We start from the raw sequence: 121816 nt of genomic DNA on the forward strand, positions 1-121816 counted from the left end.
AAAATAGTGTTCAGCAGTTATTTTTAACTTGCAACATCGTCATGTTTGTGCATTATTTAGGACACCAGTCATTTCCCTGGTCACACACACACACACACACACACACACACACACACACACACACACACACACACACACACACACACACACACACACACACACACACACACACACACACTTTACCACTCTTTGTGTGCTGAAATACGGCAGTCATTCCTTCAATATTATGAAGTAATGAGTTTTTATGTCCTACTCAGAACTCTATCAGATATATTATTGTATCATTATGTTGCTGAAGAAAGCAAAACTTTGATCAAGCCATAGTCACGTCTATATTTGAGTTTCACGCATAATTATCATTTCTCTCTATGTCTCCCTTGCTTATTTGCAGCAGATGTTTGGGAATTGATTCTGTATTACACACCAAGCCATCTGTTATTCATTCACTCTTTATTTGTTTAGTTTTCTATGAATTGAACACACTCAAAATGAATGTTCAGAATCTTTTATCACTTGCCAGTGGACCAAACTAATGAGGGATATGAAAGCTTTGTGCCGAGTTTTATGTTTTTAAGCACTAAAACCTTCAACCACACATTTTTGTAGCCTAAATATACATGTATGTATGACGTCATCAATCTGAAGTACTGTAGGAGGATAAATTGATGTTGAAGTCAAAATTATCTTCATTTTCCCTCATAGAGAGTTAGCTTTATAAAACGCTTTAGTTAGACCACACCAAACTGGTGTGGAGTTTTTCCAACCCATACTGTTTTTACACAAGTTCAATACTGTTCTTTTTCCAACATTCTCACAAACACTTGACTATACAAGAACAGGAACAGTTCACCATGCAGTCTGCAAATCCAAGCAACAACTCTGACTATATTAAAAGAATAAATAGTGGCCACTGTGATGTTTTATGTATCTCAAGCAAGTTTCAAGTCCCTGCAAGTGGATTTGGATGTTGTGCTGACATGAACTGAAACTACTGGCTGCCTGAAAGGTAAAGGAGAGAAAACAAGAATCTATCGTATGCTTTTGGAAAATTTACAGATTACAGCCAACTGTAGGCTTGTTTTAGACATAATTTATGTGTAAGACTAGACTTGTAAAACTTCTTAGCCTTAGCATCCGTTGTTCTCAGGTTATCTGGGTAGCTGTCTGGCAGCATTGGTGAATATTCATTGCTGTATATCTGGTGTAATGGTGGTTTGTAACAGTTTCAGTAGAAACTTAATGTGGAAATAGATTGTAAACTACTTCAGATGTTACTTTTTCCATCTAGTCGGAAGAGGAGGTTTTGAAGCAGACCCAGGTAAGATGGCGGCCATATGGTTACATTTGTGTGTGGGAATGTGTTTTGACATTTCCTCTCTATTGTTGAGATCTAAATGAACTATCCAAACGTTGCCTTTTATTTCAGTAGGAGGCTGTAATTGTCGGATGCCTGGATAAACTGTCAGCTTAGACCAATTTCTTTCGCAGCCATCTGGACCATTCACGATTTGGCCCATTAGTCCCCCTTCAATGCCTGCACATTTTTGGCCCCCCTACACAGGAGAGGAGATAGCGGCTCAGATGACGCCAAAGGTAATCACAGGAACTCAAACTAGCCCCTGCCATTGGTGCAAAGACCAGACTGATAAGTTGAACAAAATGCACATTTGAGGTTGAGGAGGAGATTTTATTCCAGGCCAGGCTAATTGCTGCTGATTGCCGGGCAGATTGGTGGATCGTTGGCTAATCAAGATGGCAGCAAATTGATTAAACCCTGGCCAGTCCTTTGAATGAGGGCCAGTTCGCTTCAAGTTAAGCCATTCATGGAAAAAAAATCAGCAGTCAGGAGAGAAACAAGATTGCTTCAAGGGAAATACGTGTCATGTTCCTATAAACTCATTGTTTGGTCTCTTTTGTGATAGCAGGGCATACAAAAGACATTATTTTTTAAATAACAAAAAGCCATTTGCTGAGTGGATTTAATAGATTTTAACCTAATGACCATATCCAATACTGAATATTGTTTTATAGACTATGTTGCATGAGCAATATTGCAACACATAACAAAATAATTCTCCTTTATATATATCCCTCATATAAAGTCTTATAAAACTATAGAATTCAAATACAATTATACCAGGAAATTTAATTTAGATCCTAACAATTTAAATGTAATCCTATAGATAGCTGTCAAGTACTTGTATAAAAGCCAAAGGAGTTTTACTGCAATAAATCCGTAGAACAACAGTTTTCAATGCATGTTGGACACTTTTTGATCAAATCTAGTGTCAAGCATCTGAAAATCCCACTAAAGATACATTGGAAGGAAGAACTATATTATTTCATTCTATACTGTGTAATATGAAATGTGCAACATCTTAATGTCCTCTTTCAGACTAGTGGTCTATTTGCATCTTTAGATTTCTCCTAAATTCATCATCAGTTAGCATTAGATAATGCATCATTTCCATATCTACACATAACATTTCAGAAAACTTACAAAATATAATCGTCTTAATAAGAGTAATCAACAGGGAAGGTTTCATGGTATGGCTATTCGTTAAAACATTTACCTAATTCAACATTTCATAATCAGCTTTAATTGAACAGTTCCTCAGTAACTGTTCCGTTACTTCCTGCTGCATCAATGCCATGAAGTTGTTGCCTACTATAACTTTTGAATATGTTAAATGTTGGTTTATGTGTTTCAGCCCTTCCTGGCTTTCCTGCTGTGGTGTCACCAGCAGAGTGTGTTAAGGCAGCTGTGGGGAAGCAGAGGTGAGCTGAAGGAGTCATAAATCCTCCTTAGTTCACTTGTTGTTTGCTTTGTGACACTTCTTCAAAGAGAACCCCTGTCTTCAAATGAACTTGTTGCCTTCAGTAACACAGGTTTGGTTTGTCCAGCTGTCTAAAGTGTTAAATGTGTTACTCTTGTATTCTTTCGAACTGTTCAAAAGATGATAAATGAGATGGCAAAACAGTGGACTCATAGTATCAGTATCAATTCCTGGAACAGACCTGATTCCCCAGAACATCAGCCTGGAGAATGTCATGTGCATCTTTTCTACATTTTCCATCTCATCTAATTCATTTCCTCTGGAGCTTTGCTCAAATGAAACTCACTTGCCTCTGGCACAGGGGATGATGTGGAGTAGTGAATGTTTACTACTGACGACTGCAACCATAACAGGGAATCCCCGGGACATTCAAACATTAATGTGGTGTTGTGATGTTTTCATCTGATTTAATTCTGTCATAAACAACATAAATATAACACCTCTCCAAAAACTCAACAAAAAGAGACAACATGGTACTTGGACATATGAGGACAAAAAAAAAATCTAAAATGAAATGATTTCGAACAAATTATGAATGAAACACAAACAAGATGTTCATAAAATTGAAGCCTGACACAACATAAAAATACTAAAATATCAGTCAAATATTCACACTCTTTTTAGCTCTGTTTTGCTCTCCAGCAATGCCAGTTGGAAATATCTTCCACTATGTTCACCAGCTAGTTGCTAACTTTGTCTCTCTACAGGTACACTGGGTTTATCTGAGTTTTTACTGAAAACAGCTGCTGCTGGAACATTGACAAAAGAGGTTGGAGTGAACCAAAATAGTCAAGTTGAGCTAAAAATGAGCTAAAAGATGACACTCAGAAGAGAACTGTAGTTATGAGTGATAATTCCTTCTTACCTTTCACATTGAAGTTACTCTCCATTATTAGGTTCAAAATATTGATTAAATAAACTGAGCTGTGGTTAATTTAATTCATAAAACCTATAAAAAAGGCCCACATTTCAGTGTACGGGCACAAATGGAGAGTACAGCCCCTTAGCTTGGATGTAAGCTTCAACTTTGAGGAGATACAAAGGATCTGTTATCCTTCTTGCTGACTTGAATACCTTACTATAGGGAAAAGGGATTTCTGTTACTGAAAGAAGATGAATGGGAAAGTATGGAGACAGAGCAGTGACCCTCTGAAAATTACATTTAGATGTCACATAAACAGATTCCTGCTTCAACCATGCTGTTTTTTTTATAGCTGCACTCCAGCTTTAGTCAACACTTGTGGTGATTTTTGTGGATTTTACCCCTCAATTTCACAATGAAGACATACAGTCGCTGGCTGAATAAATTCAATAATGCATCAAGCTGAGATTTGCCATGGATGAATTTAAATCCACCCTCTTTCCATTTGGGAAGGGCTTTCAGAGATACAATCATGTCAGAGACGGGGGACACCAAACTGTTGTTTATTCTTTAGTTTTCTCCAAGGCACTAAGAAAATGCCAACAAGGTTTCCATTGTGAAAGAACAGACGTCCTTTGTGTGCCCTGCCACTGAGTTCTGTGTTTCCATAGCCCTGTGCTCTCCACCCTCTAAATCATATAATATTCCTGAATTACAATGACATGTGCTGGATAGGGTTTCTCCTCTCTCAGACGTTTCTGTCAGAGCGTCTTAAAGTTTTGTCTTGGCCAGGAAATCTGAGCCCCGCTCCACAGGCAGCTCAGCACAATAACTGAAGACAATGGCTTTCAGTAATTTGTTGGTTTGAAGAGATCTAGTGTAAAAACCATAAAAAGTTCAAAACTTATTGAAGAGGAGCAGTTGCAATTGATTTTTTTGAATATGGAATTGGTGCCAGTATCCAACATGGATTTGATCATTCAATCAAAATAACAAGACAGAGTCTACAGCCACGCTAGCGGCTGGGGTCAGCGGTGCTTTGAGCTAAATGCTATCATCAGCGTGCTTACGATAACGATGCTAACATGCTGATGTTTAGCAGCTATAATGTTTACCTTCTTAGTTTAGCGCATTAGCATGCCAGCATTTGCTAATTAGCACTAAACACAAAGTGCAACTGAGGCTAATGGGAATGGCATTAGTCTTGCATTTAGAGATAAACCAAAGTTTACTAAACCCCAAATTTCATGACAATCTACCAAACAGTTGGTGGCCGTAGACAAGAAGTCAGAGGATCACCAAAGTCAGTAAGATTTCAATCAGCCAATGGGCAGATATGCCATGCCTTGAAGCATGCCACTTTTCACAATTTCTAGAACACGATGTGTTTCTGGGAAATGCATGTGCACATCTCTGTGCTTCTGGGTTTGGCCTGCCTGCAATTGCTGTGCATTAATATTGACAGAAATTCTGTTGAAATTTTCTCTCCTCCTTTTACTTTCTCCCTCCTTCATTCTCTCTGCAGCTCTCCCTTAACTCCCTGCTCTCCTCTTCTCTCATTGGCTGTCATAGACATGTCTGTGGTTCTGTGGGATCCTCCCATGTAAACAGGCATGTTTTACCGCCAGCAGACTGCCAAAACCCCTCAATTTGTCACTTCCCCAAGTCAGTTAGTGTTTTGTGGCTTGCAAGGTGCTAGCAAAGGTACTTCAGAGGAAACCTCAGGCAGAGTGAGGCCAGAGATGGAAGAGATGTGGTCGGTGGCTTGCGCTGTTTTCTAGGTGTGCTGAAAGTACAAACCACCAGGCTGCCTCCAAAAGAAACCAATACAACCTTCATCTGTTTACACTTCAGACTATGTTTTAGCTTGACAGATGTTACTTCTTAGCGAATTAGACCATCAGGTCGTCATATTACTCGCAGTGAAGCTAAACTGTGTAACCGATGGTCACTGGCAGGCTCTGCACATCCAGAAGTTGGCATCTGCCTGGTCTGAACCACAAACCCACCATTCATTAGCAGCACATGGCCGTCGAAGGTTAATATACAAAGTGCAGAAGTTGAACACTGTCTTATGCAATCTGGCAGTTCATATGCTTCAGCACAAAAATCAGTTTAACAAAAGAGTGTAATGAGTAATCACACAAATCTCACACTGCTACATGAGAGAATTTATTATAAAATGTCCCTTTTTAAACACGTTTGCTTTCTAAATGTCAGCTGTCAATCCTCATACTCATAATACTCATCGTGATAGTGAATGTCAATTAACATTCACTAATATATAGTGTACCTGTTTTGAGATTTCATGACCCCAAACTTCACAACATACAAGTAGTCAGGAGTCATTTGATTTTCACTCAGCCTACTAGACTAACTTTATTATTCACTCATTCACTGGTTTCAACTTTAAGATGTGGATATTTGCCTTTTTTTTTAGTATTCCATGACTCTCTTTTGGTTTTAGACTGTTAGAAGTTGGAGAACAAACAATGAATATATGAATCAAGAAAATAATCTGTATATTAATAATCGTTTTTTGCAGCATTAGTCATGACATTTTACAAGCTATTCTCACAGCCAGAATCAAAAGAGTCATTGAAAAATAATTCCTTTTGAATCCAGTTTATAATTTGCACACAAAAACATTTGCAGCATGTACCTACAGCCTGAAAATGAGATTAGCATACATGTGGGGAACAAAAGAGAAGAGATAAATGGTTCGAGAGATTGTATAGCGCTGGAGCTTAACAAATCCGCAGCGTTTTACTGACGAAGCTGCTATTGGAACCCATCCCGATAGTTCCCGATAAACCTGACTAACAAAACAAAAAGTAATCTAAGCCAAACACAGTCTGCACTGACTGTAACTAAACTTATAAATCATTTTGAGGGCTGCTACATAGAAGCTGTTACAGCCCCCTGACAAATGAACCAGTATAGTTATTCCTGTATGATTCTGTCAAGTTCTCGAGACATCAGACGGATGGATACACTTGCTGTTAAGAGGATCAAATCGGTCACATTACAGAACTGACTCTCCCACCATCAGGTTTCTTTGCCAGCTTTTAAAATGCAGAGCATGTTCATGATATTATGATATATTGGTGTGTATTGAGAGATTTCAGCAGCCCTTGTTGGACAGCTTAGCGACTCAAGTGTCAGTGGTTTTGTGGGTGTTGGTTCAGTGTCGGTACAGAACCAAAAGCTCATATGAAAATACTTTCAGATGGGATTTAGTTGACAAAGACGCACACTTGCTTTTGTCCTCTGTGCATATGTGCACACATGCAGATGTGCACAGCCCGCCCCCACACAACACACTCACACTCGCCCACACACTTCTCCCATTACTTGTCTGTTGTCTTTCCACAGCTCATGTTTACCAGATGCACCAAGAAACAGATGAGACAGAGTGACACAGACAGAAAGCGGAGAGAGAGAGAGAGAGAGAGAGAGAGAGAGAGAGAGACTAAATCTAAACCATGAGGAGTGAAAAAGTAAAAGAAGATACAGACGGAGCGGGACAGAGATGAGTGTGATGATTTTCACACCTGCAAGGTGAAGGAGTGGAGGGGTCAAGGGGATTCAAGTGGGGGAGGAAAAGGGAGGAAAATCTCTTTTGGCCAAGCTGAAGAAAGCACATGCTGGCCTCCCGCTAATAATATCTGTGTTAACCATGAGCCCGGCCTGAACAGCTCTCACTCTCTTCACTCCTGTCGCTTCACACACTCTTTCTCACACTCTCACACACACACCATCTGCTCTCTGCTCTGTCGCCTTGCATTTCCTCCTCTTTCTTTTTCCTTTTTTGTAAGCCAAGTGTTGCACTCACTCTGCCTCTCTCTCTCTCTCTCTCTCTCTCGCTCATGCTGTTTGGGGAGCATCCTTATATCACAAGTTGGTTGATAATTTAATTAGCGCTGAAAAGACTGGTCAATTAATTGATTATTCCAACAACATAACATGAATCTGCAACTATTTTGATAGTCAGTGAATCATTTGAATTTATTTTTCAAGCAAAAATGAAAAACATTCCCTCACTACAGCTTTTCAGTTGTGAGGATTTGCTGCTTTTCTTTGTCATACTTAAAGGGTTATGGATTATTGGTTGACTAATCAGCCAATTGTCATGGTCATTTTTCACTCTTCTCTGATTTTATGGACCAAATAATTCAATTAATCAAGAAGATTTTCAGCAGATAAATTCATAATGAAACAAATTGATAGTTGCAGTCATAAATTCACTACAATCATTCATTATCTTTTCGTGGATTCATATTCTGATGATGTGATGACATCATGTATATCAGCTATTTAAAGCAAATTTGGGTCAAAACTAACTAAGTGACTTATGATCTTTCTTGTCTTACATGTGAAAAGTCAACGCATTAAAAAATGTAATGAATCAACTGTTCTTTTTCAAGGAGAAAGAAAAAAAGAAAAAAAGAAAGAAAAGAAAACCCTGGTTCCAGGTTCTCAATTTGAAGATTTTATGGTTTTCTTTGTCCCATATGATATTAAACATCTTTAGTTACTGGACCATTGGACAAACACAAAAATATATTTTAAGATATCATCTTGGGTTCTGGGAAACTTAAAGGCATTTCTTTTTACTATTTTTTGGCATTTTACAATCAACTGATTTCCCTAGATATACCTGTATGTTGATATTGTAAAGAATGTCATTAATTTCAACCATATCTCCCAGTCCTACTTACACATAACTTTTTCTTGAGTCATGTGTCTTCATGTGTCTTTCCACCTTGCAACTGTACCTGAAAATATGTCCCACTCTCCTTCCCTTCCACTCAGCCTTCTACAGGGGCACAAGGTCAAACCAGAACAGAAAAAGCCCAGGAGCCTCCTGGAGATATCTGGAGAATGCAGAACATGGCCGACAAATGAAGACACAGCTGCGCTCGTCTGAGAGCTCCCAGTCTCTCAGGAACGTGGAGTTATGAGGCTGCTCACACACGACTCTGTTTGCTTAGTCTCTGACACGGAAAGACAACCAACACGAGAGATGGGAAGAGAGAGAGAAAGGGAAGAAAAAGGAGGAGAGGGGTGAGACGAGAGCGGGTGGGAGAAAGACTGATGGTATAGTGGAGAGATCAAAGTTAGCACAAAGACAGATCTCATAAAGAAAGAGTAATACCAGGAAGATATTGGAAGGACCGTGCTGTTACTGGAATACTAACACCCTGCAGGCCCCCCAACACATGATCAGTCCAGACTGCTTTCACAACAAGTGGAAGTCAGACATTTGTTAAAGTGATATGTCGCTTTAGAGAAACATTAACAAACACAAACATCAGCAGCTTTTATTAATAGTGATCTGTGGCTAGAAGGGAGACAGTCCAATTACAAAAACTGCATTTTAAAGTGAAAACCTGTTTCCCAAATTCTTTGACAGTATTTCCAAACAAAGGATCCATTTTATTCAGCAAGTGTAACTTTAGGAAATGTCAAAGTGAACATTATATCTTATATCTTAAATATATATATATATATATATATATATATATATATATATATATATATATATTGGGGGGGGTTGCCTTTATTAGATAGGACAGCTCAAGATAGACAGGAAAGGGGGAGAGAGAACGCAGCAAAGGGCCACAGGTCAGACACATTGCCGCTGTAGCAAGAACTCAGCCTTGGTACATGGGCCACCAGGTTCACCAGGTGTGCTAACAGGGTGCCCAAAGTGAACATCTGTTTTCAGAATGAATCAGTTTATATCCTTAAATCAGAACAAACTGAAACTTTTCTTTTCAGTGGCCAGTCACAGTCTGGTGCAGCCTTTTTAAGATATTATTTTATGTTTTTCCAAAGGGTGTGACTCACTTGGAAGCAAAATGGGGAAAAATGTGCTCCCATTCCTACATTTTATTATATAATTTTATAGATGTTACTGTTCTGTAACCAGGTTCCAAACTTGGTTTCTGCCTGAGAACTGTAAGATTCAAGCAGTATTTGGCCTGCTTTACTTATTTACAGCAAATCAGGTATATATTTGCATTACTGGTGAAGTATGCTGATATATTTTAGGTATACTTTCTTTCAAAACAACAGCTCTTATAATTATCTTATCTTAAAGTCACATTGGTAACAATAAATGCATGTGTGATGTTAACAGTGATAATTACCTCTCAAGTAGGGCTGAAACGATTATTTTCATCTGTAGATTATTATCTCAAGAAATCAATTAACGGTTTGGTTTATGAAATGTCACTATCTAGTAAAATGTCTGTTATTTTTTCCCACAGTCCAGAGTGATGTCTGACCGGGGTCTGCAGATATTCAGTTTTTAAATAAAAGCAGTAAATGTTTTGCTTGCAAAAACACTAAAATGATAAATTGATCATAAAAACAGTTTCTGATTAATTATTTTATGTCGATCAATTCATCAAAATAAGTTGATTCTAAATTGTAAAAGGACCTGAATGGCATCTTAGAAGGTATAAAAACACAAAAAAGAATCTAAAACACTAGTAGGCTTTGGAAAATGACTCAGAGGAACGTAAACCATACGTGATTTGCAGTAAATAAACTACAACGTGCAAAAACACTGACCTTTGTCATTGCAGAATGACACAGCACACACACCAAAACTTCATCCAAAAGGTGTCAGTCATTGCTCCTGGTTGGTGGCCCACTGATGTCAATCTCAGAACTAAACCACACACACACACACACACACACACACACACACACACACACACACACACACACACACACACACACACACACACACACACACACAGTTGAAACAGCTGGCCAAGCCAAACCTGTATCAATGAAGGCAACAAGTTCATTTGAAGACAGGGGTTCTCTTTGAAGTCGTGTCACTCGGTCAGTGAGCCAACACTATTGTGAGCTGAGGAAGATTTACGACCTCTCCAGCTCACCTCTGCTTTCCCACAGCTGCTTTAACACTATCTGATAAAAAGCTCACATAAACGCCAGGACCACCACTTTTTAATGTAGTAACTGTGATGCGTTATACAATCATTAAAAAATAATGTACTAGCTTTGTTTGACTAAATTTATACCTACATATGTACCTACCAGTAGTAAAACTACAACAATCAGCTTTCTTTTTGTCTAATGCAGGTTTGGTTTAAATATTAAATCTGACTTTACTGAGTATAGTATAAGTTATGACTTTAAATCCTGATGACAAACATGCTATGACCACCTCTCATCAAGTATTAGAGGGAGACTTAAGCTTTAAATTCAGGGTGAGGCTGTCACAGCCCAATCAGCCAGTCAACTGGTTCCCCCTGCTGGCCATGTGCAGGTACTGACCTATAAGCTATATAAAAAATAAATCTGAATATTTACCCAGATAATTATAAATGTAACTATAAGTAATGTATATAGAATTTTATTTCTCATTTGTGATACATCTGTCTGTGTCATTTACAGAATGGCTGGTTGAACTATTAAGACGTCATTGATTGTTGTAGTTAATGTCAGTGTGTAGACATTCATTAAAAATAGAGACGAGAAAGAGAAAATTTAGGTCAGTAAGAGATTCATAAGATGATAAAAATCCGTTTATTGTCCAGCCCTATTTTGTGTGTCATATTTTTTGTCATTTAAGTAATGTATAATGTGCATTTACACTACAAATGTTTGGAACTGAAGCGATTATATTCAATCAATTACTTCATTGACAACCATTTTGATAATCAATTCATTGTTTAAGTAATATTTTAAGCAAAAACATTACAGATTCTGTAGATTTGCTTAGTAAATGAAAGGATTTGCTGTTTTTCTTTGACTAATGTGATGTAAATTAAATATCTTTGAGCTTTGGACCGTTGAAATAAGCAACGTAGAGAGGTCACCTTGATTTTCAGACATTTTATAAAGTAAATCATTCATTGAAAAAATAACTGGTAGATTAATAGATAATGAAAATAACCATTGCATTCATATTCAAATACATTCAAATGTCTATTAGCACAGTTCCTTACTTTAACAGCTGGCTGAGTAATGCTTCTTCCCCTCTGCTCTCTGCAGCTACGCCACATAAACAGGTTTTAAAGCCCTTTAGAGCGCCACCATTATTTCTGTTAAAAAAAACAAAAAACATATTCTCACTGCATTCAGTCTAAATTATTACAACAATTGAGCTGCACTTAAAGGCCATTCTTTATGTTAGAGCTCAGGCTGCCAGGTTGAAACTAGAGCATCTGTCTCCTATGGCTACGAAGAAACTAGTGGAGTCTAAGCCTAAGAAGTAATGCCACTATTACACCACTCTAATGTGTCTGCTCCTTCTTGGCTCCCTGATGGGGGAATAACTGTCCTACTGTGATCAGAACAGCAGCCGCTTCCTTCCTAAGAAGTCATCTTTTCAACTATTACCTCATGTCACCTTGAAACAATCAGATACCCTCTCTACTTTTAACTCAAACGTTTCCATAAACCTCCTCACAGCTCCTAAAGCTCTATACTGAGGTCATGGGAATATTGTAAGATAAATATAATAAATATTGCCTTGGCAATTGTAATACTTTTAATTGTTTGGCTCTGAATTTGGCAAAGTAGTAACAAAAGCTTGTCCTGATGTTGTGCTGATTATGTGGTACAGCATCAGTTTAAAGCCCTGAAGCATGAAAGCACTGGAAGACTGTGAAGTACACCAATAAATAGACTGAATTCAAACTTCTGGGAGCAGTTTGGAGAAAATTACATCCATGCATAATCCCCCTAACTAAAAGCAGAATTACATAGGTAGAGAAGGCATCTGATATTTAAGAAGTGGACTGTGGTATGTGTAAAGTAAAAGAAATACAAGAAAATAAAGAAGTTAAAATTCAGGATAACAGGAGAGATGGTGGGAGCCCAAATTGCTTGTCCTTCACATTTTCAGTACTAAGCTATTTATGAAAATGTGTCTGCACCTGTGGAAAATAAGTGCCACACTGCATGAGTCATCCTCCTGACTGAAGTGTTTGTCTTTCATCTGTTGCAGAAATGTAACACAAGATTGGACATATTAAAAGTTTCTTCAGAACATCTCACTTCGAGCCGGCAATAAATCATATAACACCATGTAAAGTAGTATTCTAAAGGAATGTACACTATGTTGTGATTACACTGGGGCAGCAACTAATTGTTATTTTGATTATTGATTAAGCTGTCAAATATTTTCTCAATTTATTAAATAATTTAGTCTATAAAAACATTAGAAAATAGTGAAAAATGTCCATCCCAGTCTCCCAGAGTCAAAGAGGATGTATTGTTTCATCCAACCAACAGTCCAAAGCCCAAATATATTACAATTAAAATCCTAACATTGGAGAAGCTGTAAAATATGTTTTTCTTTATAAATGATTAATTGATCATGAAAATAGTTGCAGAATGATTCTCTGTCGATCAACCAATTGATTAATCAGCAAAAGTTGCAGCTCTTAATTATACACACCCTGTTTTTAATTACAGTCGCAATAGAAGATAAGGAGACACTATTAATTAACTGACAAGTATTGTTGATTAATGCAATCAAATACAGCTCTTCAGTTATACAATCTACTTTTATGAGTTTCTGTTGACACTGTAGAAGTATTACTAAAATGATATGTTTCAGCATTAAGCTCATCATTGGTGATAATGTTGTACTGGACTGCACTAGTGAGCTGTGTTTCTAATATCTCATGTATGTAAACTGGAAGGACAGAACATTAGAAACACCTCTCAATATAATGTAGTCCAGCACAAAACCACCTTTATATATGATCTCAGTAATCATTTAATTTATACAGTTTCTGACAATGTCACCAAAAACTGAGATGAAACTGTGATTTGTAAAGAAACATGTCAAAACAGTTGTATTGAATTGCATTACACTATACAGGTGTACAGCCTAAGTACTAGCATGCTGAGTTATTATATTGTGGCTGAATGTAGCTGATTATTCAAGATCAAGTAGAGCACTTTTTCTCCCCCAAACAAGAGAACATGCATTTATGGTGCTGATAGAGTAGAGACTTTCAGCTTTGGCAAAGACTAAACATAGCTTCAGAACAGTGTATTATCAATAGTTTCAGGCTTATGAGTCATCAAACCTCCTGCCAACATCCACAGCACACCTGTCTCTCCAGACTCATGACACAAATGTAACATCTACAAAAAACCCACATCCTGTGAAAATTAGAGCTCAGTTTTTAAAAACATGCATAACTTCTTACACAAAAACGCAAACAAACAAAGCCAAAGCAAAACTGGGGTCTCAAAATTGCTATGTTTGTAACCATGAAATTACAAGGTAACATTATAGTTTATACAGCTATAAAAACATAATTATGCACTGTGGCTTTATGAATACTGCGGTTTTCAAAATTAGGTCTCTTAGAAAAGCTAAATACCTTTCTGTTAATTTGTTCCCTTTTCCAGGCCTTTGATTTGGCCACTGTGGTGAGATAAACGTTTATAAATCACGGGGTTAGCAACTGAGACACTTTCTGCGAGCACACAAGTGTGTCGGGCCAGAAAGAATATGGTTTTGATTTGCAGTGCATGCCAACGCTCCAGCCAATGCTAATCACCAGGGAAAGCTTGTGAAAACCATGATGGATTTCGCAGACAGGGTTTTTTAGCCCGAGGTTTCATCACAAATCCATTTAAGCTTTTATGTAATTTGGTTAAATATACAGAATCCTTTTTGTCTTTTATGTGTCCATTTTAGAGCCACTAGCCTTGCTGGAAAGTATGATATAGAAGGGGGAATTCCCATTGAAATGGACTTATTTTATGAAGCTTAAACTCCAATATGTGTGTGTGTGTGTGTGTGTGTGTGTGTGTGTGTGTGTGTGTGTGTGTGTGTGTGTGTGTGTGTGTGTGTGTGTGTGCGCGTGCGTAAATGAAAGAATGGGAGTGATGCTGAGTGGACAGAAGGTAAAGCTAGACAATGTTAGAGTGTGTGGTATATAGAGCTCTGTTGGCACCAGTATAACTCCAGTCCTGACTCGTGTCCAATCCAATTTCAGTTAACAGAAGAAAAAAAAAAATGATCTGCTGAAAAACAAAATGTCAGCCAGACAATATAGGAAGTGACAGGCCCTTCCAGTCTGCTGAGCTTAATGAGAAAGACAACGGAAAGACTGATGCTGTTAATGAGACCAAAGAGTCAGGTTTTCTGACCTGTGATGATTCCTGAGTATTTGGGGTCTTATCCAGGATTCCACAGATCTCTTTATGGTTAAATTCACACCACACACCTTGCAGAACTGTCTCACTGTGTGCATATCTGAAAATTTAGGATGTGGAAAGCTTCATTCAGTTCTCTATTTGTTTCCGTCTCAGAATATGCCACTGAAGTCTGACTAAACGGAAGCATCTACTCTATACCACAGACAATTATGACCATAGTCTAAACTGCTGCCTTTTGAGATTGAAACAATTTTGGTGCATTTTGGAGGATACATCTTTTGTTTGGGAGATCTGCCTTGGATCAATGGGAGACTGAATGATTTTCTTTAATCATGCTCTTATTTCACAACTCATAAAGATTGGGATATAACAATAATAATAACCATAATTATTTGTTAGGGCACTTTTCAAACGAGAGGCACAACGAGCTTTACTGTGTTACAATGCCAAAAGAAAATGATATTAACAGTGTTTAAGACAGCTGTATCAGATAAAAGCAACAAACAGTTATATACAATATAGTTGGTAGTCTTTGTTTTGGTTCACATACTATTTTTGAAGTATAATTGCAGCTTTATAGAGACTGCACTTCCCTATTCATTAAAACATAGCAAATATTTGAAAGTGTCTGACTGCACCCATGGGTGATTCCAATCCCCGGTGACAGGGACCCTGCAGGAGATCGCGAGATGAGGGGAACTGGGACCATCCCACTGACAGCCTTCTGTGGGGGATCATAACTTCAGCAGTGGTGTAGTGGTCAGAAACCGTACAAAATAGTACTGTCGCCCTGCCTGTTTTTCCACCGCTCGCTTCACCGAAAGCCCTTCTGCACAACGTATGAGTTGAAAAGGCATGTTGTTGTCACGTAAGGGCCCTGATCATGTTGCACAGACATTTTAATTGCATTTTGTGTCTGTTAAGAGGAGCAAAAGGCACTCTTTAGGATATGCCCCCAAAAAGTGTATTATAACTAACTGGGAGCTCTGGCCATTAGCTGCAGGAACTCCAGTTTGCTAGCACCAATTCTGGTCGTTCTTTTTCCTATGGACAGTACTCGGTGACCTCTAGTGATCAAGACTAGGGTAAAAATCTGCCGAAGTTCCCCTGCTGCTTGAAGTAAGGATCACATTAACATTAGCCACAGAAGAGGTTATACTACAGGGTGAGACAACATCATAATTATGCATTTTGAGTGAACTATTCCTTATTCCTTATTTAATCCACATATGAAAATTGGAACTATTCTCTCACTTTGAAAGTATGGACCAGTAGTTTATTTTGTAAACTGCCATGTTGAACAGCTGATTTACACTGTAGGCCAGAATGTCCCATCATTATAAAATTAATATTATTTTTCAAGGGGCAGTTTGCAAATTTACTAGTTCAACAAAGGCCTAACGCATTAAGGGGAGATGAGAGGGGATTTTGGTGGGTATGCACCATGCCAACTGCGAAATAAGTAGGTATACGCTGTCTTACCCTGCACTACATCACTGAACCTAAGCCTCCGTCATATCAGCTATCACTGCTGGTTAGATATTTATTGTGATCGTGTATTTACTGTGGTAAAACTGCATTCCCCTATAGCAAAATAATAATAATTTTAGTCAGCAGATATAATTTTGCATTTTTTAGGCATTTTGAAGTTTCTACTTTTTGCTTCCATCTTGGGATTTCATTTATGTGAGTAGAAAGATTTTTTTTCACTTACTAGAAAAATAGCAGTATTACTCCCAAATACACGTTTAATTTGTTCCTGCATGGCGCAGTCACAGCCACAAAAAAGTGAGTGAAGAAAAGAAAACAAATGGGGAAACAAAACACTGAAATGTACCAATTTGGCAAGTAATGTGGTAAACACTACCAATATGGACCACAAGCAAAGAAGCAAAATCACTAACGACTAGATGCTGGCTCTAAAACTCCTCTCACTTCAGAATTCAAAATTCTCTCTTAAAACATGACGTTTCTTGGTGCTTTCACCATGTTACAGTTCGGTAAGCCAACTCATGTAAAGACGTTATTTGCTGTGAATGATTTCTGACATCATCATTCAAAATCTCCCCTCAAAGTAAACGTAGACACAGAGATAGTGTAGTGTAGTGTGAGCTAATGAAATGAGATCTGAGCAGCAGAAGCAGCAAGGGTTTGCAGCAGTGTTACATCAGAGCATGGAGATAAGCCGGGCAGTAGCATCAAAGCTGAGCAAAAATATATCTTGCATGCAGCAAATAATTATCAACATGTTATGCACGTTTAAACTCACGTAATCGTGACACGCAGCAGCTAATGCTCTGTGATTTAACGTCTTATGTATGCAGCAGATGACAGATGAGTGTGGCTGAATGTAGCAAAACAGAGCAGAAGATTAGAAGTATAGATATCAACAAAGTAAAGAAACATACATGAACTCATTTTTTTTGTTGAAATATTTTCTAATGCTTATCTAAATATATAAAGTGTGTTAACCCAACACAGTGTGAGTGTGTCTACCCATCCAGTGTGTGAGAAAGGCCGCATTTAGTTTTCTTTTAAGGCCAGTATTACAGGAAAAATAATACTGTGACTGGATTGTATGCAAGAAAAAATATTCACATTTGTAAAAACCAAAATTAGAGACCCATGTGAGTCTGCGGGTAACCTCCAAAAACCAACATCATGCCACAAAATCAAACAAAACTCAAACATGCATTCATCTATTCTGTGAACAACTTATCCTATTCAGAGTCCTACACTCCAACATGGAGATTCACCACTCAGTAAAGCAATAGCATGCAGTTGCCAAACAACCAAAGCGAGAACAATCCCTACCCCAAGAAATTAATTCCCCATGAATAAATGCACTGCCAATGAAAATGCAGCACACAGGCAGCAGCATGAAAGCAGAAATTAGCAGCCAGCTGATGCCAAGAAATTGAACACCCAAACAGCAGCAGCCCCGTATAGTTTATAAATATTGTCCTGTCAAGGCCGCAAAAACTGACTGAACAGAGTTTGCACATTAACACACAGGCAGAAAATTCTTACCTTGGACAGGTGAAGCAGCTGTTCTTTAGTGTCTGAGAAGGAAGGGAAGGAGTGTGACCCAAAGGTGCTGCAGGTGAGGATACTCGATCTGAACTCCACCTGTGCGCCTAACACGATGCGTGGCCCTCAAACAGAGTGACAAACATGGTGCAAATACGTTATTTTGCCTTCCATAATCGACGGGATCGGACTGTTGTTAGGTTAACCTGCTAATGAAACGCTGTTTAGTTACTGATAATTGTTTTTAGCACGCGTTTTGCAACTGAGCAATGCAGCAGCAACGCAACCAGCGCTCAAACAGCCTGCCATGCAAAGGTGAAGGGGTGCGTTGGATATGTGTTACAGTGAGTAGAGTTTGTCGTGTGTGTACTTAATTGCAATTGTCAGTAGGCTGCTAGCTCGCACACTGTTCTCCAGTCGATGGGTAACAGCTATTGATGCCGTGTACATTTTAATAAATAAAAGTCAGGAAGATTATTTTGTATTTCTAGCCATAAGGAATGTATATCATTGAAATAATTTTCTCTCTCAGACCCAGGGTAGAACATAGACAATAAATAAAACATAGACAAGAGAAGACAAAAATAGAAAATGTCTGGGTGGACTAAAGAGTTAGAATATGAAAATGTTGTTCATTTCTAAAGTTTTCCTGCTGGAGATGTCCCCTACTTCCCTGTAAAGTCCATTCTCCCCTTCAGGTTTCTATCACACTTGTATAAGTTGCATACTGGACCAGGAATGTGAAAACATCCTTCTAGTGTCAAACAAACATCATTCTGCACAGTGGTGCTCCAACATTCAACTGTAGGAACAAGAAGAAAAACATATTTTTGAGTGGAGGGAGACTTTAAATAAAGTGTATGAGGCGAAGTAAAAAATATAAGATAAGATATACATACATAAATACAGATGTAAAAAGTGTGTGACTAACATGGCTGGGGGATGAAACTGTAGCACCTCCTGGTGGTGTTGAACTTTATACAATTTAGTCATCAGTAGTCTCCAAGTGAAGTGGGTTGGAAAGAGTCATGTAAGGCCTTTCACAAGCATGGACGATAAATAATAATCAATAATGTCATTTATCTTTGGTCGATAAATTGTGGCTAGTTATACAGTACAGAAGGAAAAATATATTTGAATGTACTGTAGTCTGGGACTGTTGTTTTGCTTGTTTTTCAGTTGCCCCCCCCAGGCCTACTCACACTTGCTCCATCAATCACATCATGAAACTTTACTAAATATCTCAAGTGAGCCAGTATGATTACAAATATTCGCCTGTTTGAAATCGATATGGAGACGGAGGTTAGGGTTAGCGGAGTTGAGGGTTGCAACCAGCTGTGCAAACACAATCCGGATGATTTATGAACCCACCTGTGGGTTGCTAATGGTCCAAAATGGCACTGGAGTCTCTGCAGCTCTGGAACCACGACCCGCTGATTAACCGCTGCAACACAGACTGATAAATGTATAGTACAAAGAGAAAGGTAGGTGGTCTGACAGACAGATAGAGACAGTTCCTGGATTTTTTTCTTCCATTTTAATCATCTATTATCATTTTTTAGCACTTTGTATACCCCCATGAAACTACAACTATATACATGCATATACACTTCGTTTGGTATCTGGCAGCAACCTCTGCACTACAATAATATTTTGCAGTGAGTGCCTTTGCGTGTGTATATATAACAGAGAGGAGAAGGAAAGATGAAGAGATAGATAAAGCATGAGTGTGTGTGCATGCAAAGGGAAGAGTGAACAGAGGGCATGCAAATCCACAGCTGGAGCTGAACTAAAATGTGTAGTTGTTCTTGAGCTCTTCTTCTTAAGTCAAAGGATTTTGGAGACAACATCTCAGCAGAAGAAACCCCCCAATGAAAACACACCATATTTGGTTAAGTGGTATTAATGAGGCCCTTCAGGTGGTAGGTTTCAACCACAGGGAAAAGCACACAATCTTAGCTTTAATGGCTGCCACTGTTACCAGTCTCAACTTAATTACAACATCTGGGGGTTATTTAAAGAGCAGAATGTGTTAGCCTCATAACATAATAATTATACCTCTGGCAATCACTGATACGGTTAATCAAAATAATTTTATTTAGCAGTGAATGTTAATGTTGCAAATTCAAAACAATATCAGAGGCCTGACTTTTTAACTTGGATGATCTAATATGTAGGAAAAAACAAAAGTAATAATCAATAATATGTAGAAAAGATGTGCATAAACAAGACAAACAAACATAAATACACAATAGATAGCAGAATGGGGTTATAATTGAATTCAATGTTGCTGGAATGTTTATAACAAAGAGGCAGATAAGTGCATGAGTTAATTTTAAAGAGGGAAATTCTTAACAAGTTTATCACAATTTCAGTGTGGTATAGATAAATACATCAGCTGCATGAAAGCATAATAATACAATTGTAAAACAAACACTCCAAAACCAAAGAAATTCAGCCGCTATTAGGACTTAATTCACAGTCGATACCAATGAAAATACTGCACAACAATCACACACAATATCTACTGAGAAATACAAAATTCAATGGTGCAAATACATAAAAGGACCATGTGATGGCAGAATGGGACCATGAGTGATTCAATGCTGCTGGGAGGTTTTTCTGTAATAGCAACTGCTGCCTTTGTTGCAACCTGTTGATCATGGAGTGTTTTAAAATCCAGTAATACCCCAGAGAATAGCTGACTTTGGGTCTAACAACAGGTCTGTCTCTGAATCTGTACATCCATCTCCACAAGGGTTGTAATTCCATCTCTTTCCAGTCATTGTTTATGTGTCTATATCACACCCATCTTGTGTGGGTCAGACAGCCATTTCAAGAGCAATGCATTCTTGACAGTCAAGGCAAAAACTTCCAAGACCATCTCTAAGGCCAAAGTTCATTGTCAATGCCATGAGGAGAAAACTTTTAACAAGCTCTAAAAAGAGCACTCGTTTAGAACAATTTGATTACTTTTTCTTGTCAAGCACAGATACATTTTTTTAAAGATTTGCTCAGTGTGCATGTGTGTAAACTCTCATGTGATTCCTCAGTTTAGTGATGGTTATGAACCCTTTTCCACAGACGCTGCATTTGTACGGTCTCTCCCCCGTATGGATCCTAATGTGTATTTTTAAGTCTGTACTTTGGGCAAAACAGTTTCCACAAGTGTCACACTTATACGGTTTTTCACCTGTGTGGGTTCTAATGTGCTTCTTCAAAGTCGTGCTCAGTGTGAATCCTTTGCTACATTGAGGGCATTTGTAAGGCTTTTCGCCTGTATGCATGCGGATGTGGTTCTTCAACGACGAGGAGTCTGTAAACTCCTTCCCGCAGTGGCTGCAAGTGTAAGGCTTCTCACCTGTGTGAATCCTCATGTGCTTCTTCACATTGGCGCCACAGCTGAATTTTTTCCCGCAGATTTCACAAGCGTACGGCTTCTCACCCGTGTGAGTTCTCATGTGTTTAGTTACCGCACTCCCCTGGGCGAACAGTTTCCCACATGAGCCACATTTAAAAGGCTTTTCTCCGGTGTGAGTTTTCGTGTGCCGTTTCAAGGTCGACTTCTGGATGAACATTCTTCCACAGTAGCTGCATTTAAAAGGCTTTTCACCTGTGTGAATTCTCATGTGAACTTTCAAGTTTTTCAAGTAAGAAAAAGGTTTGCTGCAGTCATCACACTTGTAAGGTTTGTTTTTAGGGTTTGGCTCATCAGCTGATCTTGGATCAACATCCATATTTTTCTTCTTTGGTATTGTCTCACTGATTATAACTGATGTTGCAGTCCTTGGGTTATTATTTGGTTTTGGCTCAGGATTTGTTGTTGATGGGTTGCCAGAGTTCTTCTTTGGCTTTGGCTCAGAAATAGTTGTTGGTGATGTTTTCTCTGCATCATGTTTCTTCTTTGGTTTAAGCTCAGTATTTGGAATTGATGGGTTCCCAGAATTCTTCTTCTTTGGTTTTGGCTCAGAATTTGTTGTTGATGGGTTCCCGGAGTTCTTCTTCTTTGGCTTTTGCTCAGAATTTGTTGTTGGCGGTGTTTTCTCTGCACCATGTTTCTTCTTTGGTTTAGGCGCAGTTTTTGTCATTGGTGCTGCGTCTCCATGTTTTTCTCTCCTGTGGTTCTGGTTATCTGCTACACGAGAAGTGTCAGAGAGGAGCCGCTGGTTACTGTTCAGTCCTGATACTCCAGAGTTTGTCCTGTCACATTCAGATCTCACCCATTCTATACGGATTTTGTCAAGAGGATCATCCTCTGCTGTATTCTGTTGAGTGTGTTCAGGATGTAAAAGCACAGATTGGTTATTGAGTTCAGTTTGATCACAACTGTGTCTCAACATAAAGGTATCAGTCTCCAGCTTCAGTACAAGCTGCGCTCCCTCCTTAATGGTGAAGAGATGCTCCTTTTCTTCTTTAATCTGCAGAGGCTCTGGGTTCAGACTGGAGTTCCTCTCCTGCTTACAGAGCTTCTGGTTAAGAAGAAATCCCTTTTCTTCCTTACAGACATGTTGCTGTGGGAGCTCTGAATGGACAAAGCAAGGAACATCAGAATTGTTTTTTCTCCTCTATAAAGCACTGTGTAGCTTTATTTAGAAATATACTATAAGATAACTTATGGTGTATGACTTATGACTCGGTATTTAACTACTGTGACAGTACAGAAGTACCAGTAGTCTGTAGACAGCTTAACAAATCAGAAGTAAAATATAGAAGTCAATATACGGTCCACTACATCTTAAGTTATCCTTTAGAGACTGTGCAGAAATTACTGGGCTGGGGTCCGAAATGGTATGGTTTTGCCATAAGTTATACGTTTTCCTTTGGCTGAGGAGCAGGTAGTCTGACTTTTTTGGGGGCCTTTCATTAATTTCCTTCCCAGTTCAGATTTATATTTTACACTGAAGTCCTGTATTTTGCCATATGCAGTTTTTTTTTTCTGTATGAAGGCTTTATTTTTTCCTGTCATGTTCAAATTGTAGCAAATGCCAATATGTCTGTTTTAGAAACAAAGATGCAGATCGATCTTTACAGTTATTAGTAATAAGATAAGATGTAACTGTATTTATCCCGAGGGGGACAGTTGCAGTAGAAGGTAGTAAAGGCTGCAAATATATGGAGTATAAGTATAAAATATCTATAAGGTGCAAATCCAACATATACGCAAAACTTAAACCATAAATAGGTTGACTGTGAGGATGATAGATATGTAGTACAATATCAAATCTGATGTACAGGTAAATGCATATGTTATTATTAATTTGTAATGATTGTAATATCTGGAGACAGTAAGACCCAGAGAGATTAAACAAACAGAGCAGCAAAAGAGTTGAAATGGAGGCAGTAGCCTGCAGTCTATCTCTCAACATGAACTAGATGAGTTTCTGCAGCACTCTCTAGCGCATTGTGTTGGTAGCTGTCTACTGCCAAAGATCCTCCTGCAAATGAAAAAAACAGGCACTACCCTACAGTCGCTCACTGCTTCCGCATCATGACAGTAAGCAGAACTGCAGTAAAGTTAGGCTACAATATAAGCCTATAATAGAGACTAATGTAAGTTCAGCACCTGATGAAGCTCGTACAATGTGTGACAATGATAATAATGATGATATAATACTAGTGGTTTAGAGGTGCATGTGTGATGAATTCATGACACTGTAGGTGCCAGAAAATGCCGTAGCCGTATGTAATGGTCATGTTAAAAGATGGCTGCTCTGGAGGACCTTGTCAGTGTGACACAAACCAATGTGATATTCAACTGACTTTTTTCATGGCAGGTACTCTCATGCAAGATGATGTTTAAGGGTATATCTACATCTGTTTACATGCACACAGTTCACAGTGATGGAAATCAACAAAACAGATCAATGCATGGATTTTAAATCTGAGCAAAAAGTCAATATTTCTGCCTTTGGTCTTAAGTTTTAGTCTCACATGAATTAAGAGAATATGAGCCCCAGTTCCTCTCAAATAAACAGTGTGATGCATCCATCAGGGACACAGCAAATGTTAGATTTGGTAGGTTGCTGTGAGAGGGAAGCTATTAAAAAAATATATTTATAAAACAACAAATATGACCTTAGGGTGGGTCTGATGTTGACTACATAGGAAGATATTTTGATATTGAGTCACTGAGTTACATAACCTGCTGTTGATGAGTTCTGGCCTACCAGAACTGCTATCCATCCATCATGGTCAACTGAGAGAATATTAAATTATTGGTCTTCTTTGAGGTTTTTTTTCATTCACAGGTATAAAGATCATTCACAAAATGCGAATGTGAAAACAGCTGTCACAGTTACTATGGAAGCATTGCTCTAGGTAAAATCAAGACTGGTCCTAACACTATACAAACCTGTCTAAAATATCTTTATGAAACCGAACTCTGGCCCTTGTATGTAGGCCTACTTGTAAAAAAATAAAAAAATAAAAAATTTAAATTCTGCTACGATATTTTTAACTACGGTATTTTTTAAATTTTTTTTTTATTTAATTCTGAAAATTATTTGCCAAGACAGAATCACGGTAGGCGTGGTTCTCTCTGATACATATCCGACTTTAGCTATTTTATTTAGAGATGTATGTAAAAGTAACCATATTACAGACCTGTCCTGTGTACCTTTAACTCGGGCTGCAGGAAGATATCCAGCAGTGTGCGCTGGCGGGTGATTTCCTCCTCGTAGGCCACCATAGTCTGCACACACGCTCCTAAAACCTCCTCCACAGCAGCAGCCAGTCGCTCCTTCACTAACCTCCTCAAACTCTCCACCGCAGACATTTTCAATCAATTATTATTGAATTTATTAGGCTGGAACTCAAACACTATCCTCCATTCGTCACCAAACTAAACAGAAACGCGTTCTTTCCTGTCGAAGCTGTTTACTGTTTATCGATTTACACATCAGAGATAAACTTTACCAAAATTGAAAGAGGGCGGTCTCAAGCCGGATGTGACAGGTGCTGAGCGATAGACAGGCAGATTATACCTAAAGTGACTCACGATTCATGTCTCTCCATCAATTGCCCAAAATGTAAAGTACAAGCATCGACATTACAACCACACCGGTTAAGGAAAAGAGCTCAGTAGACTTTATTCAGATTGAAGGAATAAAATATTCAGAATACATTCAGTTAGTGTGTTTTAAGAGCAAGCTGCAGGTTAGAGAGATAGGCTGTGCTTATAAAACCAAACCTGTTACCAAAAAGTGAAGGTATCAAGGCAGCAATGAAGTAATGTCTTTTCTCATTCCCAATAAAATCAACAGTATAAACTCTGAATAAAACAATGATCATTAAATTAATTACATCAACCATTTCTGTGTGTGTGTTTGTGTGTGTGTGTGTGTGTGTGTGTAACTGTTTGTATGAAACTTTGATGCTTCATGAAAATGCAAAACTGCATTGTTCAAAACCATTTCCAGGTTTTTGACTATTTCTCAGTAGAACGGTCTTTATGCCACAAATTAGTAAGTGGCTTCAGAAAATGAGAGGCAACAGATTCATCCGAACCAAGCAGAAGATTGCCCAATTTTCCCGGTTTCTGAACAAGATTCCCATCATTCAAACCTTTGGTAAATACTGAAATACATTTATCAACAACAACTTGAGCATTTGCTTAAACTGAATTCCCCAAAGTTACCATGTTGATATACAATATTCATTTTAAGTCACTATAATGACATGGTGCCAGGCATAGACCCTCAAAAGTTAAAAAACATTCTTAATCTGAACACCAGGTAAGTCCGAAGCAAGCGGACTAATACATTTAATACCTGCAGCTAATACAAGGCATTATGATTAAGACCTTGAAGTAAAAAACCAAAAAAAAACAGAAAATTAAAACCGATTTTCACAGATTTTACACATCAAAGTCTGTCTACAGGTCTTGATTATTACTACTGCAGATGTGAAAAAAGTTTGTGGCTCCCGAGGGAGCTGCTTTGAGTCTGTTAAACTGTCTCAGGTGACCTCACTTGAGGCAGTGTCATTGAGTTGACCGAAGACTACTGAACACTGAAGTGAAGAAGTGAGCTTGTCAGACGTCTTCAGCCTGCTCCTAATCAGCTCAAGGCTACCATGCATGTCCCATGTAAGTGGATACTGCATTAGAGGTGGGGTTCTGTTTGCATGAAAGTCGCTCTGTGGTGCATGAAGCCAACAAAAAGCCACTTCCTGCCGTGAAGAAATGACCCCGATGAATGCATGCAAACGAGAGATTTTATCCACCGCTTTACAGCTGCTTCGTACACAATGTACGTCTATGGAAAAAGTGTTTTGCGCCTGTGCTTCACATGAGTTGTAATTACACAGTGTGGCCACTATGTCACAGTGGCTTCAAAGCCCAGTATGCTTCCTGTGGGCTGGGAGACTACTAGCACACCCAAAACTGTCTGCACTCTGTGATTTTGTAGTCACGAGATTGTCATGGAAGAGGGAAATACATTACAAAGATAATATCTCTGGTTCTGCTGCACTGATGTTGATTTTGTCCAGCAATGTTTTACAAGTGCAATGAAAATTTGGTGGAGTAGTTATCTTTAAATAAAATGTTAAAATATCAGTAGAATTTCTACTTTAGTGCAATTCATTTACTTTTATAAGTATTGCGTATCAAATGCCGTTTTGTTTTTAAGCAGAGGCGCTTTCCTCGTCACTTGTGTGGACTCTCTTGTGTTTGTTGAGTTTTGACCAAGTGGAGAACTGTTCTCCGCAACTGCTGCATTTGTAAGGCGTCTCCCCAGTGTGCATTGTCCTCATGTGTCCTTTCAGGTCCGTTCTATGACCAAACACCTTGTCACACACATCACACTTGTATGGCTTTTCACCTGTGTGCGTCCTGTTGTGCCTTTTCAAAGTCGTCCTGGTAGCAAATCTTTTCTTGCAAAAGGAACACTTGAAGGGCTTTTCTCCCGAATGCACTCGCAGGTGATTTTTGAAAGATGAAGAATCTGCGAACTCCTTCCCGCAGTCACTGCAGGTGTAAGGCTTCTCCCCCGTGTGGATTCTCTTGTGCTTCTTCATATTCACTAATGAGCTGAAGCTTTTATCACAGGTGTCGCATTTGTAAGGCTTTTCCCCGGTGTGAACCCTTACATGCAGATCGAGGTTATAACGTCGGTTGAATCCGTTTCCGCAAACCTTGCATTTAAAGGGCTTGTCAACGGAGTGAATTACTAAATGTTTATTCAAATCCCAACTCTCCCTGAACATTTTCCCACAAGTGTCGCATTTGTAGCGCTTTTCAACAGTGTGGGATTTCATATGAAATTTGTAGTTTTTGAAATTAGTCATCACTTTACCGCACCTGTCACACTTGAAAGGGTTATCCTCATCCTGGGCACTACCGCCTGAAGAGTTCCCACTTTTTTTCCTATTTGATGGGGGGCTGGTATTTCTGTACGAGGCTGTGCTCTCATTATCAAGTTTCTCACTTCTGGTTGATGTATTCTCTTTACATCTCTTATTTGGTGTTTGGTCAGGACCTCCATTTGATGTTGTGCTCCCATCGTTTGGTCTCTTATGAGGTCTGGACTGTTTACTCCTTGTAGACATTGTGTTTTCTTTGCTGGAATTCTTATTTGGTGTCAACTCATTACTTCTGGTTGATATTGTGCTCCCATCGTTACGTTTTTTACTTTGTGTTTGCTTAGTACTTGTAGCGGATGTTATTTTGCCATCTTTGGGTTTCTTAGATGGTGTTGGTTCAGTACTTTTAGCTGATGCTGTGCTCTCACTGTTATTTTGCGATGGCTCACTACTTCTGGTAGACGTTGCTTTACCATCATTGGGTTTTCTACTGACTGTTGCATCAGTACTTTTAGCTGGTGTTGTCTTCTCATTTTTACATTTCTTATTTAGTCTTGGCTCATCATTTCCGTATGATGTTTGGCTCTCATTATTACGTTCCTCATTTGGTGTTAGTTCAGTTTCCCTATCGGATGTTGCAGTCTCATCGTTACATTTTTCATTTGTTGTGGATATAGTACTTTTAGTTGATGTTGTGTCTTCAACATTATGTTTCTCATTACGTTTTAGCTCAGTACTTCTGGTAGATGCTTTATTCCCGTGGATGCGTTTCCTAGTTGGTGTTTGTGCAGTATCCCTATTTGATGTGTTCTCATCATTACATTTCTTACGTGGTGTTGTTCCAGTACGTGTAGCTGATCTCGTCCTCTCATTGTAACATCTTTTGTTTGGTGTTGGCTCAGCACTTCCAACTGAGACTGGTCTGCCATCTTGGCTTTTCTTATTTGCTGCTGACTCACTATTTTCTTCCGATGTTGGGTTCTCATCCTTCTGTTTGTCATTTGGTGTTAGCTTGGTGCAGCTGCTTGACGTTGTGGTCTTATCGTTACCTTTCTTCAGGGTTGTTGGCTCAGTACTTGCAGCTGATGTTGTTTTTCCATTATCTGGTTTCTTTTGTGGTGTTGTCTTAGTATTTCTGATTGATTTGTTATGATCATTAGGTTTCTTATGTAGTACTGTCTCACTATTTTCACTTGATTTTGGGTTCTCTTTGCTTTGTTTCTTATTTGTTTTTAGCTCAGTACTACTGGTTGATGCTGCATTTTCGTCAGTACATTCTTCACGTGATATTTCCTCAACACTTGTAGCCGATGTTGTGTTCTCATCTTGGCTTTTCTTATTTGGTGTTGGCTGACTATTTTCTTTTGAAGTTAGGTTCTCATCATTCTGTTTGTCATTTGGTGTAAGCTCTGTGGCTCTAGTTGATGTTGTGGTCTTATCATTACCTTTCTTCTGTGGTGTTGCCTCAGTAGTTGTAGCTGATGTTTTTCCATTGTCTGGTTTCTTTTGTTGTGCTGTCTTAGTATTTCTGACTGATGTTGTGCTTTGATCATTACCTTTGTTATCTAACGTTGTCTCACCATTTCCACTTGATGTTGGGTTCTCATTGTTATGTTTCCTGTTTGTTGTTAGCTCGGTACTACTGGTTGATGCCATGTTCTCATCACTGCATTTCTTATTTGCGGTTTTCTCAGTTGTAGCTGACGTGCTCTCAGTGTTGCTTTTATCTGAGGTTTCCAAAGTGCTTGTAGCTGATGTGTTCTCATCTTGGCTTTCCTTATTTGCTGTTTGCTCACTGTTTTCTTTTGATGTTGTGTTTTCATCATTATGTTTCTCATTTGGGGTTAGCTCTGTGCCTCTAGTTGATGTCTTATCGTTGCATTTCTTATTGGATGTCTGGTCAGTACTTGTAGCTGATGTGTTCTCATCTTGGCTTTTCTTATTTGATGTTGGCTCACTATTTCCTTCTGATGTTGAGTTCTCATTATGTCTCTCATTTGGTGTTAGCTGTGTATCTGTGCTGCTGGTTGGTGCTGTGGTCGTAACATTACATTTCTTATTTGGTGTTGGCTCATTACTAGTTTCTGATGTTGTGTTCTCATTGTTGCTTTTGTTATCCGATGATTGCTCTGTACTTGTAGCTGTATGTATAGTTGGTGATGCACCTCCATCTGTACAAGTTATGTGATCTTGGCTGTCAGCTTCATGGGAGTTGTGAGAGATGAGCTGCTGGTCACTGTTTGGTGCCAATGGTGCAGAACTATCTCTGTCAGATCCAGATAATGTATCTTTGTTTGAGATGCTGGATCCAGGATCTTTATCCGCTGTTTGGCCAGGGTCCAAAGCCTGGGACTGATCACTGTGGACACTTTCCTCACAAGTGGAAGTCTTTCTAGAGGCATCAGTCTCCTGTTGCTGTGCACAATGCGGTTGTTCCTGACTGACACACATTTCCTCATGTTCTTCTTTAATCTGTGGAGGATCTGATGGGACCAAACTGGAGCTTGCCTCCTTGTTAAAGCGCTGTTGCTGGTTCAGGAGAACCTCCCCCTCCTTACGGACATGTGTGAGCTCTAGAGGGAAACAACAAGGAATCAGAGAATGAAGAAATGCTGGACATATATTTAACTGATGTGATTAGAGGTCTATAAGAGGTCTGTAATGAGCAGTGCAAATTTGAAACAAAGCAGTTCCCTTGCAAAGGACTGAAAATGCAATTAACGTTGATAGTCACAGTTTCTGTCCTTTTTTGTTAATAAATCTGGAATGTTAACCTTAGACTAAATATATTAAAATACATACATATAAATTAAATGTCCCAAATGCTTCCGTCTATGACTGTGCTACATCATAACACAAAGACCAAATCTGTAATTATAAGGTATCATAGCCCTCATTGATGGCAGACAGCCATTTGGGTCAGATTATCTTAAAATAACAGTGCTGGGTTGATTGATATGGAGCCAGGACGGTGACTTTAAAATTTGGCATCCAAAAAAAAAATTGGCATTGAAAACAAAACCAGTACTGAAAAAGGAAACATTGGCATTGAAACATTTGTATTGAAAACAGTTGAATTGGCATTGAAACAAGTATTGGCACTGAAAAAAGAAACTAATTAAAATAATTAAAATCTTAAAATCTTATTATTCTATTTTATTGGGATTTTTTTGTATTTTTCAATGACAATCTTCAGATTTTTTTTCAGTGTCACTGATTTTTAGTTTCAACTTTCTGTCACTGTTTTGGCGTTGAGAGGAGGGGTCTGAGGGGAGGGGCAAGTAGAGCGTGGTTTGCATATAATTTGCATATTGGCATACTGAAGAAGTACGTCTCTTTTCCGGAACCCGCCATCCGCTCTGAACCGTGGTTTGGAAGTTCCCGGTGAACAGGACATTTTAGTAATGCCACCATGCCAGAGGCTTCAGAGCAAACTGAAAATGAGTGACACTGAAAAAAACTGACATTGTAAAAACATCTATCACTGAAAAAAGAGTGACATGAAGAAAAAATCTGAAGATTGTCATTGAAAAATACAAAAGAATCCCAATAAAATAAAATTAAAAAAAAAATAAGATTTTAATTATTTTAATTAGTTTCTTTTTTCAATGCCAATACTTGTTTCAATGCCAATGTTTCCTTTTTCAGTACTGGTTTTGTTTTCAATGCCAATTGTTTTTTTTGGATGCCAAATTTTAAAGTCACCATCCTGGCTCTATAGATTGATTGCTCTTTAATGTATGTTGACACTGGTATCTGGTTTATCCTGTAATAAGTTGAAGGTTCTAAAGTTGCCCTGTGTGTTGCACACGCTCCCTTTTAATTTTCAAATCCCACAAAAGTTGTTTAAAAGAAAAATATATGTATTTTTAGCTTTTTTTTTGCCTGGTTGGTCTATCTTGTCACTAAATGGCACGTCTAAAAAGAATGATACAACCACAACTGAATCTCAGATAAGATTCAGAAGAAGCAGTGAACTACATCCTCTTTTAGATGCCTTATGGGTAGAAAATAAGCCTCCAATCCAAGAGGCAGGTTTACCGACTTTACTGGATAACTTTGTTGAGTCAGTAAAATCTCAAACCATCTCAAAACTGGAACATGAATTTAAGTGGAAAGACTTTTTCCAAGCTTACAATTATCCAGGTAACTCAGTAAACCTGCTTCCTGGACAGCCTTTGGAATTGACATTGATCCATGCGATATAGAAGAGAGTGAGTGGCCTGTTTCAAAATCTGGAAAGATTTTCAGTTGCTTGAATATGTACTGTATATAAGTGCAGCTCAAACCTAATAGAGAAACGTTATACTAAACAATGCTTGCTAATTGCTAAATAGCAGAATCACAGTTTACCAGCCTCTTAAAGGTTAATGTTTGCAGTTTTTTTTTGACAGTAAACCGAATACCTTTGGGATCTGAACTGTTGATTGAAAAAAAGATGTTGCAATGTTTTTGATTCACTGATTAATGGAGAAAATTATTAGCATAATAATCCATAAATACAATAAATATTGCAGCCTGGTTGTTTTTAGTGATTCAGAAATAAATTATAGTTTCTCTTTCCTTCTATTTTTATTCTTCCTCAAGAAAAGGCCTGAATTCTGCAGTTCTTAACTTGTTGTCAGTGGTGGAAAAAGTACTCAGATCTAAAAGTAGCAATGTCCACAGTGTAAAAATACTTAAATTACTTCTGTAAAAATACATTTTAGCAGTAATATATACTCCATGTACTTGTCTGTAGAATGGTGTGAGTGACATATTTCATTATTATATAACAGCTAATATTGATGTATTAATGCATAAGTACCATTTTACTGTTGATGCTGGTTGAGGTTGAGCTCATTTAGGTGATTAATGAGGTAGGAAAGAACAAAAACAACTTTCTGCTGCAAATATTTGAATTTATTTTTGGGAACTTCTGTTTTCTGAAATATTGGATAATGGATAATTTTTCCTGTTTGGAACTCCAACAGGTATTTACATGAAACCATCTGGTAAGTTTGATTTCTGAGGACCAACAACTCAAAGACATCTGAAAAATGAGGACCAACAACTCAAAGACATCTGAAAAATGACACCCGTGTGAGTGTTCACAACAGGCCAGAAGAACTGGGAACAAGGTGGGACACAGACAGACAAATGGTCAAAGTCACCAGCCATATAATAGTCCATCATTATATTGCGTCTGAAATGTACCACCCACTTTCATACCTTCCCAGTGTTTCCCACCATGGTTGGGAAGCTCTGGTTTAATCTTTAACAATACAGTGCATTGCATAAGGTTTTATAACCACAGACTAATAACTGTCACTGTCCAAAATATGAGGCTAGATGTCAAATTAAAGTACAATATTGGCTCTGGTAGTGGGAGTAGTTTTCACCATTGCTTGTTTTAACAGAAATATTTCTGACATACCAACAGTAGGCGAGGCTGGTGGCAAGTTTTAGTATGAGCCGTTTATTATCTTCAAGTTATTGCCCCCCAGGGGGTAGGACCAAAGTATGATGGCAACTTCCGCATGTAGTGTGGCTTCACGTGTCAACATGTGTTGTGATAGTTATTATTTGTCTTAAAAAAAGAAAATTAAAGTGGACTAACACTTTAGACCTATCTATAGCAACTGAGCGACGTCCTTACGTTACAACCAGTGCATTATTCTTTAGAAACCCGGTGTGTTATAGCAGTCAAACCGGTCAGTCTGTAAGCTGATACTCGACACAGACGAACATTTAATGTGAATGGACCGAGAAGTCAGACTGTTTGACAGAAAAGTGGCTTCATTAGAGAGAACTTGGTGATTTTACCAACCTGCCGGGTGTAACTTGGTCTCAGGAGTTAAAGCGGAGTCCAACAGTCTGCGTTGACGAGCGATTTCTGCCTCGTAATCTTGTATTTTCGTTTCAAACGCTCCCAGTATTTCTTGTGCAGCTGCAGTTAGCCGATCACAGACAAACTTTCTCATACTTTGAACTGAAGACATTGTTGAATCAAAACTGATATACTTTTTTTCCCCCCTGTTAAAACTCCATCAAACTCTTTTTTGCTAACTGGACGTGAGTTCCCAGTTTCCTTTTTCACTTCCGCTTTAGATCCTCCTCTTCTTCTACTTGATGTTTTATGGCAGTTGGCAAACCACGCTATGGTGCATTACCGCCACCAATTGGTATGGAGTGTGACTCGGGACTCTAGCTTCAACTTCACTACTTCTACTAATAAAAATAATAAAATATATAATAATAATAATAATAATAATAATAATAAATCTATATTCTCTCTCTCTCATAATTCAACTTTATTTCTTTAAGTTTCAGTGTAAGTTCCCACCTCTCAGCATGACATTTTGCACAGTAAGCATCATATGTGCTATTTTTTCTTCTTGATTACAAAAACCCACACCTTCCCTACCTTATGTTTTCCTATTTTAAATAATGTACAATCAAGAGATTACTTAGATAATTAGAATCCTACTCTGCTTATGGTGATTATCCATACCAAATTTGGTTTCAAAGAATGGTTAACAAAAAATATACATTTTAAGATTTGACAAGCAAATTCGGAGTGACAGATCAAAGACACCATAATGTAAGTCATTAAATGTAACAATCAACATGATAAGTCAATTTCTTGACTTTCAACAATCTACTCCTGAGAATACATAATACTGGATAACAGCACATGTAAACCTACATATGAAGTGCAGTGTGATGTTTTTGACCCACTTGAGTTAAAGCAATTGTTAATGTATATTGCTGGGGATTCCCTCAGAGCCAAGAGTGAAGAACATAAAAATAAAACTCACTTGACATCCAGCAATGGACACACCGAGAAGCATATTTAATGTAAGATGATAATAATAATATCAGAACATTACACAAAGGTAATCTGGGGTGTGGAGGGTACTCACACAAGTAATGCAACAGAAGAAAATAAAAGACAACAGGCTGTAGAGGTAGAGAAGATGTTCTCATGCTCCTCATAGAAAGAATTTCTCCATCGGGGATTGATAAAGTTAATCTTATTTTATAGCTGCATGCCTCAGACCTAAACATCTTTCAACACTGACAAATACAGTGAACGTAATGCAGTCAAAGTCAGGTGTTACTTGTTAGATGCCTTGTTTAATATTGAGTCTGCAATGCCTGTCAGTCTACATCTTCCCCTCTTGTCAAATGAGCTGATGCCCTTGTAGAGTCTACAACTAATGATTATTAGTTTTACATGTTGGTCTCATGTTTGAATAAGCCCCTGAGTCAATCATTTCCAAATCTTGAATCTTCCTTTCTCAGTCGGACCTAAAAAAGTTTCTGCAACTTCTGCTTCCAATATGGCACAAGTTTCATCTGAATCCCAACAGTCTAATCTTACTCTGTGTTGAGTTTTAAACTTTTTGAGCATTTATCAAAAGAAATCTCAGCTCTGTTGTTTTTCCAGCGTGTGGATCTTCCTGTGCAATCTCAGTCCTGTGTTTTGAGCAAAATTCTTCCCACAAATGTCGCATTTATACGGCTTTTCCCCCGTATGGACTCTGGTGTGTATTTTCAACGTTGTGCTGACAGCAAACCCTTTGCCACACCAGATACAGTTATAAGGTTTCTCCCCTGTATGAACCCGGACGTGATCGGTGAGAGACGAGTGGTAAGAAAACTCCTTCCCGCAGTGAACGCAGCTGTATGGCTTCTCCCCCGTGTGAGTTCGGTTGTGTCTCTTCAGGTCAGTGCCACGGCTGAAACTTTTCCCGCAGGTGACACAAGCGTGGGGCTTTTCGCCTGTATGAGTTCTCGTGTGAGTGACACAGTTTGACTGACAGTTGAATTGCTTTCCACAAACTTTGCATTTGAAGGGCTTTACCCCCGTGTGAGTCATCATGTGTTTCTTCATCCGTGCCTTCTGGGTGAAACCTTTCCCGCAAGTGTCACACTTGAAACACTTTTCACCGCTGTGGGTCCTTACGTGAAGTTTTAACTTAAAGAAATCATGAAACTCCTCAGTGCAAAAGCGACATTGGAAATGTTTGCTCGCTTGGCTTCCTCTTTCGCCGTCTTGGGTTTTATCTCTGTGAGCGTTGTGAGGAAGGTGGTGGTCACCATTTGGTTCCTCTCTGTCAGATTCAGGTTTTGTTTCTGTGACTGAGAGTTTAGTGAGTGGTGGGGGATTCAAAAGTAGAGCCCGATCTTCAACGTGATCACTTCCCTCACAAGCAGGCCTAAACTTGAATGGTTCAGTACAGGTCTGCTCCAGTACGAGCTGCTCTCCCTCCTGACTGGTGCAGAGCTCCTCCTCTTCCTCTTTAATCTGTGGAGGCTCTGGGTCCTCATGGTCCAGACTGGAGCTCCTCGCCTGAATACAGAGCTGCTGGTCAGCGAGCACCTCCTCCTTACAGACAGACCACTGTGAGATCTCTGAAGGGAAGGACAGGAGAAGCACTCTTAGTGTCTTAGTTGTACGGGTTAAAAGAGCCCCTGTGTATAGCTACGAATCCTCCAGTAGTGAAAGAAGTATTCACGTCCTTTACATGTGCACATAGTAATACCACAGTGTAAATATATTCTGTTACAGGTCAGAACCTTTAAGCAAACTTTCATCACTTCATCTCTCATTGTAATGATCATTATCATATGAATATAAAATAAGTAAAAAGTAAACAGTGAAAATTAATACAATAAAACATACTTAAAAGAATATATGCAGAAACTGAATGAATTAGTTAATAAATGAAACAGATTCTGCATGAAATAAATAAGTAGAATAAAGGTGGATGACAAACCTGTCCTGTGTAGTTTCAGCTCTGGCTGCAGAACGACATCCAGCAGTCTGCGCTGACGGCGGATCTCTTCCTCGTACACTACGATCGTTTTCTCAAAGACTCCCACTATTTCTTCAGTGGCTGCAGTCAGTCGCTCATGGACAAACTTCCTGAGACGCTGGACAGAAGACATTTTGAGCGGAGTAGTAGTTTTTGTAAGGTGAACAGGTCAACTGAGGCAGTTTAAAACGCGGTCTCTGCTGTAAACGTATGCTTACTTCCGCCGGACTCAATACGATGTTACTCTGATTTAAAGGGAACGCGCTTGTTAATGTCTGCAACAAGTCAATGGTTCCGGTCAACACAAGTCCTAATAAGCAGGCAAAAACCAAACGGCAGAGAAAATACCTGCGTGACAATTTTCCTCCACTATTAAAATATAGTAATAATAAAAATAGATTACCAATTACCCACAGTTAATAAATCTTAAATATCTTTCCACAAACAGGGCCATTTTAGCAACACACAGCCTGCCACCCTCGGAAAAAAACCACAACGTTTTCTGTAATCCTTGGATAATCATTGATTTGTCATATTATAGCTTTTCCAAAACTGCTTCATACATGAAGATCTAAACCACATTGACAGGACTAAAATGCCAGGGGAGAAAATCTGGAGCCTTTTATTCATTCATTATTTGACCTAAAAGTAGACAAATTTAAACATATTCAATTAAAACCATAATCAACTGGTAAAATAACACCAATATGCAAACTTTCTCAAAAACTGGAAAATACATTTCTATTTAATGTAGTTAAAAATGCTATAAAGCTTTTTTCTTTATTTTACCTCATACATTATACATTATATATTGTACTGGTCCTTTGGTGGATCATAATATTGGTATATGTATTTCATAAGACATCTGTTTCGACACATAATGATTGTGTAGTAGTGTAATCAAAGCTGTAGTGCAGGTAAAGATTTTTAAAGGACACTCAGGGTTTATATAACTCCAACCACTGTTAGAACAAGGAATCAATCTTTGGATATTTATAACATGTGAATTTTATTCAAGCACATGATATCATTCAGGATTCAAAAAATCAAAGGAAATAACAGCCTACGCCATTTCATTGTGGCTTTTTAGTGGCATTTTTCATACAGTCATTACCTCTAACATGTATACTACTTCCAACTTTCGCATGCAGAGCCATATGCTTCTTCAGGTTTGAGCAGGTGGTGAACGCTCTTTCACAAGTCTTGCATTTATATGGTTTTTCACCGGTGTGGATTCTGTAATGGACTTTCAACGTCGTGCTGACATTAAATCTTTTCCCACAAAATTGACATTCATAGGGCTTCTCCCCTGTGTGCACTCGGAGATGCCGTGCCACAGATGAGCTGAACGCGAACTCCTTCTTGCAGTATTTGCAGCGGTACGGCTTCTCGCCTGTGTGAATCTTCATGTGCAATGTCAAGTCCGTCCTAATTGTGAAACTCTTTCCACAAACAGTGCACATGTACTGTTTCTCGCCTGTTCCAACATGCTGGTTGCAGTCACTCTTTGGTGTTATGAGTTTTTTGTCAGATTCAGACTGCATCCATTCATCTGAAATGCTGGGCAGAGGTTCCCTCCCTGCTGCACTCCAAGTTTGATCAGGATCCAAAAATGAAGTCTCATCCTCACTGTGTTTACTGGCGTCATATGTAGGTTTTAACTTAAAGGCTTCAGTCTCCTGTTCCAGTGCAAGCTGCTCTCCATCCTGTCTGGTGCAGAGATCCTCCAGTTCCTCTTTAATCAGTGGTGGCTCTGGGTCCTCTTGGTCCAAGCTGGAGTTCCTCCCCAGGTCACACTGCTGCAGGTCAACAAGAGGCACATCCTTACAGCTGAATGGCTGTGGGAGAACTAAAGGAAAGGACAAGGGACATACTCTTTAGTGTAAGGATCTCCATGTGTCCCAAACATTGTACTAGGCTGGAGGAAGCATCCATAATTAATGACTATGGCTCAACATATTTTGCACAAGATTACCAAGATTGACTATTTCTCTGTCCTGTAACCCACAATCTGTAGTGTATTTAATGTCCATGTTTGGACGTGAGATATTTATATTTTAATAATATAAATCCCACATTTTTATTGCTGGAACGGGAGAAAGTTTGGCTTAAATGATTAAATCACTTATCAATATGTACAGTTTCATTCCCATCAACCGACCGATCAGCACTAGTCCTACTGAAAAGAAACTGAGTTGATACCACAGTATTCATGAAGCCATGTTTGTTTATACATATAAAATACAGTAGCCTACCTGTTACACCAGCTGTGTATTATCTTACCTGGCCTCGTTGTTTTAAAAGGGTTAATCCAGGTTAGTTAGCTTGTTAGCTAAGTCAGTAGATGGGTCTGTTATTATGAGACACCTCCATGTTTGTTAGTCTGTACATTACGGCCTTTTTCTGTCCTTCTGTGCGACTTTAAAGTAGAAACAGTTCAATATGTCGATATAAAGTAATATCTAATTCAACTTTTCATCAATAAACTTTAAGAAACACAATGTTACACACCGGTCCTGTGTAGTTTTATCTCGGGCTTCCGGACTACATCCAACAGTCTGCGCTGACGAACAATCTCCTCCTCATACACTGATAAAGTTTTTTCAAAGACTCTGAATATTTCTTCAGCAGCAGCAGTCAGTCGCTCGTTGACGAACTCCCTCAAACAATGAACTGAAGACATTGTCACTGTGTAACAGAGAAAACAAACAAACACACAGCGCGGTCAAATACTAGCGACACACCGATCTCCGTTCCCCCTTTACGTTTGTGTTGAATTTCCGTCGGACCCAATTTAATGTTACTCCAACCTTCCGTCGGACGCTTACACGTCATTCTGCTGCCATCTTCTGGACCTAGCTGGTTATTTACAGTCTATAAAAGATATCAACTATGTCCTGTATTAATGTAGTGCGTTAACACTGTAAAATGACAGAAACATTGTTGTTATTGTGGCTGTATGTTTAAAACATAAAACAAAACATAACTGAAAATTATTTTCCATTTATGCCAATAGATCCTCCTAAATGTTACACACTGGACCTTTAAAACCTTTGAAAACAAAACCATCTGCATGGCTAGGTACCTGTATGAATGAATAAGTAAGAAAAACGTTGTAATACTTTTTGTAATTTAGTTATTTAATCCATTTAAAGTGCTCTGACTGCGTACGGCCTTTTACCTGAGTGAGTTTCCAGGTTTCTTTTCAAACTGATCTTATGCTTGAACGCTGTATCGCAAGTGTTGCATTTGAAAGGCTTTTCATCATTGTGGGTTCTCTTGTGAGCACTTCATGCAGTCAAGGGATAATACATTGTACCGCAGCTGTTGCACTTGAAGCTGCTCTTTTTTACCTCGAGTTGTTTTAATGTGTCTTGCACTTCAAGCCGATCTTGCTTTGCCATGAATGTGTCCTTTGTGATCTTGGCTCTAAGCTACAAGTTATTAGCTGCACTATGACTACAACATCTTCATCCAGCTCATTCGTGCAGCTTGTGTTGTTTACTTCCACTGGATGTCACACTGTTAAGTTGTGTGCTCTCTGTACTAAAAGCTACAAAGTCAGGACAACTTGGACTGAAGTGAAGACTGACCAGAGGTAGCTACAGGTTGTCATCATACATGAAATGAGAATTAAAGCAATTCATTCTTCTTCTTCTTCTTCTTCAAATTGGACAATAGTTTATAAAAAGTCTCTTTATTGCTTCTTCTTTTTTCTCGGTTTACTGGCAAATTACCAACAAATGTAAAGCGTAATATCACATCATCTCAAATTCCACACACACACACACACACACACACACACACACACACACACACAGCTACCTCGTTTTGGATGCACAGGTAAATACGCTGTCTATATATTTGTATTTCAATAATCTGAATATTTCCTCCACCACTGGTTATGTTGCAATATTATATTATAGAAAATCATTATCTGCCAAATAGCCCACAAACACACACCAGTTAAAGGCAGTAGAAAGTAGTACCAAAGCGAGGTAGATGTACAGCACTGCTGCTCATATTAAACTCAGGTTTAGGATAAAATGCCATCAGCTGAAAGCGGAACAAAAATCTCCTGCGCGTCCCCTGTCGGACCTTAACAGTGTGACATCCAGCGGAAGTAACGCTACTAGCGCCCATATTGAATAAACTGGATTGTAGTCCTAACGCAGTTGATTTAATTCCACTTGGATTTGAGCAACAATGTGTGCAGCTGAGTGTCTGAGAGAGTTTGTCAGCGAGAGACTGACTGCTGCTGCTGAGGAGATATTCAGAGTGTTTGAAACAACTATCGGCCAGTATGAGGAAGAGATCGGTCGTCAGCGCAGACTGCTGGAGATTGTGTGGAAACCTGAAATAAAGTTACAAATGATCGGTGTGTCATTATTATTAATTATTTATACACAAAACATAGCAATCTGACTATATAATCCAAATTATTCGCTTGCATGTCAGCATTTTGTTTTTCTTTACCATCCTAGTAGTATCATTTATTGTGTTGTTGCTGTTGTTGTTGTTGTTCTCTGTCCCTCCAGAGCTCCCACAGCAACATGTCTGTACACAGGAGGAGGAGGAGGAGGAAGAAGAGGTGCTCGCTGACCAGCAGCTCTGTATTCAGAAGAGGAGCTCCAGTCTGGACCAAGAGGACCCAGAGCCTCCACAGATTAAAGAGGAAGAGGAGGAGCTCTGCACCAGTCAGGAGGAAGAGACTGACCCCTTTATGTTGACTACTGCTTATGAGGAAAATGACCACCAGCTCCTCTCTTACAACTCTCATGTAGCTGAGAGCCAAGATCAGAAAAGAAACAAGCACGGAGACTCAGAGCCAGAACCAAAGAAAAGGCACTGTAAAAGCAAAAGTCACAGTAACAATGTTTACAACACTAACTTGTTAGACATTCGCGGCAATACTCACACGGATGGAAAGCCTTTTAAATGTGACACTTGCGGGAAAGATTTTAAGCACAGATCAAAACTGAACGTGCACCTGAGAGTGCACACAGGTGAGAAGCCGTATTTGTGCAAAACCTGCGGGACAAGATTCATCGACATCTCAATATTGAAAAATTTCCGACTTGGCGTTGTCTTGAAAAGGCAAATGAAGACTCACACAGCTGGAAAGACGTCCCTCTGCTGAACGTGGACGGAGTGGCTTGGTGGTCCACGTGAGAAGAGCCGAACACTAAAGGGAGGCCAGATCTCTACAGCATCTGTGGAGAAAGATTCTGAGTGTTTGGTTTGTCCAGGCACATAAGATGGCATACAGGCGGGTAGCCTTGTGTTTTCACAATATGTGGGAGGGGATTCAGTTCTAGTGTTTCGTGCTCAGAAAACACAAGAATTCACACCAGTGAGGAGCTACAGAGTGGAGAGCATTTTTTTTTTTTTAGTTCAATCTTTAAAATGGTCTTAATGTCCATGTACCTTAAATAATCTGCAAGTCAGATTTTACAGTTGAGAGTTTTATATTACAATATACTGTAAGAAGTCTTATTAAATACGAACATGCCTTCTTTTTGCTATTTTATACAGTAGCTCACTCATGTGTCTCACCAACAGGTTAAAGGCCAAGGTTGTTTGCTTGATAAATGACTTAAAACTGATTATCAGAATTCAAGATTCAAGAGGTACAGTAAGAAACACAGTGGTTTATACGTACAATGAAAAACTTACTTTGCCCAACTCCCTTTAGACAACACACAAATAGAAGAGAATAAAGTTTAAATATTAAAATTAAAACATAACTAAAATAAAACGTATAACTTAAAGTGCAGAACATTGTACAGTAAACAAAGAAACCTGAAGAATTGAGAATTGATGCCATTTGATTTTAAAGAATAGCATTGATGTATGACATGAAAAGGCAGATCTAAGACTACACAAGAGATATCAGAAACAGCAATAAATCACGCTAACAGTGTATCATTTTACTGTGTTAAATTCACTTTAACGCGTCTTTGAAATGTCACATGTGGGAACTTTAAGTTAACTTTAAAGTTAAAATTGCAGACACACCAGAGCGTCTATATAAATCCATATTCTTGCAAAACATGGGTAAAGATTCAGTCAGACATTGAACATTGAACGAAGAATCCATGCAGGTATTATCGGTTTGTTGGTCCACATGAACTCACACAAGGTTTCAGCTTTGTATTTTCATACATTACAGTATGTTTGAACATCAACAATCATATTGTGGGAAGTGCACAGTAGTGGCTGTTATTCTGATGGTGTAATGTGGATGACGGATTGTTGTTGGATTAAAGCATTAAATGTTTTTAAAAGTGTCGTGATTTGTTTTTATGGAATCAGATTACAATGGATGCACACAGAAGGATTTACAAATGTGTTTCATGATTTACCAAAAATAATTCCCTTTCACTCGTACAAAACAAACGTATGCATGTAAATAAATGTGATAGGAATCCACAAATATATGTATTTAAAATTTGTATGTATCAATTTTCATCAAAAACAGATTTGCACATACTGCAGTAACCTCAAATCAATCCGTTCAATTTTTTTCAAAAGGAAATAATCTGTAGCCTAAGAAACACTTAATTTAAATGGAGTGAAGTAGAAGTGTATGTAGCAAAATGAATGTAAAACAGAGAAAATATACCTCAAATCGATCAGATTTTTTATTGGAAGTGTTTTAAGATTTCATACCTGTGTGGAATTTACATGCAGTCATGGCCATCTGAGAACAATCAATGTTGTGTAGTTACAGTACTTGAGTCAATGTAGTTATACTGGTGAAAGAACTTAACACTGGAGTAAAAGTGGCAATAACACAGCTGATGTGGAAAAACCTTGACTTTTGCCTAATCTTCACTTGAATAAAAGATGAATGAATAAGAAGATGAATAAAATAATAAACTCAATGAGCCTCAGTTGTTCTTACTTGAACGTATACGTTTATTACAACACAAATCTGATATCAGAGCAGATCTGCATGTAAACAGTGACATAGTCAAAGACCAAAAACTCAAACTAACATTCACTCAGCTTTATACAGTATGTCCCTCTTCAGATTATACAGTAACGTATAACAAGACACACAAAGCCTCCTAGTGAAGGACTCTGAAGTGTCTGTCTTGTTCCTTCATATTCATACATTTATACCACAACAGTGTAAAACTACCCTGTGCACTCAAAATGTTAGTAAACATATTACTGTCCAAAAAAAATGTAAATTAAAGTACTGATGCACAATGGCCCCTGTTAGAGGACATTTTTAGTAACAGCTGAAGTGGAGCTATTTTATTTTTTATCTAGTTGTCATAATGTTGGGTAGTTAAACAAGGCATCATATTTAATAAGCTAATTATATGTTTTATGTATGTAATTAGCACACTATAGCTGTCACGTAAATATAATTGCCTAAAAAGTGCAATATTCCCTGTGAAGTGTAGTACAATACAAGTCTATGTAACATACAATGAAAGTGCTCAAAGAACAAATACCTCAAAAGCTCCAAGATTCCATATCTATGTGGAATTTACACGTGATCATGACCATGTGAGAACAATCAATGTTACTGCAGCACAGTACAGTCAGTGTAGTTACAGTACACCACTACCAAACAGGATCATATCATACCGATCCTCCCTCTGCAGCATTAATACACCTCGTGCATGTTTGCAGCTTTGATGAACAGAAATTAGCTTTCAACAGGAAGTCATACACTCAGCAGAATCTTTTCAGGGGTTTCACAAGGTGTTGCGTTGCTATGGTTTCTCACCAGTGTGGGCTCTTCTCATATGGACCAACAAGCCACTGCAACAGCTGAAATCACTTCCACACATTTTACAGAGGTACGGCTTCTCGCCCGTGTGGGTTCTCATGTGGACTTTCAAGACACTGTGGAGTCTGAAGTCTTTGCCACACGTCTTGCACGAATAGGGCTTCTCGCCCGTGTGGATTCTTATGTGGGCGTTCAACTCTGATGTCCGACAGAATCTTTTCCCACACGTACTGCAGGTGAACGGCTTCTCGTCTGTGTGGATTCTCATATGCCTCTTCAGTGGCGGCATGGTGCAGAATCTTTTCCCACAGGTCTTGCAAAGGTAGGGCTTCTCGCCCGTGTGCGTCCTCATGTGAACTTTCAGGGGACTGCTGCACGTGAAATCCTTCCCACATGTTTTGCACAAGAATGGCCTCTCGCCTGTGTGGATTCTCACGTGAGTTTTCAGTACTGACATGTAACCGAATCCTTGCCCGCAGAACTTGCAAAGGTACGGTTTCTCACCTGTGTGCACGCTCAGGTGTCTCTGCAATTTTGACTTGAACTCGAAGGCTTTTCCACAAGTGACACACTGGAATGACTTTTTACCTGTGGGAGCGCTCCGGTGAACCTCTGACAAGTTCGGGTTGTATTGGTTGTTAGTGTGACTTTCACTTTTGTTATATGTTTTCTTTGGTTCTGGCTCTGAACCTCTTGTTGATCCCGAGTCTCCGTGCTTGTTTCCTTTCTGATCTTGGCTCTCAGCTACACGAGAGTTGTAAGAGAGGAGCTGGTGGTCACTTTCCTCATAAGCAGTAGTCAACATAAAGGGATCAGTCTCCAGCTTCAGCTCAAGCTGCTCTTCCTCCTGACTGGTGCAGAGCTCCTCCTCTTCCTCTTTGATCTGTGGAGGCTCTGGGTCCAAACTGGAGCTCCTCTCCTGAATACAGAGCTGCTGGTCAGCGAGCACCTCTTCCTCCTCCTCCTCCTCCTCCTGTGTACAGACATGTTGCTGTGGGAGCTCTGGAGGGACAGAGAACAGAAGGAATAAGACACTACTGGGATGATAAACAAACAAAAAGAAAGACAAGCCAGCAAACTACCAGTAGCGTTATATATTTATACCACTGTTATTATTATATAAATCGAAGGAATATGTTGTACTGACCTATCCGGTGTAACTTTATTTCAGGTTTCCACACAATCTCCAGCAGTCTGCGCTGACGACCGATCTCTTCCTCATACTGGCCGATAGTTGTTTCAAACACTCTGATTATCTCCTCAGCAGCAGCAGTCAGTCTCTCGCTGACAAACTCTCTCAGATAGTCCACTGAAGACATTGTTGTTTGATTCCACATGAAACCACTCGCTCCGCTGCGACTACAATGTCATCTTCCAGCTGTAATTCAACACACCGCTGCAGCTAGCGTCGCTAGCGCCTGTATTGTTTACTTCCGCTGAACGTCACAGTGTCAGGTTCCGGCCGCGGAACTGTTGGAGCTTTTAGTTCCGCTTTCAGTTCACTGTAGGGTTGGACATCTGTCTTTAACACCACGTTGTTTTCCTAGTTTTCTGTGTGGTTTTAATATATAACTGTAGATTGTACATTTGTTTTGTTTAGTTTTTTTGTTGATGAGATTTCAGATGTACAGACACTGTACAAATATGATGATACAGTGATTTTATTTTATATCAACAACAATAAACAAATACACATAACAAAAGAAAGGGAATATAAAAAAATCACAAAGCATATTAATTAAAAAGTTTTTAAATGAAAGACAAGGTAAAGAAACAAAAAAAATCACATTGTATGCAGGAATTGTACTCTTACATATACAGTATATATATAACTTACTTCTTTCTTTTACATAGTAATTTTCCAACCATTTTTCTTGTTCTAGCCTTATGGATCTAATATTTGCCAACAAGATAAATATGTTTGAGAGCATCGTTAATGGGTTGTGAGTCAGTATTACAATTGAGAAACAAGACCATGTCTTCTAATATGGGTGTCAATCTGTTAAAACTGTATGGCACTGTTGATAATGTACTACTTCATTACATGAAGATATTGTGACCTCTTAATTGAAAGTGTTTAATATATAATTATATTCAACAGTCACTTTTCCCACAGATGTTGCAGTTATAAGGCTTTTCACCCGTGTGGGTTCTCATGTGCACTTTCACGTCACTCTTAAGTCTGACAGTTTTCCCACATGTTTTGCACGGATACGGCCGTACACCTGTGTGGATCATTATATGCCTCCTCAATATCAATATGTCACTAAAACTATTCCCAGTTTGTGGTTTCTCGCCTGTGTGAATTCTAACGTGTCTATCCAATTTGGATTTATCCTTAAAACCTTTCCCACAAGTGTCACATATCAAAAACTTTTTATCTGGGCAAGTATTCAGGTGAATCTTACACACATTGTTACTGTGACTTTTGCTCTTTTGATGTCTCTCTTTTAGTTCAGGCTCTGCATCTCTAGCTGAACCTGAGTCTCTGTGCTTGCCTCCTTTGTGATCTTGGTTCTCGGGTACACAAGAGTTGTAAGAGAGGAGCTGCTGGTCAGTGTTTAGTTCTGGTACCACAGAACTTTTAACTTGTATGCTGACAATAGACTCCTCCTCAGCTGCAGCTAAGTCATGATTTAAACACACTGGCTGATCTTCTATGTGGTCACTTTCCTCATAAGCAGTAGTCAACATAAAGGGATCAGTCTCCTCCTTCAGCTCAAGCTGCTCTCCCTCCTGACAGGTGCAGAGCTCCTCCTCTTCCTCTTTAATCTGTGGAGGCTCTGGGTCTTCTTGGTCCAGACTGGAGCTCCTCTCCTGAATACAGAGCTGCTGGTCAGCGAGCACCTCCTTCTCCTCCTCCTCCTCCTCCTCCTCCTCCTCCTGACAGATATTCTGCTGTGGGAGCTCTGGAGGGACAAAGGAAGCTTGTGTGATGGGAGAAAAAACAGATCAAATGCATACAAGTCTTAAACTATTAGGATGTTACATGATTTCCCAGCATTCCCCTGTCGGTCCAACCTGAAATATGTCAACAACTACAGTACAGGGTGGACTGCCGTGAACATTCATTCATGTCCCCCTTAGATTAATGGGAATAACTTTAGTGATTAACTGGAGTTGTTTTAATTGTGACATACTGGAAAATGAATGATATTTGCCACAGCTGTTATTTGTCTTTAATGCCAGATCATTGGCCAACTGAAGCATGCAAACAGGCTGATGGACAACGAAAGATATGCTTATTATTATAGTTGTTTTTATATTCCATTTATTTTGTATGAATGTGAATTTACTTATTGTTGTTGATATTGGAGGTTCAAAATGATAATTTTTCACTGTATTGACATATTTGTACAATGTATTGTTTGTACATCTGAAATTTAATCCCCAAAAATGGCTTGCTGTTTCCGGGGGGATACATATAGAGACGGTACAGCTTCCTGTAGCAGGTTACTAGTGCTAGGCTAACTTATGTTGGCTTGCATTTTACCCGAAAAGGTGAATTAGGAAAGAAGACCAGATGTTTGTTTTTAGCTCAGGAGCTGAGCTTTAGCTTTAGCTTCTTTCCTGGTTCACTGTCTAAATGGGTGCGCATTACTGTGCCATATGTAGGCAAACAACATTCACTGGGAAGGGACATATCTTCGGAAAAAATCACCAAAGCAGACTCAGAGTGGTTCTCCTCAAGTTTTTAGAAAAGGTAAGTATGTTAGTGTAAGATGATTCTTACTGATGTTTAATATTTTGTGCTCATTTTTTCCACTTTGCTGAACCTGTTTGCGTGATTAGCCCCGATGCTAACGTTAGCAGCAAATCAGCGTATATTTTTATTATGTCTTGTACACTCACCGGTAATGTCTCTGTTTTTTGTGGGGTTTTGTGTGTAGTTTATTTAGTCTAAAATGTTGTAATGTACATTATTCATTTTAAATTGAATTACTCGTTTTATTTTTATTTACCTCACCATCGTTGCTTTTCTTTCCTGTTTTGTGTGTGTGTGTGTGTGTGTGTGTGTGTGTGTGACCGGTGCTGCTAGCCTGATGAGATACACTTGCCATTTTGTTTCACCTCATCAATTCAGTGACATAACAAGAGGTGGAAAACTAGTAGAAAACACCTGTAAATATAACCCAATATAATTCAACAACACCTCAAACTACATCCTCCAAAATGACCTAAACAGACCTTCACAAAGGGAGGATTCATTACAGCTGTTTTATTAGACTGCATCAGTTTTAAGTGTAACTTGTATGTGTCTGTGTTTGTTTCATCCACTGTCTCCCAGGTGAAAGAAGCTCGACGAACACTTAAAAAACCCCAAATAGAAAAGTTTGATTGCACCCAGCACAAGCAGACATTCTGGTGCTACTGCTGTGGGCTTGAGATTGAAAGAAATGTTACAGACGGCAAGATGACTGTGCTGTACGGAGGCTTGTTAGAACACATGGCCACGTAAGTTTTATTTAATTTACTTTTATTTAACTTTATTTTATTTTCACAGATTTTCTGCTTCACGTTCATTCACTGCAACCGCACAATGTTTGACTGACACAGAGCACGGAAAAAAATAGTACTGGCGTTTATAGTCTATCCCATAAAAGTATATGATCAAATATATTTTTATTGACATTTGCATGACCAAGCATTTACTGTACATGTGTCGCTCAGTGCTTTGTTAGACTAATGAAAAAGTACAATAAGCCAAGGGCTTAAGTAGGAAAGCTCAACAGGACATTTACTAATGTATAAAAGTATGTATATTAAAGAAGCAATTTAATACTGTAAATTAAATAGTCATCTGGATATCATCTGTGTTGTGTGTTCTTTATTAGTAAAAAAAAACAAACTTACAGTTTAGATGCAGCTCATGTTTCCCAAACTGTCGTCTCATGTTCATGCTTTGTCCATATAAAGTTTTGTGCTTTTGTTTTTACATTTAAAATTTATCTGGTTGCAGCCCAGAACACAGGAAGAATACTCACAAGTTCTGGTGGGAAAATAAGGCCGACCCCAAGTTTAGAGACAAGGTCATTATCGCAGAGGAGGAAACTGAAAGGTAGGCATGATGAGCCAAGAGTGTAAGGTTTGTTTGGAAAATAAAAGATTCTCTTCAAGGATCATTGTTTTTGTTTGGTTTTTGTTCAGGTTTAAAGCTGAAGTGGAAAAAGCATTGGAATCATTTGTGGAGAAGGAAGATGAATTCATAAAACAGGTACAAAATCACTCTTTAAAAAATGAATAAATTACTCACGGTCACAACATGCTGATGTGAAGCAGATCACCATGTTCACTGTCTTAGTTTAGTGTGCTAACATGCTCAAATTGGCTATGTAGCACTGACACAAAGTACAGAAGGGCTGACGTCATTAGTTTTGGTGAAAAAAAGTTATGATTTTATTAGATGAAAACAGGTTAACCATCAGCGGGCCATAATTACTGCAGTCTTTTATTATTATTACATTATTAGTACTCACATGACACTTCTGTTGGTCATATACTGTAGCATACACTCACTTCTTTCTCTATATATTGTCATATATTGTATTATAATGTACATACTTATTACATTTGACTATTTTCTATTTTAATCTTATATGTATATACCGATATATACATTTCTATGTTTTATTTCTAGGTATATTGTTAGATATTGTAATATATTTATTATTTGTATTCTTTAATGTCGTGTGAGCACCCTGAGTAGCTGAATCAAACGAGTATTTCTGATTCTGATGAATGTCTGTACCAAATTTCATGGTGTTTTAAAAAGGTGTCCTAACGAGTGGTATTTTAACAGGAATATGTGCTAATGGTCATCTTTTTCTATTTTCATGGCTGCAGCAAGCGGATCAAATACGGGCCCACGAGAAGCATCGTCAAGAGGTCCTTCAGTCTCTTTTAGAGGTTTGTTTTCCAAGGATGCAGTGGCCGTATCCATCACTGTGGCCATGGCTGTTGTCTTTCATGATTTTGAGTTGCATGTTAGATGGGAAATAACGCCAGTCTCCAGCTAAAGGATTGTAATTGCCAAAATAAGGTAACCAGTGATTGTCTGGAGATACTGTTAACTCCTAAAAACTGTGGCTGGTTAACCTTTTTATAATTTGGTGGTTTAAGGACAAAGTCATCAGGCTACGGTAAAAATGTAATACACATTGTAGTTCAAACCTAGATGGAGATGGTGAAAATGGATTGAAATTGGAAGGGAATCACAGAGACATGAATGGAGAGAGGTTTAAGTTGTGTGTGAGGATCAGGGGTGATGAGATGAAGCATGATTAGTGCGCAGACTTCTTCTATGAAACACTGTTGGCATTTCCTGAATCAATATCAGCGGGACGCAGAGTCGGAGTTGTTCAATGGACCCAATGGCACGGACATGTCTGCAGAGGATGCTGTCAGGTAACGTTGTGTCTACCTACGATATTTTATCCCTTTTGCACTGGATCATTTTTACCACTTCAAATTACTTTAGCTGGTTTGGGGCTCATCTTGTCTTGGGAACAGCTCTCAGTTTACACCTCAGGGATCTGACCAGCTGGTGGGGAGCGGCTTTGTCGACACAGTGGTTGAAGCACCGTGGGCTGCAGCAGGAAAAGGCCTGACTTTTATAGGACATCAGGTAGACGTACAACTCTTGTTAATTCAGTTCTAATTTCTTAAATTGTTTCCATTAAGTTTAATAATTCATTGTTTGTTTGTTTTTTTGTTACAGGATTCATCCAACAGTGGAAATGTTCATACAGGTACAGTGATGTTGGATTTATGTAATGCTTGAGTATCTGCAGAAAGTTCGAGTGAGTTGTTAATATAGATGGGGGGATTCACTGTATTTTTTGAGAAGTTGAGTTGAACCATTACTTTTATCATGCATATATAAAATATATTGTTATAATTGTTTCATATTTAGTTAAACTCTTTATTTTTCTTACCCATTCATATAGAATCATGTTCTAGTCATTTTCTTCAGATGATTATGTGTCATCTCGTTATCCGTGTTGTTACCAGACTTAAAGGTTTAAACAGTCACCTCATACATGGCTTTTGCTTTATGATACAGTACCAGTGCTCATTTCCCTTGAAACTTCGAAAGTCTGCTTAAAGATGTAATAATTTCTTCTGACATTATCGAAGGTGGTCTTTTTTTCAGGTGAGGCGGGGTCCTCCACAATACAACGCTATGGGAAACCTTTATTTACTGCATGTGTATTTGGGGAGTTTCTGTCTTGTGTGGGATAAATAATGCATTCAACAATTTCTTAGCCCCTTCTCACTCTAAGGATTATTGTCCTTCACAAAACATTACTTTCAATCCTACATGGGCACGGTCGCATTTATATTAAGCAACAAACATTGGTTTGCTTCAACTTAATAAAACCTTCACTTATTTACTTGTGCTTTTTGTAGCTCATGCAGTAACACAGCCTTTAGAGATTATGAGCTCAGCACACCCCTTGCGATGAAGAGTAAGCATATAGCCTTTGTGTGTCGTAGGTGGCGTGCCTCCTTGGCTCCAGGACGATCCTCTTGAGGGGACCTCGGGAGCTGCGGCACATCCGCAGATCGGCCCATCGCTCCAAGACTTCCTCAAACAGAGTAAGCATCCCAGAAATTTCTCTAGTTCTGTGTTATGGAAATCTGTTGTCAGCTGAGCAGTTTGTTTGCTCAGAGAAAAGTGCCAGCCTTGATGATAATTTTCATGAGCAATTATGTTTTATTGGCTTCTGTCACATCATTTGTTGTAACCAGAGAGCTGTGATTTAGTAAACGTCTTTTATTCAACTGGTTTTATGCCTTCATGCAATCACAGCAACAATATCATATTTAGATATTACTGCTGCGCCTTCAACAATCACGTATTTGTATCTGATCTTTATGATACCAAGATTATATAGACATATGTACACTTGTGGAAAAAAAACATTCAAATCTCAAAAAGACTGGAGTATAATTGAGATGGCCTCATTTGTTCTTATTCCAGAGGAGCAAGAGAAGCTGAGGAAGCTTCCACCGAACAGAGTGGGGGCCAACTTTGATCACAGCTCGCATACAGACGCCAACTGGCTTCCCTCCTTTGGTAGAGTGTGGAACAGTGGCAGACGTTGGCAGTCCAGGTGAGATTACAACCTCCCCCACTACATCTGAGACTAACGGTGTTTGGTTTGTCGGTTCTGTGCTGCTGTGGAGGCATGGCAGTTTGGTGTGGTAGCCTAGATTTGTTATAAACGAAGAGTCTTCTCACCCCGTCACATACACACACATACAGGCCTTAACTTAAGGTTTGCTATCCTGTGTGTACCAGTCACTTTTGTAGATGATCATCAGTGTGCATGGTCTCTACTCATGGGGTATTATTGTTAATGCAGATGTTTTTTTAAGGTTTTTTTGTTTACACAATGCCTATTTCTTTTCAAAGATACGAGATATGAGACACATTTTGCTCTTTTATTGTTTCTTTTTAAGTCTGGTTCTTACTGAAAAACACCACAACTGATATTGACACTGCAGTTTAATGCTGGAAAATATTTGGATACATATACATCACCACTTTATTTATTCATATAGCTGCAAGCTGCAATCTCTCTTCCCGACTGTCAACTGAGTAAAATGTACAAACTAAATATTTACATCTACTTGGTTGAATAGAAGTGACACCGAGCACACTGCAAACAGACTTTTAATCTACAAGGTTCTGTTGGCTGATGACTTTCAGGCATATCTCGGTTAAGCAAACTCGTGAAAGTGAAAATATCTGTGTATGACAGTCACCTGACAAAGTAGCCAGTGATTGCTGGCAAACCTGACAGCCAATGGAAAACATCCTATCTTAATTCCACTGGCTGGAGACAACCTTCATACTAATTTAATTTATTAGTGGACATCATGACAGCAGCACAGTAATTTGCATTTTTTTGTATCCCAGTAGTATTTTAACGTTAAATATAAGAAAGCTGCCAAAACTTAAATATTAAATACATTTGATCTTATTTCATTAGTATATGAGCCAGAGTAATGTTTAATATTCAGCTCTGTAGGTTAACATCACTGTTTTTTTTTTTTTTTTTTTCTTTACAGGCACCAGTTCAGACAAGAGGAAGGGCAGAAAAACAGACAGAAGAGGAAGAGGGAGCACGGAGCAGAGGGATCAAAGAAAGCAAAAACAACTGAACAGCTGACAAATTCTGACAACCCTTAAAATGAGTGTGTGAGAATTCACGAGTGAAGGGATGTATATAGTTTGCAAAATGTGTTTTTACTATGTTTCTGAGGAGTTGTACTTGGTTGAAATGTTCTGACTGACTAGACACTCTACTGTCTGTGTGTATTTGGGAGATTGTATGTAACCTTCTTTCTTACATGATTTGGAGTTTCCAGTTAAGATATTAACTTAGTATATTCAGCAGTAAGAGTGGCAGTATTGGATACATTTATGTTATAACTTCACCTTGGATAATTGCCTTGTTGTATAAAAAGTGAAAACCAACTTCACAAAACCTTTTGCTCCATTTAATTGAATTGGAAACCGACTTTAATCAAAGGTATCGGAGAGACGAGCCTCATTGAAGTACTTTTCCTGCCCAGATTCCTCCAGCAAGTCTGTGATTCAGAAGTTGCAATGAGAACAACATCACTGTTCTGGCAAATAAACAGCAGAGGGCGCAAGTCCCTCAACTAACCAATGCATCTGCTGGGTGGTAAGAGGGAGATACAACATGGTAAAACCATAAACTGCATTTATCAGTGCTTAAGGATGTATATTTCTTTATTTGTTGTTATGTGGCAAAAACAACACTTCAGTAAGTGAGTAATGTTTATTTTGTGTATTTTTTTTTTTCTAACTCAAATTCCCATAAAGATTATTTGGTAAGCAACCCTAAATATAAAAAGTGTAATGAGAATAGCAGTTCTGTGTTTCTAAAACCTCAGACAATAAATACATCTCTCTTTTGAATACAATCTCTACCCTAAATGATGAGCTTTCATTTCCCCTTTCAGAACATGTTATGTGGTGAATTACTGGAAAAGGCCATATGCAAATGTGTGTCACTTTGAGATAAGATGTGACAATTACATGTTTGGGAAAGTGCATACAACTCGTCTCAATAGAATCAGCATTTTGGATTTGGTGCTCTAAAGCTAGAAAATGAATCCCTTATTATAGAAAGAAGGAAGTTAGTCAGTGGAAGTGCCTGAGTAATGCTTCAGGGACATTTTTAGTTTCCAGAAGCCAAATTAAAGATGTTATGGTAACGGGACATCTCAAACAAATGGAGACTGAGTGAGAGGCTGCAACCAAGAATCTATCACAAGTGTCCTCTGTTGTATCCTTGAGCCCTAAATGGTGGATACAACAGACAATCCATGATGAAAAACTTCATTAGCCGCCGTCTGTATGCATGCTTAACTACTACTGCTCTTTTAAATGCATTCGTGATGTGAAATAATTATGATTATACAACATTTTGTGGTGCTTTAAATGATTTGATGAATGATTGACAAATACCTTTTACTGGTTTTATGGCAGGTAAATATAATGATTGGGTTCCAGTTGCCTGTAATATAGATTAAAGCATAACAGCTCTACGATAAAAAGAACTACAGATAGGTGATTTTGCAATGGCTATTACTGTACTCCCTGAGCTTTCAGTAGGCCTTCCTTTTATCTGCACAGGCCTCATCTCCACAGCAAAGTATAATCAGGCCCCAGTGTGCTCTGGGTAGATGGGCGTGGAGCTCAGTGCAGCTGCAAGGCAATATGGGGATACAACGTGTAGCTGATCTATTCTTAGCTATGAGACAACATGGCTATGGCTGAATCAGTACAAACGGAAGAAAGGAACCGGGTTATTATATGTACGTGACTGAATTAATTCGTTGCAATAATCCTAATTAATTTTACCAGATACTATCTATACTGTATTAAGTTTTGCTTTTATATCGGATCATGGTTTGTTGTAGTTTTTTGTGAAAAATGATAGGATCCATTGACAGCCGGAGCTCCATCTCAATAGCTTCCTTGGCACTGAAGAATGGGAGGGGAGAAAAAGCACGTGTACTGGGCGTTTCTTGAGCTAATCCTTGAGCCAATCACGGTGCGAGATTTGTGAATAAATCTGCATAATTTAATGAAGGCGTTATCCCTGAATCCTGATTGGTTTAAAGGAATGGAAGCGACCAATCGCTTAAATGACAGGCGCTCAGCTGGCCGTGAAGCCCCGCCCCCTATATATTACCTCTTAAACCCCGGAAACGTTGTCGCTTAAAGGGACAGAGGAGGAATTTCAGGGAAAGGTTGAAACAACGAAAACAGCTGCGAGCACAAAAAAGACAGACAGAGAGGAAGGGACGTAGTCAGCCAACTAGCCAGCTATGTGGCAAGACAGAGTGGGAGGACGAGACTGAAAGTGGCCGATCATTTGACCCGTCAGACACCCAACTGTGGTTGCTAACGGCGTTTAGCTTCGATTTTCGCCCCGTAACGTTAGCTACCTGGAAACCGACAACGCAGCAGTCCAACGCGGCAGAGAGAGATAAGAAAAAGGCCAAACTCCCAGACGACAGGGACGCGTCAGTTCTGCCTGCCAGGCTGTATTTTTCCTCCTGAGCCCACCTTCTTTTTTTGGTTAGGTGAGTCGGCTTCAAGTATCTTAAATCTTTTGCTAGCTAGCCTCCCTCTTAATCTCCTGCATTGTGTGCACTTTAAAGATGGCCATGTATGGACATTGCACAAAGGTTTGGGGGTATTTTGTCATTTCTGGATGGTTTCAGTTAACTGTTTGCACTCTGGACACGCAGGTATTCACTGCCATCATTTTCTTAATTAATCTGTGAATCTGAGCAATGAATCCAGCCTAAGCCAGTTGATGACCTGACAGTATCTTGGTGTAGGGGGCGTTCCCCTGCTTTGTCTGCCTTCATCAGTCTTTCTTTATGTGTGTGTGTGTGTGTGTGTGTGTGTGTGTGTGTGTGTGTGCAGTCTGCGGTGGTTAGGGACAAAGTGATAAAAATCCCAATGTATTAATCACCATCATGGGTGTGTGTATGTGTCTCAAAATGCATGTGTAAGTATATCATTATGTCATAACAGCACACTCATGTCCTCCTGGCATTGTGCATGTATGGGCTGTGCAAGAAGGAGGGATAAAGCAGAACTAGTGTGTATGTGTGTATATATATATATAATGAGATTATAAGAGTGATCACTGTAAAGCTCACAGGAGAAAGGATAGCACTCAGTGCAGTGGGCGTATTGTTCCCTTGGATTGCACTTGGGAGTTGCATTGCATCATTCAGGATTGAGCATTGATGTTGGCACTAAACCCTTGTTATAGTATAAATAAAATCTATAAAGTGTTCAAGTAGAGCCAGTAGGCTGCAAAGTAGTACCTCCCATTGTCCTGACAAGCAGGGCATGATGGCATTGACATACACATTAAGCACACGTGTATGCTCTTGCACTCACTCTACATCACCCATACAGCACACGTGCATATGAAATCGACCAGCTGTCTCACATGTATGTAAGTAGAAGATTTCTACACTCACAAACACACACACACACACACACACACACACACACACACACACACACACACACACACACACACAGACATACACATACACTCATTGCTGCAGCAAATCCATCTGCAAGTCGACATTTTTCTCTCTCTCTTGCTTGTCCTTGCGTTGCTCTGACAGCCACCCCCCACCTCTCTGTCTGGGAGAAACCAGTGGGCTTTGTCCTCAGCTGAGTGTGACGTCATGCAGATCTTTGCTGTAACCAACCCTGAAGGCGAGGTGCATGTTGTTCAGCAGGCCTGGGTCCTGGGTCTGGGCTTGTCCTGTGCACAATCCCTCTTTGACTTAAGTTCCCAGATGCTAAAACGCACTGGGAAAATAAAAGAGAAGTCTGTTCAGGTGAGACAAAGAAACCTAGAAAATCCTCACATCAAAAGAAATGGAAGAGAGGTAGAGATTAAAAAAAAAACTCACCAAGGATGAATTGTGGACGTTTTTTAGCATGGAAAGAAAACAATGCCAGGAATCCCCAGTGATGTTTGCTCTGGTGGCTTATTTCAAAATGTACAATTACCAATATGTTCAACCTTAAGGAAATATATTGTATGCTTACTGCCCAGCCAAGTACAGTAAGGCGAGTCAAGCAAGAGTGTGTTCATGAGTAACTGTGTGTGTGTTCTCTATATGCAGCCACCAGTACCTAGTTAGGCTATTTATTAGATGAATACATTATAGTCAACATGACGCCAGCTTGAGGCCCGTAATACTGTAAGCGCCCAGTTTCTCATGATTCTGTCTGAATAGATTAAGCACAGACTGACAATGTTACAGCCTCTGTCAAGCATCGGCCTATAAGTGGCTCTTTTTTTTACCTCGCCTGCAATATATCGTTTTATACATGTGTAGCCCATATGATAATCTGTAACATTAAGAGATTAAAGTTAAAGGACACCATTCATCCTGAGGTTATCTGTGCACCTACGTACGCTTTCATGGTTCCAATTCTCCTTTTTTAGTGTCTGAACAGTGTGTGTGTGTGTGTGTGTGTGTGTGTGTGTGTGTGTGTGTGTGTGTGTGTGTGTGTGTGTGTGTGTGTGTGTGTGTGTGTGTGTGTGTGTGTGTGTGTGTGTGTGTGTGTGTGTGTTGAAGGTGGGGTTGGCTATTAAATGCGTTGAGCTCATGAAGGCTTGTTGTCAGCCCTCCAATGTGTCTCTGCAGGATTTGATGTCAGAGATTACAGATGATTATGTGGGTTAGATCCAGTACTCAACACTGCTCTGTGGCTATATTGATCTCTAGTGCGTGTGTGAGTGTGCATGCCTGAATTGTACTTTTCCCCCTTATGAGAGCTAAATAACCTCTCTTAAATAAAGAACTACTTAGGCATTAAAAGATAGATTTAAGGACAAGATAAGCTCCTCACAAATGTAGTTGTACAAGAATGTGTATGTCACTGAATACTTTTTTTTAATATATATATATATAGCCTTAAGCCAACACCAAGAACCAGTGCTGTCTGGTAGACTGACAGGAACAATGTCTCCCTTGTTAAATAAAAAATACTACTTGTCTAAGTAGCTTTTACCTCCTCCCTTCTATAACAATATCGATCAAACTTATCGATCAGCCAGTGATGCTTAAGCTTCTGATATTCACATGCCCACTATGTCTTGTACCAAATAAATAGTGACACTATAAAGATCTTTTTTGTTACTTTAATACATTGTTTGTGAGAGCACATTTTTCTTAGGGATGAAGATTAGAGGCATTATATGGCATAACTTGATGTTTTCACATTCTGTACATCTACTCGTGACCCCCCCCAGTGGGTTTGAGAATTGTTGCAATACAGACAAAAATCAGTGATGCTGTTTGCTAGAAGATACCAGGACAGGAACAGAGATGAGGTAGGTTGAGATGAAAGATAAAGCTAACAAGAGCACGGGCAAGAGGGAAACATTAACTGCGTGTGTTTGCTTGTATTTTCATTTTAATGATAACCAAATGTCCTCACACTACAGAGAAAGCCCTCAGAGTTTTCTTTTTTTGGTTGTCACTTGTACAAATGGCAGTTGTGCAGATATAAAGTTATTATAGGAAACTCTTTTTGAGTAAGTTCACTGGGTGCACATTTCAAGCCTTTTTCTCTTGCTCTTAATTATAGCTTATTCCTAAAATAGCACCTATGCAGCTTTGATTGGTACCACTTTAACCCTGAAACCCTTACTCTGTCACCTTGGGTCTTTACACACCCACATAAACAAACAAACATACACACACACACATACACACACAGAAACACCAAGCTTCAGGCTTGCCATAAAGGTCTGTGAGTCCACTTAACTGTTTGTCAACAAGAGGAACTAGTTAGTCGTCTTACAAAGCTGCAGTGTCTCTGTGTTCATAAGTGTGTTCTCCTAGAGTTGAGTAATAGTGGTTAATAGATTAACCCATTTATAGGGCAGGGAAGGCCCCATAATTGGGACATTGGGAGTGGTGGAGGGTTAAAAGTCAACTGATAATTAGATCCAATAAAGCAAAGCAGTATTTTTTGAAGGATTTGATTAATTTGAGGTTTTATTTTTGAATGTGTTACTTGTAAATCCAATCTCGGTGGCTCAGACCACCCAAAAAGCTTTCACTGGTGCTCCACTATGTTTGATCAAGCCACTTCAGTCAGTATTGAATGTCATTTTAATATGACATTGCGAAGGGTGGATACTGCTTGTCAGATTGTTGAGTTAAGTGATGGGATTGAAAACAATGAAGTTATTTAAATAAGTGTTTATTATGAAAAAGTATAAATCAGCATTTCAGCACATATTGCCCCATTGAGGATCAGTAGAATAGCTACAGAATAGAAATCCTTTCTTTACTTACACATTGTTTCATTAATGGTAGGTAACAAGTGTCACACAATTTTCTCTCCTGTAAAGTGCTCCATCTTGCTTTAGGGTGCTTGGTGGCTCCATGTGTAGTAGCACCCTGCTCACCTTTATTCAAACACAGCTGACAACAGAAGTCTAGAGAGAGAGGAGGATGGCAAGGCGACAGTACCACCTGCTGAATAAATCAACATGGTTTGACATTACATCCTGAGAGGCAAAGACCTGTGTATCTAGTGCTGTACAGTGTGGGTATGTGAGAGTTTTTTCTTTTCCTAGCAGTACTATGCATTTATTGTAGAACTGAACTGAAACAATGAGTCACCTAGTTCCACTTTCTCTGTTGTGAGGAGTATTTATTTAGGTTTTAAGCGTTTAAAAGGAGGGTAACAAGCAATTTATATGACATCACCTCAGGCTTGTGAAAGTAAGGGGCATGTTTCACTATTTTATAGATTAAATGATAATCGATTATCTAAGAAAACAAAACTGAATATCTTTACATTGAGGACTATTGGTCAGCTGGGACTCCAGAAAACCTTTAATAGGCAGTTTTCTGACATATTAAAAAGAAAATGATCAATCAATTATTCTGAAAAATAATTGATAAATTAATCAATAACAAAAACAATAATTTCTTTCAGCCCTATTTAGGAACAAGTGAAAATAAATATCTCGGTGGATAGTGGAAGATTATACTGTGGGTAGATTGCAGCAAGACACTTTACAAAAGCTCAGAAAACAAAATTGGCCATGGCTATTGTTTGCTACATCAATTCTGATTGATCATTTTTGTTTTGGTTTTATTTACACAAACCACTCCGGAGAAGTTTAATATGTGTTGTTTAAAATATGTGTATTTTGGTAATAACAAGCTGTTGCAGGGCCTTTACACTAATAATTAAATACTAGATAAAGAACAATGTATTGCCGTTATTAATATAACAAAGATGTCTGAAATCCAGTGCTGGGAGCCTCATAAGTGGGTTGCGTTTCATTCTTGATCATAACGAATGATTTAGCATATGTGGGCTAAATATAATTATATATATATGTATATAGCCTGTGAGCTATTTAGTCTGTTGATACTGCTTTTATACAGAATCAATGAGTAGATGTTGGAAGGCAGATGTATCTCTGTGCATTATATAGGTCAACACAGAGCTTATCAAGCTAAGACCTGGTCACTCTATGTCCCTCTCCCGTTCGTCCTTGTCTTGCTCCCTCTGTCCATTACTCTCCAGTACATTGTCATTTGTCTCGCTCCCCCCGCCTTGCATCAAAGCCCCCTATCTCTTTGTGCTACTTTTATTCCCATCTATCCATCTTGTGGAGTATGTATGTCAGGCAGGGCCTTTGCATGCATCATTTGTCACTTAAATTGACTTTGAAAGAGAATGAAAACAACGTTCCCCTCGGAAAACTGTGATACTTACTCTTTGAAATTGATCAATAATTACATTACGTTCTGGATTTGGATATTTTTGGATTAAAAAACAGTACCCTCAGGAAGTGATCCAAAATGTGTATAGGAAGCTTTTTATAAATTGATATTTGCCAGTTGACAGTCAGTTGCCCAGTCAAGTCTTAATAAAGTCCTAATAATAGGCCTGGAGGTATTAGCACATCTCACATCCTCCCAAATAACTTTAAAGTTGAGGAATACACAAACACCTTCAAGCAGTACAGGTTTGTTTGTTTTCCACACTTAGTACCAAAGTGAAGTGAGTGCTGATCATCACACAGTAGACCTACAATAAGAAATGGAGCCCTGAAGCATTTTGTTTATCAATGGGGAAAAGCTGTGTCCTTATTTTTATACTGTGTGTGTGTGTGTGTGTGTGTGTGTGTGTGTGTGTGTGTGTGTGTGTGTGTGTGTGTGTGTGTGTGTGTGTGTGTGTGTGTGTGTGTGTGTGTGTGTGTGTGTGTGTGTGTGTGTGTGTGTGTGTGTGTCGCCAGTCTTGTGCATCTCATCAGGGCCAGAGAACAGCTGAGCTAGAGCGTTTTTGTCCAAACTGCAGTGATCTGAGTCTTAGTTTGTGGCCCAATGTAAAACTGTCAGTGTGGTGACACAGTTGAGAAGCAGTCGCTGGCTGGGCTGAAGAAACGAACCTTTATACAATGTCAGTTTAGGTTCAATATGTATGGTGGAGTGTCCAGTGACACAGCAGGAACAACTTGTGAGACTCATCTGTTCTTACGGCTGATTCACCTTACTCATCAAGTAATCTTCCAGAATATCAAAAAGCACTCGGTGAATACATCACCTAAAGCTTTCCTAACCATGACATATCATGGGAAACATCATGTTGTCAGTGCTTTACATTACGATCTTGGGGGATCATTATGAATGTAATGCCTAATAGTTTTAGTTTAACTGACTGTAGAAGTCTGAAGTAGATGATTAAGTAATAAACGGAGTATGTTCTAAACATATATACATAAACCATCCTAAACAGAAACCTCTTTTAAGCCACAATAGCAGCATCAGTCAGTCAGTCAGTCAGTCAGTCAGTCAGTCAGTCAGTCAGTCAGTCAGTCAGTCAGTCAGCCAGTCAGCCCACAACTTTGGTCAACTATTGCCATTAACTTTGGTACGGACCATGTGCCATTGTAAAAACCTTGGTGATGCCCTAACTTTATATTCCAGGTGAAAAATGGTGTGTGCTAATATGCAAATGTCGGCATGCTAACTTATGATAAGCTAAACCAAGATGGTGAGCATGGTAAATATTATACATGCGAAACAGTAGCATGCTGCTGCAAGCTCCCTATGGCCCATCGTGGTGCAATTTGGTGCATCTTGGAAGACAAAGATACACCAACATCCAGTTGTAGCCTATAAATTGTAGTTTTATGCGTTTGCTTGGATTAGGTGTTTGCTAAATCAAAGCGCCACTATTGTAATTTCATGCAGATAAGCATGTCAGCATTGAACTGAAAGGGTTTTGCATGTAATTTGATCATTTTGCGGTTTTCATGCAAAGAGATAAGCGCACGTATTAGACCTGTGTCCAACTTATGTAACCGTAGCTTGCTTGTGTTTTGTCTTGTTGCCTAATTGGATTCTGATGCATGTTAGTGGCTGCAAATATAATGTGTGTGCAGCCACTGCCTCAGGGCTCGAACACAGAGTAGCAACTCTTGCGGTACCAGAGCTTCTCATTATTAACTGCTGCTTAATGACTGCAAGCGTGTGTGTGCTTGTGTTGGACTGATCTCAGGATTAACCCTAGCCAGACCTCCCTCTGCCCTTCACCCTGTAATGCCCCCCCCCCACTAAAATGGATGAACTGCTCTCTGTGTATGCGTGTGTCCATAAACATGCATGTGCAAAAGCTTCACTTTTATTCTAGTTTAGGTTAACACTTGTTGTTGAAGTTTTTCTAAAGCTGTTTCCTCATTTTCCACTTTTTCTGCTGTTGTAAAATGATCACACACGTCCTATAAATGAGCTCTAACTGCCATCGTAATCTCCACCATCCACTTTGACTAGTGACCAATCATCAGTCAGGTTGGCTGGTTATATAGTGACAGTAAGCCCTGGTTAGGTATTAGTGAGCTACATAGCAAAGAAAGTGTTTTTTCCTTTTCATTTCACTGTCCAGATGGCAGGCTGGACTACATTCAGCCACTACCAGTCTGAACGGTGCAACACCACCATGCTGTGTGAGTTCCCCGAGCATGAAAGGGAGAAAAGGAATTAATTTAAACTGAAGGAAGGATGGACAGAAAAAAAAATGCCCAAAGGCTAGGGAAAGGGGGGGGGAAGAAATTTGGAGCACTTTGGCATAGAGAGTGAGAAGAAGAGATGGGGGAGAGAGAGAAAGAGAGGTAACAAGACAGGCAGCTGAATTCAGGGTGAAGGAATGAGGGCTGAGAGGGAAGGGAGGAGAGGGGAGAGAGAGAGAGAGAGAGAGAGAGAGAGAGAGAGAGAGAGAGCTTTATTTCCTGTCCTCCATGAATAGGCAACATATTTCTCTGGAACATTCCATCCTCTGAGCTGGCCCAGCCTGTCACCAAGACTCAGGGTGCCACACTCCTCCCCATCTCTGAATTTCTGCCCATTACACTCTGTCTCTGTCTTTTCTCCTTGTACATATGATTCACTGCTCAATTTTGTGTGTCCCTTCCCTTTTATTCCCATCTTCCCTCAGAAAAAGTGAGCTAACTTTAAAGTGTTTAGTCAAAACTTTGACCAGACACTGAAAAGCGTCACAGAGTAAACCTCTACCCCCGTATATAGAAAATAGTAGTAGGATTGGATAGATATAGTCGAATTGCTGTTCAAAGGAAGACTTGATTCAACTGGATTACACCAAACTTTAGTTATCTCTGTGAGGAAATTTAGTTGCAACAGCCGATTGCAAGATACACAAGAAAAATTTCCACACTTGCAGACTCCAGTCCTCTCACAGTGCTACTGCATATTGGATTAATACATGAATAGTGGACATGATAAAAGAAGTGGATGGACAGACATATCTGGTCAAGAAAACACAAACTAAAGCTATTTCAGGAATGCTTTATTTGGACAGTTGAGTGTTTAAAAATGGATTACTGTCTGTTTGTTGCATCTGCCCACTCTAAACCTAACCCCAATCCTAAATGTAATCCTATAGATCAAATAGAGAGACACCATTATATCACTTTACACTTATATGTAGTCACTTGATAGTAAATTGAGTATAGAATTATACAATCCAAATAAAGTGATAACCATTAGGGTTTTTATAGGTCAAATATATCTAGCTAATTTGCTTATATGGCAAAGAGAGCAAAGTACACAGACGTATGCACACGCAGTTGCCAGCAAAGTGATAGGGTTATACTTAAACAGGCATTTCTCTTTCCTGCTTTGGAAGCTTATTTGTCAACACACAGCTGGTCAAACATACCCTTCCAGAGAGAGTTCATCTCACCGGATTGTTACAGTGTTCTGGGAATGTAAATATAGAGAAACCACCCCGGGATGGGAAACAATCTATAGGTACCGGCTATCTCATTAGCTTTGGCTGTGGGATTTTTTTTGGGTGGGGTTATAGCAGTCACACGGCCAGGTAAGCCAGCCGTTTCATTCACCGGTCCTGCTCGACTGTAAAATCCAGCTATCTAAAGAAAGAAAGTGAGGTGTACTCTGGCCTGGCAGAGAAATAAGGGCTGACATTTTGAAAAAAAAAAGAAAGCAGTTCATGTTATAGCCACGTGGCGACACATAAAAACTGAGGCTGCTAAAAATAGAAAAGACTAAAACAAATAATGTGCTGTATAAGTGGAAAAGTTTTAAATTAGCACTTTAAACTTTGACCCTGTCGGTGGTGTAACTAACTAACTTTCAGACACTGAAAACAACAGCCCTTCCTACAATATTTCTACCCTGTCACCACACACTGCTTTATTTAAATGTTACAGTAAAACCAAACACATTGCATCATTGATCTGAACCAGCAACACATTGCTGTTTGTAATTTTCTTGTAAATATTAGCTGTGAAATTTGCTTCTCCACACTGAAGCTTTGTTGATGTCCACTGTTTGGCTGCTGCTCGCTCCCATCGCACACTTGTTGGAAAGTCGCACACCTCTTAAACACACATACGTCTTCCTGTGTGTAGTGCTAACACACTCTCGTTATTGCCAGCAGAACCACAGACGCACACAGAAGTCCGTGCCTCTTTAAACATGTTCAGTATCACACAGACCCCCCCCCTTCTCACACACACACACACACACACTTTCCTTTCCCACCCTTCCTCCACCTCCCCTCTTCCTCTCCTCCTTTTGTTCTCTTCCTCCCCGAAGAGGAGGGTAAATTGGACCTTGTTTTGGATATTTAAAACTGGTCAATTTAAAACTGTGACTAAAAGATTTGCTCAATGAGGTTTTGGACTGGAAGAGTCAGATTGAAGCTCTACAGTTTTTCATAGCTCAGACTGTTTGCTGCTGTTGGGTAGAACCTCCCAAAAACACAGCTGGTGTCTCATTGAGAGGCCTAGAAAAACAAGGTATGCCTGCGTCTGTGCGTAAACGCAGTATTTCGCATGGCGGAAAAACCCAGCCCCAACATCGTCATATAGACATCAAAACAAACACTGCCATGCTCTCAAATCAGGATTGCATCAATGCATGTGTTTGATGGAATGTGAGCGAGTGTGTTTTCAATGCTTCTTTTTCTTCAGCTGCACTCACAGTGCCCTTGAAAGGAGGAGGGTCTTCATAGCGAAGACACACCTCTTTTTCCCAAATATGGAAAGCAACATGGGCTCTTAAAGGGACAGAAATTGTGTGTGTGTGTGTGTGTGTGTGTGTGTGTGTGTGTGTGTGTGTGTGTGTGTGTGTGTGTGTGTGTGTGTGTGTGTGTGTGTGTGTGTGTGTGTGTGTGTGTGTGTGTGTGTGTGTGTGTGTGTGTGTGTGTGTGTGTGTGTGTGTGTGCTGAAACAGAAGGTCCCAAATAAGAGTGCTGCTCGCGAGGCAGCCGCACCTATGTCATGAAGGAAAACCATGCCTCATTGCAATCTTCCCCCTGTATCTCTGTGAGTTTATCTTCCTCTGTCTATCCTGCTGCCTCAGCCTTCTACGCCTTCTACCACCCCCGCCCCTCCCATATCCTCACATCTCTATATTTGGATGTACGTAGCTGAACCTGTGGCTTGTTTTTCAAACTTCATCTCTGCTCACTTTTTAACGTTCCCATATGCACATACACTCAACTACTGTGACATACTTTCACACAAATGTATATACACACTTTTAAAAGCAACAGCATTGAAGTAGAACCTCTCGTCATTCTCTCCTACTCATTGTACAGATGAACCAAAAACAAAAAAAAAAAATTTTTATGATCATGACAAACTTTTCTTTGTGATTTTGATATTATGATTAGGAGAAATTGTATTTCCACCCATCTTCTGATGCAAATGTCACAAATAATTATTTCATCATCTGTGCATAGTAAGTTGTCATGAAATAATGATTTGCTAACTCAACCTAGTGTTCGAGTGTTAGAATATACTAATCAAATCATATTTATTTAAATAGCCCAGATTCACATGCTAAACTCTGATTTTACAATCCATAAACATACACCGCCCTATATATTTATACTCTTGATTTGGTTAGGGAAAATCACTACAAAACTACAAACATGTCCTCTCCATCCTTCTGTACTGTGAACATAACATAGCAGAACAGCAGCGGCTGGCAAGTGTAAAATTACCATCTTGTTTCGGAAAGACATGCATGTTGTCACAGATGGAAACTGAGCAGGAGATAGAAGTATGAGAATAGAGACAGTGACTTAGAGACAGACACCTATCAATAGGTTTGTCTCACATGTCTCGACCAGCATACATCTGATAACAAGACAACCCTGGTTTCCTAAATAAGGATAAAGAATAACCGGCTGGGTGTGTGTGTTTGTGTCTGTAACAGGAGAGCTGGGCCAAGTTGTGTGCTAAATATGTGTTCACGACAGCCTCAAGTATGTTTTGTGCACAGGGCTTTTAATCTCCATCTGCAACGCGTGTGTGTGCGCGAGGTGAGAGAGCATACGCAAGTGTGTGATGCACTTGCTTGCACTGTGTGTACTTTAACCACACCACTCTGAAATAGTTCTTGCCTAGTCAACATGCTGTTCCTTATTAGCTCACAGATGGCAAAATAAACACACACACACACCCACTCACAGATGAGGGCTGCTCCTGGTACTCAGCTGATAAACTTTTTCACATGCACTTCATTTTCTATCTGCACTCTAGCAGTAGATAAGCCTTCTGCTTTTGTGGGCTTGTGTAGGCTATAGGCGCTATGTACAGTTCAAGCTTACGCACAGTGTTTTTGTGTGTGACTGTGTGCGTTTGCCTGTGTGAGAGAGCAAAGGAAGGGGGAGGGTGAACTGCATCGATGTTTGCATCTATTCTCTGAGGCATTAACTTCTTTATTAACTGTTGTTCTTTAACTACCGACACACAACCACATATGTGGCTGGCACGCTATGAGAGAGGGATTACACAAGTGAAAGACTGTACACAAAACATGCTTGGAGCTGTCAAGGACACACATCTAAAAAACACACACACACACACACACACACACAGGGGAAAGTGCTCTTTGGTTGTTTTCTACTTCTGCAGAACAGGCCAAGCAGGAGCAGGTGGGCGGGGTTTTGGCTCTCATTGCCTCTCCCCCCCTTAACTCATTCCCCTGGCCAATCAGGACCTCAGTCACCACAGCTGACCCCCCTTTTCTCTAGCCAATCATCTGGAAGCCCCCCCCCGCCTTCACTGCTGAGTGAGCAGAGCATGCCTCCCTCTATCAGCTGAGAGGAAACCGACAGAAAGAAAACACAGAGAGAGAAAGAGAGAGGCCGAGGGTAGGATAGGGAGAAAGGGTTTAAAGGAGGGGCCTGAGAGTACATGGAGGAAGAGAGGACAGGGTGAGGAAGAGGAGGAATGGGAGGAGAGGAAAGGGGGATTGCTGGCATGTGAAGTGGGCTTTTGTATTCAAGATATTTTGGAGCGGCGCGAATGGGAGAAAGGAAGAAAGGGGGCAGAGGGGAGCTTGAGAGAGACAAGAAGAGGGAGGGGAAAAGAGAGATGGGTGGGGGGTGAGAGTGGGTTTTTGATTTGTGTATGTGGAGGGTGGAGAGAGGTAGACAGGAAGAAAACGAGAGAGAGAGAGAGAGAGAGAGAGAGAGAGAGAGAGAGAGAGAGAGAGAGAGAGAGAGAGAGAGAGAGAGAGAGAGAGAGAGAGAGAGAGAGAGAGAGAGAGAGAGAGAGATCTAGTGCAGGCCTCCTGACAAAACAAGCAGAGGGAGGCAGAACAACATGACTTGACTCTGTCTTTGTCAACACCACCTTTTCAGGAGGAAGGAAGCAACAAGAGAGGCAACAAACCAGAGAGTTGAGAGAGACAGACAGACAGACAGACAGACAGACAGAGACAGAAAGAGAGAGGGGGCAGCCTGACCCAGTGAAAATAGAAACCCAGGAGCACAGAGAGAGAGACAAGGCAGCAGTCACCCATCCAGCCACCAGACGCAATAGAGGAAGGAAGGAGAGAGGCAGAGAGTGAGACAGCGAGATAAACCCCATCTTTCTAAGAGGGTGAGTGTCACAAGTTCTCCTGCTGTCAAGCGTACTAATGTTGCTCCTGTCATATTGTCAGCTGCATTCGGGTGACTCAACGTCTCCTAAAATGGCCACATGAAAAGGCAGACCGAGAGACAGACAGACAGGCAGGCAGGCAGGCAGGCAGACAGGCAGACATGCAGACGGAGGGAGGGAAGGAGAGACAGAAAGGGACCCCGGGTCAAACAGCATTCTCAGCAACTTGTCACTGAGCCAGCTTAGTTTAGACTGCCATGACCCGCCAGCCTGAGTACTGTATGTGAGTCTGGTGTAACACTGACTCGGTTTCAGTCAACTCAACCTGTCTCCTTCTGTCACTTCCTGTCTTCTGTCTTTGTCTGATACTTAAACAAAAAAACACACACACACACACACACACACACACACACACACACACACACACACACAGTCTGCTGTCATTCCATCCCCTTGTACTCAGCGACATCAGATTTCCAAACTCTAGAGGGCTTCTGTAATCTAATCAACAGGTGATTGTTTGCAGGAGCACATAACAACTTTGTGTGTGTGTGTGTGTGTGTGTGTGTGTGTGTGTGTGTGTGTGTGTGTTTTTGTGTGTGTGTGTGTGTGTGTGTGTGTGTGTGTGTGTGTGTGTGTGTGTGTGTGTGTGTGTGTGTGTCTTTATCAGCCTCCAGGCACAGTACAAGCCTGGGAGTATCTCGGGTGGGGTTCTGCTAAAAGTTGATGAGACAATTGGGGCATTTGGGAGGCTGCTAACTTCATGTTGATGCTATCACACCTCTGTTTTAGGACACAGGGAGGGCAGAGTGCAGCTGAGTGCAGTTAGAGACAAGAGTTTTCACAGAAGGCCCATTCAAGATGATTATGTCACTGATAATAAATCATTTCAGATTACAGGATGTTGAACTAACCTAATCCAAAAGCCAGAGGCTAACAAATTCCCCTTTCTCTCTTGCTAGGGGATAGTCAAAAAAAGAAAGCAAAATTTAATTGTGAAGTGTACATGCTGTGCATTTGATTATTAGGTGATTTTGTCATTTGCTAAGACCCTTCTGAACCATATTTATTGTAGGGACATTTAATAGAAGTGGTCTTTTTTAATGATTAGGTGTGTTTAGGATGAAAAATACAAACACGAGCACAGGCTAAAAAACTTTGCTTTTATATTACTGTGGCACCGTGTCTTTCTGAAGGCTATGCCTACCTCTGTCACTAAACAAATTTTTATATTAAACTGGACTGCTGGGTGAATAGAGGCTGTCAGAAGTTTGCCAACAGTTGTCCTGATTGACGTTTTTGATTCAAAATTCTCTGCATTGCAGACCAGCAAGTCATCATAAATTCAGACAGCTGTAAACAGAGAAGCTGTTTTTTTCCCATAAACAATTTAGCAGCAGCAATTTTCAAAGAGCCTAAAGTAAAAGAAAACATCTGAAATATGCAGTGATTGTATTTGTTGCACTTCTAAGATCGTAAACAAACCCATGTTGCATTTTTTAAATTGCAGAACGACAGAAAGTTGTGGTGCTTTAGAATCCTTCATGCTTTTGTGTGTCTGTGTTTGCGTGTATGCGTGTGTACACATGCATGCGGCACCCGGGTGTTGTGATGAATGTCCACAGGCCAAATGTCAGGGTATTTTCTGAGGATAGGTGATGGCTGTGAACTCTGCCCCCTTCACTTCCATACACTTCACTAAGAGCTAGATTCTAGGTCAGAGTTTGTGTATACTGTTTTGTGTGTAAGTGTGCTTTCATTCAACCCATGTGCAGGTTTTTTTTTTTTTTTAAGTTCGCAGGGAGCCACAGGGTCTACTGTATACTCTTGTATCTTTTGCAGATGTTTATGCTTAACATACTGATGCTCCAGTTGCCACAATGACTGATGAGTATCTCAGTCTAACAAGCTTTTAATAGACTGCTCAGTGGAACTAACTCTGTGTGTGTGTGTGTGTGTGTGTGTGTGTGTGTGTGTGTGTGTGTGTGTGTGTGTGTGTGTGTGTGTGTGTGTGTGTGTGTGTGTGTGTGTGTGTGTGTGTGTGTGTGTGTGTGTGTGTGTGTGTGTGTGTGTGTGTCATTTGCTACACGTGGATCAGCGCCTTGTTTGCATTTGCCTTAGGCTTTTACCACCACCCCTAACACCACCTCTCTCATGATCAAATCAAAAGCTACTGGGCCTCCTGATGTGTCATCTGACCCAAGACTATTGGCCTTTGAACTCTTGACCACAGTCTTTCTGGTCCTAAAGGAACAATCAGACTTACACATATTTCAGCACACCTCTGTGGCTAAATATATACCCCTTGAAGGGCCTGAGCATCTTCTGAACAAAATGTTTGAGCTCCACAACCGGCATGTCTAGAGTCAAAGGTATTGAACCCTTTGACCTCAGTCCTTTTTACGTGACTATGAGTAGTGTTTCTTGATTCTGCTGATGTCAGGGTGGCCTTGTGAACTTTGAGTTTTAGCTTTTAGTTTTAGTCCACATTTAGAAGCCAGATCCCCTTTCTGCTGTGGATTCAAGCAGTAGATAAATACATTTGAGTTCTCTTTTTACTGTCGTGTTTCATTTTCCGTTTGCCTATTTCTATTGAACAATCATTTCCCGGGTTGTGTTGTGGGCTAATTTTCTTTGAATGTTTCTGTAAACTTGACTCAACTCTACCTCTTCTCAGTGCATTTTGTCCTGGTTCTGTTCAGCACTTTACTGAATCTTCATCTCATTGTGTTTCTGTGCCCAAGCAGCTTCTGTTATTGTTTTTCACCTGTTTCCTCATTTCTCGTTGAATGTGTGGGTCCTTCACCCACACACATTGTATTTCCTCCTCCTTTGTGTATGCAAATGAAACAAATCTAAAGTTTGAGTGTGTGAGAAAAACAGGGCTGGTTTGTGGCAATACATTTGTTATATATAGTATATAATAGTTTTGAACCTTTGCAACTCTAAAACTACGATCTGAAGAGTCATTAACACTTGTAATTACAGCAAAAAAGTTATGTCTGATTATTTTATTAAACACTGTTTTCCACATTTCACTGTGCAGCCCTGCTTTTTGCAGCATTTTTGAGGAGGCAGCTATTTGTCCATTGAAACATTTTCAAAAACATCTAGTGCGGGTTCTGGTGGCTCATTTTTTTATATCTGAAAAGATTCACTTATATGCACAGAAGGTCTCCATTCACTGTAATTTTAAGGCTGTGCTGTAACTCAGCCGTTGGTTTGTCCACTGTAGCCATTAACACTTTGAGAGCCTTGACACTGGGGAGTTGTACCTGCCCCTGCTGTATTTATACCTTCCTCAAGGTCTTTTGCTGGTCTGTTATCTCTCTCTGTTCCCCTCTCTCTCTCTCTCTCTCTCTCTCTCTCTCTCTCTCTCTCTCTCTCTCTCTCTCTCTCTCTCTCTCTCTCTCTCTCTCTCTCTCTCTCTCTCTGTCTGGCTGGCTGGCTGGCTGGCTGCTTCCTTCTTGTCGGTCGTTTCTCATTCCTTTGTCTGTCATCTCACTATTTCTACTCTTGTCCTGTCTTTTTGTGAATGATTGCTTGCTGCTCCACTTCCAGAAATGCTGCAGATGTTACACGGAGATTGCACCTGGCCTGCCAATGATGTGTAACATCTTCATGCTTCATCTCAGCAGCATTCAATCAAGGAAATGTGAGATGAATTTTGAGGGTAATGATTTTTTGAAATTAATGATAGCTATAAATAATAGCCTTAAAGGGAAAATGTAATGATTTCATGTCGATACGATGCAATGTGTTTTGTTTACCCATATTGGGGAAGTTGGTCCACAAAAAGACACAAACACAAACAGATTTGCAAATCTACAATCCAGCTAATATGTATGGCTGTGCCACTGACACACACAGTAAGTCTATACAGGTCGTGTGCATTTTACGCAAATCGAGTAGATTAGAGGTGAATATGGGAACATTGTCTAATGGGGGAGGTGCGAGGGAGGGTGAGTGTATTAAAACCACTACAATGTTCAGCGATGCAGTAACAGAGTTCTTTAGTTGTCAAGTCTGAGCTGGCACACACACCCTGCAACCTGAAGCCTTTCTGGGGTTAAGCCAGAGTGTTCTACATTACCAGCCACTCAGAATTACTGCCCCCAGCTGGCTGCCAGTCAGGTATATTCATTCATTCTGTCCTGATAAGCAATGGCCTGTCATGGACCTGTCATGGACCAGGCTGCAATTCTAGGCGGCTGCATCTGTACTCCTCTATTGGCTCCTGGATCAAGCCTGAAAAGGGTTGGGCAGCCTCTGCCAGCTTGCAGCTCAGCTAGTTCAGAATAAGGTCAGAAATTAAGTGGGACCTAGCCCAGAGCATTTGGGTACTCCCAGTGAGCTCTGACATAAGCAATGACTATAAATACTCATTGCAGACTCCTCTCCCATTCTTTCCCCCTCCCCCACTCTCTGTGTTCACCCCTGGGCACTCGCCTGGAGACTCCACCTGTCTTCAGGAGGGGACAACACAAGAGAAGATAATTCCTTGTATTATGTTGATTGAACTCGCATATGTCGTAAGTAAGTCATGCTGCCTTTGTTTTGTCATTTGACTTACAAATTAGATCAACCAGACCTCCCTGTTTGACTGGGTGAGCGCTGGTTTCACCCGAGAGTGTCCCCCACCCCAAGAGATATCTGCAAAATAATCAAATTCCCTGGTTTACAGAATGTGTCCTCCAAATGTCCTGTGGAATTTTCTTGGCACTTAGGCCACACATGTTAGAATACTAGCATGTTATTTATTTTATATTATCCTTTTTTTCCCCCTGTGGTGTAAAGTTAAAAAAACCTCTAAACCAGCCCTATGTTTAGGAGAGTCTGTGCAACCTGGGTTTTCCCAAAGGTAGTGTTGTGTGACTGCATATAGACCATATGTAATTTGAGTAATTACAGGTGACAAAGGCTTCACTTCTGACATCACCTCCATGTGATTCTTTGCATGCAGTGATAGGAAAACATTATGTCCTGATGATATACCATTATGCTGCAGTTGTAATCAGGTTATAATATACATGGGAGGAGGGATCCCTCCCTTCTTGTTGAAGTTAAATACTGTGCTGTGCAAAATGAGTTTGAGAACAAATATAAAATACAATACATGCTCATATAAACACTATTTGTCAGCCTGCTGCAGGGTTAGGGTTGAGTAGTTAGTAATATCCCCTGTATTACTTACCTAGTTTGATCATTACATATTTGTATAGACATTTTGGGATTTTTATCAACATCCCTTATAGTTCTACCATTGGATACATTGCGAGTGTGTTTCAGTCTAGTGGAAAGTACCCATGAGCAACTAGTTGCTCCATCTACATTTCCTTTTTCTCACAGTCTTTACTCTTGCTTGATCTTTATGCCTATGTCATCACTTCTATGCACATACTGGGTCATCACTGTTTTGTCATGATGATTCAAAAGGAAATACAAGAAAGTGAAGTAGCTGGTTACTGTAATGTAAGTCTAAAGAAGACACACAGTTGGTTCCCACAACTGTGTGTCTCTTCTTTAAGATCAGATAAGATAGACTTTATTGATCCCACAATTGGGAAATATTACTCGCTACAGCAGCTTGAGGTACAACACAATAGATTAGACAACACACATTAAATAAAACAGAACAGAAACAGAAAAGTACAAGATATAATAAAAATAGAATAAGAGTTATATGTACACTATATACAGCGTTTTATATACATATGTGACTGATAAGGAACATTGCACAGGTCACCGCAGGAGGTAGCGGCACGGTGTAGAAATAAATAATTGCACAGGTTAGAAATATATACGGCATTAGTGGAGAGGGAATATAGGCTATAGACATAGGGCTATGAATATACATTAGACTAGTAGAACAGGTATTAAATAGTGACTGGGATAAGTGTTGGCAGATGTTACAGAGACAAACAGTGCTACATTATGTTGTTGCTGATTTACTGTTTTGCCAGCAGGGTTTTAGGCAGATTGGCTTTCTCAGCTATTTACAAAACTCCTCCGATTGTCACATTTTACATGTCAAGCTTTAGATGAAATGTGTAAGCATTTCAATCAAATTCTTTTGGCTGATTTAGGTCAACAGAAAAGAAGGCGTTTTGTTGCAACTTTTGACTGGCAGTACATACAGTACCTCATGGGGACAGCCATTTTGTTGTGTTTGTAGATATTTTCTTGGAGGAGCATCTTTGCTGGTCTATCCCTGCCCCCCCGAACCCCCCATCGTCCACGCTCTCTCTCTGGCTCTGCTTCTTTTTCTCCCTCTTTGTGGCCAAGCACAAAGGAGCCGTTATCCTTGGGCTACTGGTTGCCATGGCGATAGCTCACTGTGACTTCCCCCCTACACATTCCCAAGTTCTGGTCCAAGTGGGTCGGGAAACGTCCTGCTTCTCTTGGCTCAGCACCATTTAATGCCAAATTAGACCTGGAAATATTAAGTTTCTGCTCTACGAGTGGCTCCTCCATGTTTGATCCTCAACCTAGAGTATCTGGGTTTTTTCCACTAACATGATAAGGGAATTTATTATTTGATTGATTTGTCTTTGTGTTGTTCTTCTCAAGTTCAGTAAAGGACTTAAATATCGACTGCCTAACTTGCCATGTTTGCACAATATGTGTGTGTTTGTCGGTTATGTATGGATATTTAAGTATGCACAGGTATGAGGACTTAAGTTGTTTGCAGGGGGTAAAGTAAAAGCAACTGACTGACCACTGATTTAATCTATATATTTCTGTCTCTTCAGGGTTTCTGGGTGTAATGACCCTACCATGATGCCAAAACCATGCCACACCCTACGCCCAGGTGACCAAGGAGGGCGTGTCTGGCTATCAGCCAATCGCAGAGGGAACCCCAATAGAGTTACTTCAGATTCCAGTTCAGAAACATTTTCTCTCAAGAGCCTCCTGCATCACTGACACTCTGCCCCTCAGGTAAGTTTGATGACAACTTGTTGTTTCAGACTATATTTATATATATATATATCAATATTAAATATCTTTCTTAAACAAACAAATGTAATGCAATTAATGTGTGTTGGCCAGACCAGAAACTTTTTTATTCTTACCCAAGGCGTTCATACCAACAGGCATGTAGTCAAATGTGGAATGTGTTCAGTTCTCTTGCGATGGTGCATTATACAGAACTGTTGTAACTTTGAATTATAAAATATGATAGTTACATTTCCTTTTTACAGACAAACCACCAACCTTTTTTATTTCTCCTCAGGTTGTAGCTCTTGTGCCCACCTCCTTCACTCCTGCTTCCTCTGGAGTCCTTACTGTTTCCTGATTACCCGTCTTGGGATGTTGGCGTTGTTTTGTGGCAGCTGCCATGGAGATAGACAGGTTCCTTTAGTAGGCCATTTTAGACACAACTTCCAGATGTTGTGCCAGATGCAGGTTGTCCACACGGGCAGGATTAGACAAGGACGGGCACAGAGGTAAGATGCTGATCTGAGACATTGGTTTCAATTAGAGAGAAGACAAATTAGGTTTATGCCTTGCCTGAATTGTATTATGTTTGCAGCCCATTAATGTAATTAAAGAGCTCTATATACATACTGTTTAATATCTGAAAGGTAAAGGAAAAGTACCTGATTTCCCCTCTTGTGGCAATTATATTTTCTCAGGGCAGAAAAGGTGTACTACCTACAGTGTGTTCACATAACATTATGACATAGTGAAGTCATATAGTCAATTTTAAGTGTCAAGGCAGTGTGTCAAAACCAACAATCAAAGGCATACCATTCCTTTGCAGTCACAAAAAAAGAAGTAAAAATAGATTCGGCAGCCCAGGTTTCACATTTCCTTTTCTGTAAAATAAAAACATGCACACCATATGAGATTTGTTCATTCTGTTCATATATGTAACAAAATTTGTCATGTGTACTGCAACAAATCTTTTGGTTAAAGTGACAATTTTCAGAACCCAAAGACCCTAAATTACAGTTGTGATTAAATATTCTCACATCATTGCTCAATGGCTTTTTGTCTTCTGAATTTGTCATGCTTTTTTATGCTTTCATACAGTCCACAATTTTTAATTGCTTTATCTTCCCTGAATAGTAATACTGTATTTCGCTCCTCTTAGGTGCTGTGCGGCTCAGCTTCCTGATTCACACCAATTGACAACATCACAGCAGGAACTATAGGACTTCCTATTCCTGTGGAACATCTTGCTCTGCCTCCTGGCACTTGTGAGGACCTGCTTGACCCTGTTGCACAAAACTCAGTCAAGACTCTTATCACCCAGCATAGAAACCATGCGGCACATTCATGTGGAATTAGCCCACAAAAAGGCTCCATTAGAGCTTCCAGCCCAGGAGGGGGACCTGCCTCCACCTACAGTCCCAACACCGGGCCTGGACCCTGGGGTCAGACCTGGGGCACCAAGGCACTTTGGACAGGAGGAGTTGCGACTCCAAAAAGTCTACCAGCTCTCCATTTTCTCCCAGTTGGGGGGATTTTCTACCTCCACAGAATCCCACACTGATAGCCAACAGAGGCCTGTCCGCCAGGGTGTGAAAAGGGGGCTAGAAGAGCCCCAGTTGACTCATAAGCGCCCCCACCTGGGGGACTCCTCAGATAAGGAGGCATTGGAGGGAGGGGTCCTTTGTGGGCCAGCCCCTGCTCAAGGTGTTGGGATGGGGTTAACAATGGGCCCTGGTGGGCCTGGTTCTGTATACTCTTGCACACAGATGGAGCACAGAGACTCTGAGGGGGGACTGTCACCCAGGTCTCCACCCCTCTCTCCAAGCCACAACCCCTCCCGACGTCCAACTCAGCACAATCACGACAGGCCCATTCCTGATGTGTTTGCTCCACTCTCGCCTAAATCCCCCCCAATGTGTGACCCACATGGTCATCTCTGTGACCAGGGCCATTCCCTCGGAAGCTCAGCCAGGGCTGAGGCACCTAATGGGGGCCACACACCCACCTACTCACTAGGTAGCCCTGGAAATGAGAGCTGTAGTAATGGCTCATCTGGAGGCCAGCCCAGCCCATACTTATATGAAATGTCCACGTATGAGACTCCCAACCCTACCAGTCCCACCAGCCCTCCAGGCCCTTTCTCCCCCCCACACCACACAGAGCTGCAGGAACCAGGGGAGGCCACTGAATGGGAAGTTGGACTTGAATCCTCCCCACCAGAGCGAAGTGCCACCCAGGCTGCCTCCTCCTCCAATGGTCTGTCTTCCTGGGAGAAAACTCCCAGCACTAATGGCCACCGTCTCTCCTCTGGAGGCCACTGGCCTGCTAAAAAGAGGCTTCTGTCCCCGAGCGACACAGGGGAGTCATGTTCAGAAGACGAGGGACCCTCTACATCCAAGAGAAGCAGGTTGTCATTGCTGGCTCCAGGACTAGGCCCGACCTCATGTCGCAGCACTGATTCTAAAGCTGCCCCTTACTGGAACCACCTGCTGCCCTCTGCATGGGACCGGCCTAAGGTCAGCACACATACATGAACTCACATCATACATACTGTCTTGGAAAATTGCTTTGATTAATCTAATTAACGAAAACAGCAGCCTTAGTCTATAGTTCCAGCAACTGTCCTGGCTAATAGCTAACATGAGTTGTTATGCAACTTGGTTATATTAACAAGATAGTATGATGGGTCGAAGTTAATTAAGTTACTGTGAGAAACTGATCAGTTTTACTCAAAAAGGACACAAAATGTACACTTTCTCAGTACTGTTGGTCAGAGACATGCAGTTAGCTGCTCTGAGCAGGTGTTCCCCATTAGCAAAGAAGCTCTAGTTTGACTGCAAGAGTCGGATATTTCTAAATATTCTTATGATCCACATATTATTCATATTGAGGCAAACGGTTTTCTTTTTCTTTTTTTAATGACCAGATGAAGGTTTTCCAACCATAATTAACTACTACTACTAGAAAGAAGCTCTAGGTGATTGTGTTGCAGCATACATTAAAAAACAGCCTGTGCACATTTGCATGCAAACACCGTGCTTTTAGACCAAAAACATTTAGACCACCAAATGCAGAGGCTTCTAAACCTTTGAATACGGAATAAGAAATAGCCGTTGCAAGTCAGTGGTTGATGGTAAGACATCTGTGAGCCTTGACAGTCTTGGAAAAGAAGCTGAGGCATAAATAAAGAGAAACTAAGAGAACTAGTAAAAGGTGAAAGAATGAAGTGATGGCTGGCTCATTATCACGCCACGCTGGAACAGGCTGAGTAGCTCCAGAATAAAGCCCATTGAGGGAGGGTCCATTGTTCCTCCACATGAGTGTGCTCATACACTCTCACACATGCTCACATAAACACACACAGACACACACACAGGTACATACATCCTGCTTAAAAAATGGTTCTGGAAGTGAATTGGCCATTTTTGAACATTGGGAGGCCAGAAAGAGCTTTGAGTGTGTGGGTTTGTGGGATGGGATGTGTGTTAGTGGTGACAATAGGGTTCACCAGTTCACTAGTTAGGTTTCATACAGTGGTGGGATCATTGTGGCTAGAGGTGTTTTAGTGTACGTGTGAGGGAAGCACAGGGAGAAACAGATAGATGTAAGAAAAACTCAAGGACACAGATTAGGGACAGAGAGAGCAGAGAAAGGGAGAGTTAAAGGAAAGGAGCAAGGCTGAACTGTTTACAGGTGGTATTTCAGCAAGTAAAGGTTAGAAAAAGATATTTTAGAGAGACAGAAGCGGAGACGGGAGGATACAGTATACTAAAATGCCGTCTGTGGTTTTGATCGAGTGTGACGATGAGACGACAAGCTGACAAAGAGCTCCAAGCTCTGTAGAGAGCCAGTGTAACCAAGGTTTGGCTAATACCAATAAGTTAACCATGAGTGAAAGCTTTGCTGAGAGCAGATGGCTAGCAGGTAGCGTAGGTTTGGCTAGTGACGAGTCGTCTGACAGTCGGGTGGCCTTTACGATGAACGGCAGCCTGGAAATGGGGAATGTTTGTGCGTGTGAAGCAGCTTCCAATAGTCAGTGCTCAGTAAGTAAGAGGACACCTGAAATACACAATTACACATAGAAATGTATCGCACAGGAACACAGAAACATATGCCCATTTATTTGAATAGTTTTATTTTCTATGTGTGTGTTTTATTTCATTCAACATTTCAAGCAAGTTACTAATTTGTGAATGGCTATGTGCAAACATAAATCAAGACATTAATGAAGAAAAACAAATCATAATTTCCCGTTTCTTTTTTTTCCTGTTCAGACTGCCACAGACTGCACAAGATCAGGGAGACGGCTCAAAAGTGGGCTGCGGCTGAAGAGGTGAGTGCTGTCATATTTCTGACAAGAAAAGAATATTTAAACTCAAGCAAAGTCAACGCAGGGAAAAACGGTGGGAGTTTGCGTCGGTTGTACATTATTCTAAATTGAAGGGTTTTGTGTCTGGACTTGAAAACTCAGACACAATCAGAGGCATGTGACGTGTTGGTTAAGACAAAATAAGTGAAATCTTAACCACTAACCATGAGTCTGTTTTGTGTGTGTTTGTGGTCATATTCAGTCGGCAGCTGCGCAGCGGCAGACACACAGACACCGGCCGCTCCACACGTTCCAGTTGGCCCTCATCTTCCATCAGCAGATCGCTACTCGGCAACTTTGAGGTACAAATTGTAAACCTTATTATAACTTTAGTAGACACAAGTAACTGCAGGAGAAAGATGGTGCTGGTGTCTGTGAGGTACTGACAGATCCACCTTGACTAATGTAAACCCAGTTCGGGTTTAGCCTGGAGACTCTTGGTTCTTCTTTGATGACATACACTCTTTGGCCACTTAATTAGGCTGTACAATCAATCACAATTGAATACAACAGCTCAGCCATAAATTCTACCTTTGGAAATGTGTCAATTTGATTATATGTTTTATAGGGTGGTGTTGTACTAGACTACATTATATTAAGAGGTGTTCCTTATTTTCTGTCTTTCCCATTTATATACATGAGGCGGGCAGAGTATTGGAAATACCTCTCAATATATTTCAGTCTTTTGGGGAATTATTTTATTATTTTAGCTAAAATCCAACAGATGGTAATGTTTCAGATTCAAAAATACATTGTAAAACAGAAATATTTTCAACAGGACTTTCAAGGAAGATGGACTTTTTATAATAGGTTGCATAAAATTATGTTGCTGGTATTTTCAATACACCCAGTATATCTGCATATCAGTGAAAAGAGCATAATTGTTGAAGAGATTTCCAGGCCGGAAATCTTATTTTGGGGTCCTCCTCTGGATGTAAATGGGCCTGGCTGTTTATCAGATTGTTGTGCCTCGCCCAGGATTATATGGACTGACAGTAAATGCAGAAAAATTATATGGTAACATATCCAAGATACTCGCTTTAGTCCTTAGTGAAGCTGATTTAAAGAAGGAGGATCCTAATATATTGGCATTACAATAAGGGGAAAAAGGGTATCAATGTAATAGTGTTAGTTTATGATTTAATGCTTTCAGTTGTTGTTGACCTGCATATTTTATCTCTGTGTTCAACGCTGCTTTGGTTTCAATTAAGATAGATTAATAAAATATGGATTTCACAGTCTAAGTAGGGTATTTCTTTGATTCTATGGCCAAACTTGAGTCAGAGTGCAGCAATAAACCGTGTCCTTAATAAACCCTAAGGTTTATAGTAGAAAGAATTTTAAAAGGCTCGTGTTCTCTTTCTCTTTTGTGTTCCAGGAATCTATACTGAAGGGACGATTCTCTCCGTCAGGCCGTATTGAAGGCTTCACGGCGGAGATTGGTGCCAGCGGCTCCTATTGCCCACAGCACGTCACCCTGCCTGTGCAGGTTACGTACTACGACATCTCCGAGCACAGTGCACCCTCACCCTTCCTGGTCAGTCTGTGTGTGTGTGTGTGTGTCTGTGTGTGTGTCTGTGTGTGTGTGTCTGTGTGTGTGTGTGTGTGTGTGTGTGTGTGTGTGTGTGTGTGTGTGTGTGTGTGTGTGTGTGTGTGTGTCTGTGTGTCTGTGTGTGTGTCTGTGTGTGTGTCTAAAAGATATTGTGTGTTTTGTGTATTGTTGTGTGCACGCTTAGTCAAGCAAACAATAAACCAAACCAATAAAACAGCACTGGTGGCAGGTAGTTTAATTGATTCCATGAAAAAATACACTATTAAAAGAGGCAAAAAGCTAGAGATCAGAACAACTACCCAAAACAATAACAAATATAGAATTGACTTCAACAAGATTGATGTTGGCTTGCTTCCTCAGAACCAGATGTAAAAAATATTTCTCATGTTTTTCCTTTAATGCATAAATCATAGAGCCTTTTTCCCACATCTGTCAACCTCAGCTCTGAATACTATACATTCATCACACATATAATCATATGACAGAAGATCCCCAAGTCCTTAGTGAGGTACAACCAGCATTAATATGTGAACAACTTTAGTCTTTAACTGTGTCTGCTGTTACTCTGGACCATTTGGAAACCAGCTGTTTTCACTTTCTTAGCTTCATGCCTCATGTTGACTTTGAATTGTTGTGTATAAAAATGGTGAACGTTAGGCCTCTTTTGATTCAGTTCTTTGAACTGTTAATTGGCTTTTAACATAATACGACTCCCTATGTAGCTGCCTTTATAAGTGCAGCCTGGTGTACTTATTTTATAGTTAGTCCACTTTAATTTAAGAGGGGTTTTTTTGTGTTTAGTGTTTTTGATGATAATTTGGTTTTACGTGCATAACATATAAAGATGTCAGTTCAGTGGATCAAGCCAGAAATTAAAAATACCATCGTAATGCTGCTGTCATACTTCTGCTCCCTAAAAGTTTCCCTTTTAGCACATTTAATCCAGACCCTGTCCTTGATGTAGAACCTCACAGCTATTAAAATGTACCCGAGAATAATTATTTCGAAGAGTTATTTCGTCATTACAGAGATTGAGGACATTTAATCAGTGCCGTGTCTCTGTCTCTCTCGCTCACAGGGGGTGATATCCCTTGAGCCTCTTGGAAAGAAAGGATACAGCATACCCAAAGCAGGGACCATTCAAGTGGTAAGTTGTCTTTTTCTTTCATCCTTATCTCATTCTTTGCTCAGAAAAAGACCAGGTTGCCTAAGAAAAATGAGACATATCTGCTACAATATGTTGATATCCTTATATTCATACTATAAGTGTCCTGTACTTGCAAAGATTAAACTATATGCAGTATTTTTTTGTGGTTTGAATTAAAAAAATTGCCTCTTGTACCGTAAACTTAAAACCACTGCCAGCTGTCTTATTTATGCTGTTTGAAATGCTGACTTTGGTCTGACATCTGCTCGCAGACCTTATTTAATCCAAACAAAACTGTGGTGAAGATGTTCCTGGTGACCTATAACTTCGGCGACATGCCCGTCAATCACATGACCTTCCTGCGCCACCGTATCTTCCTGGTGCCTGTAGAGGAGGGGGTTGATGGGAAAAGTGAGGCGTCTCCAGGGAGCGCAGTGGTAGACAGGAAGAAGATTCTCTGCTACCTGATACATCTCAGGTATGAGTGAAATTCCACTTGCAGTCATTTTTACACCTGATGTTTTGTTGAAACTTGACTTGCTTTAATAGCCTGTGCCGTGATGTCTGGATCACAAGATTACAATAACATCAAATGCTTAATTGATATATCTGATATCTAAGATTTTTATAATATTATGGTGCCTTTGCAATTTTATAGTATTAGGAAACTATTTTTGTGCACTTGCAGTAGTTTAAGTTGAAAAAATGTTTTGCCAACACATTCTTTTGGTTTTGGTTTTCTCAGATTCCAGAGCTCCAAATCTGGGAAGATCTACTTGCACAATGATATCCGGCTGCTATTTTCCCGCAAATCCATCGAAGTGGACACAGGGATCCCTTATGAGCTGAAATCTTTCACCGAGGTGCCAAGAAACCCTAAATACTCCCCGCGCGTGTGACCCCAGCTTGACCCTTTGACCCCCCCCTCCAAACACCAACGCAGCCCCTCCTGTGCTTCCTAAAGAGGACGGAGGGAAACAGACAGACTGCTAGAATGATGGACACAAAACTTGATAAGACTTGATGAGACATGCCACATGCACACAAGACACACGTGCACATATGATACAGTGTTACTGATAGTAAAAGTCCTGCTTTTTATGCATTCATTCGCTACTGAAAGTCGGAATGAATTGGTGATTATAAAAACCACTCAGCCGAACACAGCGTTCCTTGTATCATCCATTGTCTGAAAATATTACAAATATTACAAATATTAGTGTCCAACATGCAGGCAAAGGCAGGACTTTTACAACAACCTCATCTGTACAAACACTGACACACAAAAAGAGACTGACAAGACTCACACACAGCACATAATACACACGTCACAGCTGAAACACTTCTCGTGGCGACTCTCTGAGTTCAGTGTTAACATGCATGCCTTGTGACTTAAACACCTGAATTTTCCTCTAGTGCCGTATCACACTGTCCTTCACTCTGCCTGCAAGCTCCAGCCGCCTCATTGGATCAGTAATCTCCACAAGTTTTGATTTGACAAATGGCCACAATTATAAGCACATCCCTGATTGTGGGGAGAATCAAATGATTTCCCTCCCTCCACACTTTTCACACACTTTCCGACCAGCGGAGAGGAGATGAGCAGAGACACAAACACTAGTGAAAGGGAAGGCTGACATGGAGTAAGCCATTTATCTTGGATGTCGTATCATTGAACACATGATAAAAAACAGAGCAACTTGATTTGACCAAACTCAGGACATCTGACGAAGAATACATTTCTCTTCTTACCGTTTCACCTATCATGGTACAGACCACTGTGTACACTTCAAGCCAGGAGGGCCATACCATGCCATGAAAAACAGGGGAATCCAGTTCATTTTATGTAGCCAGACTGAGGGACACTGTGCTGTTTTCTTTATCTTTTCCTTTATTTTTTTTAGATTCTGTTCAGAACAGTCTGATGTTGGAGCAGAAAATGAAAAAAACAACAAGCTGTAGTATTTTTATTAATTTATGTTTTCGCAAATGTCTTAATAAGCAATATGCTGCACAAAGTAGAGTGTGTTTTTCAGCCGGACGAGCTTTCTCTCTGGAGGTGGGAACAGAGAAAGCGGAGAATTGAGAGTGAGGGAAGAAATGGGAGGAGGGAGGGATGATGGGGGAGGGAAGGGTGGTTGGGTATTTAATATGGGGAAAAAGTCTATGTATATTTAAAAGAATAAACTCTGCGACTGGCGAGTAGCACCCGTGTTTGTTGTTGTTTCTGATTGACAGCCATTGTGGAAATTCTATTTTTACCCCATCATTGCTGTGCTGCCCTTTGGCTCTCCACCCAATTAATAGCCCAATTAAATGGGTCGGATATCAGCCAGAAGTGACTGTTCCTCATTAAACACAGTTTCTTTATCAATGTCATTATATAATGTTTCAACAAATAGTGACACTGTAGCGTGTTGACTGGCTATTATATTTCCACTCTTACTTGAGACAAACCAGAAATAATGTACAATAAAGGAAGCAGCTGACTAATAGTCACAAAAGGGAAGCCTGTGAACAGAGGCTAGTTTGATTTCCGTTCTTGTAGATGTATACAAATCTGCATGAGAGGAACCTTTAAGCTACAACATGCTTCCTCTCCCGGCTTCTACTGCACCACTGAAAGTGCTCAGTTGCTAAAGACAGACAGGCTTTGGCTGTTCTGGGCAGTTCTGCAAATATTGATGTCAAACTGTGTTAATGTCAAGTACACTGCTCTGCTGAAAAGAGAATCCATCCTCTGTAAATATTTCCCAGCTAAAATTACAGAGGAACATCTATATATATCTCACCAACAAAATAGCCAGTCATTCCCGCAATACACTGTTCATAATGTCAGAATAATTAGTTTAAAGCAATGTAAAAATATGGATTATGGCCTGATCCTGAACTAACAAATTCTGTATTTTGTCAGAAAGATGGTTTCCAAGATGGCGTTCTTTGTAACATATGGGCAGTTAATAAAAAAACAAACAGAATTTAACACAAAAACAAAGAGACTGCAAACACTGCTACAAACATGATTCATATTCAGTTGCTTGTCAACTGATATCTGCTGCAGATGTCCGTTATATCTGTGCCAGTTACTTTTCACTCATCAGCAGTTTTGTGACTGATAAACCTGCAGCTTGCCTCTAGAGCTCTGTGAGGTGTCTCATGTTTCTTAAAGGCATCTTTTAAACCTTACCATGCTGATGAATGAATGAATTAAACTTCACATGAACGACCTTTGTAGCAGCGTTTGTAAATTAATGGACCAGTGTGTAAGATTTAGTGGCATCTAGTGGTGTAGTTGCAGCTCCCTTGCAGACGTGAAGGACTCTTGTGGCTGTGAAATGCATGAAATACACAAAAACACGCAAAAACCCCTATGTAGGGCCAGTATTAGGTTTGTCCTTTCTGGGCTACTGTAGAAACATGGCAATTCAACATGCAAGGTAATGAAAACATGACGATTCAGGTGATTATACACTAAGGAAAACATAGTTATGTATATCATATTCCATTTAATAAATCATCCTAAATGTTACACACTGGAGCTTTTTAGGGGAATAAAGGATAAAAATAGATGAACTCCGCCATCTCTCACAAACACAGTTATTCATTCACACACCAGTGCTACCAAGTTGTGTCTCTGCAGTGGCTCGAAAGGCTCAGATGGGCGTGACATCTGTAAGCTTCCACCAGAGGGGAGGGTCTGGATAAAGCCAGCAGTCCCTCAGAGACCGGTGTTTACAGGAGAGCATGAACAACAAAGAAAGTTAAGCAGAACAGTTTTTCATGCTTCTTCTTTCCCATTTCTCTCCTTAGATTTCCCCCCTTTCTTAAGACTTTTCCATGATACCTACTATTATGTAGACTTAACAGGATTATTGGCAGCATGATCATAAGGTGGATCTGTGAAATTAATCACCATTCCAGAGGGGAGATTTTACAGGATTTGTAGCCAGTACTGCCTCTCAGTTTCTCTAACAGCGACACTTGTAAACCCATGCTGACTTGGCCCATAGGATTGTCTCAAAGCATTTTCTGACCCCTGGTGGCAGGAGCTCCGCTCCACATCCAGGCCTCAAGTACGGAAGCAGGCTATAACAGGACGGACTCAAGGCCCATACATTTTCCCGACCTCTTGACGCATTAAATCATTTGCATTATTTGCACTTGCAGTTTAGGTATCGATGATTTCACCTCTTTGGAGCTCTGGTGGTCAAAACCTTGTTGCTGTGAACACTCGCATACAAAACTCCGGATTACCTGACAGCTGACAAATGTTGCTAATAGGCATTCATCCTAATATGACAAACCTTTGCACCAATATTTCTAACTTGGTAGATGGTCTTGAGCGATTAGCTTCTGGATCGTAAACATGGTAAATTTACATCATTCTGCTAAAATGGCTCTGCAGTGTCTGCTCTGCCTCTCTCATTCTCATTCTGGTGACTCAGGCTGCTTTCTGCTCCTGTCAAAAGAAATTGCTTTGGCACTACATTAATGTCATGAAAATTAGCAAGTCATCGTCCCGAATTCACTGTGAGTCATTCTCACTGAAGCAGCAATGTGCTTTGATCTTTGAAATTTAAACAAATACCATGTGTCTTTATGTCCATACCCTAAAATGTTTATTAAGAAAAATTAGATAGTTGCAAGAACAGAAAACTTTCCTGGAAACATTCTGCTATTACTCATTTTCATGTGACAAATTCATAGAAACCTTGATCACAAAATAAATATTAACATACATATATTAAATATAGTGTCAATAATCACAATATTCAACTATCCTGTCATTTCTTATGTTTTGATGAGGAGGTTAAACAAGTCAGCAGCTGATGAGACACAAACATTAAGTTTAACATAACCAAGATCAGAGCTAGTCATTGATTTTCTAAAGAAAACAAAGTCTGCTTTCTTTTATAAGCACATGGAAAGATAATATGTGCTATACTGAGGTGGCTATTTGTGTTCCCAATTGCATTTACGTTTGAGTCTTTTCTTTTTTATTGGTCTTTCATGGTTCCTGTTGTTGTTGACTCAGTTTAACAACTGGAGTATACTTAAACAAAATACAACTGTATTAACAACTGTTGTGGCTCATCTTTAATGAAGGGCTTAAGTGAAAAAGATTCATCATATTTAAATATTTTAATCCTGTGACAAAGATAGAAGACATTATTTATGTTACTGTTTGGTGATGAGCTTGGTTCATTGATTGCTAATATCATCCATAAATAGTCCCATCATTGCCCAACTGATCAGGGCTCACTGGCTGCAGACCCCTGTGTTTTTGTAAAATCCCTGAGCGAGTGTAGTTTCTCCCTCCTTCCTCCTCTTCGTCTATATGACGTCAACCAGTGTGTTGGCGGCGCCCTCGATGGCCTGGCTCAGGACTGACAGGTGGTAGTGCACTTTGTCCCAGTCCCTGGGCTGTCCTGATGACTCAGCTTTGGCGTAGGCATCTGCCAGACCCGGGAAGGTTGGCTTGCCAGCACTACTTGAAGCCCAGATAACATGCCTGTGTAACACAGAGGGAGATAAAGAATGATATAACAATGATAGGCAGTTGAACAATTAATATAGTCACAATGAAGCAGAAAATCTCTTGTCAAGAGACTATGGCGAATCCAATGAGAGAATGAAAGTAAAAGGGAGTCAGACAGGAAGAGAAGAGAAAGGAAAGACTTTTAGCAGAAAAGAAACTGCTCTGGGAACCTTCAACTAAATAAATGTGAATTTATTGTATCAATAGAAAAAGTTAACAAGCATCTTGAACCTGTTGAGCACAGTGTATACAAAAAACTACACATAGCTGCTTAATTTTATTTCAAGACAAATCATCTTCTTACCTGAATGCATATTTATCCGGGAAGGCCAGGGGGTTCAGGAAAGCTCGGTCCAGCAACATGAGCTGATCGTTGATCCTTCTGACCTTCAGCGGACTAAGAAAAGAGATGGAGAGAAAAGGGGTGATTCATTTCTATGTGGGCAGAAAATAGGAAAACAACATGTCTGTATCTGTATGTTTGTGCTCTTACGTTTCATTCGCCAGGTCTGAACTGAGAATCACCTGGTCCAAATGGGTAGCCGCACTGCGAAAGCTGGCCACTGCACGTTTTAGTGGATCTGAAAGAAGACACAGATCAACTGTGCATACCTCCTGACAAAGATTTTACCCTCTCTAATCCTCTGTGACTGCTAGTAAGAGAAACAGATGCTCCTTCTGTTGTTTGTTCTGTTCTTAAGTGCAGCCTGAAAATGTTTTTTTGCATTTATGGTCTCAGGTTTTTCCGACTACAAAGAGCATTTTGGTTAATGCAGGTTCCAGTTGGAGATATTGTCAATCTTTGGTCCAGCAATTAGGAAAAGTAATGCAGCAAGTCATGTGATTATTCCAGCTTCCTTGGCCTAAGAAGGTCAAAACCATAGACAACATAATATTCACTGCCCCATCTAAAACAGTCTTGACAGACTGAAAAATATAACCCGGATGAAATACATTTAATTGAATAATTTCTATTAGTGTGCGTTGTGTACTGAAATATTCCCCTGCTTCACTGAAACATCTCTACCTGTCGTGCGCTTACCCATGGATATATGTTTCACTTGAAGTTGATTTTGATATAGGTTCACTGCTGTCTTCAGGTAGTCCTCCAGAATCTCAGCGTAGTCACTACAGTTTAATGGCAACACCAGGCTGTCAGCCAATCGGATCAGGACATTTCCCGCTGTCCTGGCAATGGCCTGGTGACTGACAAACCCTAAGTGGAGGGAGTTGTAGAATGAGATGTTATACATAAGAGGAATTGTTGGGGAAATGTTTTTGCTGTCTAATCAGTTATCGAATTTGACAACAGAAGTTTGAGAAATTGAGTAAAAACTAAGAAATAAAGGGCTTTTTGTTAAAACATACCAGATTTTCCAATGGAATAACATAAAATAAAGCATAATCTACCAATATACCATGACAGAAACATGACAGAAAAAGGTAAGGACCAGATTTCTGCCACTGTACAAGAGGTAGAGTACAAGAAAAGCCAATATGTGATAACATCAGAGACGTCATAGCTCACCAGGATCAATGAACTTAGAGGCGTAGTCGAAGGTGTCGTATGCTGTGTGGTACGCCGGGTAAATCCGAGCATTTGTTTTACTCTGTATGAAGAAAAACATCCATATGAAAAGAGTTAAGACTTCTCTACACACGTGCTCACCACAATGAGAAACTTTTCTTGAGTGACAGTTTATTTAACACAAGAGATAGAATGAGACAGCTTAAAAAAGGCAGTGCAGCAAGACAGCAAAGTGCAACAAATGTAAGATCCAACTGGCTGTGAGGAGGAATGTGTCTTGGGCCAAATGAAGAGAAACTTAATGACAGCAGAAGAATAAAAAACAAGGCTTTCATCTGAGGCCACAACATTGCACTACAGATTGAAGACATTTGTGCTTGATGCTGCTGCCTTCACGGTCTGAATATTTTAGTGGAAAAATCCAACTGTACCATTCAAGGTTTCTACATCCTACATACTAAAAGCACTTGCATTGTCATCAGACAAAAATGTATTACAGTAAGCCAGAGGCAGCGAGTTTATGAGGACTTCTTTCATACCCTGTCATAAGTGTATGAAATGTCCATGGCAGTGATTCCCAGGTAATGGACGAAGGCGGCGTAATCACTCCCTGCTCCTGACAGGTATCCCATCCTATCAAAGGAAGAAAACAAGATGCATCTTTTATTGCGAGCATTTATCTTATGTTACTGTTGTTGCTGAGCACACAGTTACACACAGTACAGATCCTGACTATGAAGAGCATTTTAACAGTTGTTCGTGGATTCATATTTCTTGTCCTGCTTAGATTGTCTCATCCTATCCAAGATTCTATCATTTAACCAGCTAACTCGAAATGTCCTTTCACACGTCTCTAAAAACTACACATGATGGATCAGGTTTCTTGGTTCAGATCAAGAATGACAGAAATATCTCCCATACATAGTTTTGCAAACTCTCAAACAGATATGGGGGATTTGGAATAAAAATCTTGATAACTCTTCTCCCAGGATGCAATGCAAGATGTGGGAAATTAGATAACTATAACTCTAGTTCATTACCTGGGTATGGTTCCATGTGCTGGACTTGTCCTGTTGGAATATTTGATCCAGTTGTCGTACACAGATGTGGATTCCAGTCCAGCTGCATTGACCTAGAGAACAAACACCCTTTCATGTGACAGGTTCTTAGTGCGGACAACAGTTTTTGTTCAAGCTGAAATGCTGGATAGAAACACCTGAACTGACAAGTTCATTTTTTAAAGAGCTCACCTGTTTTGCAGCTTTGAAGATGACATTCTGTACTGACGGCATCCCTGAAGCTCTGAGGGTGGCGTTGGCTGAGCAGGAGATGAATGAGTGTTTTGGATTAGTATCACTATTAACTTATAACTATTTCCAACGCACAAGACTTGCAGTCAGTTAACACAACCAACAGTGGCAGCCATTGTAGGATGTTTTTTCATATAACATTGGGAACCACAAAAAAATGCCAAATGTTTATTTTCAAACATGGTAGATGAGGTATGTGATACTACAATGGCTTTGTCTATCCATGTAAACCCAATGACTGAGACTATTACAAGGCATTAGATATTTTCATTTAATCCTGACAGGTAGTGCAGGTGGAGCTTCTTACCAAAAACGGCTATATCCACATTGATGTAAGCTATGGTTCGTTCACTGAGCTTGGTGAAGTATTGCTGGAGAAAAAACAAGATCACATTTATATCTGTATATAAGTACACAAACAAAACTTAAAGTGAGACTATATAACTTGCCACTGTAGTGACAAATTAAGGAATAATGGTACATTTAGTGTCACAGTAATATAAGTAGAAATTAATTTCTGTTTATATTACATTTACATATTACTTGTTAAAGTTACGACATCTTGTGGATTCATTGTAAATCACCTCTGTGTATTCTGCAGACCCAATAAGGCCGAACTCCTCGGCTCCCCAGCTTCCAAAGATTATGGACCTACGTGGCCTCCATTTGCCTGCCACAGAGAGGAAGAAAAATGAACTCTTTATCCTGATGTAAAAACAAAACAATCAGTCATTCATTCAGCTATTAATATCCTCACCCTGTTTGACCATCTTGCCCAGCACTCTGGTCAATTCCAGCATGACCGACGTGCCACTGCTTGGGTCAATGGCACCATGAACCCAACTGTCCCTGTGGTTCCCATAGATCACATATCTGTCTGTGGACACAAACACACAGCAGTCACAAAGTAATCACAAGCTGAAATTAGACGAAACATAAAGGCAAATTTGCACATGGTCTCAAGACCCACCTGGCTCGACACTCCCTTTGATAACTCCCATCACATTGGAGGAGTTCTTTATCTTTTCATGGTTGAAGATGTCCAGTTTCACATCACTGGGAAAAGAGGATACATGTCAGACGTATGAAGCAGCAAGAAGGGAGACAGATAGCTGTCCCACTGCATGACCGCTGCCTCTCCGACAGGATTAGGAAATTTAAATTTTAGCTGAAAGGATCTGAAATGGCCTCTAATGTGAATAAAACGTGATAAATTCATTGCTATGTGGTTCTACTGTATTTTTTTTATGTGTGTAATTACATAACATTTGCTATTTTAGGCATTCAGCTGTCACAATGTAGTTGCCCTTTTAGTACAACATCAAAACTAAATAAAATAATAATATATTATTTTACTTTTACTTCAGTATCTTTATATTATTTATTTGAATTGCTGAACGAAATTGGAGATGTGGGTAGAAATTCACAACATTAAAATGAAATTTATAAAGAAGCCTTTATTTATATATAGTATATTATATAAAAAAAAGAAAGGTATGATCAATTTTATTTTATGATATAAACAGCTACATAAAAAAATAAGCTGAATGTGTCGGCCAGTTGACCACCTGTTGTTGAAAGCAGATGTAGGTTTGAAACCTGGACCACCAAAGTTGTAAGTACAGTTGAACGCTCCCTGCCATTCCTTGGGAGCTGCTTCTCCACCTAGCTCGCTGAAATGACCAATGGATAACAAATGGTTAGAATTAGTCTATAACCAACCATTTTCTGACAGAATTAATTGCCTAAGCAAATTTGTCTCATCACAAACCAGATTAGTATGTAGGCATCCTCAAATCCGATTGGTTGAATTGGAATAGGAGGGATTCCTGTAATGTCCTCAACAGGAATTCTGTAGGTTTCCTCTGTAAGAAAATTAAAAAAAAAAAAGTTACATATTACAATAAAATGACCTGACTTTATCTTTTTATGTATGTTCAAAGCTGTGCAGCTGTTGTAAAAGTCCCCCTTCAGATGGTAATGGAGCCAAAGTGCAGCAGTAGTAGAGTAAACACATCATAAAAGAGAAAAACACTACTGTATGTGCACCATATTTACACAAGTCATTAGTTACCTTTGGCAGCCAGGTAGGGTGTGAGCATGTCTCCATAATGAGTGTTGAAGGAACCCCTCTCCACACCAGAGGGCGGCATGTACCAGGAGTGAGGATACGTCTCATTGGCGTCTGACATGAGACCATCGTTGATGTCCAAAGGATCTGTGTAGACAAGCACGCCAATGACACCATAGGGTGCTGCATTGATGGCCTGGTTGAGACACACAAACACAGATATAATTGTGTTAAATTATATAATGACATTACATTACATTTATCTTCTAACAGACACTCCCACAAGGAGGCTTTTGCTATTAAACAGTGACCATGCTCATGCTTGCCCAAACCTTCTTGTGAATGTATTCATGTCTTTGTGTTCTGTTTTCCTCTGTGTTGACTATCAACATGAATTAGGTAGAAAGTGATTCAAACTGTGGTGGTAAATCCTTCTGACATGGTGATGATTTGTCCACTATAAAAAGTCTCTGAGTGGCTCATCTATACATAAATGAATAAACCTATTAAAGACCCCTTTCAACCATTTCAAAAATGTAATGAAAAACTGAAAAATTGCAAAATGCAGTACATTTAACACAAGTGGTTATATACTTTCTTTAGAGTAAGAGTTATAGATATAGATAAAGACTTATAGAGATATTGTATTTGCATGATTTTATAACATTATTACAAATCATCGATGTGCTTCTTTATGCTTTACATCCACAAAAACTTGTTTTGAATCCTGCTGAGATACTTTTAAATTATATTTAAGCACTTTAAGCACATTCAAGTCTGCAAAGTTTCTATATTTGTTCTCAGTTAACCAGTTGGTGCAATTAACTGAGATGGTCTTACAGTCGCAGTGCTGTAAGAAAAAAAAAGGAAACTATGAAATTGCAACATGTTTGTCCTCTGTAACATTTATTATCTCAATAAAAGGTGTTGTTTAAGATTAGAGGTGTTGACCTTACTGATGAAACTTTCCAAAGCACTCAACATTTGTCTCACCTGGACAGATTGTTTCTGTTAATTTTTTATAAAACATAACTAAACACAAACAGGATAATAAGTTACTCACTAATAAGCACAAAGTGTAACTCACTTTTGCAGCTCTTCCTGCTCCACCATATCTGGTGATAGCGATGGTTCCTTTGAGATCCACCGTCTGGTTCAACAGGAGGTAGTCACTTGGTTTCCCCTGGTTGGCGTACACCAGTCGCCCCTTAAAACCACCAGAAAGATCACCTCTGTGTCAACAACAGCAACTCAAAAAGTAACCCAGAGAACAAAAAGCCAGGACAAGACAATGTGATATTTTAATAACACTAATTTAAATACACAGCTGCCTTTTGTGCAGTTTTTTAGTCTGGGATATAGCAAATATTTTTCTACAAGAAATATATATACTGTATTTTTTCATATTCTTGAAAACCTCTAAAGATCATCACACTGCCCCCTGAAAATCCTTTCACTAAACTCTAATAGGCACATCTTAAATTCATTACAGCCTCTTATCACAGCCTCTTCTTTCATCATACCCACTGTTATGCCCCCCTCTTCCTCCCCTTAGATAGATAGTAATAAACCAAATCAATCAATCTTGGCCACTCCTAACAGATGGGCTGTTGATTATTTATTAACTCAGTCTACATCATAATTCGTTAATCTCTACACGATAAGACAGAGAAAGGGTTTTACCCTTAAGCCATATCTGCACCAGTAAATCACCAGTCATATCTGGCTTTTACTGAAAAACAATCATTCAAAATTACTATTCTCTTAAGTTTTTTCCTTTTTCCCTTTCAAGGTATTTACATTGTATAGATCTATATAAACTAAACCTTCCCCCAAGCTTCTGTTGTTGCACCACCTCTTGTTTAAACTAGGAGTTTCATTTTTTAAAGATCTCAAAATCTTGGAACCTCATTATAGTTCAGTAATGACTTGTCTGTCAAACACAGACAATAGTCCTACGAGTCTACAGTGACTGTGGCTAACAGATACATGTCCCTTGTCTTTCCTCTGTCAGAGGATGCAAGCAGGGGCCTCTAGGGTTATGAGAGGTAAGCTTGTGCTGTGTGAGACGGGGATGTGACAATCATGTGAGTTTTATTGTTTCAGTGAATTACTTTCCATAAATAATGAATGCTTCATTCAAACATTATCACCAATGATCTTTTTATTTGTCCATGTATCTCTGCAATAAAATACTAGATGCTTCTTCTGTAGCTGAATTGCAGTATATGACTTCTTTATGGTGTACAGGTATTATTTCTTCATGAGCTTGGTTAAGTGCTACAGATTTGGTTTCCAACACAAAGGTTGTCAACTTATTTGTGTTTTTAAAAAAGCCCTCTTTTGTTTTTTTCCCTGAAAATAGTCCATCACCCATTTTGTGTAAAAGTTAATTAAGATAAAATCATATTTATGCTCCTTACTAACCTCAAGTAAGGATTTAGAGAACTATAGCAGAGCTTTGAGGTTAAAATGACTTTACATCAGGAGGCAGCATGGAGCCTATTCTATTCATTCCATTAAATACATTGTATGAAATCACTGAATCAGCATAAATACAATACATTACAGTCTCTATTGTGTGCTATATAGGTATTTTCATAATTAATTTTTTTCTATTCAATGATACAGTGAATGACAGGCCATGGTCAGAAACTGAATTTACCCTTTGGTGTCCAGCGGGGGAGTATGCAGCGTACGGCTGAACCACAGCAGGATCATCTTGGTCTGGAGTATAACTCTTCTCTTTCTCTCTGGCAGTGTGCAGCACAGTTTCAGACGGGCTCACTGAAATAAACAACTTGTGGTGAATGGTCTGCTAGTAAATGAAGTGAAACTCATTGGGTCACTGTCAGAATGAAAACCTACTCGATGTTAGAACCCACAAAAATTTAGTGAAAAACTAACAGACTGGACTTTTTTTGATTAGTTCCAGTTTTCTTTTCAGAGTGGAATTTGGACTGAATGTGGAATGTAAATTATATTTCTAAACAAAAAATATTACTTCCAGCTAAAGTTGATATTGATGCGACACGATGGGAAACATGAGCTAAATGTAATCATTTACGAGTGTCTTGAGGACTTTGGCTTCCTTGGGATAATCCTGCAGATGTCGCGGATTATTCAAATCCAGTTTTACTGGAGCTTTCACAGCAGTTAATCATACAACACACGGAGTAAAATCTATTGACTCACTGCATCTTACAATGTAATGTTTCATTTGGACTGTTTCTATGAATTCATTGTGTTGGACCCACTACCACTACTGTAGTGAAAGAACCAGTGACTTTCAGCATTTAAAAATGTACTGAATGGACTATGGAGAGGGATGCTGTGACTGTCCCCACTTTCAACACACATTCAGCAACTTGTTGACTCACCTACAGTAACCTTGTTGGGGTTCTTGGGGTCGGGGAAGGACAAGTAGACCAAATACTCTTCCCTCCAGGCCTGGTCCAGGCCGCTTTCGGGGTCCTGCCATCTCTTTAGCATTAACTGCACTGTTTGCTCGTCTCCAGCTGTGGTGGCCATATGAGGCACTTTGGTCAACTCCCTGTGGAGGAACATGAGCATAAAGAAAAAATAAATTACTTGTTGGATATTAAAACCAAAGAAAAATATAATTTGGAGTATTCCCATTGGACCTCATAAGGATGCTGATGAAACACTTGAAACCCCAACTCAAAAGCTGCTTGATAAAGGTGTTTTAGTAGGTTTCACTTTTTTTTTTGTCACTTGAACACATAAACAAAAAGAAAAAAGCCTTACTGTGTGACCAATAAAATCTAAATTTCACAATTCATCAACTCACTTTAGGTTCTCCTGAATCTGGATGTTGTCCACCTCAGACAAGAACTTCTCAATCAGGCTCTCGTCCACATCCCTCACCACATCCTTCACCCAGGACGGTGCATTGGTGATACCATAGTGACCGATTAGGATACCTACGGTCAGCATGGCAGCGCCACACACTATCGAAATCAACAGCTGCTTTATCATTTTCTGACAGTGAGCTCCCTGCAAAGTTCAGGAATGCTTTGGTGTTGCTTATGAATCAGTCTTATGTAAGAGAAAATCCTTGCATCTGGTTCCCAAATGATCACTGCAACACCAGTGCAGCTGCTGTAGTGACCTCCCGTAAGAAAGAGACATGCTCATTGTAAAGTTTACTCATTAATGTTTGCCAATGAGATGGACTTTATCCCTTTGTGTATGTGTGTGACGTAAGTGTATAAATCAATTTATTTTCAATGTTAATACAAATATTTGCATTTCACGATATTCAGTAGTTCCTGGTTTATTTTATATTTTTACAGTTTAGATATCCTCGACAGGTTATAAAGTGAGATTATGATTTGGAAAGTGATATCTGAAAAGGAGGTTCTGAATGTAAAAGTGTCCCTCTAAAAAGGATTAAATGCAAGATGAAAGACATGACTTGTTTTACCAAAGCTAACTGAACTGGATTCATGGCTTAAAGGCAATCCCTTGCCAAATTGTCTTTTCAGCTGCAAACACTTTGAACAGCTGAATGAGTAGTTGTTTTATCGGTCCAAGATGAAGCGAGTTTGAAATGATGGAGTGGGAACATCAAACTTTACAATCCTTCATTCTATATTATAGTCTTCATTGCATTAATAGTTAATAAGTTAGCCAGTTTATTGACTTAAATATAACAATAAAAACACATAAATCCAATTGAGGAACCTAACTAAGACCTCCTTGTCTTTGCCTATTTTATTAAACTTGCACGCAAATCTTGTGAGCTTATTAGTACATGTCTTTCATTCTGTATGCTAATGCAACATGAGCACATCTTTATTAGGGTGGCGGATGATTTCCTCCTTCTGGTTCAATATGCAACCTGTGCAATGATAGTCCTGTGAAAAATTAACTTTAACATGGACTGCAGGTGTGACTTTCGTGAACTGAACAAGGAAACAATTTCCCACTTTTTCTGTCACTTTTTGTCTCTTGGGACCTTTTCCATGTCTTTCTTTATTTTGAGAACAAAACAAATGTGCAGTTCAGTTGTTGTTGTTTTTTTTACTTGAGAAATAAATAAATGAAGCAAAATGGTGAATTTCCAAGACAGTTCATTTTATAATGAATTTAAATGTTACAGCAGAAGTGAAAAAGAAATCAGTACTTCCAACTTTTTAATTGACTACATGAATGTTAGTGTGTTCAAACTTTATTTTCTATGTTCTTTATACTGTTGACCTTTGAACAGACATTCCTCTGCAGCTGTCCATTTATTTAAATGTATTTTTTTTTAAAACCTTGTGATGATAGGAGGAACCATATAAATGTGATTACTGTGTATATGTGAATTACCACAGCATAGCACTTGGCTTTGGTTTGGAGAAATTGTCCTTTTAAAGCCAGGGGGATTTTTTGAAAATATATGTTTAAATGTATGTTTCATTGTATTTTTATACCTGATTTATTAAACCAATCAGTAAATATGCTTTGGATTTAGAGACGTCAGTATGAATCATTGACTGTGTGCATGTTTTGCTGATGCTCACTGAGGTCAGGTTTACACATTTTGCAATAAATCATGCTAGTTCAGTAAAATTCAACTGAATCAAATTCATTTCAGCTGGTTCAGTAAAATGCATTAACATCTAAGGGACGACTATCATCACCAGCAGAAGCAGAAATGACCGTTAATTTAAAGCAACAGCGCACTCTAGTGGTGAGATATATCATTGCAGACAATAACAACACGGAACTTCCTGTTCACAGTGCATGTTTCCCTCTATTTCCTACCTTAATACACTGTCGCTCTCACTCTTTTCACAACCGTGGACTGATACAGTTGTTACTTTGCAACATTTAATGGTCTTGAAAACGTTTCGCATGTCTTTATAACTCATACCTCCCGGTCTGTGTGTATAAACCGCAGGCATTAAAAGACGTCCTGGAAGTTTTGGTGATGCACTAAATGCCATCTTACGCAGCAGGGGACGTTTCCTCTGGTTTCTCCCAGCATGCAACTCCACCTTGGTCTGTTTCACTTTCACTCTTGAATTATTGGTGCGAAACCTGCGTGCAGAAGACGACACGGTGAGCTGGACATTATATTTTGTTGTATAACTCGTACACAGCTGACTCATGTTGAGAGTGTAAGATAATAGACGATACAGCAGCTTCAGCTTTGGTGAAACTGGAGTTTTTCTCGATAGGGATTCGTGAGCATTAATGAATGGACATTTTTATGAAATCGAAAGTGTTGCACTTCCAGCTCACCTGTCCTCTTTGTGCGCTCTCATTGTCTCATTTACTGGGTGTTTGCAGTTGTTTCACTAACTATGCAGCTGTCTCTGAGTTTATGAAATGAGAAAGTTAAAAATGTGACACCCATCTGAAGAAATGTGATGCTAAATGTTATCTGAATGGACAACAAAGTCAGTCCTGGTTGTTCTCTGAGTATGAGCTGTGTCCCCAGGTCCCTAGGAAGTAAGATTTATCATTTAAAAATGTAGGAAATGTATAATAAAGCTGTTTCTGAACATAATCCTGTATTTGTATTACAGGTGAGAACACTTCCTGCTTTCATTGACACCATGTTAGCAGCTCCTCTCCTGCTGCTGCTGCTCTTCGTCCCCGTTCGTCCCTCATCAGCAGCGCAGCTACCAAATCAAGGCCAAGCCAAGGATGTCCCCATCGCCACCAACGGCCAGCCGTTCCCCTGGGACCGCATGAGACTTCCTAAAACCGTCTACCCCCTCCACTACGACCTGACCATCCACCCCAACCTGACCACCCTCGACTTCACCGGCGTCGCTCGCATCCTGCTGGACGTGCATGAAGACACCAGCATGGTCGTCCTGCACGCAAAGCAGATGCAGGTATCCAATGTGCTGCTCCTCGCACCCGAAGGTGTGAGGCCTCTCCGGGTTTTGGAGTATCCTCCTTTCCACCAGCTCGCCCTGCTGTCAGACTCGGTGCTCACCAAAGGTAGGAGGTATGAGGTTCAGCTGGAGTTCGCTGCCAACTTGTCTGACAGCTTCCACGGTTTCTACAAGAGCAGCTACCGCACCAAGAATGGGGAGGTCCGGTAAGAGCGCGATTAACTTCTTTTCCTCTGTTTTTTGAGCGTATCATTTTAACATCACTGAATCAGTCTCGCATTTATTTGAGATATAAATGTAAACGTAAGACCAAAAGTGATATGACTGACTTTCTTGTCAAACTGCTATTTATTGGATATTTCAGGATACTGTTGTTGTGTTGATTGCAACTGGGTTGATGGGAAACATCTAATCTAAATTCTATTTTACTATTATTTATTTACTTTTATTAGGGTTTTGGCATCTACGCAGTTTGAAGCCACCTTTGCTCGTGGAGCCTTCCCGTGTTTTGATGAGCCTGCCTTCAAAGCCAACTTCACCATACGGATTATACGAGAGCCACGCCACATATCCATATCCAACATGCCTAAGGTACATGTCCATGCAGAAATATCACTTTACTTCGTTGAAGAGGTACTAATTCACCGTACTCTATCTGTAACTGACCAGTTGACCATCTCCGTTTCTGTCACTACACCCCTGTGTTTCTCAGTTAAAAACCGTGGAGTTGCCCGGCGATTTGCTTGAGGATCACTTCGACACCACTGTAAAAATGAGCACTTACCTGGTGGCCTACATTGTGTCTGACTTCCTGTCTGTGAGCAAGACCACCCAGCACGGTGTCAAGGTGAGGAGGACAACAGACGCTGGCCATGCCGTCGTTTAGCTCTCACGTAGAGCTTCCTTGGCAGAAAATCTACATTATACATTTGAAATTGTCATGTAACAACGATGCATCCGTTGATAAAACTTTCTGCAACATTAATACTGAGGAGTTTGTTCTTTACTGTGATTCCCATCAGATTTCAGTCTACGCTGTACCTGAGAAGATCGACCAGACAGCCTTCGCACTGGATGCTGCTGTCAAGCTGTTGGACTTCTACGATGACTATTTTGATATTCCTTACCCGCTTCCCAAACAGGGTCAGTGGAAGTACATGTTATTACCATGTTATTAAGCCAGTGGCAGTAGTATGTATTTTATTTAAAAAATACTGTTTTGACTTACAAAGAACTGAAGTAGTTTTATGTTATAGTGGACATATTTTGAATCAATTTAGGAAAAGACTTGGCAAATGCCATATGCCAGAAGTGTCATTGGATAGAGTCAGCATATAAAGATCAGCTAACTCTGTTAACCATTGAAAACGGTGTCAAAGTCATAGTTCTGTGTTTGTTTGTGTGCTTTGGTTGGTGAATGTCTGTCCTTTGTGCAGACATCCAGGATCACATCTTATCTCATGTCGCTCTGCTTGATGTGAGGTCACTTTGACTATATATAGATATGTACATGTGAATTTAACAGTGCCAGTGCTCCGTGCCCTGACTGGGTAAAACATTTGTCCACTCCTGAATGAACAGAAAAGCTTTAGGAAGAAAATGAGCATTAAAAAGGTTCAGAGGGAACCAGCAATGTCTCTAAAGGCATGAAAACAGCAATAAATATGATAAAATAATAGGAAATAATAATACATTTAAAATAATTTAAAAATGTATATTAGTACATGTTTCAGCAGAGTTGAAAATACAGTTTGAGCAGCAGGTGACATTAAGGTACTATATTTAATTGTATTTATGTGTTTCCCTGCAGACCTGGCTGCTATTCCTGACTTCCAGTCAGGAGCGATGGAGAACTGGGGGCTGACCACCTACAGAGAGACGGGCCTCCTCTTCGACCCTAACAAGTCCTCCGCTTCAGACAAACTGGGTCTCGTCAAGGTCATCGCCCACGAGCTCGCACACCAGGTAGACGGCCTGCATCTGTTTTGAAAAACGAAAATAACTAGTTGGTGTAACAGTTTGTCATTCTGTACGAGAAAAGTGAAGCTGGCATTTATATTTGAAATTCTCTTCTTCCGTCCAGTGGTTTGGGAACCTGGTGACGATGGAATGGTGGAACGACCTGTGGCTCAATGAGGGTTTTGCCAAGTTTATGGAGTATATTTCCCTCGACATCACCTACCCAGAGCTGCAAGTGGTGAGAGCTGAGCACCGGGGACTGACTTGTATCTTATAGTCCGCACACTACAGCATATCTTTTGTTATTTATACTCTCTCTATTTCTGTCTCTCTAAGGTAAATTCAGAAAGCATTTACAGGCATAACATGAAAGATACCAATGGTACAGTGTGATAAAAAAAAATGAAGTACTGTACATTAGCTGAATAACCAAATGGCACATAAAAATGACCTTAAACTACAGTATTTGTAGATTATGTTGACATTGCACTGGGTGTGCTTCAATAAACACGCTTTCTTTCTCCCAGGATGACTTCTTCTTGGGTAAATGTTTTGAGGCCATGGAGGTAGACTCCCTCAGCTCCTCTCACCCAGTCTCTACCCACGTGGAAAACCCCACACAGATCCAGGAGATGTTTGACGACGTATCATATGACAAGGTCTGTCTCATTCTGTCAGAGGACCAATCATTTGGTGTTGATGCACTTGATAATTGGAACCACACAGACAATTGTTAGGGTACTAGGTAGGAGTTAAAGTAGATTTATCAGAAGAGCGAGTAATTACCATGACTAGTAATTTGCATAAATGAGTTATTCCTAAATGTGCAGTGGAAACAGAACATTAACATAAAGGTGAAAGTACTGGTAAAAGTGTTTAACACAACAGAAAGTATTTGGATTGTTAATTGTCAGCATGCCTGTGTTTATTTTAGGGAGCATGTATTCTGAATATGCTGCGGGACTTCCTGACTCCTGAAGCCTTTGAGATTGGCATCATCCGATACCTCAAGCGCTACAGCTACCAAAACACTGTCAACAGCCACCTATGGGAGAGCCTGACTAATGTGAGTGAACTGATTCACTGTTGAAAGCCTGTATTTACACAGTGATTGTTTTATTGCTGTTACGCTGCTTAAATTTTAATATCCATTTTTGTGAGGTGGTCACTTGAGGTCGTTGGCTTTAATCATTCAGTTTAATAAGACAAGTCATGTAAGTAAGCCAGGATACCTCTGCATGATGGTTTACATCTGGCTGATGCCAGGTCTAGCATTCTCACTTAATCTCATCGCAGCAGTGAATATGGCCCAGTTATTTTAAGATGTAAAACATTTTTGGGGGACATATTGGCCTTTTTTCCAGCTCATGTAACCCTGAAGTATCAGTAGTGCAGTTGCAAATACATCGTTTGCACTGTTATGAGTATCTGCTAACACTTTGTGTGCCTCCCTATCAGATCTGCAACTCAGACGATCTGGATGAGGGCCGAATCAAACACAAAGAGTTCTGCTCCAAGCAAAGCATCCAGTCTGGAGCCTCTGTATGTTTTCAGGCTTTGTTGAAGTTCAACAAACCACAAACAAATCTCGTTTTCTGTTTCTTTCTTTCCATTTGACATACATGATATTTTGCTACTTACTACACAAATTCAATATTTCTGAATTTCCCACATGTTTTGATAGTACTCTGGTGTCCATGGCACAATGCTGCACTCTCACTGTTTATAATGTCACATCATTGATTGTGTATCTAATTGTGTCACGTGTGTGCCTGTGCAGAAATGGTTCTCTGGTGATGAGCTGGATGTCAGAGCCATCATGGACACCTGGACACTGCAGGAGGGCTTCCCTCTGGTCACTGTGGAAGTCAGAGGTCGCGAGGTCAGGCTCAGTCAGGAGCGTTACTTGAAGACAGACGACCCCTCCCTCACTGAAGGGTAAAATGTCGGATTAAGAGTGTCATGGCAGATAACACAAGTGTGCGATGTCAGTCATTACAGATGTCCCTCCTCTTGCATTTTAAGTATAATTTAAAGTCATGGTGTCATCTTCACTTGCTAGATATATTGTTTAAGTATATATTAGTGTATATTTTATTTCTTAAATAGTTTTTTTTTTTGTATTCTTTTAATTATGATTGATTATGATTATAATTGTGTGCTGATAGATTCCTGTGGCAGATCCCACTGACCTACATGACCAGTGCCTCAAACACCATCCACCGCTTCCTGCTGAAGACAAAGACTGGTGAGTGTGTTGGTCAGTGTGATCAGGTGGACCATCAGATTGCTATATTGACATTCTTTATCCACATATTGAACATAACATTTTTATTCTACAAGTCCCCTTATTGTCAAAGTTTGTCTTTACACCTCCATGCAGACGTCCTGTACCTGCCGGAGAAGGTGGACTGGGTGAAGTTCAACGTGGACATGAGCGGATACTACATGGTCCACTACGCAGGCGAGGGCTGGAACTCGATTATCAAACTGCTGCAACACAACCACACAGCCCTGACCAGCAACGACCGCGCCAGCCTCATCCAAAACGTCTTCCAGCTGGTCAGGTCTGTTTAAAGATCGGATAATAGTTAAACTTGCTGTTTGTCCTGCGTCACTTCGACTGATTGTCAAAAGGGACAAAACCTGGCAGCCTGGTGTTAATCCGAAGCCTGTCGTGTGTGTTGCAGTGTAGGAAAGGTGAGGCTGGACACGGCTCTGGAGCTGTCTCTGTACCTGTCCAGAGAGACTGAGATCATGGCTGTGACGCAGGGCTTCGGAGAGCTCGTACCTCTCTATAAACTGATGGAGAAGAGGGACATGGCTGCTCTGGAGAACCAGATGAAGGTTAGTGAAGTCAGCATTTGTGGCACGTCACAAAAAAAGTCAATATTCCATTTATATCAATAAACATAAGCGTACCAGTTGGTCTTGTTTTTGTTGAAATGGCTTGAACTCTAAAGGGAGGTTCATGTTATCTCGCCGCTTTAAAGGATTTTGGGATACTCAAGCTTCGTCTATGAATGTGATAAACCCAAACTAGCAATTTAAACATCCACTTAGAGCAAGGTAGTTGATGGTTAATAGTTGTTACTTACAATACAATACAGTTCTTTTAGGTATTTTTAATCCTGTATTGTTGCATCCATGTTTACTAGCTTGCAGTCATCTTATCCCCTTCCTTTGCCGGTGCATTGTTACATTTCCTGGCCCACTTGTGGATCAATCAGTCAGCTGAATGTGTATCATATCACCCATGTGTGTATGCATGAGAGAAACAAACGGGTACCCACTCAAGAAAAAACTGCTCCATAATGCTACTAGAGGCCAAAAGCACCACAAAGAACTGCTAGTGCTTCTGTGCAGAGAGAAGAGTATACACACTGAGTCATGGTTCCTTGCATAAGTAGTGAAAAAGCTTGAAAAACAATGGACTGTGCACATATTGTATAAGTAGATTGCTGCTCCTCTGCTTCTTGCAATTCAAAACTCAGACACAGACCCTGAATACAAAGTTCACTTTATACTTTATTATTTTAGTTATTTTATTTTGTGATGATAGTTTATTTTTTAATATGAAGTGTTTAAAGAGAGATGTAATTATTTTCATCATATTTTTTAAATAATTGAATTGATGATTTAATGACAGTTGCCCACCAAGTTAACAGATCTCTCTCTCTCTCTCTCTCTCTCTCTCTCTCTCTCTCTCTCACTTAAAGGCATAAAAAGCCCTGACCCCTGTTCAGTATAATTGACAACCTCTTTCAGCCCAGATTTATACACTGACTGTTTTTCAGGGCTACATTGTGGATCTGTTCCGAGGGCTGATTGATCGGCAGGAGTGGACTGACTCTGGATCAGTGTCTGAGCGAGTGCTGAGGAGCTACCTGTTGCTGTTCGGCTGTGTCAGGAACTACCCTCCCTGTGTGACCAAAGCCACCCAGCTCTTTAACAAGTGGAGGGAATCCGACGGCAACATGAGGTCAGGGGTCACGGTCCTAAAGGAGCCCACAAACAGACTCCTTTAGATATTCGCTCACGAGTCTTCCTCACAAATTCGGCCTGTAGTCAGCGCTTTAAAATTTAAATATTTATGAGCACAGATGAAGAAAAGTTTCCAGATAGTTGTTACTGAACTAAAAGTCTTCTGTTTTCAGCCTCCCTGTTGACGTCACCATGGCTGTGTTTGTGATCGGAGCTCGAACTCCAGAGGGGTGGGACTTCCTGTTTGAGAAGTACCGCAGCTCTCTGCAAATGTCTGTGAAGAGCCGACTGAAGAGTGCAATGGCGGTCACCCCACTGCAGGACAAGCTGAAGTGGTGGGTACATCATTTTTCTGGCCTTTAATCATTATTTTTTTCCCTTTAGTTTTACCCTCTATTTTGCTATGTTTTTCCTTGTACTGTTATTTCTGTCTGCAGGATGATGGAGCAGAGCCTCCACGGTGAGGTGATGAAGACTCAGGACCTCCCGGATGTGATTGTCTCTGTCAGCAGGAACCCCCGTGGCTACAAACTGGCCTGGGACTTCTTCCGAGCAAACTGGCACACCCTGATCAAGAAGTCAGTCAGCCCCCTCATGCATAGATTATACTTTATACTACAATTTTTACAAGAATTTTGCAACTATGTGTGAGCCAAGAATGCTTTTTGTTCTTCAAATACTTCTTAAATCAAGCTTCACTGCAGTTTGGTGTCAGATAGGTCCTGTAGTTACTTCACATGCATTGAAATTTCTGTATTTTTGCTGACAGTTGGGTGTTTTACTAGCTTGTCATGTACAAAGAAAGACTCAAACTGGATTCCTTTAGAATTGATTGAAAACACAGCAGAGTCAGGAAGATAGATTTTTTTTCAATATCTCTGTAGACAATGTTTGTTTTTTCTACGCAGTGTTAACAAAACTAAACTTTTAATTGTGTCTCTGTTTGCTTCGATGCCACAGATTTGACTTGGGCTCTCACACCATATCATACATGGTGACTGGGGTAACCAGCCAGTATTCTACCAGGGAGATGTTGATTGAGGTAAGCAAGGCTGTGTGTCCATCATGGACCACACTTAGGGCTTCCATTACTTATGTCTCTCTATAGAAAGTGTGTGCTGTCATTTAGTAACAGTAGAAACTAGGATTGTGATTACAGTTTGACTACACAAACTTTTCTGCCCTATGTTAGAATGTTTAATAGATGTCTGGTCAAAGATTGTTTTAAAGTCCACCTTCTCTGTACTCAGGTGAGAAGCTTCTTTGGCTCCCTGACCGAGGAGACGGGCTCAGAGATGAGGTGTATCAGGCAGGCCTACGAGACCATCGAGGATAACATCCGCTGGATGGACACCAACCTTCCTTTGCTGCAGGGCTGGCTGGACAAACGCAGCCGCAGAGACGTGCATGAAGACTTATAGCTCCAGGGTAAATAAAAATAAAAATAAAAAAAGTCTAGATTGGACAGTCATGTCGGTAAAGGAATAAACTACAAGAGGTGTGGATGCAAGTCACAAAACTTGGAGTCAGATTATGAATCCAAATTTGAATGAGTTTACACTTGAGGACAAAATTCAAACAGCCTTGCAATTCAACTTTGATTTTTAACACCAATGACTCCCGATCTAGCCTCCCAAAATGTAGATTGGAAAGACAAAACAAACAAATGGATGGATCTTGTGTCATCATGCATATTATTAATCACCTCAGACTTGACTGAGCTGACTTGGGACTTATGTGTCAACTAACGTGGTACTTATGACTTGCAAAACAATGACTTTGTGCCCCCTCTGTAAACTACAGCCTGAAGACTGTCCACTGGGGGTGTTTCTCAGGTTCAAAGAGATCTAAGTAATTATAGATTTCCTTAAAGAACCCCCATAGGGTCGAGGTTTTAGGAGGTAACATCCCTATGAAAAAAGGGTTCTTCCTCACCGGACATTTGTGCTCAGAGCTGTCTGTGTGTGTTGTCTTGGGTGAAGTGGGGGTGTGTGAGTTTTTACCTGAAAGTTTTAGATGTTCAAAGATAAGTGCAGTGTTTCCTGTGTGATTTTTATGAAGTAAATGTTCATTCTTGCTGCATTATCAGTGCAGCGAGTACCAGATCACTCCTTCATGAAAACAAAAAGAAAAAAAATGCACCTAATGGACTTGAATTTTGGATTGTTAAACCATAATTGATCTAAATATGTTTAATTTAAAGATCACACTGCTGTGAGTTTAGATGGGACACCATTTTTGCAGCTTTTGCTAGCTTGCTTTTCCAATATTGGGAACATGAATATAAATTCTGACACCACTGGTCCTTCTTGGTAGCATTTTTAACTTTACTGAAATTCTCATATAGAAGAATGTGAAAGAACTTAGAAAGTGCACTATTAGGAGTGTGTTGTTACAAAAACATGTTCATCTTATTCAACACAGCAGTGTTTTATGCTACTGTAAAATCCCTCTTCTGTAGGACAGGATTCATAGTAATTCTGTAATTTTCTAAGGAGAATATTGTGTTGAATTAAATATTGGACCAATAAAGTTAATTTGACGTGATTCCCATTTGTATTTCTATTATTGTGTTCTATTCTCTTATTTGTATTCTGCTAATATTGGTAATCCTTGTGAAGCCCTAGGGGGATGAAACCTTTGTACCTTTCTCCCCTCTGATCAGCAGGTCATACACTTTGTAGCAATAAAGATTACATTCCCTGCTTTGTGGGGTCTACAATCATTCGGTTCACCTGTGTTTCTGTTCAGTCACACAAACACACACACACACACTCACACAGTATGAAACCAAACTTGAGCAGGTGGCCGAGTATTTGTCTAAGGGGAAACCCATTTTTAGGCATTACAATCACTTCACTTGTCAAGGGGAGTACTATTGGTCCTGTGACTACAGTTGCACAGTGTACTCCGGTGCTCTGGAGGCCATTTCTCAAGTCTGAAAATGACCTCTGATGATGTCATAGTGATGTCAGCGGGGGGTGGGGTTGACTCACACCAGGAACTAAAACTCACAATATCTCAATTCTGACTATTCTTTTTCGTCTCTGTCTCAGTCTTTTGTCCCAACTCATCTATAGTGTTAGAGCCCCTGTGTAAAACTACTGAATTAAAGAATGGAAAAATGCTTTAATTCAGTCAAAGAAAATCCAGATTAAGCTAAGTGTGTCAAGGTTTTTTGCCCAGGAGTTGGCATGAGCACTCAACCAATCTCACATAGGGCTTGAATTCTGGGTTTTTAGGAGGAAGGACAAAGTGCTTTAGCTGTCTGAGATAAAAGCTATGTCTTCACCTGTCGCTTAGACTCCCGAGTACCAGTATTGACTCTATGCTCATGTAAACATTGAGGATCCTCAATAAAGGTGCTCTATACTTGGGAAACGGGCTTGTCTCCCTTCTCTCCTGCAGATCATGATTGCCCTTGATTTTATTCTTTCTGGTCAATCTCTATGTAAAAGCTTATTCCTGCAGCTCTTTTTTTTTCTTTCTAAGGTAATATACCTCTCAGCTGAGGCCTTGTGGAGAAAGGTAGCTGTTACTTTAAATTGTCTAAAGCTGCCATAAATTCTTCTGATGAACCTTTAGCACAAACTAATAAAACACCATCATCCAACTGATAAAACCCACACATACATTCATATATGTGAACATATATTCATACACATAACACTTGTGTGTATAAGCTAAACAGAAGCTTAAACATACTGTGAACCTAACAAATAATACTAAGGTGTTTCAAGGGCTGATATAGATGCTGGGCTTTGTATTCACTTATGCGCATGTACACACATACACACACACACACACACACACACACACACACACACACACACACACACACCGCCCCCTCATCAGCACACCCACAATAGAAACTGCACTCTGCTCCAGTGATTCCTCCCTCGCGGTCAGCTACCTGAGGAGAGCCGTTCCTGGACTGGAGGTAAGAGCCTGAAGTTGGTCTTTCTGTTTTTGTCTCCTGTTTATGAAACTTACTGCTTACTTATTTTTGAATCTTATTATGAAGTTTCTCCAATGAAACATATTAGGAGATGTTTGTTTGTTTAGTCATCATTTACAGACCTGGCCCCTGTTCCAATGTGCTCACTGATCATGTGCGGTGAATTTTGACCTCACCTTCCTCTCATGTGATTTTTGTGGTCTTTTGTTTGCGGCTTGTGTAATAATCAATTTGGCATATAAAAAGTGGAAATGTTAGACCACTTCAAAATATAGTGTTCTGTGAGTACAGATTAAATATCACGTTGAGGACTTCATCCACACTAAGAGTGCTGGCGGTAAAAGGCCAAAGTTCAATTTTGATCTATAGCTGACGTTAATAAATATTAATACAACTTGATCAAACTGATCAAAACCTGTGATAACAAGGAAACTAAGCCACAGTGTACTGGCACTTACAACTGGTTAACAGTAACTTGGTTCCATTGTAGGTTAGTAGTACCTGAGGCAAAACTACTTTAATTTAGTGTGAGTGCCGGACTCATGAAGGGACTCATAAGAGCTGGAACACTTTTTGAGGGTGTTAATCTGAAGCTGATCAATCCCCCTTTAATATAAATGACATGAGCAGTGATTTACTTGTGATTCAATGGTTTTACTCTGTGTGCTATAATACGTTGACTAACAGAGTGTGACAGCATTAAGGCACTATATGCCACAGATTGACATGTTTGAAATAATGCTGCTAAAGTGCCCTATAGGGTGATAATCCTATCCCTGACCATGCTGTTTCGCCATAAATGCATCATAACTTTGTGCGCGCTAGTGCCCTTTTTGCACCCTCTCAACCCAGTTTATCTGAAAAATACTTTATTGTTGTTCTTTGAAAATCCTGTATAGAGTTTTATGCTAAATTAAATTCAGACCACACTTTGACTTTTTTAGGATTTGATAGTGATGCTTCTGACCTCCTTACACACAATTACCTCCATATTCCTGTTGATCACCTGATAGGAGGATCTTTCCGTAATAATCTCATAACACCAAGCAGTGCGGTTAGACTGAATGATTGTAAACCATATGAAGTTACTGCAGGACAAACTGTTTTCCCTGTAAGAGGCGTGCTTCTCCAAGTTCTGTTATCTCCCTGCCTACAAGTAGAAATGGGCAATAAAATATTCTTCGATCACGGTGTCTTGGAAAAAACATTTATGGGTCTTAAGTTCAAAGTATATTTGCCTGTTGATCCAGGAAGAGAAAATAAATGTGGAAAATCACCAGTTTATAAACCAGTGTGTAAGATTCAGTGGCATCTAGCTTTGAACATTACAACCAACTTGCCTTGCAAGCGCGTAGGAGAAACTATGTGGCCACCAAACTTGTGAAATTCCGAAAGAGTCAGGGTTTGTCCACTCTGGCCAACTGTAGAAGCATAACGATTCAACATGTTGGCCTACGTAGAAGAATACCCACTCCCTCTGTAGATAAAAATGTCTCATAATAAGGTCACAAAAACAGAACGTTTCTTATTTTCAAGTGATTATTATATATTATATATTATACACTAATGAAAACATACCTATGGGTATTATATTCCATTTCTGCCAATAGATCCTGGACCTTTAAGCAGCTACTCAAAGATACATTTTATAGATGAATAATGCACATAATTGATGGAGAAATCCCTATGTAATATTTTGCTTTTTCCCCTTCAGGTTCCTACTACAGTGTCTGACTCCACGTCCATTTTGGTCCATCAAGAGTTTATCCACACACGCTCTAATGTCATACCTTCCCATTCTAGAGTAAGATGGATTTATTCTATCTTTGGTAATTAATTTAACCCTTCCTTTTTGTGGGCATTTACTTCCTCATTAGGTGATCCCAGAGACCTAACAGCTGGATGTACTGTATACTTCAAATATATATATATATTTTTTTTCTTCTGACCTTATTAAAACAGAAAAGTATTAAAGTGGTAGCACTGCCCTTTACCACAATCTGAGCTTGCACTATTGATGAAAGTAACAAAATATGAAAATGACCATAAAGCATTGCCTTTACACCAAATAAGGCCACGTTCCATATTGTATGTGTTATATAGGCTATGCATATTATCCATTATTTTTGTTCATGTCATTTAGAGACAATAAATAGAGACATTACTTATGCCATAAGTCAGTTACACCTCTTTCCTCTCAGTCCTCCAATTCCCCATTTCCTCTTCTTTCATTGCCATTTCACACTCTCTATCTTCTTCTGTTTTGTTTCCATCTTCCTCATCCTCCTCTCACCCATCTCCTCCTCATCCTTCTCTTCCTCTTCAAGGATCTTCCTGGGCATCCTGGGCTTTGGCCTCTCCATCATGTTCTGCACGACCTTCTGCAGGGCGTGCAGCCGCATAAGGGAGGAGCAGATAGAGAGGGAGGTGTGGAGACGCAGTGAACAGGACGGGCGCCCTCCTTCGATATATTTCATCCCCTTCCCTAGAAACATATCACAGCAGGACGTTGAAGAACACCTCAGGGTGCCTCGCTACAGCCAGGAGCTCCAGTCACCCCCACGATATAGCACTGATGCCTACTGTGGGCCCCCACCTTCCTATAATGAGGTGAACCTCTCAATGATGGATACAACTGATTATGTCCCATTTTTATTTTGCCTGTCTGGTATTTGAATTAAAACTTTATGTTTCTTTCTGTGTGTTTCAGCTGGGAATTAAGCCTGAGGATCTTCCCCCTGCTTACACAGAATATAATGCTCCTGCGTGTCCCATCACCCCACCGCCTCACATAGATATGGTTCAACCACAAACACAGTCACAACAATAAGCCAGGACCATCGTACTGTGCCTTTGTTGAGGTTATGGACAGTCTTGATTATTGGACTGCCTCATGGACTTGGGTGAGCTGGTACTGGAGTTTATAACGTTTTAAAGATTCTTTTTTTATTGTGTGCTTTTATTTTTATTGTTGTAATGAATGTGTCGTCGGCACAGAGGAGATTATAGCTGCAGAGATGGCACCAGGCTTACAGCTAAAACGTCATAGAGTATACAGCACATTCTCTGAGCCACTAAAACACTTAAGACCCAAAATAGATTTTATTCCCATGTATGATGACTGTTAAAATGGGATCTGTGTGCATCATTTCTCCACTTGCTTTTGTTATCTCCAACAAGAAGGTTATGCTTTTGGTCCATTTTGTTTGCATTTCTGTCTGTCTTTTCATTAGCAGGATATTTCAAAGGTATTTGTGAAATTAGGTGCAAGTGTGAATCTAATGCTGCCACCATGTGGCCATTTAGCACTTTGTCTTGGCTCATGTCTTCTGAATCATGGGGTCCACGGTACTTCCCATGACTCCTTTTTCCTACATGTGTTAGTACCAGTAGAGATTTTCCATTAAATATTTACGCACCACTTCTACCAATTTATTGTATCTTCACAAACTCAGGTACATTACACAGTATATCTGTATGAGCTTCATATAGTAAAATTTTTCCATAAACCAGATTTAGATTACATAGATTAATTCTGTGCAGTCCTACAAAACATTATAGCATTTTGCTGATAGGTGGCACAACAACATGGTGAATTGAAATGGCCATAACTCAGTGTTTATGAGTCACTTGATTTCACAAGCACAATTTATCTTACAATTTATCCTGTACAGAACCCAAATATGTTTGCCAAAGAATCATGGGCACTATCATCTACTTATTTTAATGCAGATGCTGATCCAGATGCTGGATGTTTGTTTTATCAAGGGTTTAGGCTTTTTCCCCCATTTTTTTCTTTTACATGTAGCAGTTGTTCTCAGAGATGTATTCAAGTTGCCTTCAAATTAAGAAAGACTTTCGGAGAGACTTGATGGTCCGAAGCAACAACTTTTTCTCAGGTAATTAAACTTGACTTAAGTTTTCTGTAGATTTTGATATGATTATGTTGTGTCATCACTTTATTGAGAGTCATGGCGTGAAATTGGGTTGTATTTGTTCTTTGTCTTACTTTATTTTTGGTGACATTAGATAACCAATGTGTAATTATTGGGTCCCAGAGTATTAACCTGAAAGCTGAAGCAGTATTTGAAGATCAGAGGTGTGCTCTATATCTATAGACTTTATATAGGCATTATCTATATATATATGTAAATGAGTAAATAGTAAATAAGAATGGTTCAAATCTCAGGACAAAATGTATATATGATATTATATATATATATATATATATATATATATATATATATATATATACATAGTAGCTGGTCTACTAACAGATCTCAAGTGTCACTCCAAAGAAATGGCTGTAATATCACCCAATGTTCTGCTAGTCTAAATTGGAAATATAGAATTAGATATGTACCTTTATGTCTCTATATTTAATTGTATACTATTTAATTTTTCTGTGTAAATATAAGATGTTCATATTGATGATATTATTGTATGTGCATATCATGTTTTTCAACAAAAAATAAATACAGCCCTGTAACTGATCTCGCTGTTGTATATTAACATTTAGGCACAAGACCTTTCCTTAAAACCTTGTGATAAGAAAGGGCAAAGAATACAAGAGCGAAAGAGGAGGAGAAGGTTAGGAGGGTATTTATAGGAATGTCGGAAGGGGCACATTTGAGATACGGTCGCTCTTGAAGTTGATAGCTTCAGTATGTGCCATCCATCCGTTCATTCATCCGTTAGCTATACCTGTTTACCCTTTACAGGGCTGAGGGCTGGAGCTGATCCCAGCTGACACTGGGAAGAGTGGTGGGATACACCCTGGACAGGTTGTTAGTCATGTGCCATCCAGTCTGAATTTTATTTTTTTTTAAATTATTTTTATTCAGTCCAGCAGGGTCCACTGTTGCACTAAAAGTATGACCAGACAAATCTTCAAGGAACAACTGTCCTTGTTTAGGATTTATTGCCATCTAATGGTGAAGTTACAGATTGCAACCAAATGAATACTGCCTTCCAAGCGTGTAGGAGAAACTATGGTGACTGTGAAACTCAAACAAAAAACACAAAAGGCCCAGTGTTTGGTTTGTTTTGCTACTGTAGAAACATGGCAGTTCATTAGAAGAGGAGCCCCTCCTTCTGCAGATAAAAACAGCTTACTCTACGGTAACGGGAATGCATTGATACACTAATGAAAACATACCTATGAATATTATATTCCATTTCTGCCAACTGATCCTCCTAAATGTTACACACTGGACCTTTAAGTCAACCCTGCTTCAGAAGATCCTAACTTCTGACTTCTGTGTCCTTTTTTCTTTATTATGCACCAACAATTAGGTGTTTCTCACTTTTTAAATGGGAAAAGTTACAAAGAATGATCTTCTAACTGGTTGGTGGAGAGTCATAAACCAGAGATATACTAGAACAAACAATTTTCTTACTCTTACTGTTAAATTTAGGTTGGGATTAACTCTTTGTTTCAAAGTTATGGACTAAAATGGATCAGCATATAATACCGGAAATTCCTAACTTCTATCTTTTTCTCTGATATGTTCCACTTGTGGACAGAGCCAAAGTACAGTGGTGGTTCAAGCCAGAGTACATAGTAGGATATGTACAGTGATCGACAGGCTGACACAGCAACACGTGGTCCTAGCAACATGTGTCCCAGACATGTGCCCCAGATATTCACACATGATATGTATTCCTATATACAGTATATGTCAACAGGGCTTGAACATGTAATTTCTCTCTGTTTCAAGCCAACTGGACGTGTCGTCTGCCAGCTTCTATAAGGAAAAGCAGTCTCCTCACATATCTTTACTGAGGTCTGCTATCACTTACACAGTGCAGGGGGTATGTATGCGTGTAGGTGTGTCTATGTGATTGTGTGTATTAGGTTGAATCCCAGAATATCTTTCTGAGTGCAATTTCATGACTGCTTCTCATTCATGACACCAAACTCTGTGAGAGTGAAGCACTGTAGATCTCAGCACCCAAAACTACGTTATGTAAAGGAGCAAGTCATTGAAAATAAGCGGAGACAATGTGAGGTTCTTGGCAACTTCTACAGCAGAATCAAAGCCCCATAAATGGAAAACTCTTGCTGCGGTTTGCTGCTACACACTGTTCTCTATCTTTCTTTAATGTTTTTTTTCTCTCTCTACCTCCTTCTTGCGCTTTTTAACATGTACACATACAAACACATAATTTTTTTTATGGGGAGGAAAGGCTGCTAGAATAGTCTGTTGATAGTGTGGGGGATTGTTTTATAGTGAAACTTCAACACTAGAGGGCAGTGCAAGTGTGTGGACAGATGCAGGCACATGCCCAGTTTTATTTGAATTACTTTTAGGCAGTTCTTGCATTTATTTACACCTCCAGCACAACCACACTGCAGCTGGTGGGTGTGTGGGCCTTTCTCAAAGGCAGCTTGACGATAGATTTTTAGAAAAAAGAAATACATTTTCCCAAAATGCACTTTCCTAGCCAGCCCGACCTGTTGTCATATATGTTCACATCTATACTAAAAAGATATATTTAATATTTAAATATTTAATTGCCCGTATTGTACTGCTACTGTGAGTAATTTAACAGATAAATGATTTCAGTAGTTGGGCACATGTACACTGGCCAGCCCCTTGTATGGAGATTTTGAGTCTGTACCAAAAAAGTATTGACTTTGGAAAAGTGTCAGAGGTTATCAGTAGGGAAACATGACTCAGAAAGTTGATGGCACAAGTAAGTAATATAAGCATAGTTGACCTGTTTATAAAACCTTTATTTTTTTGCTCAATCATTGCTGACTGTTTTTGTCATCAAGTAGGTATGCATGTACATTTTTGTTCATATTTGTGGAGGTTTTGTACATAAACACATGTTAATACCTTTATGTTCTATAATTTCAAGGACAGTTTCTTTATTGTAAAATATATTGTTGTTTTTTTTATTGGCCCTCTTTCTTAATAGGGGCACATGATGACTATTGCATTGCATTTAAATATCACATCAAAAGAGATGTAGATGTTCTGTTAACTTTTACTTTTCTTTTTTCTAAACTTTTGGTCAGATTCTTTGTGATCTACAATTTGGACAATTTTTCTGTGGGTTTGAATAATGCATGGCCTCTCTACTTGCCTCTGTATAATGACCCACATGTGGGAAGTTTAAGAGGTCACTCTCTCCACTAAACAACAAAGAGATCTGTTCATTAGTGTTAGACAAATCCTGCGAAGATTGCGAACCAACTGGGCCACAAACTTTTAGAGGGAGCTCAGTACTAAGGACTAAAGGAGATTGTCTGAGTCTTTTGGTGAGTTTGAATACTGCTGGTCTGGAAGAGACATGTGGGATCTTGGAAAAGATTTAGAGGAAGAAACCCCCTTAGGGCTGCACAGAGAGAGGGAAGCGTGGATAAAATAAAAAATGAATGGATGGGATGTTTTGATGTCTGTGCATGGCAGTCAAAGAAAGCAAGAGAGCTGCTAAAGGAATGCAAAGAGAAAGTGCCTGTGTATGTGAGTCTGTTCTCCGTTGAGTGATGGCTGAGCACAGTTGCTTTTATTACCAGGGTGGCCCACCTCTCTTCTTACTCCCATTATCCTCCCCTCCCCCACTGCTTTGTGATATGAATACACACTGGAGAGTCCCTGGCAATACACTGTCTGATGACGCTCTCAGTGAGTGTTTCCCCACATTGCTATATCTGTCTGGCCTTCATTGCCACTGTGACTCTTCAGTAACACACTCTGGACTGTCTGGGCCATTGTGTCAGTCTGTCCTCAGCAAACCCATAAATGTGTGCCAGGAGAAAACCAATCACACTGATAGAGAGTGGCACTATCTAACTTTTAGTAACATTTTCTTAATGTTAATCTTCATATTAGTTTTCTCAATTCAACTGCTGGAGCTCTTTTGTTTGTTTTGGGATCTATTTCTGGTGTTAGGAACCATATTCATCCACTGTGCAGTATTCTAAACTTACCAATCTGGTCTGGCTGACCAAAAAAAATAAATAATATTGATGTGGGTGCAAAATGAGTTTCACTTCCTGGGAAGGCATGAGCCAGTCTGGTTGGAATGGTAGTGGCTGTTATCAGCTGGGCAAGCTGGTTGCAAACTAGTTTGAGCTGAATTTGCCCAAAGAGGTAATGAACTGAATTGTGATGGTTAAAGCAGTATTATACCGCTCCAGTTATCATGCAAACAGCTGGTAAAACTTGCTTCACCCCCTCGAGACAGTTGGCAAGAAGAGCAAAACACTTTATGAAGACAAGTTCTGATTAACAAAAAGATAAAACTACCATTTACTCCCACAGTCCTCTCTGATTCAAGCAAAAGCTCATTATTAGACCTATCCTTCCTCTTTCCCTTACCCTCAGAAATGTTGTTCATCTTAGCAGTTACTGATATCTGACCAACCCAAAATCATTCACCCAATTTCTTTTTAACAAATATTGAGTTCTAAAACAAATCAATCAAAAAATAAATAAATAAATAAATAAAATCAACAAGAAATCAGAAGAGTGTATGCTTTTGCAAATCTTTACTTTATATATTTACAGACTTATATTTTTTTAATTAAGATGACACCAAGATTGCATCTGGTCTGATGTGATATTTCCCATCATGTAAAAAGAGAGTGGCACCTTTCAGATTATACATTGTTAATACACATATGTTCTTGCTCATACATCGTGTCTGTTTGTGTATGTGGGTGGGCTGCTGTTGGTGGTATATAGAAATGTCAGGGGGTCACATGAATTGGTGAGAGCTGGTGGCTCTAGAGGGAATGAGGTCGGGGGTTCGAGGTCAAGGGATAAAACCGTTCATCTTGATTGGAGATTGGTTTATTTATTTTATATAAGTTTCTATGTGAAAGATGAGATGGAATCAGAGTCTGTCCATTAGTCTTTCAAACTGACATCAGAGCTAATTCAAGTCATTGAAAACCATAAAACCCTCCAGTCAGTAACAGTCCAAGCATGCCTTCCCTGCTCCTGTAAATATCTCTGTAGCCAAAATTTCTCTGGACAAAAAATCTGAAAACCACAAACCAAAGAGTTATTTAGGTAGTGTTCGTCTTTGTGTGAGTGTGTGTGTGTGTGTGTGTGTGTGTGTGTGTGTGTGTGTGTGTGTGTGTGTGTGTGTTTGCATGGCTGGGAGAGGGGCGGTAACTATGGAGATGACATAGGGTGGTGTGTTTGTTGACAAACAACATTCCAGTATGTGCCTGATGTGAGTGTGAGAGTGTAATAACTCACACAGGTAAACTTTAGCATCTATTTAAAGATGCTTATTCTGCTCTGAGAACTCAGAGGCCTCAGTCATTTTCTGCCAAGAGACCCCCAGTGGACACACACATTTTGGGGAAACTATCTTGTGTTTCAAAGTGTATTACAAGGAGGATTGTCTTCTTCTTTTCCTGCAGTTTAAATAAATAATCCTGTTGTCTATGAAACACATCTGCAAGGTTTCCATCAGCTAGTTTTATAGTTTTTATGATTCATGTCTTAGTGCCTTTTTCACACTCACAAGTGAACAGGCCGTGTTGAACGACAATTCACTCGACCAGTTGCCTCTTATAACATGTATTGGGCTGCAGGCAAATTCCATTTGCTTCTTAAATGCATTCTCCAGGACCTGACTGTCCACACCGATGTTTGCAAGAAATGGAGACTCAAGCCTCTTTAGAATATTAGGACTGTAAACGATGTAGGCATGCATTTCTGGCGGGGTGTGCCTTGTTTTGTTTATTTTACAAACAGAATAGCAAGCTGCAGGCTAGAGACAGAGGGAAGGGGTTGCTGATTGCCAGGTCTCTATCACCGCCTTGAAGATAAGATTGGATCACTGATTAATCCTGGCACCAGCGGAGCAAATTTCTATACACTATTAGCTCAGTCTCTCTCTTCAGTCCCTTTGTCCTACTGTGACAACACCTTTCTGTGTATTCAGGGTTAGTGTCAGTTGATTCTGATGTGGCCAACCTGTTCTTGAGTGTTAAAACCTTCAGTTTTTTTGAATCGGCAGCACAGTTGACCCTTCAGCTATATGGCCTGACAAACCTGCTCAACAGCAGCACATTCAGAAGTACACGCAAGCTCAAAGTAGAGAAAGATTGATGAATAGATCAACCAAATCGTGAAGTTGTAACTGAAAACAAACATTATTTATTTTTCAACTCTTTATGGGTGGGGTGGTGGGGGATTGAAGCTGCATACATTGCAATACAATAATGTAACAGAGAGTATACTAGTAGTATACAGATTATTTCTCTGCTGCTAGGCTGATCACTTTATGTTCTGTGTTCACTGATAATGACTAAACCCTGGTGTGATGAGGATGTTAGAATGATAAGATAGATAGATAGATAGATAGATAGATAGATAGATAGATAGATAGATAGATAGATAGATAGATAGATAGATAGATAGATAGATACATAGACTTGTGCAGAGAGATTAAATATGTACAGGGAAATTAACCATTTGCAAATTAAATTAAACTAGAAAAATACTGCAGTATAGTAAATAGTCCAATAATGTGCAGGTAAATTAAGTGTTTAGAGGTCAAGCCTGGCTAGCATCTATACAAATAGAAAACTATACAAAAAGTAAAAGTAGAAATAAAATAGCTTTTATCAAAATATGATATAGAAATGCAAATAGGGATACAAGTAAACTATGTGCAATTAAAATTAGGCTGTCCACCAATGAATGAAAGTCACAGCATTAAGCAGAGGTAGTACAGATGGAGTCAGAAATGTGTCTGCCATTGTGGCCATTGTCTATTGTCCTCCCTGCCTTGACTGAGAGCTGTTGTACAGTCTGATGGCTAGGGGGACGAAAGAGTTTTTAAGTCTGTTGGTGGAGCTGGACTGGGACAGCCGTCTGCCATTGAACACACTCCTCTGCCTGGTGAAGGTGTTGTGCAGAGGGTGGTGGGTGTTGTCCAGTATGGACAGCAGTTTGTCCAGGGTCCTTCTCTCTGCCACTGTCACCAGAGAGTCCAGCTCTGTGCCCACCACTGAGCCAGCTCTCCTCAACAGTCTGTCCAGTCGAGCGGCGTCTCTCTTCTTGCTGCTTCCTCCCCAGCAAACCACAGCATAAAAGAGGACGCTGGCCACCGTAAAACATCTGCAGCAGTTTTTTTTTACAGATGTTGAAGGACCCCAGCCTTCTTAGGAAGAACAGACGGCTCTGCCTTTTCCTGTTGAGAGTGTCCATGTTTGCTGTCCAGTCCAGCCTGTCATCCAGCTGCGGCCCCGATATTTATAGTCCTGACCACCTGCACATCGACCCCCTCCATCACAAAGCACAGGCTATCACAGGGTTGTGATAATTACTCTTAATTGAAATCTCATCTCAGCAGCGGTTGAGCAAGTATGTGGTAACATTTATTACAACTCCTTTCCCTGGCTTTATACATACAGCAATGTGCGTATAGGAATATACAGACCCATTCAATGTCTTGGCAAGGATTAGGTACATTTATATGAGATTTGGTAGAAACATTCATGGTCTTAGGAGGATGAATCCAAATGAAATAGTTGAGTTTTAATCAAGTTACACCACCAGACCAATATTTCCACTTGACTGACACTTTTTTTCTTCAATGTTTTTTTCTTACTGAATTTCAGGAATAAGAAATTAAAGGTAGCTTTACAGTACTTTAGAAAATTGCCATGTGGTCCATTCAAAAACAGGTCACACTTCAATAATTTAACCAAACCTCAAAAACTACAGGCTTTTGGCAAAACTCAAATTCTCATTCATGAAGGGCGGGAGGGAGGCAGTCTGCTTACTCACATTCCATTGATAACTTTTAATCGTCACCTGCCTTTCCTTCTGAACCATCAAGATGGACTAGCCTGGCAACCTCTCAGGCCCTCAGAAAGCCCAACTTGTATTGGGGTTGTGGTGCCTGGAGCTGACCCTGTTTGTGGGGTGCTATTACAGGTCTGTGCTGTTACATTAGCTACAGGCTGATGAAAGTGTAAATCTGTGTCATACTCTAAAAGCATTTCTGTTTAGAGGATCTGATTTAGGCGAGTACATAGCTCAACCTCAGCCATGACTATCAGGCCAAATGTTTTGTAACACTAGTGGAATCTAAGAAAGCAACTGAGGTCATTATATATACTTAATCCATCTGGCAATGTTGTTTTTGCTTCACAGCTCTGCTAATATATTGTTTTTTTGTTTGAATTTTGCATTATTTTGGATAGGGGATGACATGCAGCAAAGTGCTAAGGCTGTCTTTTGTAATGTGTAATCCTAGGTAAGCTACCAGGGTGCCCCTGTTTAATCCTCTCATCAACATTGCTAAAAAGATGAATCTGAAAAACAAGCATTATTGTGTCCAACATCTCTA

At 39.8% G+C, this 121816-nt stretch overlaps 9 protein-coding genes across 11 annotated transcripts; 4 read left to right on the forward strand and 5 right to left on the reverse strand.

The window, feature by feature from the left end:
- Window positions 1-19975: 19975 nt before the first annotated feature.
- Window positions 19976-24841, reverse strand: LOC127376733 (zinc finger protein 260-like). Its single transcript, XM_051423921.1, has 2 exons — window positions 24505-24841; window positions 19976-22423 (listed from the first exon to the last, which is right to left on the reverse strand). The coding sequence occupies exons 1-2, from the start codon at window positions 24674-24676 to the stop codon at window positions 20916-20918; spliced, it is 1680 nt and encodes a 559-aa protein (XP_051279881.1). The 5' UTR covers window positions 24677-24841; the 3' UTR covers window positions 19976-20915.
- A 123-nt stretch (window positions 24842-24964) lies between these two features.
- On the reverse strand, window positions 24965-33300 carry LOC127376730 (uncharacterized). Its single transcript, XM_051423917.1, has 2 exons — window positions 33014-33300; window positions 24965-29777 (listed from the first exon to the last, which is right to left on the reverse strand). The coding sequence occupies exons 1-2, from the start codon at window positions 33183-33185 to the stop codon at window positions 26527-26529; spliced, it is 3423 nt and encodes a 1140-aa protein (XP_051279877.1). The 5' UTR covers window positions 33186-33300; the 3' UTR covers window positions 24965-26526.
- Window positions 33301-34015: 715 nt separating this feature from the next.
- On the reverse strand, window positions 34016-45186 carry LOC127376153 (uncharacterized). Its single transcript, XM_051422795.1, has 6 exons — window positions 44906-45186; window positions 43743-44760; window positions 40572-40792; window positions 37648-37857; window positions 35970-36176; window positions 34016-35604 (listed from the first exon to the last, which is right to left on the reverse strand). Exons 1-6 carry the CDS (start codon window positions 45093-45095, stop codon window positions 34616-34618), a joined length of 2835 nt encoding a protein of 944 aa, XP_051278755.1. The 5' UTR covers window positions 45096-45186; the 3' UTR covers window positions 34016-34615.
- On the reverse strand, window positions 36999-39709 carry LOC127376735 (zinc finger protein 135-like). The gene is made up of 2 exons (XM_051423925.1): window positions 38520-39709; window positions 36999-37857 (listed from the first exon to the last, which is right to left on the reverse strand). The coding sequence occupies exons 1-2, from the start codon at window positions 38689-38691 to the stop codon at window positions 37082-37084; spliced, it is 948 nt and encodes a 315-aa protein (XP_051279885.1). The 5' UTR covers window positions 38692-39709; the 3' UTR covers window positions 36999-37081.
- Window positions 45187-47171: 1985 nt separating the features above from the next.
- cenatac (centrosomal AT-AC splicing factor) lies at window positions 47172-53718 on the forward strand. The gene is made up of 11 exons (XM_051423924.1): window positions 47172-47461; window positions 48047-48213; window positions 48719-48817; window positions 48907-48973; window positions 49603-49665; window positions 50096-50163; window positions 50269-50383; window positions 50477-50507; window positions 51256-51357; window positions 51743-51875; window positions 52837-53718. Exons 1-11 carry the CDS (start codon window positions 47345-47347, stop codon window positions 52955-52957), a joined length of 1083 nt encoding a protein of 360 aa, XP_051279884.1. The 5' UTR covers window positions 47172-47344; the 3' UTR covers window positions 52958-53718.
- A 1298-nt stretch (window positions 53719-55016) lies between these two features.
- LOC127376732 (protein FAM214B) lies at window positions 55017-84479 on the forward strand. Of its 2 annotated transcripts, none has more exons than XM_051423919.1 (10): window positions 55017-55389; window positions 75020-75206; window positions 75502-75715; window positions 76366-77722; window positions 79481-79539; window positions 79778-79877; window positions 80954-81112; window positions 82206-82274; window positions 82547-82752; window positions 83020-84479. In XM_051423919.1, exons 4-10 carry the CDS (start codon window positions 76538-76540, stop codon window positions 83171-83173), a joined length of 1932 nt encoding a protein of 643 aa, XP_051279879.1. In that variant the 5' UTR covers window positions 55017-55389; window positions 75020-75206; window positions 75502-75715; window positions 76366-76537; the 3' UTR covers window positions 83174-84479. The 2 variants fall into 2 exon arrangements, with proteins under 2 accessions (XP_051279879.1, XP_051279880.1); XM_051423920.1 differs by lacking the exon at window positions 55017-55389 and adding an exon at window positions 67781-68267.
- Window positions 84480-86870: 2391 nt separating this feature from the next.
- On the reverse strand, window positions 86871-96873 carry naaladl1 (N-acetylated alpha-linked acidic dipeptidase like 1). The gene is made up of 19 exons (XM_051423918.1): window positions 96534-96873; window positions 96103-96275; window positions 95388-95509; window positions 93810-93929; window positions 92726-92918; window positions 92423-92516; window positions 92220-92324; window positions 91622-91707; window positions 91409-91528; window positions 91236-91321; window positions 90959-91022; window positions 90592-90659; window positions 90382-90473; window positions 89881-89974; window positions 89342-89423; window positions 88856-89029; window positions 88307-88394; window positions 88118-88210; window positions 86871-87786 (listed from the first exon to the last, which is right to left on the reverse strand). The coding sequence occupies exons 1-19, from the start codon at window positions 96719-96721 to the stop codon at window positions 87609-87611; spliced, it is 2220 nt and encodes a 739-aa protein (XP_051279878.1). The 5' UTR covers window positions 96722-96873; the 3' UTR covers window positions 86871-87608.
- Window positions 96874-98513: 1640 nt separating this feature from the next.
- Window positions 98514-108072, forward strand: erap1b (endoplasmic reticulum aminopeptidase 1b). The gene is made up of 19 exons (XM_051422910.1): window positions 98514-98794; window positions 99265-99788; window positions 100035-100173; window positions 100295-100429; window positions 100605-100725; window positions 101393-101547; window positions 101666-101779; window positions 102069-102200; window positions 102476-102607; window positions 103000-103083; window positions 103322-103479; window positions 103710-103789; window positions 103925-104108; window positions 104232-104388; window positions 105339-105523; window positions 105699-105860; window positions 105963-106103; window positions 106486-106567; window positions 106776-108072. Exons 2-19 carry the CDS (start codon window positions 99295-99297, stop codon window positions 106944-106946), a joined length of 2826 nt encoding a protein of 941 aa, XP_051278870.1. The 5' UTR covers window positions 98514-98794; window positions 99265-99294; the 3' UTR covers window positions 106947-108072.
- Window positions 108073-109306: 1234 nt separating this feature from the next.
- si:dkey-283b1.6 (uncharacterized) lies at window positions 109307-113976 on the forward strand. 2 transcript variants are annotated; one of them, XM_051423409.1, is made up of 4 exons: window positions 109307-109465; window positions 111198-111312; window positions 111811-112093; window positions 112194-113976. In XM_051423409.1, the coding sequence occupies exons 2-4, from the start codon at window positions 111293-111295 to the stop codon at window positions 112311-112313; spliced, it is 423 nt and encodes a 140-aa protein (XP_051279369.1). In that variant the 5' UTR covers window positions 109307-109465; window positions 111198-111292; the 3' UTR covers window positions 112314-113976. The 2 variants fall into 2 exon arrangements, with proteins under 2 accessions (XP_051279369.1, XP_051279368.1); XM_051423408.1 differs by having other exon boundaries at window positions 109312-109465; window positions 111198-111287.
- The last annotated feature ends 7840 nt before the right edge of the window (window positions 113977-121816 follow it).

This window comes from Dicentrarchus labrax, unplaced genomic scaffold (genome assembly GCF_905237075.1).
Source record: "Dicentrarchus labrax unplaced genomic scaffold, dlabrax2021, whole genome shotgun sequence".
Taxonomy (NCBI): Eukaryota; Metazoa; Chordata; class Actinopteri; family Moronidae; genus Dicentrarchus; species Dicentrarchus labrax.

Excerpts from the sequence above, each read along its gene's own strand:
- LOC127376733 (XM_051423921.1), bottom strand. The coding sequence starts at position 24,676 with ATGTCTGCGGTGGAGAGTTTGAGGAGGTTAGTGAAGGAGCGACTGGCT. Across the intron at positions 22,424-24,504 it reads GTTAAAGGTACACAGGACAG|AGCTCCCACAGCAACATGTC; the intron begins GTCTGTAATATG and ends TTGTCCATTCAG.
- LOC127376730 (XM_051423917.1), bottom strand. The coding sequence starts at position 33,185 with ATGTCTTCAGTTCAAAGTATGAGAAAGTTTGTCTGTGATCGGCTAACT. Across the intron at positions 29,778-33,013 it reads GACCAAGTTACACCCGGCAG|AGCTCACACATGTCCGTAAG; the intron begins GTTGGTAAAATC and ends GTTTCCCTCTAG.
- LOC127376735 (XM_051423925.1), bottom strand. The coding sequence starts at position 38,691 with ATGTCTTCAGTTCATTGTTTGAGGGAGTTCGTCAACGAGCGACTGACT. Across the intron at positions 37,858-38,519 it reads GATAAAACTACACAGGACCG|TTCTCCCACAGCCATTCAGC; the intron begins GTGTGTAACATT and ends CCTTTCCTTTAG.
- LOC127376153 (XM_051422795.1), bottom strand. The coding sequence starts at position 45,095 with ATGTGGAATCAAACAACAATGTCTTCAGTGGACTATCTGAGAGAGTTT. Across the intron at positions 44,761-44,905 it reads AATAAAGTTACACCGGATAG|AGCTCCCACAGCAACATGTC; the intron begins GTCAGTACAACA and ends CTGTCCCTCCAG. Across the intron at positions 36,177-37,647 it reads AAAACCTACATATGACGCCA|CTGTTCACCTTACAAAAACT; the intron begins GTAAACACAGTG and ends GCCTCAGTTGAC.
- cenatac (XM_051423924.1), top strand. The coding sequence starts at position 47,345 with ATGGGTGCGCATTACTGTGCCATATGTAGGCAAACAACATTCACTGGG. Across the intron at positions 50,164-50,268 it reads TCTGCAGAGGATGCTGTCAG|CTCTCAGTTTACACCTCAGG; the intron begins GTAACGTTGTGT and ends TCTTGGGAACAG. Across the intron at positions 50,384-50,476 it reads TGACTTTTATAGGACATCAG|GATTCATCCAACAGTGGAAA; the intron begins GTAGACGTACAA and ends TTTTTGTTACAG.
- LOC127376732 (XM_051423919.1), top strand. The coding sequence starts at position 76,538 with ATGCGGCACATTCATGTGGAATTAGCCCACAAAAAGGCTCCATTAGAG. Across the intron at positions 77,723-79,480 it reads CTGCATGGGACCGGCCTAAG|ACTGCCACAGACTGCACAAG; the intron begins GTCAGCACACAT and ends TTTCCTGTTCAG. Across the intron at positions 82,275-82,546 it reads AAGCAGGGACCATTCAAGTG|ACCTTATTTAATCCAAACAA; the intron begins GTAAGTTGTCTT and ends ATCTGCTCGCAG.
- naaladl1 (XM_051423918.1), bottom strand. The coding sequence starts at position 96,721 with ATGATAAAGCAGCTGTTGATTTCGATAGTGTGTGGCGCTGCCATGCTG. Across the intron at positions 92,919-93,809 it reads GAGCAGGAAGAGCTGCAAAA|GCCATCAATGCAGCACCCTA; the intron begins GTGAGTTACACT and ends TGTCTCAACCAG. Across the intron at positions 91,023-91,235 it reads GGTCTGCAGAATACACAGAG|CAATACTTCACCAAGCTCAG; the intron begins GTGATTTACAAT and ends TTTTTTCTCCAG.
- erap1b (XM_051422910.1), top strand. The coding sequence starts at position 99,295 with ATGTTAGCAGCTCCTCTCCTGCTGCTGCTGCTCTTCGTCCCCGTTCGT. Across the intron at positions 100,174-100,294 it reads CCATATCCAACATGCCTAAG|TTAAAAACCGTGGAGTTGCC; the intron begins GTACATGTCCAT and ends TGTGTTTCTCAG. Across the intron at positions 101,780-102,068 it reads CCTACCCAGAGCTGCAAGTG|GATGACTTCTTCTTGGGTAA; the intron begins GTGAGAGCTGAG and ends TCTTTCTCCCAG.
- si:dkey-283b1.6 (XM_051423408.1), top strand. The coding sequence starts at position 111,265 with ATGTCATACCTTCCCATTCTAGA. Across the intron at positions 111,288-111,810 it reads TCATACCTTCCCATTCTAGA|GATCTTCCTGGGCATCCTGG; the intron begins GTAAGATGGATT and ends TTCCTCTTCAAG. Across the intron at positions 112,094-112,193 it reads CCCCACCTTCCTATAATGAG|CTGGGAATTAAGCCTGAGGA; the intron begins GTGAACCTCTCA and ends TGTGTGTTTCAG.